Below are 144,179 nucleotides of genomic sequence, written 5' to 3'. Positions count from 1 at the left end.
AATTGTCATGAGGGATTTTATTGAGATAGGCAAAAACTTTGAAACAGAAATATGGTGATAATTGTATAAGTAGATTAACAACAACATATATGCTTGAAGTAGACAGACTACATGATATGCAAAGAATACCTCACCACAATTTCTTCTTTAGAAAAATAAAAAGAAGCCACTTAGGGCTAACACTGAAACAGTTATGGTACTTGCTGCATTAGCTTGGCAACCAGAGGTCAACGTCTGGAACACAAAGGCGGAAAGAGAGCGCTGAGTTCACAAAGCTGGCTGCTGCCCTCCATGTGTGTGTTGGGTCAAGCTTGTGCACGCACGTGCACACACACACACACACACACACACACACATACACATGCACACACAAGTAATATGATCATTACCATTAACAATCCTAATAATCACTAATTAATGATCATAATAATTAATAAACATTTACTAATCATTAATAATTATGTATTAACAGATAAGCATATTAATATTTATCAATAATTAAATCTTATTTATAATATGTTTATAAAGATAATGATATTAACAGTTTTAAAAAATAAAGCACTCCAGTATCAATGAATGTAAATGGTACTGTGAAATTCATTTCTTTGTATGGTAACCAAAATGAATAAAAGTTTGAGAAAACAGTCTGTAAGACAGCTAGCAGCTTACAAGTACTTTATATTTGGGTCATTGTATGCTTTTCTTGTTTCTCTAAACTGTCTTGGTTTTAAATATTGTATTGAAGAAATACTTTAATATTGTGATTCACTTCAACAAATGCATGCTCTTCGAGGGTAGGGCATGTGGGAGAACATGGGGTCATTTGGGGAAAGGGAAATAATAGGATCAAAATATTGCACAAAATTCTCAAAGAAAGAATAAATACATTGTTAAAGTGTTCACTCTTCTACACATCACCCCTGATGAAGATTTTTGGTTTTAGGTGGTATCTTCATGAGTACGGAAGAAGATACGGATAAAGATACTGAGGGTCTCCTCATCTCCAGTCATGTACTCTCATCAGTTATTGATGGCTTTATTTTTTCAGAGCTGGGGACCGAACCCAGGGCCTTGGGCTAAATCCCCAAACCCTTATTGATGGCTTTTAAATTGATTGTTTACACGAGTGGGGGCAATGGTTTCCTATCCCCTAGCATCTGTACCTTCTCTTAAAGTCTCTTCTCGTTATCATTATCCTCTTTAATTAACGAGGAACAGTAAGGGAGGAAGAGGGTAACTCTGAGTGAGAAGGGCCTCCATGACGAAAAGGAATTGTGAACTCACTTCTGACTAGGACCATCAGAAGACTTCTAGATCCGAAGCTTCATGGGCACCTGGTGATGAGGACAAATGCTTAAGACACACCTTGGCCACTTCTCATATTTGTGGGACTAGTGAAACACATTACACAGAGTCTGGATTTCCTATGAGAAAGCAGATCAGTGATTCAGCTTTGGTAGCAAGAAGCCTTGGTCTGTTTACTTACACCATAAGTAATTGTGATACTGTTCACGTTTTTTCCTGCACGAAGGCAGAAACTTGCCTGCTGCCCCTGAAGCTAAAGTCTAAGACTAAGGCAGACTTACCAGACTCCTGCAGCTGGGTGTGGGGTCTGTCTATTCAGTCCATGGCTGGTGGCTGTGCTGAGGCATGGTATTTGCATGTTTCTTTCCCTTTGTCTTGAATCACAGTTAGAGTTGAACTCCAGGAATTAAAGTGAGAAATTTGACTTTTGAACCAAATATCCCAACTCCAGGTAAAATACTCCATCTGCAGCAGCTAGCTGTCAAGGGGATTTGGAGGCTCCTCGGGTTAGGAGGATTGGGTAAAAACACACTTCTTTTATTTTTTGCACAGAGGTCTTTTCTTTGTTCTGGGACAGAGAGAATAGAGAAAATAATGTGTACCGAGTACGGAACATTTCTGTGGGTCTCTGCTACTGTAGTATATATGTTTTTATGTGCTGCATATACACATATGTTATGTTTGGAAAGGGTAAGGGATTGACATTTTAAAGAGACCTTTAAAAATATAAGACCAGAAAGCCTGAATTGAGTTCTACACTAACCAAAGCATTTGTATCTATAGGACCAATGGGGTAAAATTAAAGCTGGAACTCAGTAGATATTAAATAACAATAATAAAATAATTGGAGGCTTTAGATTTTAATGAAGGGCCATTATATGCTCTTTCTATCAATATAATAGGCAATAAAGATGAACTCTTACTCAGTCATCATTATTAAAGACCACTCTTTCCCCCATTCTAAAAATACAGTGCCTCAAGATGCTCTCCAGAGACTCTAATTTGCGTTGATGACTTTCTGACACCTTGGCAAGGAGCTCAGTCCGCCGTCTCAGAAACTCGGAATTCTGTGTTCCAAGACTTGACCCTGACCTGGCCTCTGCCATGCCACTTCTGGAACATCCTCTCCTTACCACTTTTCCCTAGGCGACACAAGAAACCTTACCCAGGTGGATGACACTATTTTTTGTAGACAAAAATATTTTAGTTGGCAAACAGCAGCAGGGGAATACAAGGAGAAATTGAACTCAAAAGCTTGCATTGTAGGTCCAAACTCCGTGCACTCTGTGAATCCTTCTGTCAGGTTTCTATAGCAGCCCTTGGACAGTCGACTGTGCATCGGAGACAGAGGGGATGATGGTTAGGGGGTGGAGAACACACAGTGAAAACTCAGATCATGACGCCAAAAGCCTACAGGAGCCACACAAGTAACGAGTGAGCATGAAGCAGGCTGGGGATGAAGAGTATCCACCAGCTAGGTTTGGATGTGGTTTGTCCCACCAGGATCTGTGTGTTAGAACCTAGGTCCTTAATGTTATGGCATCGGATGGTTCAGTTGAGAGGAGATGAATACCCTGTGAGGGATTAATGCTAACATCTCAGTATAGGCTCTGTCTCACAAAAGAGTAGATCAGATTTCATAAGAACGGCTTGTTATAAATGAGTGAGCCTCACCCAGCCCTACTCTCTTGCTTCCTTTCTTGCCATGTGACCCCAACTTCAGCTTCGTGCAATGTGGCATCGAGAGAGTTCTCTCAGGAGATACTAGTGCCGTAGTATATGAACTAGAAACAAACTGGACCTCTCTTCTTCCTGCATTGCATAGCCTTAAATATTATGTTGTGGCAACAAAAAATGGATGGATCCATCTTAAAAACTAGTTCCTCTCCAGGTTTTCCTCAAAATACAGACTTCATTTTTGTCTTTTGAAAAAGAAATAAGTCAAAGAGGTAACTTTTCTTTTTTGTCTCAAACTAAAAACAAAATCAGAATTTTCAGCATTGAAAAGTCCCAAAAGTCTAAAATGCTGGTTGCCCTATGAAGTGAGGTAATGAGCACTTGACTAGTTGACTGCTAGGTAGGGAAATAGACACACTGCTTCTTTAGTGTCTCATTGTCATTAGATGATAGGGATCCACTGGCCTCTGTATGACTCTTCCAACTTTTAAGCAGACTATGTTCTAACTGCAAATAAAGCACCCCAGGAAGGTACATGCTGTAAATCAGATCTCCAGGAAAATTGAGGAAAGAGTATCAGTGGTTCTGAGAAAAAAATCACCTTGTAGAGAAGAATTGGGAACTGGAGTTCTCGAAGACCTGGCAGAGTCATTTGGGGTCACTCTACATAAGAGAATTCATGAGGGCTGAAAGTTACCAAACAAGTCTTTGGTGCTTCAGGAGAGAGCAGTCTACAAACTGAACCTTTTGTGAGTCAAATGGATTGGCTCATGAGATGACAGGAATCCAACCCTAGGCCTTATGGTAAGTGGTCTTCAGTAGAAATGCTGCCAAAGAAATGTCTCAGCTCCTCTCTGACTGCTCTGAGAGCTCGCCAGGACAGCCAGGGACTCCAGCTCTAACTCATATCCCTCAGCCAGGGAAACCACATGCACCCACACCAAGATTATTTCTCTATTTAAAATGTTGTTTACTTAGTTTTGACTTAAGTTGGTTAATGCTTATGTCTTTCTAGGCTCTGTCTTGAAGGAGGCTGAATTTTCATGGAGGCTTTAACTGATAATAACTTCCTAACTTTGAAGAAATTACACGGTCTGTGAGACTAACTTTCTCAATGAGAAAGATGGGTTTGGTAACAGTTAGTATCCCTTCATGATGTCATTTGGTATATATATATATATATATATACATTTGTATCTATCATCTATCTATATCACTTCACACAAAGAGCTATCAGAGTGGTATGGATAAATAGTAGCATATAGTAAGGTCACCTGATCAGCGGCAATGGTGGCAGTAACAGTGCCAGTCCTTGCCCACGAATCCAAAAACATATCTCAAGATATTAGAATGCTCTCTCTAGAGAACATGGGCCAAGCGCTGCTTCTTCAATGTCATACCCCAGTACTGGCCTCACAGGCTGTCACTCCAGTTCCAGGGGAGCCAATGCTCTTTTGTGGCCTCTATAAACAATGAAAGGTACACACGCACACCTTCACAAACACACACACATGCATGCACATAATTGCACTTTATAAAAATCCTACCTAAAGGAGAACAGAGCGAGGCACTTCATGAACCTCAAGTGGCAGACGGAGGAGCATGGGACGAAGCACAGAGCTCGGGTTTCAAGCCAAGGACAAGAGGTTTCCCTGACGCCACCTGTGGCTTAGCGGACACTCCACGTTTGTGATGAACACATCTTGAAAACTGTGAAAATCCTTGTTTTGTGCCGGCATCAATAAAACATTGTTTTGTGAAGTCTAGCTGAAAAATATATGAGCCCCTCAGACCCAGAAGGAGAGTGATCCAGCTGGGCCCATTCACTCATAGTAAGTGGGACTCCAGAGTACATCTTCCCAAAGTCACACACCAGAGTGTCATATCTAAATGCCGTGAAGCCCATTTGGTCTTCAGATCCTGCCAGATGGGACAGATACCCAGGCAGTCAGAACAGATGCTGGCCTTAAACAACCTAGGAGTTGATACATTATAAACATGTCAGGTCCTGGCCCTCGGGGTCATTCACTCCTAAACAGTCATGGTCTTAACTGTGGGGTTGCTAAGGATCAGGGTTCTTTGGTTCTGCTAGACATACTTAGGCAATCATATACTTCTCAGGTAATGCTGTCTACACACACACACACACACACACACACACACACACACCATTATTTTATTTTTATCTGAGTAGATTATTGCCCTTGCCAAAAATATATAAAAATATAAAAGCTATCCTACAACTTGAAAACACAGACCATGTTTTGCTTGGGGCATGCCTATAATTCTATCATGGGATTCTCTGCTTTCGGTCCAAGGGACTAGTTGCAAAGATCAGAGCCTTCTATTTTTTTCTCTGCAGGCCCAGAGTGTCCTGTGCCTCTATGAGCACTTTGTTAGGGACTTAAAATCAACACTCTAATTACCGTCAAGAGGAAAGAACATCAGAAAGCCATGCCAAGACTGAATGGAGAGAGCTGATGTGCCTTAGCAGAGTTATGTAAGTGGCTCACTCAGCCCTGTTTTCCCCACTGACACAAAGTTCTACAAATCCACTAGGCACATTGTGTCTCCTGTCACCCCCAACCCTGGCTTACATTTGGATGATTAAAAAGAAATACTCATGTATTTATGTATGTCAAAGGCCATGTTTGTTTAGGTTGGGGGGCCGGTCCATGACATAGTGGATGTGTCACAGCATGGTTTAAGGTCAGAGGACAGCTTTCAGGTATCGGTTCTCTCTGACTCTGATGGTGGTTCTAGGGTTAGATCCCAAGTCACCATTCTTAGCAGCTAATGCCTTTGCTCACTGAGCCAACTCAAGCTCTTTAAAGTTTGGAGACCCAGCAGCATATTTGTGGGAAAGTCTGGAATGACCAGAGAAGCTGGACCGTAGTTGTAGTCATCAACAGAGGATTCCTTTGGAGGCCTTAATAGCACAGTTAAGGTATTATCAACATTGCTCTTGGTTTACAGGAAACTCTGATGGCTAGGCTCAAGATCTATGCTGCACAGCCCCGGAGAGCAACTTTAAAAGACAGTTAACATTCTGTACCTTCCTCTGTCTATAATGAAAAGAAATTTGAGATTTTAAAAAGTAAATTGTCACTCACCAGCGTTTGGTACATTTTGGTCCTCAGACCACCTACATCAAAATCCCCTGGCAAGGCTGTTAAAAGCGTATATTAGCACAACCAAGCTCTACCAGGAACTGCATCTTTTTAACGTCTGTATCACTAGGTCCAACATACTCCTTATCCTAATGTAAGTGCTCAATAAATTTGTTGAATAACATGACTTATAAATTAATAGGATCCCGAGAGGGAAGAGTCAGATGGGATTGAGTTAACCAGGACTTTGCTTTTATCTTTCTTTCCTCTGATCTTCAGTTGGCAGAAGTAAAACAGTTGGAAAAATCCAAGTCAAAACATTTTCCATAGTTTCCTCTAAGCCTCCAAATTTCCATCAAGTCAGTAATCTTTAAGCGATGAAGTTAGTCTTGGAGCAGTTCTCTGCTGGCTAAGGCTCAAAAGAGTCTTAGTGGTCCAGAATTAAACCCTAAAGCTCAGACAAATAAGAAAGAATTCAACACCTGGTAGAGAGTGGGAATAAATGCATCCCCCAGTGGAAATGAAGACTTCAAAGTAGAAAACCCTGGGGACAGTGGAGGCGCACATTTGCACAGGTGTGCACACAGATGCCATCTATGACCTTCAGAACTGGCCTTACCACAGGAGTAAATGGCACCTTATAAGGCAAAGATTGGATCCTAAATGCCTTTGATAGGGCTGGAAAGAAGACTCAGCAATAAGATCCTTTTTACTGCTCTCGAATTGGACCCAGGTTTCCTTCCCATGTTGAGCTGTCCCCAGCTGCCAGCTCCAAAGGTTCTGATATTATCTCCTGGTCGCCATTAGTAGCTGCAACCATGTTCATGAACCCATACATAGATATACACACATACCACACACACGTTTAAATAAAATAAAGCTTCTAAGAAGCTTTTGAAACCCCAAGTCTTACTGTCTTGTCTTGCATAAGCATGGGGAATGAGGATATTAGTAAAATACCAAATCAGTGATGGCCAGACCACCCAGGATCTCACACTATTGAGTTTTACTTGACTTGGTTTAACGTGAGACACAGACTGAGTCAGGTATGTATTGCATCCCATCTTGAAATCCTCACTCTTCCGACTTCACCTTGGCACAGGCACTGGTGAGAACAAGAAGGTAACGTGCTGAGTAAGGAGCATCATGGCGTTGGCTGATGAGAGGCACCAGGACACTATGACACAGTTTAACTGGCGGCTGCTTTCCCAAAGGTTAGACACTTTCTACCTTCTTTGTTACCTTTCCATAGAAGGCTTCATACAAACCACAGAACCCTGAAGACAGCCTACCCCAGATCGAGTTCTTATTCTGTGTTTCTTACTAGAGCAAATGTTTGCTGTTTCTCTCACCACATCAACAGGTGAAGGGGGCTTGCTGACTCGTGGAGGGATATTGACAAGTCCTTCTAGAGGCAACCACGACAAGCCAACAAACCCGTCCTGTGCTATCTGGAAAGACATAATCTAGGAACAGTCTCTCCACCTGGGGTGGCCTGCACCTGGTGTTTCTCCACACTTTGGCTCCTCTAGGTTATTAAATATACCAAGAGCCGAGAAAGCTTGCCATTTCTGGTGGGTGGTCATGTATTGAAGGGATTTGAGCCATACCTTCAGTGGGTCTCTTTCCCACAGAACAGCAGGCCATATACAAAGGACACAAGGGTCAGTCTCCTTCATCAGGATTGACTTAAAACTTCTGAATTTTTTCAGATGTATCCACGTGTAGGTCTATTCCATCTGATCAAGTTCAATACTACAGACTGTATCATAAAAGATAATAAAGTTTAAAGTTCTCCAGAACTGGAGTGTAAAAAGAGTTTATGGACGCATGTTAAGGATACACAGCAGCTAAACCATGCAGTGCTGTGCAGGGCTGAACCCTACCTTTCCACCCGACGCCCTCTATGCTGCCAGTCTTGTCTCACTTGGCCTGGATGTGTCTTCAGCCTCAGATCTTTCTTTCCTCTTCATTTTGATTTGAATCCTACGCATCTTCTCCTGATCTTGTCTAGATCGTTCCCAACCAGCTCTAGAGGATGGAAATGGAGTCTTATTTGAATATATTTTGTCTCCTGTGTCCAGAAGTCTGCACATATTACAGAATAACTGTGAAGGATCCCAGTACATTTGTAAAGAACAGTTCCCTGTCCTGTAACTATGTTCTGTTGCCATAGTTAATTTGTTTATAAATGTTTTTATGCATTCTTTGAGAGTTTTATATTATATATTTTGATCATAACCATGATCCTCCCCCAACTCCTCCCACCTTTACCTCTCTACTCATTCAACTTTCTCACTTTTTCTCATGTCCCAGCTCCTTTTCTTCCTTCCTTATCACCTGGCTTTCTGGGGTTCTGTAAAGATTTGTTTATTTATTATACATATGTACACCATAGCTGTCTTCAGACACACCAGAAGAGGGCATCAGATCTCATTACAGATGGTTGTGAGCCACCATGTGTTTGCTGGGATTTGAACTCAGGACCTCTGGAAGAGCAGTCGGTGCTCTTAATGACTGAGTCATCTCTCCAGCCCAGCACCTGGCATTTCTATTCCCACGCTTCGCTTCCATGGTTGGCATGGGATTGCAACACTGGTATTGTAAGAGTTTAAACTCCCTCCATGATGTCCTAGTTTGAGCAGAGCTGTTATGCACATGATTGGCTGCAAGATGTACGCACGATGGCGCTTTGGTGTCCTCAGCTCATGGCATCACTTGGACACGGATCTCTCTGAGCAATCAAGCTCTGTAGTCTCATAGTGAGGCAGAGGCAGGACATCACCACCCAGCTCCTCTCCTTCCCAGTGGAGAAAGCGTTCTTTTTGGTTCTAATTAAGAAGATTAATAAAGAGTCAGGACACACCAGGTTCATATCAGTCATTGCTTATGTGGCTTTTATTACTGTAATTAAAAATTATCTTTCCTAAATTTTAGGAGGAAAGTGTTGGGATATGCACTTGATAGCACACTGTGCATTCTACATTTGGTAACGGCGTTGTTTTCCTTCCCATCACAAGTAGAGAGACAACGTGAGACTCCGGTGGCAGATCAGCTCAGCAGTCCCCTTGATACCAGCCCATCAAGAAAAACAAACTCATTGCTTTATTCTCAAAACACCCTAAAAGAAGTTCCATGTCTTTTGTTTTTCATTGATAATATGCAATTGCTGAATTTTTAAAATAAATCTTACATTTGCCCCCTCTTCTTTTTTTGGTCCAGCTGTTGCTGCCCTTGAAAATTCTGATAGGAAAGGCATTTTTAATGGTTACTTTAAAAACTTTTGAACAGCTCTGCTATCCTGCTTGGACCCAAACAAGACCAACTAAAGTCTTGCAGGATTGATATCTCCCCAATGCATCAGCTGCCTCAAATTGACACCAGCTACCAGCATACCTTGTCTCTCAGATTGACCAGGAAATGTGTGCAATTCTGGGGACACTGCTCTTTTTATAGAATTTGATGGAGTGGAGTCAACCCTGGGTCAATTACTGGGGCATTAGCAATTTAGTTTCCCTGCCATCAAATTTTATTAAGAACCAACAGGTCAACTGGGCAACCTGGACTTACAAGTTTGTGGGTCTCGGCCTGGAGTTGGAGACATGGTAACGGAGAAAATTCATAGCTCACTGTTGCGTTCTGGGCATGAGTTCGCCCAGGGAAGAATGATTCTCTTAGGAAGCTAGTTGATTGCCAGTGTGTGTGAGTGTGTGTGTGTGTGTGTGTGTGTGTGTGTGTGTGTGTGTGTGTGTGCGCATTTCTATACTATTGTATGTGCCTTCCCATCTTGGAAATGGCAGTTCTTACTGCTGACTTCCCGCTAGCTCGCTCTCCCTGCTTCCTGGTGGCTGGGAGCATGGCTGGTTGAAATGCATGAGTGTTGCCTTTCTCCAAGCACTCAACCCTCTGACCCAAGGCTCTATCTTCTCTCTGTTTCTCTTATCTGTGTCAAAGCAGGGGGCTTGTAACATTCTCTGCACATCTCGCATCTGCACAGTTCAAAGCTGGAGCCTGCAGCTCTGTGTTTTTTTCCCCTTATCTCCCAAGTCTTTGCTGTGCAAACAAGAGTCTCAGCAGCTTCAGCTATAAGGCACCTCACTGCCCAGCTTAACACACATCCAGACAGGCTGGCTGCCTCTATAATTCTAGCCACTTCTTTGAAAAAAGAACGGGGGGGGGGGGAGCACACAACTTTAACTTGCAAGTAACCTATTTCTTAAAACAACCTCATGGCTTTCGCTTTATTAACATTTATCCTGACCATTGGTCCATGGCATCAGACCAAAGCCTTTGTCTCCAAGGACTTAACAGTCTCCTCAAGCCAGAATTTCAGGCTAGGGAGACAGTTGGTTAAGTACTTGCTATTCAAGCTAGAGGACATGAATTTGATCCCCAGAAACCACATAAAAATGCTCAGTGTGATGGAACATATCTATAATCCCAGTACTCGAGAGGCAGAGACAGACAGTTCCTTGGAGCCTGCTGGTCAGCAAGTCTATCCAACTTGGCAAGCTGCTGGCGAGTGAGAGGCCTGGTCTCCAAAGGACTAAAAGTAGATTAATAATAATAATAATAATAATAATAATAATAATAATAATAATAATAATATAAATGAATAAATAAACGAAAATTCAAAGGAGCCTAAAGACTGATATTTAAGTTTGACTTCTGATCTCTGCATGCATATACATACAAGTACATACATGAGTATACATGCCCACTCATACAGAATTCAAATGTCTATTGACTCTCTGCACAGTATTTTTCTCAAAATCTTATGACTAATAACACTTCCATCACTCAGGTGGCATTGAGTGGAGTGTTCTTCATGCCTTTGTAGCTGTGTTCAGTACTGTCTCTCTCATTCTGTGAGACTCCAGGGGCTTGGGAGGTCTGTGTTTTTCTCTCTGGTTCCCAGTAGCTCCTGTAATGTTCTCTGATGGCATGTCCTCCCAGAGGGCTTAGAAGGACTCTTGGAGATTCATACAATGAGTGAAGACAGAGTCTCACAGAGCCAGACCCAGCAGGTTGAAAGCGCACACACAGAAATGCTTGTAGTAATAGATAATTAATAATACCCATCTACCACTGCTGCCTGTGTCAGAGGCTGTCATTGTGGCCCCCCTCTGGATTTCTCAAAAGCCAATCATCTGCAGTCAGAGCCTCCTGGTACAATAAGGCAGTAGAACAAAGGCTTAAATCAGAACTTCTTTGCTAAGATTCCTTCCGTTTCTCAAATACAGGTAAGAAGGATGCAGTACAGTCCAAAGACAGTTATCTGTCTGACAAGATTATACTATCTTCTAATGAAGACACTTATGAGGCTGAAGACCTCTGCATCTTTCTGAAGAAATATTTGAGGGCCAATCCTAATCCCTCTTCCAAGCATATGTGACATGGACCAAGCTTAGGACACAAGGCCAAACACCAATGGTAAGTGCTATGGTTTTGAGCTCAGACCCGGAAGTGTGCAGTGTGAGTCAGAGGCTGTGAGGAGGGTAATGCACATACTAAACCCAGAGATGGGGATAGGCAGGCAGACATGATTTACGAATTTGTAGGAGAGCCTGTAGCACCACTCCTGAAACTCTGAAGCATACTATGTTCTCAGCCAAGACTGCATTCACCTGTCACCTGCTGACACTCTCTCTCTAATCTCTCTCCTGCATTGAAAGTTGAGTTCTCCAAGGGAGACCCATCCATTTCAAATATCCTAGATCTGCAAACATTTTCAAAGAAATCGAACAGAAACATATCATTTGAAACCACAGATATTTCCCATGTTGTATTTTCTTTGTTCCTTTTGGACACTTCTCTAACTTATGTTTGGTTTCAGCACTTTTTAAGGCGAGAAAACACTATCAGTGGGGCAGGGAGAACACCAGCCCAACAGAACACTCAGAAACAAGCAACAGAAGCACATTGTTTGGGCTGCGGATCCTTTTTTTACTTTTCCATATGTTGGTCTACGGAGCTGGTGATGAGGCAGAATGTCTGTCACCCCGAAAAGCTAGTCTGGAGGCTCTTGCAATGGAAGGGGGGCATGCAGCACAGCACATTGGCCGAAAATGGAAATGGATGTGTGGAGGAAACGTTTTGTAGGTAAGGAGCCTTGCTTTCTAACTCGTCTGCAAAAATCCTTGAGACAGAGCCATGTACCTATCATGCATAGCGCATGGCTTATTTTTAGTATGCATTTACATACAAAGTTGATTCGAAGTCCTCGACGAACACTTCTTTCTGGAAAAAAAAAAGAAGTTTGCTGGCTCGCTGTTGCAGAGACACAATCTCCATTTAAATGGCATTCATCCCACTTTGCCTTGGTGGCTGGCCATGCATCTTAAAGATAGCCTCTTCCACCATGTTTGAATAAGCAGTCCCAGACTCCGAAACCAAGAACGGCCCAGTGAGGTTTCACCATGTGTCCCGTATGGCCGAAGCTAGAATCTGTCTTGTCCCTGTCACTAGTTGACCACCAGTTAAGTAACGTCTCCAGCAACAGATCACCTCCAGTAAATTTATCACATTGTTTGCTCAGATGTATATTGGAGGCATGCCATGATTCAGGATTAAAAGAAGGTAACACTGGTTGGTGGAAGGGACAAAGAAATGGGGTCTTTGGGGGGACAGTGCAGGAATGGTTCCTGCTCAGGTGAGCATCGTTATAGAGAGCAGAGTCTGATGAATGTGCTCCTGCCAGAACCTGTCCTGCTGAGAGCTTAGTTTTAGACTCAGCCTAGAAGAAACGCAGACTTGCATTTTTGCTTGTGGAAGGTCATATAAAATATGGATTTAGTGTGGATCAAAGTGAAAGATTCCTAGCAGATCCCGAGACGACATTGGGAATTCAGTAGAAAACCGTAACTGCTTATGGAGCATCTTCAGAACAAGCCCAAGCAGCCACTGTCTCTGTGTGAGAGACCTTTGTGTGGAAGACTTCATGTCCCTGCACTGATCTCATTTCTGCTTGACTTTCTGGGCCAAGTGGGTTATACACTGCCTTCAGTCAGTGGGTTGGAATGAATAAGGAGTAGTATTTCATGTAATCCCTTGAAATAGCTGCCGAGTTTCTGCTTTGGTGTCTCAAGACACGACTGGGTTGGGATAGCTAGAGTTTAGTACTTGGACAAGATGTGACCAAACATCTGTGGTGAACACAGAGAAGTCTTCAGATTTTTGAGGGAGTTTTTCTGAACTTTACAATAGACCAAAATTTGGTTTCAGGTTAGAACAAGAAGGTTACATAGGAACAATACTTCTTTTAAATTACTCCATACTATGAGATTACATGGGGAGCAGATGAAAGTGGAATAATAGAGTTCAATACATTATAACTCAAGAACAAGAAATTGTGTTTGGCAGGACTTTTGAACATTTCAAACATGTCTAAAAGCCAGAAACCTTAAACATTGGGGAAGGGTTATTTGCTCAGGCCCTGCTCCGTGCTCTGCAAAGGAACCACAAACAAGGGTAGTGGTTTGTTCCATAGAAAGCATTCAGTGCGATGAATCTAGTTGCAAATGTGTGGAGGTAATCATGAGTGTTTACTATTTTATCATCATGATGTAGGTCATAGCTTGGAGGCAAACTGCCTTAGAAAAATAGGCCTTTCCACATCTACTAGCTGCAGGAGGAAACAAAGGAAAAAGCCACGCCTCTTCCTGGGTATTTTTAGCATGACCATCAATAGCACAGTCTTCAGCAAGCAAGGGTCCTCAAGCAAATTCATCAGGTTGTGGGCACAGTAGACCTCTGTCACATTAGTGATGCTGTGTGTTGTTCATGTTCCGTTTGTGCTGGATCCATTGTGACTCATGGAGGAGCAGGGGCTGGGCCTTTGAATGTTCATATTTTACTTCAGAGCGAATGGAGCCTTGAGAGCACAATATGTACCGGTTTATAGGCTTAGGTGATGGTTTCACAGTGTGGAAGGTGGGGTGGAATCACCAAAAGGAAACTAGAAACGGATTTAGTTCCTATTCCTTTTCCTTTCCTTCTTCCCATATCTTCCACGGTTCCTGACCCACAGTTTTCCTATAGGTCAAATAAACTACTACTATAGTATCCGTCATTTGATGAGCACTGTGCTAAATGCTTCAACATGTGCCAGCATTTAATCATGTCCTCTGTGGTCAAGTATTTTACAAAGCAAACACACAAGACAGAGTGACAGAGAAGTTAAACACTTTCCCAAGGCTGTGTAGTTAATGAGTGAGTAAGAAATGGTAGCTGTAAAACCAAAAGCTGCTAATCGCTACCCTGTGATTGATTTTCAAGAGCCATGTTGACTTAACTATGGGGAGGTTGACGGACTTATCTCTCCATTCCTGATTCTGTTTACCATTCATCACCACACCTTTTACCTACATAGGACTTTTATCTCCTCACGGTGATACATGACATTTTAAAACTAAATTCTGTTTCCTTTCTGAGTCACCATTCATGTCTTGGGTGGACAACAACATCTGCTGATCCTACAGGGAAATGACAGAGAAGTAATCAGTGGGCAGAGATCAGTTTTCCATCCCTAGGAACAAGCCAAGAACTTGGCCTTACTTTCCTCAAAATGGTCCTTCCCAATCCATCCTAGAACCCCAAAGATCCAAATCACCTTGACTGTGGAGAATGATTGCTTAGACAGCAGCAGGTAAGAGGAGAATGCACTTATGTTACCCCTGAAACTAAAGGGTAACACACACACACACACACACACACACACACACCACACCACACACACACACACATACACACATACATACCACACACACACACCACACACACCACACAAACCATACCCCACACACACACACCCAACATACACATAGCACACACCACACACACACACACATACCATACACCACACACACACACACATACACACACACATACCACACACACACACCACACCACACACCACACACACACACACACATACACACACACATACCACACACACATACCACACACACCACACAAACCATACCACACACACACACAACATACACATAGCACACACCACACACACACACACATACCATACCACACACACACACACACACACATACACACACACATACCACACACACACACACCGCACACCACACACACACACACACACCACACCACACACACACACCACACCACACACACACCACACACACACACACACACACCACACCACACACACATACCACACCACACACACACCACACCACACACACACACCACACCACACACACACCACACCACACACACACACCACACCACACACACACACACACACACCACACCACACACACATACCACACCACACACACACCACACCACACACACACACCACACCACACACACACCACACCACACACACACACACACACACACACACACACACACACACACACACACACACACACACCAAGCAATCACAGACACTATAAATCTATTTAACAGGAAAAGGCAGTGCTCGCTGGAACTAAAGCAGCACAATGCGGGAGAAGTCCCTATTGAAGATCAATGACTAATGAAAAGTTCAAGGTGAGATTCTGTCAACAAACACATTAAGTATCTGCTGTCGGCTAGAACTGGGAAGCAGCTGCAAGCAGGAGGGGTGGATGCCTCACTTTCCTTGGGGAATATGTTTATCAGGGAAGATAGACCAGAAACAAGCATCAATAAACCTTGGTGAGTGTCCCAAAGCTATGCAAAGCTGTTTGAAGCTGAAACATAAAAGCCAACAAGATGGCTCTGCTGGGGAAGGTGCCTGTTGCCAAGTCTGCTAACCCGGGCTCAATCTCTGGGACTCATATTGAGGAGGGAGAGAAGCAACTCTGGCTACTTGTTTTCTGACAACTCCACTTGTATGCACTTGTGCATATGGGCTCTCCCAACACATGAAATAAAATAAAATTTAAAACGTGATTAATTCAAAGCTGAACTCAGAAGGGCTGTTAGAATTTGTCTAGGCAGAGATTGGGAGAATAAAGAGATAAAAATACTACATGAAAAAAGGTCAAAATATCTTAATAATGTCCAGTGCCTCTCCTTGTTCTGATGAGCTGAGTTCTAGAAAAAAACTCATTGAGCTTCCACCAGAACAGGCTGGCTATATTTTTGTACCCCATTCTACAGAATACTCCAAGGTTGCTTAGCGATCCCACTCTAAGATAACTTGATAGAGAAGAGGATGTGTCTCTGTATTTTTACTTCACTTTTGCCGTTGAAATGGGTAGTAATTCAGCCGTTCAACAAATGAACCTAGACGTGAGTGAAGCAGAGTACCAGAAGGAGATCATGATGGAGTGTAGCAAACCAAAGCTCCATGGCAGAGCTCACAGAAGCTTTCAACATCAAAGGTCATAGCTTCGACAACCCCCGGGTTGTACGCCCACAATAATACTGTACTGTAGGGTATGTGGATGAGGCGTAAGTACAGGAGGAAGAAACAGGGGAACCAAGATCAGATGCCCTCAGCATGTAGCAGGTTTATGAGCATTTTCAGATGAAGCGGTGAGTACTGGACATGAGGTGGTGTTCCTCATTCCGGGACTTAGCACTCCTGCAGCTGTATGGTTGGGGAGGAGATTGATGCCAGTCTCCAAACCCTGCCAAGGTGTTGAGGCAGTGCAACTGCACAGAGAGCAATTTAGAAAGCAGATCACCAGAGGCAGCGGGAGATGCTAACAGAGAGAGTTGGGCTGATATTAAGAAGAAAAGATACAAGCCTGCAAGGAACACCTGTGGGAAGAAAGAAGGAGTCTGTGTCCTGGCTTTGTCCACTCTTTCCGGCCCCTTTCTACTTTAAACAGCAAAGGAAGCACATGTGAAGGGTTCCTAGTAACAGTCCCCGCTCTTCAGGGCCAATGGAAAATATTAGCACTTGACAAATAAGTGTGAAAGCGAGAAAATCAAATGAGGGGACACAGAGTAAATGGGGACAGTTTCTCCTGTGCCATCAGCAAGCAATCACTCTGAACTCAACAGAAAGTCTCTGATGACTTAGTAACCTGCTTTTTCCTAAGCAACGGAATGGAGAATGTTTCTAGGGTACATCTGAGAGAATTGCATAAGCGTCCCAGAACCTCCTGTCCATCGACCCTTTGGCTCTTCCACCTTCCCTCTGCTCCTGTCCTCTCTGGAGCATTTTCTAGTTTGATAATGGAAGGGCAGCTCTTTCTAGCAACTGGCCATTATTATCCTTAAAAACTAGCTGTGTGGATGCACAGATGGTTACGAGAAGTTGCTGTTCTCACAGAGGAGTTTGACTTGGGTTGTGTCCTCAGATCTCATGCAGGGCAGTTCACAAACACCTGTCACTCCAGCTCAAGTGTATCCGGTGCCTCTTTCCGGTGTCTTCAGACACCTGTGTGCACATGAACATAACCACACAGACCCATACACACATACACTTTAAAAATAAAATGCATCTTTTAGAACTATTTTTTAAATTTTCCCCAAATTAACTGTCTTAAAAGAATTCTCTGCCAAGTACGGGAATGGACACTTGAGTGGTAATTGCCCCTGATGAATTCTCAGAGTGCAGAACACTGTTCTGATGTGCAGTTCCTTGTCCATTCAATCACAGTTTTTTAGATCATTATTCTAAGGACCCAGTAGGCTTCCTTACTTTACTTTGATAACATCTACTATTTCTGCTTCGAAGAGTATCTCTACAATTTACATGCTGTGTATCTCTGGAAATTCCTATTTATCTTCCCTAGTCAACACCCATTCACCAACTGACCCAAAACTATCACTCCTTACAGCTTTGGGTGCCCCTAGTTGGCACTTCCTAAGTATTGATGAATTAACTCCTTTAGTTTGAATGTTGATTTTCCAAATATGATCATCTATTCATCCCATTCATGCTTACATCTATCATCTATCTATCTATCTATCTATCTATCTATCTATCTATCTATCTATCTATCTATCATCTATCTATCACCTATTATCTATCTATCATCTATCTATCTATCATCTATCTATCTTCTATCTATCACCTATTATCTATCATCTATCTATCTATCTATCTATCTATCTATCTATCATCTATCTATCATCTACCTATCTATCTATCTATCTATCTTCTATCACCTATTATCTATCATCTATCTATCATCTATCACCTATTATCTATCTATCATCTATCTATCTATCTATCTATCTATCTATCTATCTATCTATCTATCTATCTATCTATCATCTATCTATCTATCTATTTATCATCCATCTATTATCTGTCTGTCTATCTATTTATCTATCTATCTATCTATCTATCTATCTATCTATCTATCTATCTATCTATCTATCTATCCATGCCAAATATCGGTTCTAACACTCACCCACCCATTTGTCCATTTGCCATAATAATAGGGCTTGAGAGCATCTAATTCTTCCTCCTGGCACCATTTGGAGCTCCTGTCTTATAGGTAGGAGTAGGTGTTGTATGAAGGCACCTTTCCTGGAGCATCATTCTGCCACAGACTTCCTGAGCCAGGTCTGGCTGTATAAGTACAGTATGTGACATCCCTCTCTCAAAGCATATGTTGCCCTGGGGGAAACTAAAGGGACAAATCACCACATTCCTGCCCCACAGACTTTAGGGGCACAAAGGACTCTTTCCAGCTAGCCTTCGAAGATTGATGGAATAACTTTTCAGGTAAGAAAGCAGAAGACTGGTCCTAGGACAATCACAGGTCACACAAAGGCACAGAGATGTAAGTTCCAGGCCATTGAGGAAGTGATGGGTCTTCTTGGCTCAGACACAGTACTCATGGAGATGGAGTAGAGGCTACGGCAACAATGAGAATCTAAGAGGTATTGTTATATTCTTCCCACTATGAAGTCCATAGATAGGCAGCATGGAATTCCTGAGGGCTGATAGAATTGCATTTCAAAACCAATACGGAATCAACTCACATGGAAAGGTCTATGAGAAATGGAATCTTATTTCTAGATTTTAAAATGGCTTGTTAAACGACATGAGATGAGTAGATTTCTTCACGGTATGCCACAGAGTGTGACGAGAGTCACTCTTCCTGATATTAATTGCAGTTAAAGGGGATGTGGCACTCTTGTTGTGTTAGAGAAAGGGAGATAACATGTGTTCAAATCATAGCTGTCTCATTTTTAAAAGTTTTTCCCCAAAGTAAGAATTCTGGACCAAGGACCTACAATATTTTCTCTTTCTCCAACTGAATTGTTTCTTCTAAACAATTCCCTGAGATTTCTCCATTGATTAAAGTGTGAGGACTTCACTGTGGGAATCCTTGAGTTTTAGCCAAACACAGATTACTCTTTGAATAATACTGTGCACAGCGAGACGGAATATGCCTACTCTTGTGTATCTAAAAATGATTAAGAGGCTCCGACCTGAATGTGAGAGCCGGAGTGAAATGATACGCATTAGGCACAAAGCAAAGGAGTAAAGTACCACCCAGAGGGCAAAAAATATGGGTTTCAGCACGGCACATCTTTAGGTCTATCAAAAATATGATAGGGCAGAAAAAGCTGCTTGCATTAGGATCCATATTGGACTCCTACGGAACTCAGAAGGTAGCCAAGTGTGGGGAGATCAGCCCATTCCTGGGCAGATCCTCAGGGCAGGACAAGGTTCTGAGAGACCAGAAATGTTGATGATTTAGCCTTGCTGTGGGCTCTACATAACGAATTCATATTGTCAATGTTTGATCCTCAGGTAAGTTGTTCTGTCTCCTAGCATTCCATCCATCATTTTTCCCTTCTCTTGAGAACTGGGGCGGGAACTGTGTGTGTGTTGGGGGAGGGGGGACGGTAGAAGTGTGTGGAGAGCATGGGTTACTCCTCTATACCTAAGAAAATGTTAATTCCTGTTTTTAAGTATATAGGCTAAGAAAAAGCTCAAGGGAGTCTAGGACATCAAAGAACTCTTAAAACAACCCTTTCCCCCCATGATTTAAATGAAAACGAGGCAGACATCTACGGATTAAATTTCCCCTTCCTGTGCCTGAGGTTTCAAGACAGAGGGCAGGGGTTGGCTGCAGTAAAGTGTGATGGGGGGAGGGTTATCATCAGCATTTCCACAATGCTGACCCTGAGCCCGTTAACCCATGTGGTTATAAGCAGGTCCCCATGTTCTCTCCCTGGCACATGCATTCATGCATGTGTACCATGTGGTGAGGGAACAATCCTTCCACGGTGGATGATTTATGCAGCATGCCAAGAGAGAAATAGGCCACACCAGCCTTGAAAGCACTTTAGTCTGGTTGTTTTGACTCATGAAGGACATTTTGTTCTGTAATTACTCTGTCATTTCTTAGGTGAAATCCTGAACAGGTTTGCGCCTTCTTCGTTGCTAGAGCACTCTGTCAGAGCATGTCTAACCACGCTGGACTCTGCCTTCCAAGCTCTCTCTCTGAGAAACAAAGAGGAAGCAGATACTGTAAAGTGCATTAGCCCACAAGGGGAGGAAAAATGTGTTAGTACAGGAGAATTAGGGAAGGGAAATATCACAAACAATATTTCTGTTTCCTCTTGGGATCTCAAAGCACCTACAAAATACATTGCTTTAGGTGTGTGGTTCCTCTCTGCTAGTCAATAAACAGGCATTATTTTTTGTCTATGTGTAGCAGAACAGATGGCTAAAAATAGCCATCATTTAACTCAGAGGCAAAATAAACTAGAACTCCAACTAATGCAAATGAACTAATGTTCAATGTGTCCTTTAATACTTTGGGAATCCAAAGAGGATCCTAGCGTTATTCTTGTTAGCTAGCTGGTTCCTGTACTACGGATACATTTTTCAAAGCTAGTGAATTAAAAAGAGGAAAGTTTTACTGTCTCAAAATAACCCGGAATTTTACCATTTCAAATGCAGTAAGTGTGTAATGCCCCTTTTGTCCCTTACCAAAATTAACCTTTCGATATGAAAGTTGGACCGTTATAACCTATTCTGGTATGCGCCTAATGGGCATTCCCGGGCTGTGGCAGAATGAATAGAGTATCAACTTAACAATGATGTTTTGGTTTCGTGAATTGTTAGCGGTTTTGACGCCGTCCTTTGGACAGACATACTTGTGGTTGAGTGGCCCATGCACTGTGTGGTTTGTGTGGTGACGGAGCAGGCACCCCAGGTCTGCATGTTATGATACAGGCACTTCATGGAGTGATCTCAAGACCCTTCACCCAGGAGGTTGTGACGTCACAGCTATCACAGCTACCAGTTCCTTTGGATCCGAGCTATAGCAAAGCACCCATGGGCACCATTTTGTTGTCCCCTGCCAGGGAGCTACACTGCTCCTCCTCTCACAAGGATGCTCAGGAATCCTATTAATTTGAACTCGTGAATTAAAGCACTTGAAAAACTAGCATGGAATTTAATCCTCAGAATCCTAGCGTTTTGTCCTTTTGTTTTTGTCTGGAGTGGTGGTCTGCCTGTCACCCTCTTTGATGGCCGGTGATAAGCCAAACTGGCTATTATATATTTTGAATATTGTTTTCGAATGGATACTTCGGTATCTAGAATCTTCCAGATTAATATCCCTGCCTCTCAAGTTACACGACCACACACTCAGCTTAGGCCACGCCACGCTGGTTGTTTTCCAAAGCTGTTACAACAGGCCTTGATGCAGCACGAAAACAGTGACATTCCACGGTCTAGGCATGTCTGAGCATCTCACTGACTACTTCCTTTTAGCTCTTCAAGAACCGGCTGGTCTGTCAGTGAGGCGTCTTTTAACCCCTTTATAGACCCCTGGCAAAATTAATTGATGACTCTTCTATGGTTCCTTAGGCAGTGTCTTAGTTTTATTCTTACTGAATGAAACACTCTATGTAGCTTTGGGTAACCTGGAACTTGGCTGTGAACAGTTTGTGCTAGTCTTGAACCTACAGCAATCCAGTCTTCCCTGTACTGTGGTTATAGACACTCGCCCCCACGCCTGTTCCATTTTTCAGCTTCTAATTGTGTCACTTCTTGTGAGTCATAGTTATTGTTTGTCTGCTGTTTTCCTAGAGTCTGTATCACTCTCTCATTTGCATCCACGAGAAGAATACTTCACAGTCCTTATCTGGACACAAAAGGTCCAAAATGAAGCAAACCTTGGGTATTGCTTCTGGAATTCTCCAGGTTCGAAGAACCACTCTAGAAGGCTAAAGGCATGAGCCAGAGTCACGCTGGGGAGTGGCTAGTGTGGGAAGTCTCTATTGTGGGAAGTCTTCTGCTTACACGCAGAAGGCAGGCCACACAGTCAAGTTTCTTTGAGAAGGTAGGATGCAAACACTGGAGAAATCAAACTCAGGGTGCTCAGCAGGATGCACAGCACCCTGAGTTTGATTTCTAGCATGACAGAGGGAAAAGTTAAGGACACATGTCACAGGAGTTTGCAGGGGGCCTCCCTCAGAGTCAGTGATGGGGAAAGGATGCTGACAGGATCACCTATGGCTTGAATGAGTCAAGCAGTTAAGAAATAAAAGGTGAAGAGTTTTAGTTTGATTGACTTTTAAAATGTGGTCTCCCTGTGTAGCCCAGGCTAGCATCAAATTTATGGTGATTCTCCTGCCTCAACCTTCCAAGTGCTGGGACTATCATCATTTGTCACTGAAAATATGAAGATCTTTTCTAGTGTGATTACAAAAATCATGAAAAACACTGAAAAAACACAAATTCTCAAAGTTTAAAAATATCTCCAAGTTTTAAAGCACGATAAAGCATAAATAGATGGAGGAAATCTTTTAAACATATTTTATATATAACCTTGGGATATAAAGAATCTATATAGAAATAAGAATATGACTCAACCAAAAAAAAAAAACAATTTACAAAGAGAAAGGCAATTTAGAAAGGTTAAATACCACACACACACACACACACACACACACACACACACACACACACAGCACACACGTATTCTACCTCCAGGTTCAGTCACAGAGAAGGAACATATTAGCAGAATCTGTTAAGAGAATTATGGTGGTAATGCGTCTGCTATCCATAGGTAAAGTTGTTCTTCCTGAAGAGAGAATTTTTCCTTAAGGAAGGCCTCTTATGTGATGGAAACAGGCTTACCTGTATTACCTGAGATGATATCCTTCTTAATGTCAACTGATTCTGAACTTTAATCACTTCTAAAAATACTCTCACTGCACCATCTGGTAATACTTCCTGTAGTCCATCTCTTGTGTCAAATCTGCATTCTTGACTATAGTTAATCTCCCAAGTAAAAGCTCAACAGGTCATACTCCTGCCTCCCATGAAAACATGACCTTCCACCTTTCCTTAGAGGATACAAAGTCCTTGGGCAACATTTTCTTCGTTCTTCATCTTTGATAACTGCTAGCATTTGTATAGATATGTAGCAGGAACCGCCTCTGTGTAAATGCTGGGGGCCATGCAGCTGCAAAGGCATCTCCTGCAGGGGGACCTAATTAAGGGCTACCTATGACACCAGCATTCCTGCAGGAGGACCTAATTGAGGACTGTCTGAGAGAGTAAGGATTGCTAGTGCGAATAATGCCAGCCAATCAGGAGCTGCTGTTCAGAAGAGCTGCTTTCTTGGGACCAATGAGGCATGGGTGGAGGGTATTAAAGGGGCCTGCACAGTGCTCAGAGGAGCCAGCGGCAGCCTTTCTCACCTGTTCCCGGATGCGTCACCTCGCCCCCAAACCCCAAGGCAGGTAGGGTCAAGCAGAGAGCTGTCCAGGGCACAAGCAACATGGAGACATAAACTATTGTCAACTAATGCATCTGAAAAAAATAATGAAGCAAAAAAGGTAGGGAAAATAGGAATGCTATGCATGTCTCTGCAGTCACATTGCTAATCGATAGAGGAAGATATGTCGTAACACATATGTCTTCACAGTGTCTGCCTTCTCCTACTTTTCACCCCTCGTACTTCTTCCTCATCAAGTTCCTTAGGTCATTGTGCTTATTTGATGACATGGTTCAAGCCTTCATTTCGAAAGAGTCTAAGACATTATCAATCTTGCCCAGGCAGTGCATTACAGCAGAGCTTAGGTGGAAATATATATATATATATATATATATATATATATATATATATATATATATATGAACTATTGAACTATGACCCTTAGACCAAGAAAATATAAGTGTTGGAATGGAATGAAAACATATGATAGTGCCTCACCAGGAGAGTCATTGTTGACCTCATGATTCCTGCATGTGGAAAAACAGCATCCTGTATTTGATACTTAAGGAAAGCACGTTGGCCTACCAGAGGATGTGGCTTCCCCTTTAACCAATGATACGGCTGGACTCCAAAGGCTGTTCAATAGTTCTATGAAGCAGCTGCTGAGGGACATTAAGTGTGGTTGTTTGAATAGGTATGGTCCCCTTAGACTCTTGTGTTTGAATGCTTGGCCCATAGGGACTAACATTCCAACAAGTAGTCATGTTGGAATAGGTGGGGCACTGTGGGACGGGCTTTGATGTCCCGTATATTGAAGCTCTATCCTGTGTGAAGCACAGTATCCTTCTGCTGCCTTTGAAACAAGACATAGAACATTCAGTTCCATCTCTCGCACCATGCCTGCCTGGATGCTGCCATGTTCGCCACTTAAGGATAATGGACTAAACCTCTGAACCTGTAAACCAGCCTCAATTAAATGTTGTCCTTATATGAGTTATGTTGGTCCTGATGTCTCCTCACAGCAATAAAATCCTAACTAAGACAGTAGGACACATGGTATATTTAGCCAGTAGATCACAACAGCATGAGTACACTGCATCCCCTCCCTGTGCCACAGAATGAGCTAATTGGTCCAAAACAACACATCGTGGGATCCTATCCTACAGAATATTCACATGGTGAAAACAGCATTGTGCATATCCATGCACTGCATTTATCAATGACATATCTAGAATTAATGTGCATTCGGGTAAGAACAGAACATGGCCCACAAATGGTAAAAGAGCAGTCCAGTGGGACAAATTTGCCATCAGGGAGCTGATCGATGATGCCACTGTATGGTCAGTGACACGGAGTTGGTCTCCTCTCCATACAGTATGGGCACCATGCTAGTGGTTGTAGACATAAGTCTCGGTGAACCCCGAGAACGTGCTCACACCCTGCCATTTCAAATATTATACTTTAGAGAGAGAACACACATCTGTGACCTTCCACTGTTTACATTTTGAAGGCTATGCAGTCTAATTACTGACAACATTTACTGAAGTCTATATAAACACAACCATATGTACACAAAATTACAGGTATACACGTGCATATTAACAATCGAGGGAGATCACTTAGGTTATTGACAGATGTCTTGGAACACTAGAATGGCAACAGTAACCCAGTGTTTGTGCTGAGTGCTTAACCTCTTCTCCTCATAGAACAGCTATTTAAAAGTTTCCTAAACTTGTAGGTGTTTTTAGTACCCCTCAACAGATATAAGGATAGGGATTTAAAGAGTTCTTTTCAAACAATATCTCAAAATTAGCACAGAGGTGACTAAATACAGCAAAGTATCATTTGTTACCCATAATGACTTCCTAAGACCACCTTTGGACTCAATGATCTGCCCAAGAGTAATGTGGTGTAAACTGAAGTTCTGAAATGTCCAGTGCCCAGGCCTGTGACCTTACCAACGTCATTTACACTTGTTGATCTTCTATATCTGGATTATACAGACGGCATCTTTTATTATCAGCCAATCCTAGATTTTTAATGACTTGTGAACAGAAACATGGGAGTCAGATGGAAGATTGTATCGACTTTCTTTGTAGCTTTTGTAAGAGGCTAAGTGAAATGCTAAGACCAGCACATAACAACTCTCAAAATTATCCTTATAGATAGTTCACATGGAAATTAATATCCTTATTACAAAGCATGGAACTCAACATGCCAATTCAAGAAAATCAATAACACTTGAAGGGATTTTGCTGAGGGGATTAAAAAGATCTCCTTCTGAAAGACAGGTGAGTGAACCCCAATACTGAGGACTTCCTCGATCTCCCTAAGCTCCATTATGTTTCTCAGTGAAGCTATTGTGTTGGGGAAATAGTTTAAATGCCCTCACAGGCCCCGCGTTTTATCCACAGAGACCTTCAGGATTCTCCAGCTAGGACCACTGTCTCCCACCTTTCTGTGAGGAACACAGAGAGCCTTACAAGAAAATCAGTCACCCAGTTGATCTGGGTTCATTTCAGCTGCAGTACTCAAATGCCAGTGTGCGGCTCTGTCTGCTTCTCTGAATTGAATTGACCTCACAGTGCTGGAAAAAATGTATCTTTCATTGACTTCTATGCCAACCACTTAATCCCTGGAAATTAATCGAGGGAGTTTGAGTTTGAATTTCCCCGGTGTTATTGGCCTACGGAAAATCTTGTTACTTACGTCTTCCTTTGTGTGCTACATCGTTACTTTTAAGAGATCACCACAGACATCTCCTGTTTCTGTTATCACTTGGAAAATCCAAGTGGGTTTACTTCTTAAATTGCTAATAACCTTACCCAGTCAGACAAATTATCAAGTATATGGACGACGGTTGAACACAAACTCATCTTATTTTCTGAAGGCAAAAAATATAAAAATACCAAGATTTCCATTTTGAGAGTGGAAACTGCCAGAGCGAATTACTGGAAATGCAGTTCAACATGATGAGATGCCATAAATTATACTGAATATTTCTTTGTGTAGGTATTTGGGCCTGTGTGCTCTTATTGACGAAGCACCAGTCCCCTCGCCCCCTTTTGCTTAGGAAGACTAACAATTGCATTACCCTGGAAGAGAATTTACTTCTATTAGCTGACTGCAGCACTCAGAAAACCCATATTGTTTTGTAAGAATTTTGACAGAGAAAAAAAGTTCCCGTAAGAATGCCGTGTACCCCAAACGGACTGCTATCTGCCTTGAGTCCTTTTGGTCTCTCCTATGAAAGAGCTAAGGATGGTCATTTCACCCAAGTTAAAAGTAGGAGCCGGTGTGGAAAGCGAGCTCAGATACGACACAGCAAATGCGAGGCTGCATAAAGATTCTTCCCAAACAAAAGTCTGGCAGAACTCAGGAATCGGAACAGAAGGTAAAGCGGAGTTCTCCCAGGCTGCACTGGAAGCTCTCGAAGCGTGCTGGATGGATCCCCACACATTTCTCCCCGAGCGGGCATGCATTTTTGGCAATGGAAAAAGTCCTCTGTTTAGGTTCTGCCATTTGATTTTTAAGAAATTGCGGTAGTATACAAAAGTGAAAAAGAAATCAAGACATTTCGGTTCCGTATGTTTGAGGAATAAGCTTCAAGACTGACCGGCTGCATCTCAACAGAACCTGTTTGGAAGCTTGGGAGGAAGGCTCAGGAGTTAGCGGCGAGCCCCCTCCCCCAGCATTAGTCAGTCTGTGAAAGATTAATCCTAATGAGCTCCTTTCTCCAGGCGGGCACACCCAGGCTTTACCTCACGTACTTGCGATTTCTCAGTGTTTAGGCCAAAATGTGTACACTCCCGTGCTGATAGACGACATCTTTCCGGAAACCATCAACCACAGTATTATCTGTAATAACTTAGTTTAAGGAATGAGGCCGGGCGGGGGGGAGGGGTCTCAGTTTTGCCCTGGAAGCAATTTTCGGGCGCGGGGCGGGGGAAGCAACACGTTGATGGAACTCAGTTTTATTAATGGAGATGCCAGTCCAGTCCCCTCTCTTTGTTCATCTTTACTGAGGGGCCACCAACTCCTCTCCTGAGCCATTGCTGGTCATTCTGCACCAGGTTGTGCCAATAATCTGATTTCTACACTTAACGGCAGCCACTGAGATAAGGTATGAAGTTTTTTACTCAGAGTCCGATTCCGGCAGATTCCTGATGCCGCTGTCAGACCCTGAGAGGACGGCTGTACACAGGGCAACTATTCTGATCCAGGAGACAGCAGCCGCTAGCTACTTTTACAGAGCTCCCAGCACTGCCCTCACACATGGAGGGGTCACTCACTGTGAACCGTGTCTAGGATAGGAGACTATAAATGCTGCCACGAGCATACCACCATAGCCACGATGTTAAATTTCACTTTTGTTCTGTGACTGCTTTTCCTTATTAAACTCTTTTTTTTTAAAGAAGTTTCTTTTTTATATTTTATTTTTCTCACCCATCTTGGAGATTGTTGTGACTGTTGGAGCAGAGAAGGCAAGAGAATAAACTGAATAAAAGAGCCACAAACACAGAGAAGCAACAAACAGAGGGCACAGATCAGGGAAGAGTCTAAATCTAGGTGCTGGTAGCATTTGATCTGAACGCATGCTCACTGAATAATTGTGCACACAGCTGTATGCCCAGAGCAGTTCTGAGGCAGGTGGGCTTTCCAAACAGACCAGCACAGTTCCTTACCTTAAAAGGTTCACATTTGTAGAAAGCAGAACAGCATTAGCTAACAGCACTGACTACTTCCCACCAAGCTCTAGCATGAGGTAAAGTGCCTTAGCCTTCCCTAAACCGTGTGATTAATTAATAACATTCCCCCCACTATGTTGATAGGAAATTTGAGGCTCAGATAAAACAAACAACTTTGTCTAATACCATATACCAGTAAATGGGCATTCTGGGAATCACCTTCCGTACTCATGGGTTTAGATGCTGGTACAGTAGCTTTCTCAAGACACACTGGTTAGTAGGAACAGCTCATTGGAAGAAAGGCAAACCAGAGATGGGGAAAACTCTATACCCAGGAGGAAGAACTGATTTCCTCTAATTTCACTGTGGAAGCTTGTTCATGGACTCTCAGTTGCTCTACTGTCCATGGCTGTTCTAAGGCTTTCTGTATGCCCACTGTGAGACGATTGGATGTTATTTGAAGAACACTGAAGTTCTCTCCCACCTGTCTGACAGTCTGACACAAAATCGCAAGAGAGGCTTTGATAACAGTTTGCTTACAGTGACGGTGTGAGCGCTCCGGCATGAGAGCTGGCAGATTCTATACGGTGATGGCAAAAGGAACTCTTTGGTTTAAATTAAGGCACATGTGAACTTAAATTTCAAAAATGGTGCTTCACCGAGTTTGGGGGATGTTTCTACTTGCTTAGAACCACTTAGAAGTAAGGGTAGCTCCTTTGTCCCCCCTCAACACTAAAGCACATAAACACTAGGCATATATCAAACATCAAACACTTGCAATAGGATGTTAGTGTCTGAACTTTTCTATGATTTTTAAACATGTGGAATCTGGAGTCTGGGGAATGGCTCAGTGGGTACAAGCATTCCCTGAGTTCAGATGATTACCTATGCCCATGTTAAAAGCTAGACGTGGCTGCAGGTGCCTGGAACATCACCACTAGGGGTGGGGGTAGGTAACTCTCAGCAGCTCCCCAGCCAGGCACTCTGGTCCAAACGATATGTGCAAAGCACATTGAGAGACCCTCCCAAGACAGAGAGACCAATAGGATAGAAGAAAACACCCCAATGTCTGTGTCCTCCTCTGGACTAGGCAGGTATGTGTATGGACAAGCATATCCACACACTCACATCCATGAAACACACACAAGATATGTACTCACCTACGTACATGCATACACACACAAACTACATATGTAAAAATAGGTAAACAAAATAAACATTAAACTTGCATACGCATGAGAAAATATGAATGAGACATTATTCCAGTGATAGGTTTATGGTTTTACACAGGTAGAATAAGTGAGAAAACCTGGTTTTTGCTTATTTTTGTTTGTTTTGAATGCAGTCGCTGCATAATTTTAAAGGATTTATTTGGATCGTATCAGATTTCTTTTGGACAGTGCCTATATGACGAAGGACATACTTTCCAGTAAGTGGTCTACTGCATAAAACCATTGTCTGGAGACGTACTCATCCTGGATTTAGCTGTGTCTATTGCGGACCTGTTTCAGTGCTCGCTGTGTGTCTTCAACTTCCATGGACTGCAATTTGCCTTTAGCTGATTTCTTAAGTAAAAACTACGCAAGTCCTGAGCAGTGCACGGCGCTCTTTACTACCATACAACCACGGAGCTCTGAGTCATCCTTTTTGCCTTTTCCCTCACTCTTCTCAGGCATCGGAAAGGTTTGTTTTGTGTTAATCAATCTTTTCATAGTCTCACTTTCGATGTGCGCGCGCCCATGCATTCGCGCATGCGTACAGGCAGCTTATGTATGACAGCATCACCCTTGACACCTGGGCCAAATTTTAGATGGCAAAATGCCATAGTCCATTTCATTGTAGGCTGATCTTGCCACAAGAGCAACCAACCCCAGTCAACTGCTGCTCACTCTCAACTACGTGGTAAAGAGTTCCGCTACATTCTGTTGACTCTGCTTTAGTTGCTATAAAAAATTCTTCTGTCAGTATAATTTTATCTTTCTGGTATGTTTCCTTTTTTCTTTCTTTAGTTGTTCTTAGAAGGCTCTTTGATTCTTTGGCGCTTGGATGTCTTACTACGATGTGCCCAGGTCTAGACTCCATTGTATTACCATGTTGGAGTTAGCTAGTTGTAGATATAGATTTTGGAACAGTTTCTTAATTATTTCAACACTGCATCTTCTCCATCTTCTGTATTCTATTCTTCTGTCATCCTCAGGATATTTCTTTTTTATATTACCCCACTCTGATCTTTATGCTGTATTATGAGTTATTTCCAGACACTTATTTTCCTATTTTTTAATTCCATCTTTGTCTAGATCTAATATTTTATTTAAATAGACATTTAAATTTGCATTTTAACTACTATGTCAAAAAACCTCACACATTTACTTTGCTTTTTCCAATACCTGACCAATCTCTTCTACATCCAAATGACACATCTATAGCATATATGTATCCATTTACATACACAAATGAATATATATTGATAATTAAGTATGTATATACACTAACACAACACTACTCTTTTAATCACCATTTCATTCCCGTTGAAGTATTTGAACATTTAAACAAACTTTATAATATATAGACTTTGTATAAGGATGAGATGCATATAACCCTCTGCTTCCTATGCATACTGACTCCCATTTAAGAACAGTCTCATTCTGTGTTTTGGAATTTCAAAGCTGGGAGTTAATGATGAATTGAGATTTCCTGAATGAATTATAGTTACCCACCGAAGGCTTGCTTCTCTAATATTTTATGTTTAAGTGCATGTAGTATCCTGCTTCAGACTGATAAGGTATAAGTGTATACATTTGATACGATCTGATTCATAAACTTGAAGGTACTTTCAGGGAAGGTACAAGGCTGTAAGTGCTCAAGCAATAGCCCCTCCCCTATTTAGAACTTACATTCACACAGGAAATAATCGTGTTGTTTCCCTGGACAAGTGGGAAGCATATTTAAGCTCATGCTACTTCATGCCGTCCAGTTCCCGGTTTATGAAGAATCATCGCTTTCACCTCAGGGCGTCTAAATCTTGCCTCCTGTCTACCATTCCTGAGAACGGTAATTCCCTACCCCTTCCTGGTATTTCTGAAGCGGTAGCCCAAGCTCACTGCACTGCTTGTCAAATTCCTATTTAGTTTAGAAACCCGAAGTTTTCCCTGGCTTTCTTTCTCTTTTCATCTTGAGAATATGCATATATATTTTAAGATTTCAGCTTATCTACCTAGTCCACAAAATTGGAGAACAATGTCCAAACTGTCCAGTTTCACAGATTCTTAGATACCATTAGAGTAAAAAGGGAGTTAATCTCTGTATATAAATTTGTCTACCTCAGTTATACCCCCCAACTTCTCTGATGCAAACTGCCTGCTATGTTGGTATTGTATACTTATTCATAAATACACATTTATCTGTGTATGTAAATGGATATATATATATATATATATATATATATATATATATATGTCATCTTAGAAATCACTGCTTGCCAGCTCCTGCTTCTGTCTTGCCCAGCTGTTTCTTAATTATTTCTTCCGACGGGACACATTCACCCTAGTTCACAAAGCAGTCTGAATTCCCAGCAGACAGCAATAATGTCTACTACAGTCAGTCCTAGTGCAATGTAATCATTCCAGTCTTGGTCACTGAGCTAGATATTCTGGATGTCACTAAGGTGATCAAGACTCACAGCTCTTAAAGCACCTGCTGAGCTTCCAGTTGCTGCTTGTTTCATAAGCCCTAAGTTTGTAGGCTAGAGATTTACCTAAAAATTGAACATTATCATAAAGATCACTGTTTCGAGTGATCTGTTCATAAATCTAAACTCTATTTATTTCTGGCAAATGATTCTCCCTGCAAATAGATCAGTTGGTGAATAGGTCACGGTGAAGGTCAAACACTTTCAAGTGATCTTCCAACTGTAGTTTGCATAGATTCTCCATCGACATGGGCCTCAGACTGAGCTCCTCTTGGACAAACTAGGAATCTGGTATTCCAACTTGGTCCTAGCTCTGGTCTTTAATCACTACTCCCCTGGATACTTTTTCTGTGTTCAGGAGCCACAATCAACTATTTTTATAAGATGACTATTTTAGTTCAGATGATTAGATGATTAAATAAAGTGAAATTTTGTAAACAATACGTTTCTATAAAAGACTGGCCATTAACATATTCAGCCGAGCTAATCATTTTGATATTTATTTGTAAGGTTGGACCAAGTACTAGTGACAAAAATGGAGATAAGACATCCTTTCTCTCTGGACTTTCATTGTTGTTTTCACTGTTGTTCTGATTTTGCACGCTCAATTCCCATTCTTTTGTTAGTGAAACTTCAGTAGCAATACGAGCTGCACGACTAAAAAAGTGGCCATTTAAAATATACAGTCTCAAAACACAGATATTCTCAATATTTTAGTAATAGGACAAAATGCTCTTTTCCGTTTTCTATGAGTATAGTACAAGGTGAGAAAAAAACTCCACAAAATTAGCAAGAAAGGGAACAGAGCTGATTAGAATAAAAGCATGGTGCCAATGTGCAATTTTTTTTTCAAGAGGATGTGGGATGAGCTGTGAGAAAGCAAAGGGATGAGGAGAAAATTGGAAGGAGATGATGAAGGAGCTGCTCAGAGTGGGAAGACACTGTCTAAACCGAAAGGCTGAGAGGGACTGGGGGATATCTTCAATTACCCAGACAAAGGCGCTGGCAAACATTTTGGAATGGCAGAGCAGAACAAAGTTCTTGTTGGGAGGGGACTGTCTTGTAAGGAGGGGGTGTCAGAGGGAGTATTTGGTAGGGTTTTTGGCAGAATTTATTCAACTGGATCTTGTAAAATTTATTTCTGGAATTTGGAATCGGAAAGTTGGATGTAACAGAATATTTAAGTAAAAATAAAGTATGTAAAATATACCAATAGCAAAAAAAAATGTGAAGTCAAGTCTTACATAACTTTGAAAACATTAATCTTATTTTTCCTCAGGAAATGATTATAATTCCAGCCATGACTGTACAAGAGATTAATTTAAAATTTAAAAATCTTCACAGGCTCTAATTATCCTTAATATTCTGGAGATAGAATGTGGTTTTGTGAGCATTAGAAATAAAAATAAAGTATATAGCGCAATGGAATCAAGTAGAAAAACCAGCTGAGCCTGTTTTAGAGAGGTCTTAATACCTACTAAACAGCGCTCACAGAGGAAACATGTATCTTAGCGTGTTGGTCATATTCAAATCCATTAGTCATATTCAATACGTTTTAAAATATCACTATATACTTAATAAATGTAATTCAGAAATGGCTGCTGATTTTCACTTCCCTAATCTGCAAGCCCTTGGTGCTCACAAAGAACCCTACAGTCTCACTTCACTTCTGGGCAGAGATTTAATAGCTGTGAGCTTTGTCGTGGTCTCATGTTACTAAGACTTCATTACTTTTACATGCCACTCTACAGGACACTTACTAATATACTATTAAGTATTATCATAAATAATTAAAACACAACTACACCCGACAAAATGAAAGAACAAAGTGTATTCTGTATGGCAGTCAACTTGTATGTGTATGTTGGCTGGAGAGAGGCAAGCACGCATTTTAAAAATAGAAAATCAATTACTGTGAGACCTCAGTTGGACTGCAATGGACCTACCTCTCATTAGTGTGAGTTAGTGAGGTCTATTCCTGGCTTCTAGCTACCAATTAAATCATAGGGCCATTATATTATTAGTAAATTGAAAATATATGTTATATTAAAAAAAAAAACACAAGTACCAATGAAGCTGTGTCTTCATGCCAGTCTCGCTGACCTTGCCACATCCCCACTCCTGGTTGATTTGGCATAGCCAACACTTTTGCCTCTGTCTTGCTTGTAAGAATTTATCATCTCATTAATTGGCTGACATTTATCTGGTAGCAACGCAGTGCGGTCAACAGTCAAGGCATGTTGTTCAGGGTGTATTATTATATATTATATTCTTTTCCCTCAGGTAGTCTCCGGTATAGTTGAAGAAGCAAAGTGTGAAATGAAAAGGAGACCAAGAGGAGAAAGAACTCCTCATACAAGACACGAACGATGGAAATTCCAGGCAATGACAAACAGAGACTGGAGGTACACATTAGGTGTCACTGAAAGCCTACAGATTCCGGAGATTATTGGATTAAGTATAGATCTCACGTAACCCACCATCATCCATTTAGTGCAAGTTCCCCGTGCATGCAGCGACCATGAAATCCATGTGTAGAAATGTGACAGTTGCCCTCAGACTACATGCATCCGGAGGACAGGGACACAACCTTGCTCCTCCTCCACACACCGGGTCAGCCTCAGGGAGCAACAGAAATACAAAGTTACAGAAAGCTGAGGTCTAGGTGAGGATGTATCCTCAGAGGTCTTCCAAGCAAGATTTGGCCTGCAACCCTCAGAGTTCAAAGCCAGGGGATCATATCTGAGGTTTGCAAACATCCCCCCTGTCCGCAGCGTTTTGAAGATCAGGAGCAAAGTGAACGCAGGGAAGCTTAGACAACTAGGAATAAACATTGAGCAAAGTAATAAGGGTTGGCCAAAATTAACATGTGTTTGTGGTGTGATTTACTCAAATTTGGATAATAGCCAGGCTTTCTTGGCCGGTCCCATGGAAGTGTGGTTATTCCTCTGTTGTTACGAATCAGCTCATTATTTCTGAAGGTAAACAACTTAAGTCACGTGACTCTCACTTTGGATAATCTCTGAGAGTCCTGAGTATTTTCCGTCTTACAAGTTGGCTCCTCTCATGAAAGGAAGGTAAAGGTAACAGAGTCGTACATTCAGAATAAGTTCCTTCTTTTAGCAGGTGGCTGCTAGCGCTGAGCTGCTCCAAACGGATAAATTCCGACTCTGTTGCTCCACAGTAATTCATTCTACTAGGTTTCAGTCCAGACTGCAGCATCTTCCATCAAGATCAATGTCCTTTCAGAGGAACAAGGACCTGTCTCAATAGTGGGCAGGCACTCTGAGCTTGCTTGGGACTCTAAGAGATGCGGAGCTGGGTGTGAAGGGGAAGGCGGGAGTGCAATATTTTGCAGGGAGAAGCTAACCTTACCAGACTCCAGCCAGAAGGCAGTGCATGCCACCATGCTAAACTTCCCATGTAGAACTCCCCCGGTAGCTCTCACTGACCTTTGGGCCATTCACAATAGCTTTCATAGGCTCTGTGCAGCCCTGAATGGGTGCCTCCGTCCTGTCTAACTTGAGCAGCATTTAAAACCTTTCTTCCTTAGTGAACAGACACAGCCCTAGATGTCGTCTGCCCTTTATCCTCCATCTCCAGCTTGGTATGTAGTCACAGTGTATTTTCTTCTGATTGTTAATAATTCGAATAATGCATTTTGATTAAGTCTACCCCCCATACTCTCTCCTGAAATTACTCTCCTATCTCTCCCATCACTTTTACCTCCTACCTTCATGTGCTCCGTTTTTAAAACCCACTGAGCCCACTTAGTATTGCCTGGATGTGCATGGGCATAGAACCATCTACTGCCTCCCAGGAGACACCTTCCTGAAGAAAACTGACTCTACCTCCCCCAGCGGCCATCAATTGCCAAGAAATTCTTGGTTGGGAGTGGGGCTTGATAAGCCCCTCCCCTTTCCATGCTGAGATTTTTTTTGGTCTGGCTTTATGCCCTGCAGGCTTGCCCATGTAGCCAGAGCTGTGGTGAGTTCATGTGCAGGCACCCAGCTCAGTAAGATCCTACCACCGCCATCTTCCTCTGAAAATGTACATCATGGGGTTTGAAAGATGGTTTAGTAGGTAAGAACACTTGGTGCTCTGCTAGAGGACCAAATTTGTTTCCCAGAACCCATGTCCAGCAGCTTATAGCACCAGATCACTCCAGCTCTTGGACATCTAACACACTCCTCTGGCCTCCCTAGGCACCCACAAATCCATGGTGTGAACTCACACAGACCTACATATACATAAATAAAATCAAGATTAAAAAAAAAAACATTGCAAGCTAGCAATGGTGATTGCATGCCTGTAACCTTTGAACTGAGGAGGCTGAGGCAGGAGGATTGAGTTTGGACTAGTCCACCATGGACTCTGTAGCTGTACCTGGTCTCAGAAATCATAAAGAACAGTCTACTTCTTTCTGTGCTCTGACTGAAATGCTCTAGCTCCCCCCCCTCCAGTTATGCACAACTATTGCCCACAGTTTCTTTAATTCTTGGCTTGGTAATTATTTTCCCAGGAATGCTTTCTCTAGGACCCTCCCACCACCACCTCCACCCTAAAATGAGTGAAGCTGACTCAGATATGCCTACACGGCACCATATAATTAGCCATCACATTGCTTAGCACTTGTACTCTTAATTGATTTATTTGTGTCTTTATCGGATAGATGCTTCTCCCTCAACAAACTGTGAGCTCTAAGGAGTCAGTGGGGATGTCAGTTTCTACAAAATTCAATCCCTAGGGGTTAGCTTCTTACTTGTCCTGCAGTATGTGCTTAGTAAACACAAGTGTATAAATAAACAAGTGAAAGAACACAGCTCTCTAATAACCACAGCTCTCCGATAACGATGAGGTCTCAGGTTTTTCCTTTCTCCTGGGCTTAGAATCCTTTCCTAGAGTTTTCATACTATTCCCTGGATGTTACCTTGAGGTTTCTGTCTCCATCAGTGCAGCTGTAGATTTTCAACTGATTTTCTTACATAGTGGGCGAGAGAGTTGTAACCACTGAGGCAGAGTGTTGCCTCCAGAAAGTCTTGTATTGTCCCACGGGGGATGGGTGACATCTGAGCTTCAGAATGTCTACCCACTTGCAGCAACAAAGTGCAAAAGGGTCAGGAGGCCCTGAAGAGACCCTGTGTGTTCGAGTCCCCTAGCCTCTTGAAAGGAACAGTGGACATTGTAAGGTTGTAGTTTATTTTTCTAGATCAACACATGAAATTTAAAGGGAATTGGTGAACCAAGGGGTTGGCTTGGTGGGTAAAATGGTTGACATGTGAGGATCTGGGAACCGATGTCCAGAATTGATGTAGGACAGGAGAGGCCACACAACTGTACCATTCCAGCATTCCTACTGTGAAACGCGGGTGGAGGGAGAATCTTGTGGTACTGGCAGACTGACTGGTAATAGTCAGCAGGAGAACCAGTCTCAAAGTTTGGAAGGTGAGGCTTGACACCTGTTGCTATCCTCTGATTTCTACACCTGTGTCATGGCATGTTGTGCCTGTGCGAGCGCGGATACACACACACACACAAAAGAAATAAAGAAAGCTGGATTATACTAAAAATGGAATGCTGTAATAAAAACAACGGTCAAAGAAGATCTAAGTTCACTTAAAAGTTTATTGTTCGGAGGCTGGTAAGATAGGTAATGATACTTCCAAGTCTGACAACCTGAGCTTAAGCCCTGGGACTCACATGGCAGAAAGGGAAAACTGACTCAAAGGCTGTGTTCCCTGGTCTTCACAGGACACTGTGGCATGTGTACATAACCCTCATGATAAATAATACATCTAACCCCCAAAATTTTAAGTTTTCCATTCAGTTTTTCCTAATAGAATTTCTAGTAGTATGAATAGATTGGATGTCCTTCATGAGTTCATAAAGGTACACTGGCTTCTACTCATGGAATGCACAGGTTAACGAGTCCTCATCATCCTCACAGAGAAATGACATTAAGGGTACACACTGCCTTGGACCTGTTCATCCTTACTGCAGGGAAGTGGACCAAGGTGGCCGGTACAGAAAGCCTTGGGGCAGATGGTCACTGTAGAAAGGGAGGAAAACAGCAAACAGCAAAGACTTAGAAATCACTGAGGTCGCGGTTTCTTTCCCCGTGCATTTTCTCAGCCAGAGTTCATCCGGGTCCTTGCTTCTGCCTGCCTGTAGCAGGCCCAGGAATAGAACTGGTGGCCATGACCACGCGGTCCCAGGGAGAGCAGAGGGCGGGCTGCTTCCAACAGCATCAGCTGTGAGAATGCACACACTCTCTCGGGGGAGAGCTAGCAAAGCCAGCCAGGGCCTGCCCGGGGACTTGTTTCCAGTCCTCTTTAGAGTTGCCATAAAATGGTAGAAAGTAGTTTCGAAACCTCCTTTGAGCTGTTTTATCATCTGCTCCCTTTGCCACCAAAGGGTAAAGTTGATAAACTGCTAAATCATCAACCTTTGTATATTTCATTCGAAACTTTAAAATTTTAAATACTCACTTTATGGGCCCGACAAAGCATGGCAGGGGCTCGGTACTGCCCTCATTGAACTCCTGTGGTGGGTAGACGGGATATGTTTGGTTTAATAGCGCGCCGAGGGGCTCTCCGTAGCCTGGATTACTGCCCCAGTCCATGACTCACTGATTGGAGAGAGGAACGACTCCTGGGAAAGCAACAATTTCACATATTTCCAGGGAAGAGGCTGGGCTCAAGATAGAAGCCTTCCAGTGTTGATTGGGCAAATGAATCATATTTATTGGGAAAGAACTGCACAGTTGAAGTGGATACGGGTGAGAGTGGGAGGAGTCCAGCATCGTGATCATTTAACACCTTGGGATATTGATTCATTCTTTTCAACATAGGGATTGGACATTAATATCTGGGTTTTTTTTTTATCCCAGTGTTCTGTGCAGTGCTTGGTACATATTATATGCTCAATAATACATTCTTTTTTTGATCAATATATAAATGAGTAAGTAAGACAACTGGAAAAGCCTTGAATGGAATGGTGGCTTTTTGCTGTTTTCCTAAGGTTTCTATCAGGAGTGTCTACTGTGTGACTTGGACCCCAACAATTCATAACCTCAGAGCTTTGGGGGTTGAACATCTGACCTCAGGGTGTGAGCATAATTATGTTCCCACTGGAGAAGGGACTGCTTTAGGGTTCTGGAAGCTTCTTTCCTTGTGACAACATGGCAGACACCAGCCTTCGCATACAAGTATCTTCGTCATGTATGCCAGATTCCAAACTTCTTCTTCCTCCTTTTGTATAAAGACAGTGGACAAATTGAATTAGGGACCCAACACAGTCCAGTTGTACCTCTTCTTAACTCATTATATCTTTGAGGTCTTTGTTTGCTAACTAGGATCATATTTTAAACAATCACAGGTTAGGGCATCATCCTACAGATTTAAGAATCGGGCCAAACATCTTTCTTGGACCATGAATACATTTGAAAGTTGAATTACATAATGCATTTACAAGTTTTATTATATAACTATTCAAAGAACATCCATTTATGGAATGTTTATTTACACATCTACATACATACATCTATTCTGAATGTCAACAGATTCCAAACTCATAAATTCTGGACTCAAGCATAAGCATAAAACAGAATTTCCTTTGAGCTAATAGAGGGAACTAATAGATAAGAATGTTTGAGAAGATCAAAGCTCAAGTTCTTTGAGTTTCCAAACTATCATTTGAAACAGATCTCTTATGAGCCTTCTATAATGCTGCATATTTAAATTAGACTTTCAGAGTTTGATAGCAGTTGAGTCCAGTGATTCCTTTTCTTTAAGGAGTTCAAGAGCTTGGAGTACCTACTTTCAGAAGAGCAGTATTTTAAATTCACAAGCTTTAGACCCATGTCTGTTTTGCTGATGGCTTTCACAGTTAACATAACCAAATTCTCCCTACTAAGCCTGACATGGTGGTGTGCACCTTTAATCCTATCCTGCAGGAGGCAGTCAGGGAGATCTTTTAGCAGTTCCAAGACATCCAGAGAGACCCCGTCTCAAAAAGCAAAAGTTAATTATCAATAATAGTAGACATTTGTAATTTTTATATGAATAATACTGTTATAATAAAACATTATGATTTATGTCTATAATAAATGTGAATTTGAGAAATGTTGAGTAAAATGGATGTACTGGTTTTAATATTATTTCTATGAATTTGTTAATGTATTTGACCTCACTTTCATCTTTCTGTAAACATTTCCCTCTACCTACCAGTATCAGTGTAACTTAGAACTCAAAAATTCATGTTCCAGCTCTATAAACCAATGGCTGCATATAGACAAAAATAATTTTAGGCTATCTGGCAGATTATAGTAAATATATGGAGTATTGGCTTTGTAAAGGCACAGAGATGGCCTAAACCTTGTTTGGTACAGTATTTCTCTTTTGTCACCTTTCTGTAGAGGCCTATCAATACATGAGGTGAAGGCAGACTAGGGATCCCAGAAGATGAGAACACTGGGGTCTGTGTCATTTTGACTCCTGGGAATGGATCATGTGCAGTATGCAGTGGGAGATCATGTAAATAGTGACAAAATGTATGAGTTATAAAATGTGCTAAGTTTCTTCTTGTTACTAAGGGCTCCAGAAAAAGCTGGTTCTTTAGGGTTTTAATGTGGTCTCTTAATGTTGTCCTTTTGGGTGTTGAAGATGCTGTGTGATCATGTCAGGCTATGCTCATGGTTCCAGCACTGCCCTCACTCATAACAACCACAAACTCTGAGGGAGGATGTAACTCCCTTAGAATGGTAACAGATGAAGCCCGTGAAGCCAACCAATGTTTAAAGCAGTTTGATCATTTCAGGGGCAGTTTTAAGTTGAGACTGGGGAGCCCAGAGGATGTGTTTCTCCTTTTTGACTTAGCCCAGGGGACCCTTTACTGTTCAAACAGCCACAAACCTTTAACCCAGGATTGGGGGGCTGTCACAGCAATCTTTCAGGGTTCAGAGGTGCCTTCTTCCCCCAAGCATTGAAAGGCATTGACTTCTTCCAACCACAAGGGGAAAAATTATATCTCCTTTAATTTCTCTCCTACATCCTAATTTCCTTTCTGAGACTGTTCAGTTCTCTGAGGCTGTAGCCTAAAATCAGAAAAGCCTTCTCCCCACCCCCACCCCCAAAGACGAAAAAATTTCCATTTGTCTGAAATACCACTCAGAGTGATTGATTTTTAAGCTCTGAACTCAGACCCGGAGCCTAAAATCCAGGCACTGCCAACTGGGTTGGGATTTGAAATTACAAGGACGGACGGAGTTCCTGAGTTGGGATGTTTTAAGCAGTGGGGGCAATTGCTTTTCTCACCTATCTCTCATGAGACGGAGGAAAGGAAACATTTAAGAATTAAGAAAAGAAATTCTACAGCTTTCGAGTCACCGCTTCTTGCTCTGCTAGAGGCAGAATTTCAGTTTGCATTTACTCCGGGAAACTTTGGTGAGGAATTTAATAAATCTTTCGGTAACTGTGAATTGTTTGAAAGGAGAGTTGTAGAAGACAAAATAAATAACAGAGAAAGGAAAGCATACAGCCCAGTCACTTTATTAAGGCTGGACTTGCTAGCTATGTAGGTGTCTGAGAGTATAATGGGCCTATTTAAAATAAGCAAAGCATTTCCAGGGTGTGACTAAAAGGATTTGGTCTACTGGAAAAAATACCTTTTGAATATTCTTCAGGAAACAGTAAGCACAAACAATGGTACAAAGACATCAGGAAATATAATGTTCATTTACTCTTTTTTTTTTTTTTTTTTTTGTGGACTGCGGTTTTTTAACGGATGGAATTGTCTGTGGCTTACTTCTTCTTTCTCTTCCGCACCCCCACCTCAGATGTGCTGAACTGTTTCCTTGTGTGCCGTTTTAAATACGAGTATTTGTAAAGGGAACACAATGTTAAGAGAGATGTATAAATAAGACAAGTGCTAATTGCAGTGTCTAAAAGGAGAGTCCTCACGCTGTAAATCGTGCCATGACTGCTTACACAGAGAAAGGGACAGTTACGATCTCAAGTTGTGCCTTCTCTCAAGTCACAGGGTATAAATCTGGCCTATAAATGATCAGGAGGTACTGTACTGTGTAACTTGTACAATGTTCATAAAAGAAATTAATGAACAAATAAATATTCTCGGATGGACGAGTTGGTAAGAATATAGCTTGCAAAAAAAAAAAAAAAGCCTTCCGCTTTAGTTGGCAAGGATGGCTCTGAGGTGACATTTCTTTGAATAGTGTGCCTGGTCTCACAGATTAAATGCTTAGAGAGAAATCTCAGTTCCTGACCTGACAATGGCTGTCCACATGGGGCTGCTGATGGTGAGGCAGCAGGACTTCCGGTAACAAAACCGACAACTTACCTGAAAATCTGAGACCTAAGTATTCATTTATATCCCCCAAACTAAAAGATCTACGAAGAGGGATGACCTTCCTCACAGAAGTACTGAAGGAATAGCAAATCTGTTGGTGGATCCTGGTTTGGAATCGGCAGTCCAGAGCTGTTATGGCCGAGTGGGACACGCAGTAGACACCGCTGGGAACCGCCTTGGCCAATGCCCATTTGTCGGCTGGCGTCTAAAGGACTGTGTCAGGTGACAGCCACTCTGAACTTTGAGCGTGCTTGTTAGGCCATGAGCAGTTTTGCGACAGATAAGTGTATCCTACTATCCCTGACAGGATTACAGGTGTCTCCTGAAACGAAGAAGCAATTGATTTCAAGACTCCATGAGGGCACTGGGATCCATGGATGTTCGAGTCCCTTACATAATACTCATATCCACCCACATGCTTTAAATCATTCTTGGGTTACTTGTAATACTTAGTACATTAAACATTATCATGAACATAGTTGTATTATATTGTTCTGAAAAGAGTGTTCAGAACAACACGGTGTATATTTGATAAAAATATTTTTTATTTGCTTAGTGGGGCGGAATCCGTAGATTCAAATGGACGACTGTATTTCTACTTATTCTTGCTTTTATAACATCTCTGACTTCCACCATCCTCATTCTCTTGGACCCACATGCTCAGCCTTGCATCCTGACCCATCCAGTGAGAGCACGATTCAAACTTCACTGCCTAACGAAGCTCCCCAGCGTCCCGCCCCCTAGAAATTCTCCACAGAACCTGGCTACACATGAAATCCATCTTTCTCAAAGCTGTCACTCTGCCTCTTGTTCGCCTTCAAAGTAAACCGAACTCCTTAAAAAATCAAGGGCAATATCAAACACGAAGATTGCTCCCCACACGAACATGTAAGAAGGGGACTTTATACGATGCAAATCAAAATCTTAGCCCCTTGCTCTATGTACGAAGTCGAAAACGATCACTTAACACACATTTTATCATTTTAAAATATCACCAAGGACCTCAGCTCTTGCATGCTCTATTCTGTAGCCTTTCAGCGGTATTTTCTGTTGAGCAGATGTTCTCTCCCATTCTTGTTGGCAGTGTGTGAATCGAACTTCCATTTGTCTGCAGTGAAAGGTCTGTCAGACATTTTACCAACTCCTGATAGCTAACGTAATTCCACTATAATTTTATATATATATATATATATATATATATATATATATATTTTAAAAAGGTGTAGACTATCAAACAGGAAACCGGTTTATCATTTATCAGCATCAATACTTTAGCACCCAAATAATGTGGCTCACACAAATGACATTGAGTTAGGAGCTAGGCAGAGCCAGAGGACGCCAGGGAAGACAAACAGCGGGCAGGATGCGATGCGAATCACTTGGGATGAAGTGCTCCGCGCAGTTCTGGAGACGGTATGATGCACAGAAAAAGCAACCTTAAAATAAACACGTTTTGAAATTCTCAAAAACTGTGGAATAATCCAGCCAAAAAGTGACTTTTAAAATGGGGGAAAAAAAGAGTAGGTCCACCTGGTGTTGTGGCTGGAAGATCAAATCCCCCAATCTGCCCAAGGTTTGAATAGCAACACATCTGACGGAAGCTGGGCGTGCCTCCCCTGCTTCCTATGCACTGTATTGATGAGTGTAAATGCTGAATTCTGCAGAAAAGCACATACTTGTCCTGTCCTATAGCTGTCTCATGTAACATAAGGTTGCCAGAGAGAATGTCGACTGAATTTAAAGACAGAATGGTGGTTTAATTTGAATTTTGGATAAACAACAAAAAAAAATTGTCGGTTTATGTTTTCCCTGCAAATACAGTATGTGACCTATTTACGAAATTAAGTTTGAGTTTTATGTGAAGTCACATTTTAAGTAGGTAACTTTTAGTTTGGAATTTATTGGGTAATTTATAGCAATTGAGAATCAGTTGGTCCGTGTGTGTTTGCTTATACAAGTGCCTGATGGGGGACTCTCTCTCAAATTTATGGCCACTTTTTTTTTATTATTCTGAGATAATTTGAGAGAATATAGCCCTCTCTTATACTAATAACCTTTTAAAGAAACAACTATTATTGCATACCTTTCCTATCTATCTATCTATCTATCTATCTATCTATCTATCTATCTATCTATCTATCTATCTATCTAAATATCATCTATCTAAATATCTTGTATCTATCTATCTAAATAAATATCTTCTATCTATCTGTCTATCTATCTATCTATCTAGCTAGCTATAGATATATAGATATAGATAAATATGGATATCTTCTATCTATCTACCTATTTATCTGGTCAAAATATAAATATAACATGATGAGTGTGCTTTTTGTTGTTTTTGTGTATGTGATTTTAGGAGTGACCAGTTTGTTGGATAAACAATCAGGGTTCATCTCTAGGAGAAGACAGTTCTTCCTGTCTTGAAAGTCTTTAGTTCTTTGTCTAGGGTTGGGAGCCCTGAGGTCTGCTCCCTTTTGCATTACCATGTCTGTTGATGTTGCTGTTGTCTAGGTCCTGTTTGGGTACCCATTTTTAGGAGACATTGCTATTTGCCCAGCCCTCACTTTCTGTCCTGTTACCGAGATGCTCCCTGAACCTCAAATGCTAGAGTTGTTTTGTAGATTTGTTCACTGGGGCTATGATCCCCATGACCCATTGATTCTTTAATTCTGTTGGGCTGTGGTTTTCGTGCTTGCCTCTGCTTGCTGTTATGAGAAGCTTCTTTGACAAGGGATCAGAGCCTGTACTTACCTGTGGATATAAGAATAAGCTTAAGAGTGCCGTTAGGAATTAGGGTGGTCTAACGCAGCAGGAGTAGTAGCTTCTGTTCTAAGACCCATCACCTCACTGTCCACGGCTCGTTGGCTAGGTTTCTACTTTCTACCAATTATGATTTCCCTCCTGTGGAGTGGACTGGAAGTCCAATAGGAGAGCGGCTGGTTGGTAACAGCTAAGATATGAGTACCTTTAGGGATATCTTGCAATACCAGTCTTTGTTGTAGTTCATAGGCATCACAGATAGGTAGGGCTACTGACTGATTCTCTTCTGTAGCAGTTACCTTGTACTTTCTGGTACTGTGGAAGAGGCTTTCAGATTAGATCTTATTATTTCAGTGTGTGGTATCTTCAGCAATAGGGGTCCACCCTCAATCCTTGAGAGGCAACTGAGGGTAACAGCAATGACCTTTATTGTTTGGGGGCGTTCTTACTCTACCCTGACCAACAACTCAAATAGAAGTGTTTTATACCTGGACCTGGGGACAAGCATTGGCCTGTGTGAGAAGCTTTATCAGACCAACTATACTGATATGGAAGGGGAAATCAGATTATCTCTTATTTGACACAGAAATAGAATTTACTTCACTACTAGACTGCGCCAATGATTATCTCTGACAATTAAACCAACCAACTTTCCTAATTTAGGAAATAGATTTGTATATATGTAATATAGAAAGGAATAGATTATGTCTATATGTAAATATTATGATTCATAATATTTAAAGACAGCTATGTTGTTTCAGCCTTGACCATCCACTTGTATATTTTCCATGTTTTGTTTTGACTTTCTTCTGAATGAGAAAAACATCTCCATCCTTTTAAGCTGCCACCCACAATGCCTTAGTTTTGACTATTCTTCGATCTTAGTATGATTCAATATTGTCCAGACTCTGTATTTTCCATCAGTCCCTTTTCACAGTACCCAAATGTTTAGAAGAGCAACTTAAGTCAGGAAGAGTTTCTTTTGCCTCATGACTTGAAGAGACACATAATTCATCATTGTAGCAAGGCATGACAGCAGGCAGGAGACAGCATGGGGATGTTCACATTTTTGTATCCCCATTGAACAGGAAGTAGAAAGCAGAGACAGGAAACAGGGATTCTCTTTAAAGAGAAGGGCTTGTCTCTAACTCCTCCATTAGAGTCCCCTTTGCTCGCTCCAATGGTTAGCTTCAAGTATCTTCATTGGTATCAGTAGGGCTCTGGCATAGCCTCTCAGGAGACATTCAATTAAGGGTCCTGTCAGCAATCACTTCTTGGCATCAGCAATAGTGACTAGATATGGTGGCTCTATATGGGATGGATGCCCAGGTGAGGCAGTCTCTGGATGGCCTTTCTTTCAGTCTCTGCTCCACTCTTTGTCCCTGTATTTCCTTCCGTGAGTATTTTGTTCTCCCTTCTAAGAAGAACTGAAGCATCCACATTTTGGTCTTCCTTCTTCTTGAGCTTTATATGATCTGTGAATTTTTTCTTAGGTATTCCAAGCTTTTGGGCTAATATCCACTTATCAGTGATGCGTACCGTGTGTGTTCTTTTGTGACTGGGTTACCTCACTCAGGATGATATTTTCTAGTTCCATCCATTTGCCTAAGAATTTCATTAAGTCATTGTTTTTAATAGCTGAGTAGTACTCCATTTTGTTAATGTACCACATTTTCTATAAAGGATATCTTCTTCTATTAAAGGACATCTGGGTTTTTTTCCAGCTTCTGGCTATTATTAAAAAAAAAGGCCGCAATGAACATAGTGGAGCATGTGTCTTTGTTGTATGTTGGAGCATCTTTTGGGTGTATGCTCAGGAGTGGTATAGATGGGCCCTCAGGTAGTACTAGGAACCACCAGGCTGATTTCCAGAATGGTTGTACCAGTTTGCAATCCCACCAACAATGGAGGAGTGTTCCTCTTTCTCCACATCCTCACCAGCATCTGCTGTCACCTGAGTTTTTGATCTTAGCCATTCTCACTGGTGTGAGGTGAAATCTCAGGGTTGTTTTGATTTGCATTTTCCTGATGACTAAGGATGTTGAATATTCCTTTAGGTGTTTCTTAGACATTCAGTATTCCTCAGTTGAGAATTCTTTGTTTAGCTCTGTACCCATTTTTAATAGACTTATTTGATTCTCTGGAGTCTAATTTCTTGAGTTCTTTGAATATATTAGATATTAGCCCTCTATCAGATGTAGGAGTGGTAAAGATCTTTACTCAATCTGTTGATTGCCATTTTGTCCTATTGACAGTATCCTTTGCCTTACAGACTCTGCAATTTTATGAGATCTCATTTGTTGGTTGTTGATCTAAGAGCATAAACCACTGGTGTTTTGTTCAGGAAATTCTCCCCTGTGCCTATGTGTTCTATTCTCTTCCCTACTTTCTCTTCTATTAGTTTCAGTGTATCTGGTTTTATGTGGAGGTCTTTGATCTACTTGGACTTGAGCTTTGAACAAGGAGGTAAGAATGGATTGATTTGTATTTTTCTACATGCTGACCTCCAGTTGAACCAGCACCATTTGTTGAAAACGCTATCATTTTTCCATTGGGTAGTTTTAGTTCCTTTGTACAAAATCAAGTGACCATAGGTGGGTGAGTTCATTTCTGGGTCTTCACTTCTATTCTATCGATCTACTTGCCTGTCTTTATACCAATAATATGCAGTTTTTATCATGGTTGCTTTGTAATATAGCTTGAGGTCAGGGCCGGTAATTCCTCTAGTAGTTCTTTTATTGTTAAGAATAGTTTTTGCTATTTTGTTTTTTCTTTTGTTATTCCAAGTGAAATTGCAAATGGCTCTTTCCAACTCTGTGAAGAATTGAATTGGAATTTTGATGGGGATTGTATTGAATCTCTAGATTGCTTTTGGAAAATTGCCATTTTTACTATATTAATCCTGCCAATCCATGAGCATGGGAGGTCTTTCCATCTTCTGAGATCTTCTTCAATTTCTTTCTTCAGAGATTTGAAGTTCTTGTCGCACAGATCTTTGACTTGCTTGGTTAGAGTTACACTAAGGTATTTTATATTATTTGTGGCTATTGTGAAAGGTGTTACTTCCCTAATTTCTTTCTCAGTCTGTTTATCCTTTGAGTAGAGGAAAGCTACTGATTTGTTTGAGTTAATTTTATATCCAGCCATTTTGCTGGAGTTGTTTATCAACTCTAGGAGTTCTCTGGTGGAACTGTTAGGGTCACTTAAGTATGCTATCATATCATCTGCAAATAGTGATATTTTGACTCCTTCCTTTCCAATTTGTATTCCTTTGATCCATTTTTGTTGTCTAATTGCTCTGGCCAGGACTTCAAGTACTATATTGAATAGGTAGGGAGAGAGTGGGCAGCCTTGTATGAAGGGGTTTGCAACTTCAGAGGAAGAAAAACATTATCAACCAACCAGACCCCACCAGAGCTCCCAGGGACTAAACCACCAACCAATGAGTACACATGGAGGAACCCATGGCTCCAGCCACATATGTAGTAGAGAATGTCATTGTCCAGCATCAATAGGAGGAAAAGCCCTTGGTCCTGTGAAATCTAGTCTTCCCAATGTAGCAGAATGCCAGGGTGTTGAGGTGGGAGTGGGTGGGTGGGAGGGGGAGCATCATCATAGAAGCAGGGGGAGGGGAGACAGTGTCTGGGAGAGGGGGGAAAGGGGATAACATTTGAAATGTAAATACATAAAATATTCAAGAAAAATAAAATTAAAGAAAGAAGGGCTTGACACCTTCCCACCCCCTGTGCTCCACTTCCTCTCGCTAAGCCTCAACCTCCAAAGACTTCCACAACCACAGCAAATCAGTGACACTACCTGGGGTTAAAATATACTAATTTTCCAGATGGGAAAATCACAACTTCAAACCCTAGTAAGGACCTTCTTGGGACCAGGTACTGTTCCACACTTGGGAAAGTTGGTTAATGAACAAAACAAAGTCGTTCGTTTTATACAATTCATGTTAAAGCCGTAGAGATACAAAAAATGCCAAAAATTAAAAACATTCAAAACTAATTGGCCAGGTTGTGGTTAGTAATCAGAAGACAAGCAACATGATAGGAACGGGCTGCTTTGATAGAACCCAGCTGAGGAGACGCCTATGGAAGTACGGGTATTTGATTTTTGACCGTCACTACCAGTCTGCTTCCCGAATCCTGCCTGAACGCTCACAGTAAATTACAAATGAATGTGGGGGTGTTGGGCCACACAGCCTACATTTATTCACCATCATTGATTTGTAGGATGATGTTTGGTAACTTCCAAAGTTGCATGCAAGCACTCAGGTTGGAAGTTCCCCAACTCTGTTCCATGCGATGTATTAGTCGGCTTATTGTTCTCCCTTAGCGACATTCTCCAAGGGTGCTTCTGATTACTTCGTCCATCTGCATCAGTGGGTTGACAGTCCCAGGGGCCCTTCCCCGTCCCCATTTCCTTTCCTCTATCCCTGATGACACTGAAGGTCTTGGGAAATAACCTCAGGATGTGTTTCTTTGCTCAGGTATCTTCTGGTCATTCCTAACGGACACATTTTAACCAGAGAATCAACAATAACATTGTCTCCACCTGGTTCTCATACCAGGTTGTAAAGTTCATAGCCCATCAAGGAGACACCAGTCCCTCACCAGGAGATCTTTACATTCTCTCCTTTCCGTAGAATCTCTGTTCTTTCCTGGAAATTCTGGTCTCCTAATCTTTAACCTGATACATCTGTAGACTACCTTCGTAACTTCCTTCCCCTGCCACATCCACTATAAGCCAGTGCAAATTCCAACTTCTCTCTTTCCCAGGATTCTCTTTCTTTTGTGTACAGTAGGCGTTTTAATCATATTGATTGATAAGCTAGTATGTGTCTGAGATACTGCATCATGTTCTGTATTTTCAAAGTTCCTCAAAGCATAACTTGGTTGGAGACGCTGCTTTTAATAAAACGTTTCTCTGAAGTTACATTTGCACGTATTTGTTTACAGTTGCAAACCAAAGTATGAAATGATAGGAGAGAAAGCCCTCCACGGAGGGAGAAAAGTGAACATTCTATTTAAGTTTAACTTCACACTGAAGCATGAAGGGCTGTCCTTCTGCTGAGGACCCTGATCTTTTGCCTAAGACAAGATCAGCAGACAGGGCTTAGCAGCCATCATGCCGGTGACCCACTAAGCAATTCTGTTGTAGCAACTATCATTAGTAAACAGAAACAAAACAACCCTGTTGATCTTATGGGGAATGGCACACCGGGGCAAAAGTGATCTAAGGATTCTCCCAGCCCTGCCCAGTTCTTTCCTCCTGAATTATAAGCTAATTTTTACTCTAACTCATTATTAGGACCAAGAGACAGGTACCTTCATGAATAAATGGAGATCGCAGGAGTAAGTAAAGGGGTTCATAGCCCTGCCCAGAGGCTATGGCTTCCATTTCTAGAAACAGTCTTCACATGTATTGACTTCTCTCCCTTCCATGGATATTATTGTGCTTCTATGGATGCTCCCTGAAACCATTGTGGTTCCCTTCCCTTCTGTGTGTCTTCCTAGACTCTACTATTGGCAGTCTGGGCATGCATCTAATGCTAGCAAATGAAATCCTCTTCATGCAACCAAGCATCAGGATTAGATATCAGCAGTTAAATGCTGTCTTTCCCACCCCATACTCCAGTGCTAGCATATACACTCTCAATCGCCTGCTCCTTTCCTCTTCCCCACCCTAAGGAGGTGTTTATATCTGTGTGGGACATTTAAGGAATCCCAGCCAATGGTCTTTGGCATGGGGTGAGGGTGTTCCAGGCCCAGAGCAGCCTCCACCGCAAACAGGAACCCAATGCCACCTCACCACAACTCTAGCTGTCTAACTCCATGCCGGACTCTCTTGAAACAGGTCATTCTCAGAATTATGGGGCAGTTTGATAAGCTGGGATATACTAATTTATTGGCCATTTGAAAGAGAGGAAATTTTATTATGGATTACTCTGCTTTCTTGAAAATGTTTTCTTATAATTAAAAACATCTGGAAGGCATTTTAATATATCATAAACAAGAGGAAATCCAAAGCACGTGACTTCAAGAAAATGATGCAAAACGGCTCCTTGCCAAAATTTACTGTAATCTGTTTTTCTTCCCCGCCCCCGTTTTCGGGTGGGCATGTGGAGGTAGAATATTCAAGAGGGAAGGGCAAATGAGACAGTATTGGTAATTTTGCAGAGAAAACACTTAATTTAAAATGACTCCATCACTGGCTTTGCCCAGTGTTATAAGACATTACACACTGGCGGAGACTCTGAAATAGTCTTGGTTTCTTTTAAAAAAAATAACTTAGTCATTTTTACTGGTAATTTTATTTCTGAAATGGGCAAATAACTAAGTAAACACAAATGAAATTAGAAGATTGTAATCAGGAGATCGGAAGTGAACCAGAGTGGGAACTGCTTCCAGGGTGAACTTAGGTAAGGAACAAACTGTCTGCTTGGGTTTCATTCTTCCTTTGGTGTCCATCTTCCAACTGGATAATGGCATTGTAAGAACAACCCATTTCTTTTTTTTTTAATTTTTATTTATTTATTATAAACAAGTACACTGTTGCTGTCTTCAGACGCACCAGAAGAGGGAGTCAGATCTCATTACACATGGTTGTGGGCCAGCCACCATGTGATTGCTGGGATTTGAACTCAGAACTTTTGGAAGAGCAGTCAGTGCTCTTAACAATTTACGATGATGCAACACTTCAAAGTCTTCCTGATCTGTCTTTCCTCACATGTGGAAACCTCCAACATACAGCAAAAACTATATACTCTGCAGATCTTGCTCTCCGCCGCCTCCTCCTCCTCCTCCACCACCACCACCACCACTCCTCCTCCTCCTCCTCCTCCTCCTCCTCTCCCACCTCCTCCTTCTCCTCCTTCTCCTCCTCTTCCTCTTCCTCTTCCACCTCTCCTCCTCCTCCTCCTCCTGTCCTCCGTTTACTTTGCCCTTCCTCTCCCTTCTTTCTTTTCTGCCTTCTATTTGTTTCCCTGAAGCAGGGTCTCACCCTACCCCAGGCCTGGAGTTTATGGTGGAGCTCAAGCAGCAGGCTGACTTCAAACTTGTGACAACCTTCTTACCCCTGCCTCCCAAATGCTGGGATTTCAGATATGGGCTGCCATGCTCAGCTCCTAAACATGAAGCTGTATGGAAAATAGTCACGAAGCAGTGGGACTGCATTTCTTACAGTCATGGTTAACAGGCTGCCCCGCCCCACACACTCGCCCTCCATAGAGTGACCCTAACAGTGACAGTGAGCCCACAGGCCACCCCGCCCCACACACTCGCCCCTCCATAGAGTGACCCTAACAGTGACAGTGAGGCCACAGGCCACCCCACCCCACACACTCGCCCCTCCATAGAGTGACCCTAACAGTGACAGTGAGGCCACAGGCCACCCCACCCCACACACTCGCCCCTCCACAGAGTGACCCTAACAGTGACAGTGAGCCCACAGGCCACCCCACCCCACACACTCGCCCCTCCATAGAGTGACCCTAACAGTGACAGTGAGGCCACAGGCCACCCCGCCCCACACACTCGCCCCTCTATAGAGTGACCCTAACAGTGACAGTGAGGCCAGCGTTTACCTTATTTGGCTCTGACTCTCAAAAGCACACTTAATAATTCCATGAAAATAACAATGTACTTTTTTGTTTGGTGTAGAGTCTACTTTAAGTATATAAATAGTTTATAAAAGCTCATTGTACTGCTATAAATCTATAATTACACAAAGTGTATGAAAGAAACAGTAGCATTTTATATAATGCAGGAACCTCTTATTTTCCTGGCTCCATTCCAGGCTGGTACTGTGAGGAAATTCAGAGTTAGGGCAGACAAACTGTGTGCAGATCCTGACTTAAAGTCATAACAGACTTCTCTGGGTAGCATGCTCTTCTCCAGGATATGGTGATAGTATAACCTTTATTTTCTGTGAATTAGCGTAGACAATTCATATACAAATGTCTTGAATGATGTCTAGCATATGGCATGGTACTGACGATGCTGGTAATATTACTGGTACTATTGTATCCATATTACTATTGTTCAAATAATTCCATAAAGGCCCAGCTGGTGACAAGCCATTCTGTGTTTTGTTCTCGTTCTCTTTGTGTATATTTGGGAGATGAATATTCTCCATTGTTTCTTTTCTGAGCAGAAAGTGGATCGTTTGATTTCATGGTCAACACATTCTCTTTACCCCCTGCAGCTCTGTAGAGGTAGATGCTGACTTCTTTTTGCTGGTCTCTAATGTGGACAGGTGAGAAGGGCCAGATATGACCCTACTTCTCTGACCCAGAAGAGAGCAATTAACTTCTAATTATCTTTGTGTGCATTTAAAGCCAGAGATTGTGAGAGCTGATATAGCCAGGAAGTGAGTGAAACAATCATTCTACTAGACTAGAAAAGCTCTAGATGTAAGTCTCCCCAAGCCAGGGGATGAAGGACTGATAGGCAGAGAAGGACATTAATGCAAATGGTAGGAGTTGAAAGTAACAGCTGAGATCAAAGGATGTAACCTACCCCCTCTATTAGTACTCCCTACATCAATGGGTTCAAGTAACCTTGGATTGAACACTCAGACTGACCATAGTACTTCCTAGAATTCTCATTTGTGGGGATGAAGCAAGGTGATTGAAAGGTTCTGATCAACCCATGGTACACAGAGAGATCCTTTCTGACAGAAAAGTATATAGTGGATGACAGCCATCTACACAATATTTGCATTGTATTAAGTATTTGTCAGGATTGAGAAGTGACTTCATGTGCAGGTAGGAGTAGATTACACACACACACACACACACACACACACACACACAGACTGCGGTTTATGCAAAAGACTTGAACAATTGTCAATTTAGGCATTCCCAGGTATGAAGTCCTAGCACTCACCCCTCTTCCACCCCATGAACACTAAAGGACAATTGTACTCAACTGCAGTATAAAAGATTGAGATAAAATATCAGTATTCATAGATTCTAATTATATATGTATAATAGATGAATAAATATATATGTATACATCAGATATACATCTATTTACACACACATATCTATCTATCTATCTATCTATCTATCTATCTATCTATCTATCTATCTATCTATCTATCTATCTATCTATCTATCCACACACAGAGAACACTTCTTTGTAGAAACATATCCTGAATCTGTTCTGGTAATTAGTGTTCATATAAGCCCTGTTAGGAAGCTTTCATTTTCAAGATTGTTGAGACAGGGTATGAAAAAGTTGGAGGTGAGGAGCAATGCAGAGTAAAATGAGAACTGGGGTCCATGCTCTGTTCAGGGCCTGGCCTGGTTTCAGAGCAGCAACTTCTCTGAATTTCATGTATCGTCTCTCATAGACAGAATGATACAACCTCGGTGACTTTCTAATACGGAGTGTCAATTGAATTATGTAACCTTTGAGTTTCTCCTCAGTACAGAAAGAAATAAAATGTAGCCAGAGTTGTTGTTAATATCAGGGTTCATTTATTTTAAGAATCTAGAAGATGATATGCCTATTATTATTGGTCACTGTTATCATCAAGAAAGACAATGGACTTAATACGGCAATGTCATGTCCAGTAATAAAAATACGATTAATATGTATTATGAATTCATGTATGTTGTTATATCAGTTTGTCTTTCTTTATTAACAATACAGATAACTTTGGAAAAGTTTTTAAAAAAATACTCTGTCTACCAAAATCGATATGCATTGGAAGTTTTAATTACATGCTATAATCCAAAAAATTGATTAAAATAAATGTAGACATTAGTGCTTTCAAAGATGACAGCCAATGACTTATCAAATTTATGTTAAACTAATGTTGAGAGAGGGAGCGAGAGGGAGAGAGAGAGAGAGAGAGAGAGAGAGAGAGAGAGAGAGAGAGCATGTGTGTGTGTGTGACTCATTACAACTCTACGTCTGAAGTAGATGGTAGTTGGATTATATTCACTGCTCTTCTGACTCCTTTGTCCTTAATGAGAACATGGGACAGCAGGCTGAAGATTAGGACTTCAGCTGCAGATTAGGTGAGCAGCAACAGTCTTTAATTTCAAAGGAAATTACAAGGCTAATTTGCATCGACTGGTTTAAACAAGAGTCTACCAGGGACACTAATCTGAGAAAACGTTATACGGAGACAGAAACGAAAGGATAAGGCCAAGAGAAGGCTTTTTGCACATTCGTATTTCAGAGTCCCGATCTTTTGGAATGGATGGTCGAAAGTGTGAATTGGCCTTACCATTTCATTTTGACATTAAATACAAGAGAGTTTTAATTCTGGAAGGGAGTCTTTGTAGGAACCTCCATGAGCCCAAATACAGTAGTTGCCAGTGACACCAGAAGCATGGCTTAGCATGTGCCCTTGTACGATATAGGAGATCTGGGATTTCATCATTAAAATTTCTGCAAAGAAATGAGTCTAACAAAATAAGCAGTAAACTACTGATAAATTCTAATGGTTAATAAAAAATAAAAGCTATTTTGAAAGAAATCTATGAGGGGATGAAATAATATGTGCTTGCATATAAAGAGAATATTAATGCCAGTTTTAACAATTCTGTTACAGCACCGATCTATTATCTTTTTCTCATTTTTGATCTTAGGCTGCGGTGATATTCTTTTTTTTTTTATTAACTTGAGTATTTCTTATATACATTTCAAGTGTTATTCCCTTTCCCGGTTTCCGGGCAAGCATCCCCCTCCCCCCTCCCCTTCCTTATGGGTGGTCCCCTCCCAACCCTCCCCCCATTGCCGCCCTCCCCCCAACAGTCTAGTTCACTGGGGGTTCAGTCTTAGCAGGACCCAGGGCTTCCCCTTCCACTGGTGCTCTTACTAGGATATTCATTGCTACCTATGGGGTCAGAGTCCAGGGTCAGTCCATGTATAGTCTTTAGGTAGTGGCTTAGTCCCTGGAAGCTCTGGTTGCTTGGCATTGTTGTTCATATGGGGTCTCGAGCCCCTTCAAGCTCTTCCAGTTCTTTCTCTGATTCCTTCAACGGGGGTCCTATTCTCAGTTCAGTGGTTTGCTGCTGGCATTCGCCTCTGTATTTGCTGTATTCTGGCTGTGTCTCTCAGGAGTGATCTACATCCGGCTCCTGTCGGTCTGCACTTCTTTGCTTCATCCATCTTGTCTAATTGGGTGGCTGTATATGTATGGGCCACCTGTGGGGCAGGCTCTGAATGGGTGTTCCTTCAGTCTCTGTTTTAATCTTTGCCTCTCCCTTCCCTGCCAAGGGTATTCTTTTTCCTCATTTAAAGAAGGAGTGAAGCATTCACATTTTGATCATCCGTCTTCAGTTTCGTTTGTTCTAGGGATCTAGGGTAATTCAAGCATTTGGGCTAATAGCCACTTATCAATGAGTGCATACCATGTATGTCTTTCTGTGATTGGGTTAGCTCACTCAGGATGATATTTTCCAGTTCCAACCATTTGCCTACGAATTTCATAAACTCGTTGTTTTTGATAGCTGAGTAATATTCCATTGTGTAGATGTACCACATTTTCTGTATCCATTCCTCTGTTGAAGGGCATCTGGGTTCTTTCCATTTTCTGGCTATTATAAATAAGGCTGCGATGAACATAGTGGAGCACGTGTCTCTTTTATATGTTGAGGCATCTTTTGGGTATATGCCCAAGAGAGGTATAGCTGGATCCTCAGGCAGTTCAATGTCCAATTTTCTGAGGAACCTCCAGACTGATTTCCAGAATGGTTTTGCCAGTCTGCAATCCCACCAACAATGGAGGAGTGTTCCTCTTTCTCCACATCCTCGCCAGCATCTGCTGTCACCTGAGTTTTTGATCTTAGCCAATCGCACTGGTGTGAGGTGAAATCTCAGGGTTGTTTTGATTTGCATTTCCCTTATGACTAAAGATGTTGAACATTTCTTTAGGTGTTTCTCAGCCATTCGGCATTCCTCAGCTGTGAATTCTTTGTTTAGCTCTGAACCCCATTTTTAATAGGGTTATTTGTTTCCCTGCGGTCTAACTTCTTGAGTTCTTTGTATATTTTGGATATAAGGCCTCTATCTGTTGTAGGATTGGTAAAGATCTTTTCCCAATCTGTTGGTTGCCGTTTTGTCCTAACCACAGTGTCCTTTGCCTTACAGAAGCTTTGCCGTTTTATGAGATCCCATTTGTCGATTCTTGATCTTAGAGCATAAGCCATTGGTGTTTTGTTCAGGAAATTTTTTCCAGTGCCCATGTGTTCCAGATGCTTCCCTAGTTTTTCTTCTATTAGTTTGAGTGTGTCTGGTTTGATGTGGAGGTCCTTGATCCACTTGGACTTAAGCTTTGTACAGGGTGATAAGCATGGATCGATCTGCATTCTTCTACATGTTGCCCTCCAGTTGAACCAGCACCATTTGCTGAAAATGCTATCTTTTTTCCATTGGATGGTTTTGGCTCCTTTGTCAAAAATCAAGTGACCATAGGTGTGTGGGTTCATTTCTGGGTCTTCAATTCTATTCCATTGGTCTATCTGTCTGTCTCTGTACCAATACCATGCAGTTTTTATCACTATTGCTCTGTAATACTGCTTGAGTTCAGGGATAGTGATTCCCCCTGAAGTCCTTTTATTGTTGAGGATAGCTTTAGCTATCCTGGGTTTTTTGTTATTCCAGATGAATTTGCAAATTGTTCTGTCTAACTCTTTGAAGAATTGGATTGGTATTTTGATGGGGATTGCATTGAATCTGTAGATTGCTTTTGGTAAAATGGCCATTTTTACTATATTAATCCTGCCAATCCATGAGCATGGGAGATCTTTCCATCTTCTGAGGTCTTCTTCAATTTCTTTCCTCAGTGTCTTGAAGTTCTTATTGTACAGATCTTTTACTTGCTTGGTTAAAGTCACACCGAGGTACTTTATATTATTTGGGTCTATTATGAAGGGTGTCGTTTCCCTAATTTCTTTCTCGGCTTGTTTCTCTTTTGTATAGAGGAAGGCAACTGATTTATTTGAGTTAATTTTATACCCAGCCACTTTGCTGAAGTTGTTTATCAGCTTTAGTAGTTCTCTGGTGGAACTTTTGGGATCACTTAAATATACTATCATGTCATCTGCAAATAGTGATATTTTGACCTCTTCTTTTCCGATCTGTATCCCCTTGATCTCCTTTTGTTGTCTGATTGCTCTGGCTAGAACTTCAAGAACTATATTGAATAAGTAGGGAGAGAGTGGGCAGCCTTGTCTAGTCCCTGATTTTAGTGGGATTGCTTCAAGTTTCTCTCCATTTAGTTTAATGTTAGCAACTGGTTTGCTGTATATGGCTTTTACAATGTTTAGGTATGGGCCTTGAATTCCTATTCTTTCCAGGACTTTTATCATGAAGGGGTGTTGAATTTTGTCAAATGCTTTCTCAGCATCTAATGAAATGATCATGTGGTTCTGTTCTTTCATTTTGTTTATATAATGGATCACGTTGATGGTTTTCCGTATATTAAACCATCCCTGCATGCCTGGGATGAAGCCTACTTGATCATGGTGGATGATTGTTTTGATGTGCTCTTGAATTCGGTTTGCCAGAATTTTATTGAGTATTTTTGCGTCGATATTCACAAGGGAAATTGGTCTGAAGTTCTCTTTCCTTGTTGTGTCTTTGTGTGGTTTAGGTATAAGAGTAATTGTGGCTTCGTAGAAGGAATTCGGTAGGGCTCCATCTGTTTCAATTTTGTGGAATAGTTTGGATAATATTGGTATGAGGTCTTCTATGAAGGTTTGATAGAATTCTGCACTAAACCTGTCTGGACCTGGGCTCTTTTTGGTTGGGAGAACTTTAATGACTGCTTCTATTTCCTTAGGAGTTATGAGGTTGTTTAACTGGTTTATCTGTTCCTGATTTAACTTTGATACCTGGTATCTGTCTAGGAAATTGTCCATTTCCTGAAGATTTTCAAGTTTTGTTTAATATAGGTTTTTATAGTAAGATCTGATGATTTTTTGAATTTCCTCTGAATCTGTAGTTATGTCTCCCTTTTCATTTCTGATTTTGTTAATTTGGACGCACTCTCTGTGTCCTCTCGTTAGTCTGGCTAAGGGTTTATCTATCTTGTTGATTTTCTCAAAGAACCAAGTTTTGGTTCTGTTGATTCTTTCTATGGTCCTTTTTGTTTCTACTTGGTTGATTTCAGCTCTGAGTTTGATTATTTCCTGCCTTCTACTCCTCCTGGGTGTATTTGCTTCTTTTTGTTCTAGAGCTTTTAGGTGTGCTGTCAAGCTGCTGACATATGCTCTTTCCTGTTTCTTTCTGCAGGCACTCAGCGCTATGTGTTTTCCTCTTAGCACAGCTTTCATTGTGTCCCATAAGTTTGGGTATGTTGTACCTTCATTTTCATTAAATTCTAAAAAGTTTTTAATTTCTTTCTTTATTTCTTCCTTGACCAGGTTATCATTGAGTAGAGCATTGTTCAATTTCCACATATATGTGGGCATTCTTCCCTTATTGTTATTGAAGACCAGTTTTAGGCCGTGGTGGTCCGATAGCACGCATGGGATTATTTCTATCTTTTTGTACCTGTTGAGGCCCGTTTTTTGACCAATTATATGGTCAATTTTGGAGAAAGTACCATGAGGAGCTGAGAAGAAGGTATATCCTTTTGCTTTAGGATAGAGTGTTCTATAAATATCTGTTAAGTCCATTTGGCTCATGACTTCTCTTAGTCTGTCGACATCACTGTTTAATTTCTGTTTCCATGATCTGTCCATTGATGAGAGTGGGGTGTTGAAATCTCCCATTATTATTGTGTGAGTTGCAATGTGTGTTTTGAGCTTTAGTAAGGTTTCTTTTACGTATGTAGGTGCCCTTGTATTTGGGGCATAGATATTTAGGATTGTGAGTTCATCTTGGTGGATTTTTCCTTTGATGAATATGAAGTGTCCTTCCTTATCTTTTTTGATGACTTTTAGTTGGAAATTGATTTTATTTGATATTAGAATGGCTACTGCAGCTTGCTTCTTCTGACCATTTGCTTGGAAAGTTGTTTTCCAGCCTTTCACTCTGAGGTAGTGTCTGTCTTTGTCTCTGAGGTGTGTTTCCTGTAGGCAGCAGAATGCAGGGTCCTCGTTGCGTATCCAGTTTGTTAATCTATGTCTTTTTATTGGGGAGTTGAGGCCATTGATATTGAGAGATATTAAGGAATAGTGATTATTGCTTCCCGTTATATTCATATTTGGATGTGAGGTTATGTTTGTGTGCTTTCATTCTCTTTGTTTTGTTGCCAAGACGATTAGTTTCTTGCTTCTTCTAGGGTATAGCTTGCCTCCTTGTGTTGGGCTTTACCATTTATTATCCTTTGTAGTGCTGGATTTGTAGAAAGATATTGTGTAAATTTGGTTTTGTCATGAAATATCTTGGTTTCTCCATCTATGTTAATTGAGAGTTTTGCTGGATACAGTAACCTGGGCTGGCATTTGTGTTCTCTTAGGGTCTGTATGACATCAGTCCAGGATCTTCTGGCCTTCATAGTTTCTGGCGAGAAGTCTGGTGTGATTCTGATAGGTCTGCCTTTATATGTTACTTGACCTTTTTCCCTTACTGCTTTTAATATTTTTTCTTTATTTTGTGCGATTGGTGTTTTGACAATTATGTGACGGGAGGTGTTTCTTTTCTGGTCCAATCTATTTGGAGTTCTGTAGGCTTCTTGTATGTCTATGGGTATCTCTTTTTTTAGGTTAGGGAAGTTTTCTTCTATGATTTTGTTGAAGATATTTACTGGTCCTTTGAGCTGGGAGTCTTCACTCTCTTCTATACCTATTATCCTTAGGTTTGATCTTCTCATTGAGTCCTGGATTTCCTGTATGTTTTGGACCAGTAGCTTTTTCCGCTTTACATTATCTTTGACAGTTGAGTCAATGATTTCTATGGAATCTTCTGCTCCTGAGATTCTCTCTTCCATCTCTTGTATTCTGTTGGTGAAGCTTGTATCTACAGCTCCTTGTCTCTTCTTTTGGTTTTCTATATCCATGGTTGTTTCCATGTGTTCTTTCTTGATTGCTTCTATTTCCATTTTTAATTCCTTCAACTGTTTGATTGTGTTTTCCTGAAATTCTTTCAGGGATTTTTGTGTCTCCTCTCTATGGGCTTCAACTTGTTTATTTATGTTTTCCTGGAATTCTTTCAGGGATTTTTGTGTCTCCTCTCTATGGGCTTCTACTTGTTTATTTATGTTTTCCTGGAATTCTTTCAGGCATTTTTGCGATTCCTCTCTGTAGGCTTCTACTTGTTCTCTAAGGGAGTTCTTCACGTCTTTCTTGAAGTCCTCCAGCATCATGATCAAAAATGATTTTGAAACTAGATCTTGCTTTTCTGGTGTGTTTGGATATTCCGTGTTTGTTTTGATGGGAGAATTGGGCTCCGATGGTGCCATGTAGTCTTGGTTTCTGTTGCTTGGGTTCCTGCGCTTGCCTCTTGCCATCAGATCATCTCTAGTGTTACTTTGTTCTGCTATTTCTGACAGTGGCTAGACTGTCCTATAAGCCTGTGTGTCAGGAGTGCTGTAGACCTGTTTTCCTCTCTTTCAGTCAGTTATGGGGACAGAGTGTTCTGCTTTCGGGCGTGTAGTTTTTCCTCTCTACAGGTCTTCAGCTGTTCCTGTGGGCCTGTGTCTTGAGTTCACCAGGCAGCTTTCTTGCAGCAGAAAATTTGGTCTTACCTGTGGTCCCGAGGCTCAAGTTCGCTCGTGGGGTCCTTCCCACAGGCTCTCTGCATCGGCAGCAACCAGGAAGACCTGTGCTGCCTCTTCCGGGAGCTTCAGTGCACCAGGGTTCCAGATGGTCTTTGGCTTTTTCCTCTGGCGTCCGAGATGTGTGTGCAGAGAGCAGTCTCTTCTGGTTTCCCAGGCTTGTCTGCCTCTCTGAAGGTTTAGCTCTCCCTCCCACGGGATTTGGGTGCAGAGAGCTGTTTATCCGGTCTGTTTCCTTCAGGTTCCGGAGGTGTCTCAGGCAGGGGTCCTGCCGCTCCTGGGCCCTCCCACACGGGAGCCCAGAGGCCTTATACAGTTTCCTCTTGGGCCAGGGATGTGGGCAGGGGTGAGCAGTGTTGGTGGTCTCTTCCGCTCTGCAGCCTCACGAGTGCCCACCTGACCTGGCGGTTGGGTCTCTCTCTCACCGGTGATATTCTTTAGATCATAGTTCCTACTCCTATAAAAACAACTTATATTATACTGTAAGCCAACATGTGTACATACTTTTCAAACAGATATTTATTTTTTGCTTGTGGAACCATTTCCAGATTAGAAACTGAAACAGAGGGGGAAAGAAGATCTTGACCAAATGTTAAGAAACAAACAAATCAATGAACAAAAATCCCATAAAATCTCTCCAGAAATAGAAAGAGTAAATATATTGAAAAGTAGATGATGGTCTTTCATTTAAACCTTATTAATGTAAGAATGTCTGTCACGATGTATTAGACAGGAAGGGTAAGGAATAGTTGGGATGTTATTCACGATGCTCATGTTAACATATGACTACTGTAAGAGGTCATCAGTAAATTTTAAAACAGTGCCCAATGACTCTTTCTCTGTGCTCCGTTCCTGATGTTATCTGGAAAGCTATAGTCAAGCTCTGTAAATAAATAAACCAGTAAAGCCCTTGGGGAAAAGTCCTTAATCTACATGACAGTGATTTTTATAGCTTAGAGGAAAATAAAGTTTAGGAAATAAACTTTCATGGAACAGCAGTAAGAATGAGAGAAGCCTGCAGTGTTGACCAAAGCACAGGGTGTTGTTCATTAATTCATCAGAACAACATTGGAGCTAAACAGGGCATTTGGTCTGCTTTGGAGAGTTAGGTGGAAGTGCTCTCTACTCTCAGGGATCAGAGAGTCTAGGATCTTATCTCTTAAAGCCTTTTCTTTAGTTTTCAGACAATTTAGATCTTAACTCATCATCCATTGGACCAACTGTTTGGACTATAAAAAGCATGGGCATATCTGATGGGAAGTAATGTTGGAGAAACAAGGTGTGAGTTCCAGACAGAAACGTCATCTAACTAGCAGCTCTTACTTTCTCGGTGAGTACCATTAAAAAGGAGGGAATAAAATCCAAATTTCTTCCTTTATAATAATATTATTAAGAAAAAACTGAATTATCCCTCGATACCTTTTTCAGAATATATGATATGAAAAACCCAGGTCTTCTCACTCATATAGTTCTTGAACACAGTCACAAGAAGGAGCTGCTATGATTCAAATATGAAATATTCCCTGAGAAAGCACATATGGTAAAAGTCTGATTCCTAAATTCCCACCACTATTTTGCTCATGGAGACTCTGACCTAGGGGAGACCGGTGGGAAATGGGAAATGATTGGAAGATGTAGGCCTGGAAGATGTCTTTGAAAGGTATCTTTGGTACCTGTTCTGTTTGTTTCTGCTTTCATAGAGTCAATTAGCAAATGCAGTCCTGCAGCGTTTTCTAGAACTTTGTATGATTCAGGCAGCATCAAGGAGCTCAGGGTCCTGAGCTATGTGACAAGAACAGCGAAGCTGGTTGAAGTAGAACTGAAGGTGATTATGGCTGATGAGGAGTCAAGTTAATGGCACTTAACTTTTTGTAGCAAAAAGACTCTTTGGCCATGGTTAGAGATTGCCTTTAGCAGGATTAGTTTAGTGTCCCTGCCTAAGACATTAAGACACTTATTTCTAAGAAAAAGATTGGAGAAATAATCATTGCAAGAATTAGGTGGGAAAATAGAAAGGTTTGGAGTGATCTATAAATTATAAAATGTGACAGCTGAATGAACTTAGGAAAATGGAATAATAAAAAAAAAAGACAGTCAAAAATTATGGCCATGATTCAGAGTCGAATAACTGCAGTTGTGTGGCTTGAGTATTGACAGGCATTCAGACTTGGACAAGAAGGAAAAACTGTAAGGAAGAAGGGATGAAATCAATAAATGAGAAAGAGAAAAAGAAGGAAAGGAAGAGGAAGGAAGCAAGAAAGGAAGAAATGGCAGAAAGGAGGAAGGGAAGAAAGGAAGGGAGGAAGATGAGGTTCTCCAAGATGGAGGGGGTGCATGGAAGGTGTAGGTAAGGAGAGAAAGGGAAGATAAGGCATGAGGAAGAAAGGAAGGGAGGAAGGGAGGGAGGGAGGAAGGGAGGAAATAGGAGAAAATAGCTTTATTTTATTTTTCCCCAAGGTTAGTTTTGTCAACAGGACATACTCCAAAAACACCTGGGAAGAGGGTCTTGACACAGAATTGTCTAGGATAGCTTGGCCTAGACCTATCTATGAGGTATTGGACATTAATTGTATTAATTAAGTTGGGAAGACTCACCCTGAGCACAGGCAGGACCATTTCATTAGCTGATCCCTAGACTGATAAAAAGGAGAGAGAATAGTCAGGAGTCCACTGTTTCCTTCTGTCTATGGACATAATGTGCCCGGGTTTTCTTAAGTTCTTACTGCTGTGACGTCTATACAATAACAGAATATAGCTGAGAATAATGAGCTAAAGCCAAGCCCTTTCTCCCCTAAGTTGTTTTATTTGTCAGAGTACTTTTATCATTAACTACAGAAAATGAACTATATGGTGGCTAATGTTAGATCAATAGAACACAAGCTAGAGTTTTTGAAAGAGAGAACCTCAACTGAGAAAATTACCCTTCCCTATGGCCTGTGGAAAAGCCTGCTAGGGCCACTTTCTTGATTAATGACTGATATGGAAAAGCCCAGCTCACAGTGGGTGGATTCTACGTCAGAGTTGGTTCTCCTGTGTGCAATAGGAAGGCAGGTTGAGCAAGCCATGTGGAACAAGGCAGTCCACAGTGTTCCTCCAGGGCCTCTGCACCAGCTCTGCATTCAGCTTCCTCTTCTGCTTGAATTTCTGCCCCGAATTCTTTCAATGATTAACTGGAGTATAAGCTGAAATAAACCTTTTCCTACTCAATTTGCTTTTGGTCATAGTGCCTTCCTAACCGCAGCAATGGAAGCCCTGACCTAGAAAAATGAAGATGTCTTAGTTGTAGTATTTGTCATCAACCCTGGGTGACCTGGGCAAAAAAGTCTCCTCTTGAGCACTTAGGAACTTCTGTGAGCTAGCTCTAGCTCTTTACTACCAGAAGTAAAGTCCGTGAAGAGAAGAGGATGTGGAAGGGTCATGAGGCCTTCAGCGTAGGGCATTGAATTAGAAGTGACTGGTGTATCTAAATGATAATATTTATCCAGTAGTTACAAACTGTGAGCTTTAGCATAGGGTGAAGACAGAGATATTGATTACAAATTGTTTCTGCATAAAAAAATATTCAAGGTCTATTGGATTTGATGAGAGAGAGAGACAGACAGACAGACAGAGAGAGAGACAGAGAGAGAGAGACACAGAGAGAGAGAGACAGACAGACAGACAAACAGAGAGAGAGACAGAGAGAGACACACACACACACACAGAGAGAGAGAGAGACACAGAGAGAGAGAGACAGACAGACAGACAAACAGAGAGAGAGACAGAGAGAGACACACACACACACACACACACAGAGAGAGAGAGAGAGAGAGAGAGAGAGAGAGAGAGAGAGAGAGAGAACAGCCTCACAAAATACCTATATTTAGCAAATCGGTCCACTTCATGCTGCTATAGCAAGCCACTTAGAAGCATGGTTTTTAAAAGAGGTTTTTTTTTTTATGGCTCATGTCTTTGGAGATTCATGGGCACAGTATCCAGCTTTGATCTAATTTCATTTTTGTTGCTGTGATAAAATGCCCAGAGAAAAAGCAACTTAAGGGAGAAAGGACTTGTATCTCATTTCCAGGTGAAATAAAAGTGATGAAAAAAAAATAAAAGAACTAGTCATACAAATCCCGAGCCAAGGGCAGGGAGAAATTGATGCAAATATACTTAGTGCTTGACAAGCTTTCTCAGCTAATGTACAGGGATTGTGATGCCCACTTTCAGGCTGGCTCTTCTCACACCAATACAGCTTTAAAATAACCCGCAGGGGCATGACCCGGGGCCAGTTTGATCTAAACAACCCTGTCCCTCATCCACACTCTCCTCTCCGGTGTTCAGAGTCATGCCAAGTTTACATTCGAGCTGACCATCGAAAACATCCTGTAATAGTTCTCAGTGGGATGTCTTGACATGTACTATATATAAAAAGAAGAGACCACAGGATGAGACTACAAGCAAGAGAGCTTTGGGGTGTCTCTCATAGGATCAAATCACTCTCTAAGATTACAACTCACCTCTTCTTTCCTGTTGATGTAACCATTCCCCACAGGCCCTGCTTTTGAAAGTACTACCACCTCTCCACATAGTGGGAAACAAGCTTCCACCCAATACACAGGCTTTCAGATGACAAATAGCATCTAAGCCACAGCAGGAGATGGAGACAGAAGAGATAGATCAAAGGTGAACTGGCAAGGTGAGAGGCATGCTAGAAGGGTGCTGCATTTTAGAGACCAAGAGGGAACAGACCAAAGAAAATGTTTTAAAGGGGCCTGGTTAGGGACTGGAGACAGAGCTTAAAGTCAAGTGCACTTATGGCTTCCACAGAAGACCTGGGTTCAGTTCCCAGCAACCCACATCAGGCAATCCATGACTGTTTATAACACCAGTTCAAGGGGATATTGGGGATATTGACTTCTGCTCTGGCCTCCCCAGTCATATACGTAGACACTAACACATAAATATAAAATGAAAGTCAATGAATCTTTTAAATGTGTATCTGTGTGTCTGTCTGTCTGACTCTTTCTGTGTGTCTCTGTGTGTGTGTGTGTCTGTATGTGTCTCTCTCTGTATATGTGTCTCTCTCTCTCTCTCTGTGTGTGTGTGTGTGTCTGTGTGTGTGTGTCTCTCTGTATATGTGTGTGTGTGTGTATGTCTCTCTCTCTCTCTCTCTCTCTCTCTCTGTGTGTGTGTGTGTGTGTGTGTGTGTGTGTGTGTGTGTGTGTATGTGCATGTGGTGGGGCAGGGGAATCGAGGAGAGCAAAGAGCCTGGTTAAAGTGTTATAAAGGGCAGTAGTAGAAAAGAATGAAGTTGAAAGAAAAAACATCATTGCTAGGACATGTCTCCAAACTACTTTCCCCCTAGGAGAGGCCTTCTCAGGACTCATGGGATTGGAGAGTCTTTGAATGCTTGCAAATATTCTCATGTCCACCACAATTTTTGGTAGAAAAAGAAAGAAGAAAGGGAAGCATCCTTAAAAAGAAAGATTAATTGGGGGAACTACTGTTACTATTGTTATTTCAGTAGAAATTTATCTACCAAATGGAAGAAAAGCAAATCCTTGCAAACCTCATTAGTAGCAAGGACGGCTTGATGCCAAAGTCAAAGCCCGCTGCCTCTCAGGGACTGACCCTTGGGCTGTGGCAATTTGCTACAAGCCTCACTTACTCAGACCACTGGGAGAGGAAAGACACTCATGGACAGCTGTGACCAGGCAAACAGCAGTAGTGGAATGAGCCAGCACCAGTCACATGGGAAGGCAGTGGGGCCTAGAACAAAGCATTTGTGTCGTGAGAAGTATGAAGGCGGGGAGCAGAGGAGGCTGTGCCAAGAACAAATATCTGAAAAGAAATACATTTTTCCAGAATGACTTGTGTAATCCAGCCAATTTAAAGCTGAATATAACAAAATTGTCCTCTGGTCCCACAGTCCTTGTTTCCTGCTAGTTTTCATGATAATTCTGTTGTGCCTGGGCCAGAGACAGGCTCTACTTCTACATGTACAGATTCCACTCTTAGCACCTTACACCTACCTTCCTGCCTCCCTCCACTCACTTGCTCTCACCAAGTTGCTCAGATAGCGCATGGTTTATATTGTGGTTGATCTTTATTAAACAGATAACACAGAGCAATGACTATTAATTCCATAGTACAGGCAACACACACACATACACACATACACATACACACATACACACACACCCCACACACATGCATGCACACACACACATACACACCCCACACACACAGACAGACACACACACACACGCATACATACACATACGCACATACATACACATACACACCACACACACACACACACACACACACACACACACACACACACACACACACACTTTAGTCATTCCTTCCTTCTACTATGCCTGTGAGCATTGGTTATTTACACACGAGTAAGGCTTATCTTTTCACTTTGTACCTCTACCCATTTAATTGGTGTACCACATTAAAATCTACTTTAAAACAAACGAATGAAAGCATGTTTAAAAATTGAGCTGGGATGTAAAACAGGTTGTTATTGAAGACTTGTGCATGGAAGTTAATATGTGACAGAAGATAAAATTATAGTATATTTTTATTTAAAAGCACTTTGCTCATGAAAGTAGTGTTTGGAGAAAAGGAGTGCCTCCCCTAGGAGAGGCATCTGGAAATGACTAGAAGGGAATAGTCATTTATCAGTATCTTCATTTTCTACTATTAAAAGGTTAAGACTTTTGAAATAAATGAACTGAACCTCTCCCTATTCAGCCAGAGGCATCCATTATATCAGGCATGATTAAGATTATTAAAGCAGGAACACAAAGAGAAAAAATGTCATTATTCAAGGAAAGATTCTTTTTTTTTTAAATCATCAGTGTGTGGTGAGACAGGAAAATGTGAATTAGGATTTGTGGTCACTGAAAAGGTTTTTTTTTTTAATGAAATCAAAGAGCGACTAAAATATATAAATTAAACATTGGAGGGATGAAAATATGCTTAAGTGTGAGGGAGGGGAAATAACTAGATGTTTGGAAACCTCAACTTCAGCCAAGAAAAAGCGAAAGGTGTTGAAGAGTGCTTGGTTCTGAGCACATTGCAGAGAAAAGAGGCAAACATTCAGATTGGGCGTCCTGGCGCTTCCCTTAGGAAAGCTCAGGAGGGAAGAAGAAGGTGATGGAGAAGACTCTAACTCCGGGTACTGGATGCCGTATGCCGTTCCTCGGGAAGACCACAGCGCTCTGACAAGCCAATACGGTGATGCCACAGCATGCCAATAAGGATGATGTTTAGAAACAACTGACCTGCACTGAGTCAAAGACAGGGACAGAAAGAATCTTCTCCTGGAGCTCGCAGTATCTCGGGGGGTGGGGAGGCTTTGAGTGGAGAAAGGGCAGCTACATCCTAAGGCAGAGAGGAGGAAGCGGTAAGAAGAGGACTAGTGTTCTCTTGCGACTCTGGGGACCCAGGCAGGTGACTGAATTGCTATAAGGTCTGCCACAGTGAGTTCCTTAGGACAGAGGAACCGGAGCTGACAAGGTATTCCGAAGAGTCAGTAAAAGCTGAGAGGCAGCAGCAAGAGCCAAGCAGGGCAGATCCAAGAAATCCACTATAGGTCCATTTCACCAGTGGCGTGACACCCATCCCGCCAACCCCACAAAGGCAGTGCCTCTGGCAATGACTCAAGTGGCTAATGCCAAATCCTGGAGACCAAAGTCACCCTAGGTCCCATTGTCAGTTCACAGGTCAATACGGACACTCAGGCCAACCTACAGCCTTCTTTGCCTTTTTCTTTGCAGGGGTGAAGGGTTGGAGGCTCGGAGTTGAGGAGGCAGGAACAGAAATGCTCAGGGGAGTCCAGGCTCCACCCGAGCAATAGGAAAGGAAGCTGGACAGTTTCAGTAAGCAGCCTCTAGAGTGAATTAACGTTACTCCAATCCTGTGTTCAATGCACCGAGTTCACCTTTGGACTGCCCAGTACTGTGTGGGATTCCGAGCTTGAAGGTTGAATCTGACCATGACCCACAGCACAGAATGACATTTTGTTTTGTTTTGTTCCCCCTCCCCCATTTTTGAATAGCATACATTTTGTTATCCAGACTAACTGAGGAAGAACAAAAGTCCTGGGAAATGTGGTTTTGCTCAGATCATTTTTAGGTTGCTATGGAGATCTTCTGTCATTGCTAATCTTGCAGGAGAAGAGTAAGTGAGGAGAAAGCCCTCTCCTTTGCAGGACTCAGTAACGAGATGGAAGGCGGTGGCAGCCGGAGATTAAGCAAGGCAGGATTTCCTATCCTATCCTAAGATTCGAGCTGAGTTAAGAGCACACAGTGCAACTGTTTGGAAATGGGACAAGTCAAAGTACTTTCGGCACAGAAGCATCAAAAGTAAGAAAGTTTTTGGTTTTTTTTTCTCCTCTGAAGCAGAGTATGACCAAGTGAAAGCTAATTGGACAAGTTAGTGCAGCATCTAAGAAGTTTCCTCATTTGAAGATTGCCCTAAAAGCTGCATTCTTTTTGTGGATCCTGAAAATTACAAATTCTAGCATTGCGCTTACGTTATTTTGGCAAATGTTTCATTTTATGGGACAAAGTTTACTTCAGGAAAAAAAACATACATAAGTATGAAATTCGGTTTATGACCGGACAGTCCTTATGGGATGGGCACATATTCATAAATCAAGCATCACCAGTAATACAATGGCAGTGTTTCGCAAAGGAAATATAATCTCAAGGATGAGCTGCAGAGTTGTAATGGGGTAAGTATTATATAGGAGAGACATGGTTTTATAAGTAATCTATACAGGGGAACCTGGTTATTTCAAAAGTTCAAGGAATCTGGTCAAATTTGAGGGGATTTTAAAATGAGAAAAATAAATGACTCCATGGAATTATTTCTTTCTGACTGACCCATTTTGATTCATTGAAAATGAAATTGTGGAATGAGCAGTGAGGACCATGCATTTACTACCGCCACATCTTGTGTTGCATTTGAGAAAGTCATTCATATTTATTGTCCTATTATTTTCCTTAAGAAAGGAAGGATGCCATTTCGTAGCTCCAAAAAATGACACATAATTCTTCGGGTAGCTTCATTCTCCATAACAAACCTGTTAAAATAACTTGGTAATTGCGTCCTTCTCTTATTTCCTTCTCACTTCCCCACCCCTGTGAAGAGGGAAGAATTTTCATTCGTTAAACTCCATCGTGATTGAAATGTGCTTTAGGTAAATAGACAGGACATCCTCTGAGGAGAATGTGGAACTCAAAGAAGAATGACAAACTAGGGACCATCCGCAGTGCCCCGCCTCCACACGGCAATGGAAGCAGAAAAGGAAAAACACCGGATTGCACATTTTTCTCTACCAGATTTCATGGAAAACTTCTTTGTGGCTCTGCTTTCTTACTTGAAAATATTCATACCTGCCACAGTCCACAGACAGGAGAGATGTCTCTCATGACCACTTAAAAAACTCAGTTGTTGCAATCCTCCTACAAGACATTGAAACATTCATGGAATCCCTGCTATGATCATGATTGGATCCCATGTCTGCAGATCCATTTTAAATATGAAGGTGAATCAGAGCCCAGATAGAAGGACCATGTTTCTTCCTTCTAAAAACAAACGGTTTTTAAATTAGTGGATGCAAATTACTCATAGTGGATTCCATTAGTAAAATTTTATACATGTATATAACATGTTTTGATCATACTTGCCCGCCACGCTCCTTAATTCTCTCTCTTATTCCCTTCCACTCCTAAAACTTCCCTTCTCAAACATTCCCTCTTCTAGTTTCATATCTTTCTTTGAGAATGATCCAGTGAGTTTTCATTAGAACTGCTTCCTGACAGGGGTATTGGTGAGGGCTTTAAGAGGCTGTTTCCAGGCGCATGGGACACTTAACAGTGGCTACACCATTGAAGAATCGTCTCCCCACTGCAAGGCTCTCGTAGAGCCTTAAAAGACCCTTTCCTTTCCCCTTTATGACATGGTGTTGATAAGCCCAGGCTTGTGCAGGTAACCAAGTAGCCAGGCCCAGGGATTAGCATGATACACCACTCTCTGTCCCTTTCTGCCTCTTACCTTCTTCCCACTCATTACTCTAAGATAGCTACTGAGTCTTGAGGGAGATGTTTCAGGTGTCCCATCCACAACTAGGCACTCAGCACTCATTTATTCTCATTTAGACCAGCCTTTGCACCTACAATTACCTGTTACCAGAGAAGCTTCTTTGAACAGGCTGATGGTACCACAAATCCACAGGAGTAAGCGCAGTCTTCAGGAAGGCAATTTTGGTGGGCATGTCATGCTCGTTTAAGACAACACCAGCAGTGGTTTCCTGATTACGGGCTGTGACTTCCCTAGCCACAGGTTTTAACCAGGTCAGCAGAACCAGGTATGAATTCCTTGCTATGGAGCAGACTTCAAATCCATCCGAGCATGTGGTAAGGACACATGCTCCACTATGCTTATAATAGCTCCAGTATGTTTATAACAGCCTTCTTTATGGTAGCCAGAAACTGGAGGGAATCCAAACGTCCTTCAGCAGAGGAATGGATACAGAAAATGTGATACATCTGCAAGATGGAGTACTACTCAGCTATTAAAATGACTTCATGAAATTCATAGGCAAATGGATGGAATTGAAGAAGTATCATCCTGAGTGAGGTAACCTAGACACTGGAAATACATCTGGTATGCACTCACTAATGAGTGTATGTTGGCCCAAAGGCTTGGATTACACAAGATACAATCCATAGACAACACGAGGCTCAAGAAGAAGGATGACTGAGGTGCAGATGCTTCAGTCCTTCTTAGAAGGGGGAACAAAAATGTGCATAAGAGGAGATATGGAGACAAAGTTTGGAGCAGAGACTGAGAGAATGGCCATTCAGAGCCTGCCCCACCTGGAGATCCAGCCCATATACATGTAGACACCAAACTCACACAATATTACTGATGCCAGGAGGGGAGCCTGATATGGCTATCTCCTAAGAGGCTCTTTCAGAGCATAACAAATGCAGAGGCGAATGCTCACAGACAACCATTGAACTAAGAATGGGGTCCCCATTGGAGGAGTTAGAGAAAGGATTGAAGGAGCTGAAGGGGCTTGCAACCCCATAAGAACAACAATACCAACCAACCAGAGCTCCCAGGGACTAAACCACCATCCGAAGAGAACACATGGACAGAGCTGTGGCTCCAGGTGCATATGTAGCAGAGGATGGCCTTGTTGGGAACCAATGGAAGGAGAAGCCCTTGGTCCTGCCAAGCGTGGATCCCCAAGTGCAGGGGAATATCAGGGTGGGGAGGCAGAAAGGGATGGGTGTTTGGGTGGGGGAAAGGGATAATATTTGAAATGTAAATAAATATATCCAATAAAAAAACAATTTGTCAATATGCATTCTTCTAAAAGAAAAAAAAGAAAGCAGTTGGTTACCGCTATACAAGACTTACCATGGTTGTACGTAGGCACATCTTGCCTGTCTGGTCAATAATGCTGCACACAGGGTCCACAGGGAAGGGAGACTGTAAGTCACAGTTCTGCCGGTGTAGTCTGTAGCCTCTTTTGGCACTATGATGTCTATATAATAGGAAGAAAGCTCCTAACCCATTCTAGCTGAATTATACCCCATAACTAGAGCATATGTATTAGAATAAAAACACATAGCTAATAAGAATATCCAAAGATAGGAAACTAAATCTTTAAAGTGTTTCTTGCTTGTTTTTCTTCCATGCTTCAATTTGAATCTGCTAATATAAGTTCCTGAAATTGCATCCCTTCAGGTCAATGTTGAACTTGACATAAGGCCATTTAATTTGGTATCAAACCTTGTTTTTGTTTAATAACATAGTATGCTTAATGATGTATTTTCAAAAGAAATGCAAAATACAAGTCAAAGCATCACTGTAAAATTTTTGTATGTATACTTGGAAGAGAAGGGGAGAAGAGTAGCCCCAATACTATTATCAGTTTCTTAGTTGCAGAATAATTTGTGATATTGTATTATTTTCTTTCTCGATGTTTCTGAATTTTACAAAAAGCCTATCACAAAACTCTCCACTTATTTTAGATCAGAAAAGATAAATGAAAAAATAAATTAGAAAAAAATATTAAAAGTAAGGGAAAATTTGATTCTTAAACACCATATCCATTATATCTTTAAAAGTCTATATTTTAAATGAACGTATTTTCATTAAATATTTTTATTAAAGTACAAATGAATTTCAGAAAATTTCAAAAAATGGTGTTAGATACTACCCCTGAATCATGAGTAATATAAATAACACCTCAGATTTTTATAGAGATCTACATTTTTCTAAGTAGTTACATATGCACACATCATCTGCTTCTTCTGCTTGCTCAACCTGTTTTTATCATAGAATTAGAGAATCTGACTTGGAAAGATCCCTAAGAAGCAAACGATTGAAATCCCTCTTGTGTAACAGAGTTTATTATAACTTACTGAAATATGCCCTTCAACTATGTTTCCAAATCTCCCAGCACCATGAGACATTTTTATTTTCTGGATAGTTTTGGTTGTTATAAAGTTCTACTTGCAGGATAAAAATCGACCCAAATCGCCCAATGTCTATCTTGTTATTTCATTGGGTACAACGATGATGGTATCCCCAATCCTGAGGTTCCATTATGAGAGAAAGAGATCCCATTTATGTGAAGATAGCTCCCATCAAGGGAATGGACAGGGGCAGAGCAGAGGTTTGAAAAGTGTGGTCCCATAGATAATCTGCATCAAGAAATCTGAGAATCTTGCACATATCAGATTTCTAGGTCTTTCCAGAACTAGCGTAACTGAAGGTCAAGTCAAAATTTTTATGAGTTTATTTATTTTGGGAGTCTGAGTAAGTGGAAGGCAATAAGCCTATTTTGGTATGTGATTTGTGCATGCATGTTCAGGGAGACATTTGCCAAACATACCTGTGTGGAGGTCAGAGGGAAAGAATGCACCATTCTTAGACTGTAGCCCACTTTGGTTTGAAGACAATATGAGCTCTGGAGTTTGGTCTTCCACTGGTCAATATCAATGTTAACCTAAGAGTTCTTTTATTCCAACATGAGTCCTCTTGTTAAATACCATTCATTCAAGACCCTTTACTCCCTTTGACAGGACCCTGCAGAGTGTTCCGGCTGTCAACGTGATTACCATGGTGTCTGCAGGGAACAAACATGAACAAGCTATGTTCCTAGCGGAGAAGTCATTTGCTGAGAATGGTTCACTTTCCTTGAACTATGATTTGACTCTTTGTCTTTTACTACCTTGCTTTTGAGAATCAATGTCATTTGGAGGTGCGGTTCTTGAGAAAGGTTCTCTATAGACTTTGGTATTTGAAAATGTGGTCCTCCACCTGCTGACACTGTTTGGGAAGGTTATGTTAGGAGGCAGAGGCTTGTCAGAGGAAGTCTGTCCTGGGGGCGTGTTTGAGAGTGCATAGTCTCACTTCATTTCATTCTCTGTCCTTCATGTTTGTGGTTGAACATGTGATCTTTCAGCATCCTACTGAGCTGTCTGGTGATGACTGCTCCCTCTCTCCCTGTAATTGTGGACTCTTCCCGTGAACTGCATGCTTTTGTTCATGGTGATTTACCAACAAAAAGTGAGTAATATAAAGGTTTGAAGATTATAATGGATGCTAAGGTTGTTTCTTTTTATTTTATTAGAGGTTATCAGTGGGTTACTAGTTCCCCATCCTTCTTTCTTTGGAGAATGAATCATACTTAGGATTTTTCCATGTCTGTCTTGAGTGACTCTCAGACATCTTACACATGTTGTTTCACTTTTATTTGCTAAATATACATTGGTCTTTTCTCATTCTGATGTAGAATTTACATGACAGGAGCTTCATCATTCCCTAGTGAACAATGGGATAGCAGTCCTAATACTGTGTAACCACTTGTGTTTAGCCCCAAATACTTTAATAACTCCAAAAGGAAAGCCCATATGCATCTCTAAGCAGTTATTTGATTCACTATTAATTTCCACTGTGAAAATTTTCGATTTTCCCCTTTGTGGGTTTTTATGAATCTTCACTCCTGTTTGGCCCATTAGCCTTCCTTGTGTGTGTTCATGTGTATGCTGTGTAGTATGTGCTTGTGTGTGTATGATGTGTGTGGAAAGAACATGCTCATGTCATGGCATGAGTATGGCAGTCACGGGACAACCTTGGTGTCTTCTATCTTGCCTTCTATCTTGTTTGAGGCAGGCTCTCTTGTTTGCCAATGCACATACTGGGTCAGCTGACCTGAGCATTTCCAAGATTCTCCTGACTTCACCTTCTATCTTGTGTTGGCATTACAGATAACCATAACCATATCCAGCTTCTGGGACTCAAAGTCAGTTCTCATGCTTATTCAGGAAGCACCTTACTAAATGAGCTCTGTCCCCAGACCCAGTTCAGCCTTCTTAATGACTAGTTGGACTATCTATCACGGTAAATATTGTACATTCATTATAGGTAATGGATATCATACTTTACTGCTGTACCAAAGACAACTTATATTTTGTCAGATGCAGCAAAATATTTTTATAATATAGCATAAATCATTTTAATTATAAATGTAATATACATGTGCTGCAGCCATTTAAGTGTCATATAAAAGGGAAAGGTGAGATTTACCTGTGTGATTACACATAATAACTTGACACATAGGTTTTTAGATATTGTTTGATTCAGTTGCATGCATATTTCTGCCAACAAATTCTATTGTATTAATCATTTCATTATATAAATAATCCGTTTTGCCACTTTATTATTAAATGTGTTTCATTCATTCATTCATTCATTCAATATGTATTGAGTGCTATTAAAAGCCAAGATTTTTCTAAAAAATGAGGATTTTGAGGTAAATAGAAAGCCATGTCAGCACTTGTCAGATTGTGGCTTGAAATAAGTATGTATCATTCTTGTTAAGTGGATTTGCCATATTTTAACAATATTTAATCCTTTTTTTTACAAATGGTCAGAAGGAATTCTTTCATTATTGGATATTTAAAACATGTTAACAACTTCACTGAGATGAGAAGTATTCATTTATTGATTTCATCACTAAAATTCAAATCAAGCCAGATCCAATATTAAAACAACCTTGCTTTATACTTAGAGGTAGTTTTCTAAAGAATCTATTGACTCAGTCAAAAATATGTATTCAAAAATATGGAGAGTGTATCAATCCTTCCTTTAAGGACTTCATAAAAGAACAAGTAGTCAAACTATTAGTCTTCCTGGCAGGAGTGACAGCCATTGAAATGGACACTTGACCAATGAATACACATAGAAGCTATGTACAGAAATAGAAGCATAGCAGTGTATGCATGTTTACACTCTTGTAAGCTCTGTAGGAATATCTCATTCTCAACTCACCTAAAGCATTTGCCTTTGTGTGTGTGTGTGTGTGTGTGTGTGTGTGTGTGCATGAGTGCTGTTCTATTTTACTTTCTGAGAAATGTGCAGCAAATATTTGTGTTTTTCATTTACATATCTGGCTATGTTGAAACCCCAGGGAATGAATCATTCTGGATAGTTGAAAATTTTAATCATTTTTGATGGAAATCTTTCTGAAATGGATTTCACACTTCTCTGCCTTCTTAAACAGAATGGATGGAATGTAATTAATCTTTTTTTGATGACTTGGTTTTATCATTATGAACATTAATGACTCTGCTGTGCTATCCAGAAATGATGCCTGTGACACCATTGTGGTGTGCAGAATTGTCTGTGGACCTTTCACTCCTTCTGAATATGTGTGCCTTGCTTGTATCCTTCCCTGACTGGTGTATAACGTGACACCACTCTTGCCACTGACAGAGAAGCAGATCCATGCAGGTGTGAGAGGGTGGGCTTGGGGGGAGGAGAAAGCTGTGTTCAAATCCAAGCTGTTGGACGGGGGTGGGGGGAGACTATCAATGCTCCAACCCTCTCCATTTGTAAGATGAGCTTAACAGTCCACCTAGAGGAGCTGTAATAAGCATTAGGTGATAGCTCACATTCACGGGGAAAAATAAACCAACTGTTACTTCCCATCTTCTACAACGTGCTTGCAATTACGGAAACATTGCTTCTCGACTGCACTCCAGTGTTAGCTGCTAGAAAACAGGCAGTAGAGCTGATAGCATTGTGCCCAACATCAATCAACTCAGTGTTTAGGACGGGAGATTCTGCAGGTTCTGTTTGGTTTCATATGGATATCGTGATGGTGCTGTTGGGAGCCTACCCTTGCCGGATCCTTCTTGCCTCCCAGCTGAGAGAGTCTGTCTCCAGAAAATAGAGACAAGAGGAAAGCGTGTTGGGGAGACATGGGCCTTAGGTGTTTGAAATACAGGCAAAATGTGAATGAAAAACACATCATAACATTTAAATGTCCTGTCCAGGGTTATGAACTTGGTTTGTAAAAATAATAAAAACACGAGTGCGAGGAATTATATTCAGATTCCCAACACAGATAGAAAGATTGGAAGTTCAAGGCCCGCGTGAGGTACATAGCAAGACCCTCTGTCTCAAAAAGACAAAAAGAAGGGCTGAGGGACAGGGACAGGCAGGTTCTAAAAGCTTACCATGAATCCATCCTAGCCAAAGCAGTGCACCCTCAGGTCAGTGGGAGGCCCTGTATCAAAGCAAAGGTTAGGTAGGGATAGCAGAAGACACCGAATGCCCTTCTCGGCCTGTTCATGCTTGGGAGGACACACCTTTATACTCCTGTGTGTGCATCACTCATATCCAAAAAAAAATTCAAGCTAACACCAAAACAAGAAAGACTAGAAAAAGACATCATTAAAAAAATAAAAAGCTTATAATTACCAAACACTAACTCCTGCTAATCACGTCGATAGGTTCCAGTTGAAAAATAACAAAAAACGAAGACGATAAGCCAATCGAACAAAGAAACAAACAAACACAGAAACCCTTTTTACATGCACCTTCCTCCTTGTTGGAGGATCTAGAAGATAACGCACACGAAGTGGAAAGTACACAATGCGTTATTTCTGCAAATCCTTTACGGAAAGTAAAGCGGAAGGAATATAAGTAAGTGCCGGGATCCAGGGAAATCTTTCAGTTTTAAATACAATGATCAATGGAGGTCACATAGAAAAGCTGACATTTGAAGAAAGGCTTAAAGGACAGGCCTTAGCAGAGTTAGTGTCTCCAGAATACTCTTTTATACAAAAAACATAGAAGGAAGTAGCAAATTGCTGTGTTCAAGGAATAGCAAGGAGTCCCAGTGCTGGACCAGAGCACAATGCCAGTTGGTTGGCGGTAAGAGGAAGGGACTTTGGGGTATATGGCTGAGATGGCTGGTAGACTCAACATGAAAAAATTAAATACACAGTATTAAAAGTATTTAGTCCTCAGTCTAATTGTCCTAATTAAAAGGCAGATATGGTCAGATAAACAGATTTTTTTCTCATACTGTAAGAAATTCGAACTTGAAATTCAAACAAATTAAAAGTTGAAGAAACAAATGAGATCTACATAAAAGTTCTCAGCTTGAGAAATTAGGAGGAAAACACATTAAAAGAACATACATAAAACAAATGAGATATTCGATGACAGCAAAAATTTTCAATAAAATAATTTGTTGAAGAAAAACCAAAGAAGCCAAATGTGCTGGCTTGAACAGTTTACTAAAATTGATAGAGCTCTACATCCAAATTACTGATATCACAAGAGAAGAGACATCACTACAGACTCCACAAATGCAGACAGGAAAAGTGTGAAAACAATGTTCTTTTTTTTCTGCGTCATAAAGTATGAAAATTCTACTCAATAAGAAGTATACAACACAAACATCTCCCTGTATGAAAGAAATTGGCGGGTGGTTTTAAAGCTGTCTACCAAATATTAAGGCAGTTTGAGTGGAAACTGTTATTCTGTAACTCTTATGTGAAGCGATCACTATTCCAGTATTAATGCCATATACTAGAAAATGCAATGTCTGACATCACAATACCTAATAAGCCCAGATACATTTAAAAATATGAGAAAATGTAATTAAACAATATGAAGAACTAGGGCATCCTAACAAAATGGAATTTAGGCCAAGGATATAAATCAGTTTAGTAATTGAAAATCTATTAAAGAAATTTATTATATTAATAGACTAGAAGGAAAAATGTGATAATTTTAATAGATACGAACAATTCATTGAATTTATTTATGATCAATTTATAGTAATATGTCTCAGCAAATTAGAAATACACAGCAAATTTTTTTCAACATGCTAGATGGCATCCACGAGAAATCTACATATGATACCATTACTCTTAGTGAGGGAAGACTGAGCACTTTACCCATAGAATCAGGAATAATGAAAATGATTATGCTTACTATTTTCTCCACAATTGTGTTGAAAAATCTATATGGCAACATAATGTAAGAAAAATGATTAAAAAACAACAAAATATTCTTTTCATATACACAATCATTGCCTTACATGTAAAATCTCACAAAACCAAAGATTAGGAAGACTGAGAAATAGAAGATCAATAAGCAAAACCAGGAAGCTTTTACTAAAACCAAACAGTTGAAGTGTAAATAAAACCTATGAAGTTAAGCAAACACTACACTAAATCAAAAGAATGAGATCATACCTGTGATCTCAGTGCCAAGGAGCTTGAGGAAGGAGTTCAAGGCCAGCCTGAACTACAGAGGGAACTGCTCATTCAAACAGCAGAACGAACACAATAAGTCATTACACGTTGAAAACACTTGTGAATAAGACATAAATAAAAGAAGAAATGTGATTCTTCAATAGAAAGTAAGATTTTTTTTCTAATCATTCTCAAACTTACCTAGGGATATAATAGAATCTGAACTGAAATTCAGGAGAATTTTTAATGTCAAAAGTTTCAAAATGCAGAGAACCTAGAAAATCCCGAGAAACATTCAAGTGAATAAGTCTGGAAAAGTTATGCTAAATCAAACCATTATGAATACAACTTGTGTGGTAATGGTAGAAAGATAGACAAACTTATTGATTGTGTAGAAAGATAGTTTAGAAAGAGTTCCACCCATATATGGTCAATCAGTTTTGACACAGGTGTAAGCATGAGTAACTGAGAGAAGAGAGTTACTTTACCTAATAGAACTCAATGCTGTCAATAAATGAATTTTAACATATGCCCCTAGCTTAAAACATAGATAAAATAAAAACCAACATCTGTGCAAGTACAAGTTCTAGGGGGAAGAAAAGGGAAACATTAATAAGTTTTTTTTGGTGTCTTTAAGCAAAGACTTTAAACATTTTAAAAGTGCAGTCTGTGAAAGAAAATAATTAAGAAGCTGGATATATGTTAAAATTTGTTTGACAGGCACTTCACAAGAATAAAGTATAATGTTTCATAGTCTCAAAAAAAAACTGAAAGTCAATAATAAGAAAACAAGCAACCCAGCCATGTATGTGCAGAAAATATATAGATATGTTAATAAAGATTATGGTTGGCACATAACTGTGGGGAAGATACACTGAACATTATTGATCGTTAAGATAATGAAAGCAAAAAATAACCTGATACAATCCAAGTACTTTACAAAATGAACAAAATCAGAATGAGTCTTTTGTGGGATATAGAGGAATAGATGCTTTCCGAGATGCTTGGTGGCCATTCTTTTTCTATAAACCTATCCAAGGAAAATGAAAGCATATATATATATACATATATATATATATATATATATATATATATCACAAATAAATATTCATGACGGTTCACTTAATCACAGTCCAAATCTACAAATAATCCATATGTCCATAAATCAAAGCCCACAAATTGTGCTATGCCAATACAAGCAATAATGAAAAGGGGAAGGAAGGATGGAAAGAAGAAGAAAGGAGAGAGAGAGAGAGAGAGAGAGAGAGAGAGAGAGAGAATATCTCAGAATCAATGTGCTGTGGAAACTAAACCATGTTGCTCTTATAAGAAAATGTATTGTATAGTCCTAATTATATCAAAAAGTAAAGATTGTAATATAACTCATAATAAGGAAAAAATATAAATGACTTCTGGGGACAGGTGTGTGGGCAGAGATGGATGTGTAAGATTATTTATTTTGTGGCAGAAGGAAACTGTCTCAAGTGTTGTATGTTTCCACTATCTGGACTTGGTCATGGTTTTATAGTGGTATACTTGTGTCAAAGTTAATTGCATTTTACATCTTAATTACATACAGTTTACTCTGTAGCTGCTAAAAATTAAAATTAGAACATAAGATGACATATAATAAGGAAGATAATTCTAAATTTCCCTTGATGAAAGGCATTTTAGAGCACTAAAACTGGGCAAATAATTGAAAACCTTTTTATTTAATACACATGAATGAAAGTGCTCACTTTGGGGTAGGCATCCTGTGACTCCCAGAGCTGTGGAGATAGCTGTCCTGAGGATGGTTGTTGTCCACAGTGTTCTTGCCTGGGGAGAAATGAGGGCACTGTGACAGTCTGTAAGTACGGGGTAGGACTTTCAGCCAGGCTACAAGGTTCGGAGAACAGAACTCCAGTTAATCTAGCTATAAGGGGAGAATTTGTTTGGACTACTTTGGAACCTTTGTAACTTTCCTATAGGGTTTACTTTCTTTCTCCCACCACCCACATTCTTGAGTAGAATTCTCAAAACAGGTTGAGTTCTTTACTGTGTTTTACTTTTTATAGGGGGATACTTTAAGCATACTAATCCTCACTCTCATTAACACATAGTATCCTGCCCACCAGGTCCTGACATAAGCCCCTTTGTGTCCCTATTCTTTACTTCTTTCCCAAATTATTTAAATTTTATGAACCACCAGTCTTCATGCTCATGCTTTCTTAAGCACTTTAATGTATCCTGTGCCCCATTCCCAGTTAGCTCCTTTTGTACCACTAGGTAGTGGTACAAAATTGTTACTATGGACCAAAATGGTAACCTTTTGTAACCATATACATGGGATTCATCACCCACATAAGATTAGTGAGGCTGCGGGTTGTTTCTAGTACTTCTTCTTGGGTAATGATACATTTTGTTAACAGCAACGTTTTGTATCTTTGAAATCAGAAATCAAGTCTATGTCTTTGTCATTCATATGCAACAATACTTACATTTTTGTCACCTTCCTCTATCACCTTACTTGCTACTATCTCTGGACTCATAAAACACAGATGTCTCCTTTAAAAATATACCTTCTTATAGAAGAGTACTATAGTATGTAAAATAAGCGTCTCAGAATAGGATTGCCAGTGAATAGCTCCCTCGCTCCCATACTCTCTGTGGCTTGTTTGGTTTAGTTGTTTGGGTTTTTGTTTATTTGTTTGTTATTTGTTTTTGTTTGTTTGTTTTTGTCCTGTGTTTGTAACTAGAAATGTCCACCAAATCACTAAGCATTGTGTCTGAATTGTGAAAATGCCATGCTTTATGTGGCTAGAGAAAATTCTACTTTTTATTCTTCGAAGAATGAAGCACTTGAACTAGTGAAGAGTTTGGGGGTCCACTCAGAGGGGATTGCAAATTACCCAGGTTCATCAGGAACGCCAGTACCCACATTCTATGCAGTCCATCCTCTACAAATAGCTTTCATTACCTCCCAAGTCCTAAAACAAGTCGCTCTCATCTTTTTCCATTACAAGTTTCACATAATTTATTGTGCATAATAAATAGTTTGCAAGAGTTGGGTTTATGAATAGCTTGAAACAGGTTTTCCATGTCCAAATCAAGCTGCCATAGAAACCATTTTTCATTTCTGCCAAACGTATGGTCTTTTTTCTTTTTTACTTTTTTTTTTTTACTGACTTGAAATATGTTGTTAAAAAAAATCCAAAATTATTCAGGAAAGTTGATCAGGTTTCATTACAATAATGACTTCATTGTTAGGAAATGCTCATTTTAATCTCCTCTTAAATGACTCTTTGCATTAGGAGCATCAAGTTGAAAAATCTATACTTTTTAACTGTGGTTTCCTGATATTTATCATAAAAGTAAATTAAACTACAACCCCCTTCCACTTCTCCATAAAACTTCTCTGCCCTTCTGAAAGAATAGAACTAGAAGCACGTTCTGAGTTTGGCCATGAGCCATCCTCAGTCCGAGCATCAGAGTTCACATAGCTTACTGTGTGAGCACCTACCTGCCATTTACCTCTAGTCAGCAGCCAACAGACAAACGAGCAATTGGGAAATCCTTGAGCTCTGTGTCCATTTTCAAGAAAGGACTGCGAGGGCTGGAGAAGGTAGGCGTGTCTGCCAAACCAGGAAAGCTTTCTTTATACATATACCGCTAACCTCTCCTTTTCAAAATTTAGAATTAACGGACTTCACTTACCTATCTCTTCCAGCTTGGGCTTGGCTTACAGAAAGGGCATTATTTATTAGTTCATGTTGTAGTCTGTAAGTCAGAGACAAAGAACAAAAACACAGCGAAAAACAAAACTGTATGTGTTTTTACCCTTATTCATTAAAATATCGTGCTTTGAAGTTTCTTTAGAAAATGTCCATTGTCTTATAGGTACATTCTTTAATGCTTCTTATTGTTACATCTCTAACATAACTTGAGTCCTTAACAACTTCTCTCGAATATTCAACAGATGTTTAATAAGGAGCTACTTTCTGCTGTATCATAAATGTTCCATATCACTAAGAGTAGTATCTGTTGTCTGTGACCAAGGATGGGGAAGTGTCTAGAAGGTGTGTACACTTTGTTGACCCGAGGATGGCTATTGAATGGGGCTCAACACTTTTATAGACCACGATATCACTTGGTGATATCAAAAGTTTGGACATCCCTAGTACTGGATTGGTTATTCTAGACTCTAGAAACTTGAGTGTCTCAGGGAGTCCAAGGAACAGGTTAATACCAGTTTCTTAGGAATTAGAGGAACTAAGTCTCTTTGGAACTTGAACTGGAAGCTTCAGGACTTCCTGTTTCCACTGACACCATCAAAGCAAAACAGGTCCTATTGTCCAGTCCACAGCTCCCAACTCAGTCTCGATGCTGAAACAACAACTATCAGGACAGTCTGATGTACTGTTCATTCCTAATGGAGAATAAGTGTTGTACAAATTGGGTCACTCCAAGATATCAGGAGAGTTGAGACAGAGGACAATGAATTGGCAAAATACACCTTGTTTAATTACAGTTAGAGTTCTCTAAATGAGGCATCTCCTGTACTGGGATCATGTACTAAGTACCATGTTTAATTCTCTTCACAAGTTAAATAATCTTTCTGGAACAAAGTCTAATTCAATAGATTTGTGTTTTCACATTTTCTATTATAACAAACAACAACAACAACAACACATCACAGTTTAAAGAGAGCAATACTTAAGCAATAGGGGCACCGTCAAAATCCTGGATCCTTCTAGCTAGCCAGTCTTTAATCTATCAGACCTCTGATATCAATTTGATAGGTTTACATATAGCTGGAGTCTTGTGTCTTTGCACCCACTAAACAGTTTTCAGTGTTCATTCTTTATGTTGAAGATGTGACCGAATGAAAGAATAATCAAGTTACCTAAGATATTATCTGGTCAATGAGCTCCCTTGATGATTCTAATCACCTTCTAATTTGGCAATGATAGGAAGTGAGGTATATGTGAAAATGTTTTCCTATGAAGGTATTCATGGAGCTAGACATTCATGATGACAGTGTCATGATATTCTAGTAGATTATAATAAATATTTCTTGTGGGTGTTCCTGTTTAACTTCCATTGCTGTCATAAACCCAAAATCATCTTAGTAAAGTTTTATTTGGGCCTGTGGTTTTAGAGGAAGTACAGTCCACCATGGCAGGGAAATCGGGGCAGCATGGGGCTGGTTCTAAGGAAGCAGACTGATCACATTTCATCCAGATACAGAAAACAGAGAAAGAATATGAAGTAGACCCTGAGTATAAAACCCAAATCCTGCTCCCAACCCTAGTTTGTGCTTCTCCCAACAAGGATCCACTCCTAAAGTCTCTATACCCTTCTTAAACCACAGCACTGACTGGGGACCAACTGTTCAAATATATGAACCTATGAAAATCTTTTTCATTCAAACTATAATAGCATGAGAGCATCTACTACTTATTTCTTATTTCTATTAGAAATTCTACATATGGAATAGAAATAAAACGTTAGTACATATAAAACTAACGGACTGGCTGGATACTGCTTGTAGACCATTCCTTGTGGACAGTCACCAGAGTAGTCATATAATATTCACATTTCTAGTGAGTGAATTTTTAGTGGACAAATGGGAAGTTCGAGAATCTGATTTCTAATCAGAGGACTAGAAATGTAGGGACTTTGGGGGGATGAGGATGCAGTTCAGTGAAAGAGGATTCTAGAAGAGCAGCGACTTCTCTGAAGAAGACAAACACTTTGCGTCAAGCACTCTAACTCATGAAACAATGTCCTAGCTCCTGATTTCAGCAGGTGGAAAGGGTAGAGGGAGATTAAAAAGAAGGTTCAAAAACACTAAACTTTTGCTGGCCATGTCTTAATTACATTTTTAAGTTATTTTGTCACCTTAAACCCACGAATTCTTTCCTTGCAGTACTGCAGTCAAATCCTGAGGGTTAGCATGTCCAAGTCACAAGAAAAGGATGAACTGTTCTTTTATGTGGCAGAGTTAGCCTTGAAAGTAAAAACTTTATCAACATGTTAGCATTAATTGTTTCTTTGAGGCTAACTGTGAGAGGGGAACTTCTTGAGGAAACAAGAGTGGCTCTCTTTGGAGGTGAAGATCCCACATGTCATTGGGCTTCTAGGGATTGTGAAGAAGTCCCAAGAAAATGGACACCTTGGGTGGATAAGTTATGGTTCCAAACTTGATTGTATTCTTGTTAGTCAGGATGACTTTACAAGTATTGCAACAGGAGTTAAGGATGAACAAAGAATGTAAAAATATCAAAGCTTACACTGATGGATGAATTAATTAGGATATAACTAATTAAAATTTTTGATACCAAAAAACTGGAAGCCAATAGGAAACAAAATGACTTCTCCTCCACCCATGATAGAAACATGTTCGGGCCATCTCACCTTAAGTTCATTTTTACTCCTCCCTATGATCAGAAAGGATGTGCTTCTCACTACTAATTCATCCAGTTTGGTTTCCAAGAAGGTCTGGCACAATAACGAAGATTCATTGTCTGAAGTGTGCACAGAATGTACCCAATTGGCTCAGATGCTACGTGGGTCTGGGCAGGAGAGTGAAACTTCTCCACTTGTTAGCTCAGAGCTTGAAGGGATAGACTGTGACCAATGATGTTCCCTCAGCCCATGCATGACTCAGGTGACCAGTTATGGAAGAGAGCGAAGGAGAGGCAAGGGAGAGAAAGGAAAGATACAGTGAAGAGTAAGACAAGGTCATTGAAATCAAGAAGGAATTTGACCCAAATAGTGGGTATTAAGTTAAAATGATCTGATATGTGAACCCAGCCCGAGCACACACAGATTTATGGCTGTAGAAAATAATTCCTATTTGTTCTTTTTGGAAGACTGAATACATCTTTTAAAAAAGGCTACAACTTCCTTTGCACAAAGACAAGTCAGAAAGACCTGGGGAATGATGGGAGGAATATTTTGTGGAACAAAATATTTATTCTTGTTTCACTTATGAGGATATCAAGACAGCAAATTGTCTCTGGAGAAAATCATGCCTCAGAAAGATATTTTAAGATCAGAGTCTGCCTGACACATAAACCAATGCTCTAACAGTGAAAATTATGAAATTCTGTTTTGAGAGACAGATTTCTATTTCCCTTTACTTTATCAATTTGGCTTTTTTTTGTCTCACAGAATACACGTGCATCTATAACAAAGTGATCTTTAGAAAACGAAACTGTTCAAGCTTTAAAACTTGAAACTTTCAAGGTGACAAGATAATTCAAGCCATACTTGGCATGCGAGGAACTTGATTTGCTCAGCACAGCTCTGATAATTTTTTGAAACAACGACATTTATCTTATAGTAAATGCCATCAATTTTCCAATTTATATGTACAATGCATGCTAAATTTTGATGGAGAAAACCTTCAATAGTGTAATATCTTTTTGTGGCTCAATTTCTTTTCAGCCTATGATGTGAAAATCAGAAGTACATTATTCTTACTAACTTGCACAGAATATAAGTCTTTATTTAAAGTAACTTAATTATATACAGAAAGTATGTAATAAAATAATGACCTCCATTATAAATCATAAGTAGCAATCAAAATCATGATCAAATCAGATAATAAATTTGATTGTGTGTGGTATTCCACTTCCTTAGGTATGCTATTACTCCCAGAGCAGGATAGAAACAAAGGAACTTGGCTGGAAATAGGTTTTCTCTTGATCACAGGCATTGTGCAGTGTTCTGTGCCCAGTGGATTCTCAATAAATATGCAATGATGATTATAATGAGTCTCCTGGCAAACACTGCAGTGTGAAGGTATGTATGCACAGATCCCATATTAGAAGAAATTGGTCAGCGTAATTGATTGTGTCAAAAGAGAAAGAATCCCACATCTAGAATCAATCACAGAAACCATGGACCCAGACAAACACAACTGCTCTCTGGTCTTTTTCTCTTTCATTTTTTTTCTCGTGGTCACTCCACATGTGAAATGGAGACCCACTGGACACATGTGTCAATTGATCAAATTATCCCCAGACAAGGCTGGCTGGCAGCAAGGCTGTTGAATGTTCCTGGAAACGTTACCTTGTTTCCTGATAACATCAATTTTGGAGTGCTTTCTTCCAGAACACAGCCCTGTGAACATTAAGGTTTGGGAAGGGCCCAAGATTGCTCTCACTTGGTAGACTGTTGGTCATCATGAAGTCAGGGGACAAAGTTGGAAGGGTCATAAATGTTTATAATAAGAAAGTAAGTGCTCGATTAAAAAAATCAAGAATGAAACAGTTCTTGTTATTGACAGGGTTGGAGGATGGCTGGGAGAGTTAGGAATAAGGAACATGGGAGCATTAGAGAAGTCGCTGCTATAACCTACCCAGTTCAATTCTCAGGGGAAGGGGAAGAGAAAAGGATGAAATGCTGAAGAGAGGAAGCTGGAAGTCAACACAACATTCTCCTGCAGGCTGACCATCCATCTCTTGTGTGGTCCATCTGATCCATATATCAGTGCAGCTTGATGCCTGTCCATATTGTTAGTACATTTGCCTGTCTCTGGTCTGAGTAATCCTAAGTGTCCAGACACACCAGTCTTACTGTGCACAGAGCACTATGGCTTTACATGTGTTTGCATTTCTCATTGGATTCTCCCCACATCCAGTGCAATAAGTACTACTGTGTGGGGTTTCCTGTTGCTTCCACAACAAATGTTGATGACCTAGCCAATGCAAAGCAAATGAAATGTATTAAGTTCTGTAAGTCAGAAATCCAGAGTGGAATTACAAGTCTAAAATCAAGATAGTCCTTTTGACAAATACTGCAGCAACAACCTCTACATGTAAGGAAAAGAGTCTACACTGACCTTTAACCTTATAGCTTCACATGCTTTACCCCAAAATGAGTTGTGGGCTCAAATATAAAATAGGAAACTATCAGAGGCCAAAATAAGAGAGAATTAGATGTCAATTTAGTTATAAAACTGGAGGCAAAATGGACGTCATAGAAATTAGAAACTTCTGCTCTAGAAGTCCATCAAAAGAATGAACTACAAGCTATGGGCTCATAAAACATCTCTGCAGAAAGCACATCTAAAATGAACAAAGAATTCTTAAACTTCAGCAATAACAAACAACCCAATAAAATGTGAGCAAAAGACCCAAACAGACAGCTCACCCAAAATGATGCACAGATGATGAATATGCATGCAGAAAGAGTCTTCACTTCCTATGTCATTAAGAAATTGCAAGATTACAGAAGGGGTCAGGAAGACTGCTCTGTGTGACAGAAGGGTTCGGGGGGGGGGATCAACTGATATTTTACAAAGATGTTAACACACAGCCATGAGAGCAGTCCAAATCCACCAAACACTGACCCCAGCAACTGCTGGTGAATGCACAGCACCCCAGAAGCTCTTCTTCATTGTCAGTGGGAATGCAAAATGGTATCTTCATTTTGGAAGACACTTTGGCAGTTTCTAACAAGACTAAATATACTCTTATCATATGATCCAGCAATCACATTCCTTGGTATTTTCCCAAATAACTTGAGAATTTGTGACTGAACATGATGTTTATAGCAGCTTTATTCGTAATTGCTGGGATTTAGAAGCACCCTAGATGACCTTCCGTAGGTGAGTGGTGTATAAACTGACAATGTTCCATGGAATATTATTCAGTGCTAAAAAGAAATGAGCTATCAAGCCATGAAAAGACATGGAAGGAATTTAAATGCATATTACTAAGGAAAAAGAACCCCATCCGAGAATATTACACACTGTAGCAATTCAACTCTGAGGTTCTAGAAAAGGCACAGCTATGGCAATCATGAGAGAAGATAGTAGCCGTTCAGACAAAGGACCTTCATGGCAGCGTTACTAGGATGGCAGTTATCTGCAATGAAATATTATCCATACCCAGGAGTGAGGCCTCTACAAACTGTGGATTTGAGCTTTGAGTGCTAGTGTGTTAAAATACCAGACAAGCTATATTCAAATTCAATGGAATGGGGAGGCTCAAGGGAAACAAAAGAAGCAGGATTAAGAGTTCTACCTGATTCACAGAGTGAACATAAAGTAATGGTTTAGAAAAAATTAAAGGTTTGTGCTTCAATACCAGACAAAATGGAGTCATCATTGGTAGATATAAAACATGCTGAAATCAAAAGGTATGGGCAGAGAGGAGACTGTATTCTCATTTAGGACAATGGAATTTAAATCATAAGACAGACCGATAAATAGTTATTACAGCTTATGGACTGAATTTTGAAGAATGTTTGTGTCTGGCCTTAAAGATCCTTTGACCAGCATTTATACAGGTAAATAACAATATTTTGTCTCAATCTGTTTACATTGCCCACATCTCATTTCTCATGAATTGTCTCATTTAATCCTTCTTTAACTCTATGAAGTGCTCACATTCGTAGAAGTACATTGTCGAGGGAATATGAAACCATGTCTGTTTGACCTTCTAGTCCATACTCGAGTACATGTTATATGGTCATAGAGCTCTACCACGGTGAAGCTTCTCAATCATAGTTTCCAGATTTACCTGATGGTAGACAGAACACAAACTCATACTACCTCTGCCTATGTAAACAAGGGAGATGGGGAGGATAGCTGATTGATTGATAGATATTTCAAGCACATATACCTTCTACCTTAAAAAACCCATCCTAATATGATGTGAATATAAAAACAAAGATATTTTTCCCCAAATGCCACTACCATCTAAGCTAAGGAGCTGTAACCTACCTACCATCTTGATGGGTCCCAGCAGAGTTTCCTATACTTTAAGGGCTACAAAAGGATAATCTGGGCAGAGTGTCATGTACCACACAGGGACATTGAGGACTAGGGCCTATAAGGAATGACTGGACTGTCAAAATATGGGCGCTGAGAGGAATTCAGTGGATTTAAGAAATGGGAAGCATTGGAGAAGTGGGGAGAAGCCAGTGCAGTCCAACACAGCAAAGGGCATGAGATGGGGGGGATGAGAACTCAGTTTTGTCCAGCACTGCAAGAAAAGGTCTAGAAGGTTGGAGGAAAAGGAAAAGAAAAAAGAAATCAAAAGGGAAAAAAAGAGCTTCTATATTTAGGAAGACATGACATCCAAATGTGATGTTCACATGAGTTGAAAAATCAGATTTCAAGTAGGTCAAGAGTACTATTCCGACACTGCGGGGGCACTAGGAGAAAACCAGAGGCTTGTGACAAGTTTAGGAAGGTGAAAGATACTGGTTCAAGCAAGATCAGAGATCCTGGGTCCAGTAATCTTTTCTGTGACTACAATACAAACCAATTCTGCATAACTGAACCACACAAAGATTTAGCACAGAATATAGTGTCAGGTGGGAACTGAAACCTTCCGACTCTTTGGAAAGTTTAACCAGGAACTTGTAACGACAGACCAATGCTGTCTGGTGGGACTCTGATCTTTTTTCTGACCTGATGTTGACAGAATTCTTGAGCGCATTGCAGAGAAATAGCCTGACGGTTGATTTCTGACCACAGGCTCAACTTTGTCTAAGGAATAATAATTACAGCTTATCTTTAAAAGAAATATTAGTTACTCAAGTATATTCTGAAGCATGAGTTGCAAATGGTAAAAAAAAAAAAACCCACAAGCAATGACAACAAAATCAAGCATAAAAGAAAACAGAATCAAAACCCTAAGAAAAGACAAACCTGGAAGACTGCTGAGTGCACTGAGTAGAGATGCTTGCCTTTATGTCACAATGCTGACACTTCCAGTGCTCCCTAAATTCCTTGCATGCTGGCCTGGACTCTGCTGTTTGCTCTTTTGTCATAACTTTCCCTTAACCAGACAAACTATTCTACTGCAGGGTGATGAATAAGTAGGTGGATGACTGGTCAGCGTCACAAAATTCAAAGCAAAACCTGACATATACATGAGCAATACCAATGACAAAACATACAAGACTTTAAAGACAGACTTACAGAATCAGACACAGTAGAGAGGAGCCTTAGATATGACTAAAACCAGCATGTCTAGTGAGATAGAGACCAAGTGTCAATGATTATCTCTTCAGACCACCATTAAGACTAAACAAAGTTTAGTCAGGCAGAGAGGCCCACCCCTTTAATCTGTATACTTGGGCAGGAATATCTTTGTGAGTTTTAGGCCAGCCTGGTCAACAGACTGAGTTCTAGGACAGCCAGAGCTTCATAGTGAGACTCTGTCTCAAAAAAAACAAAAAAACAAAACAAAACAAAAAAACAAAAACAAAACAAAACAAAACATCAAAAAACAAAACAAGACAAAACAAACAAACAAACAAACAAAGCTAAATAAAGTTTTAAAAAGAAGTTGTTCCCACAGTCACTGCGACTCAACATTGAAAGCAAGGCAAGGGAAGTGAGCTAGGTTCTGAAGGACTAATGAAATGGGTTTCCTCAGGAGTAAATTGAGAAGGGCTGTTTCTAAGCCTTGAGAGTCTTTTCATCTCTGACATACTATGATTCAGAGCAATGTCTACTAAAACTAGCAAGGCATATGCAGAGAATTTTAATCATGATGGGTTGATTAGAGCAGAGATTCATTTAGAAGAATGTTAATAGGCCCAGGAGGCTCAGCTGATGGATGTCCAGCTTAGATTTTGCGGTCCGCGCTTCTCTGAGAGGGTTAATACAGCACGTCCCTGCTGACATGCTGTAGTATGTTCGCATTATGTAAATAAACAAACACAGGCATTAAAACAATAGTGCCTCATTCCCATGGGATCTGATCGAAAAAAGATGGTAATTATTTTCCTTCAGGTTTATAGAGTTTCCTTTAGGGTCCTGAAAGCTGAGATTTCTTCCATGTCTTATTAGATAGACCTGTGTTGGCCAAGGCCATGCCATTTTGAAGAGCTCCTCCATTCTGTGATTGTTTCAGAAATGAAAGGAATTTGGTGTCAAGAGCTAAAGTAGCTTGCTTTCTAGATTCTTACCTTTCTAGACCTCCCCCAGCAATGGCAGGCCATAAACATGTTCATCATGCTCACCTACCGTTAACTAACTGGCCACTCCGAAGTGATTCTTGGCATCTGGAAGCCAAAGAGGAATACTTAATCCCTTCCCACCCCATTCTTATGAACCCTACAGAAGGGACTCCTCAACTCCGTCATGTGGGCCTTAGAGCTTCCCTATGCCACAGCCTACATGTCTGTGGTGTTGATATATCTTCCAATAAATGTATTCTAAAGGACAATCTGTTTCAGTGTCCTCCTTAAGCCCCAAGCCCAAAACCGTTCAAGAAAGTATAATCTTTAACCCTGAATCTTACAGTGTCTATATAACTTCCAGCAGATGCACACGGCCTCTGAGACCATGTGTGGAACAGTGAAGAATGAACGTACAGGCCGGATAGTCACTGCCTAACATCAAATAAACCCACTCATGGATATTCCTTGAGCTTTGCCAAGGGTTTTAAATTCACAAATGGAAACATCACTTGTTGTAAGTACAGGCCCTAGATTATGTTATAAAACAGACAGTTCTCTTTCTTCTTTTCACCCTCGTATATTATCTTTCCATACTCTTGTTTTCCTGTGCCTTTCGATCAGATTGACAAGTCAGTAGATAAGGCAGTGGGTTCATTTCTCTTTCATACAGGCCAGGTTGCATTATTGCACATCTGTCTGTCACAAACCAACTTGTGTCTGCTTCCCTGCCTGGTCTCCGCCATCCACCAACAGTTTAGCATCGTCTCTAATCCTTGGATAACTATGACTTTTTCTCTGTTTCCAGCGTTCTCTCTCTGCACTGTTAGCATTGTTTGAGGTAATTGGAACACTTTATCTTGCATTTGTGCTCTCTCCATCCTGTTGCAATTAGACCCAGTTTATATGATATTTTTATAAGTGGTGTGGGAATATTAACTATGACTATAACTGCTAGATGGGCCATCTCCAATTCCAGAGAGCAATAGAGTCTACAAGTTAGAGTTGGGGACATACCTACATGGACAAAAGGGAGCAGTTGTTTGACATATATGTTGTCCTTCCCAGTCCTAGCATTCTATAGTGGGCAGCGGGCAATTGATTTCATTAGTGAAATCTTCTCTAGTGACCACATTTATCAGACATACTATTCCCTTTAAAACTGGAAGCACGCCTTATCTGTCTTATACCCCTCAGTCTATGATCTTCTCATTATACACTAGCTTTTACTGCTCTGCCTAGACATTTTCCCCGTTTCCTCTTTTCACACATCTACAACCTAAAATTATTCCAAACTTCCTCTTTATTTTGATTCATGTATGTATTTTACATTTTTACAAATCATAAAGACATCTTTCCATCATCAATTATCCTTCTCAAAGATTTAAATACCTAAACAGAAATATATTAACCTCATATCTCCTCTAAACTTGAAAGATGACCAAACAACAGCCATAGCTTACACTGCGTTCTTCCTCTGTTGTCTGTTTCTGCCTCACATTCTAAGCTTCCTTTCTCTGACTTTCCCTCCCTCCCTTCCAATTTCCAGTGTCTCCTTTCAAATATTATACAGACCTTCTCACTGTTCACTTCCCTCCTTTAAACCCTCCCTTGACTTTGCTTTGCCCTTGAAATGGAACACACATTTCTTAGTAGACTTTCTCTAGAAAGACAATCAGCCTCCACATCCCTCTATTGTATCATCCTATGTGATTTTCTGAAGCCTTCTCTGTTTTTACAGCACAGTTGTTCTTTCTCTCCCTAAAGCAAGATGCCTCCAGACACTTGGGGGACTAAAGCTTCTTTCTCCTCCTCAGAAAGGATTTCTTGGTGCCCTGTCCAAGAACTCCATGTCTGATTTTATGTTGTCTTAATCTTTTACACATAGCACTCATGCTTAAGAAGTAGTCCAGGCATTGGATCTTCGACTCAGTCTCTATGGTAGACAGGTTTCTCATGACTCCAGTTTGCTGTTTGCCTGTCACAGTGACAACACAAAGATAAGGCCTAGATTTGCCTTCTGAGAGTTTCTGGTTGAGAAGGGAAGCTAAACAGGTTAAGCAGGCAATTAGGATATAAAGTGATCATCTTGAGGCAGATTTGTAGAGTTATTAAAAGTATAGAATATAGACTCTACACCAAGTCTACCTGGACTGAGTATGTAAAAATCTGAAAAGCAGTAATCACTCAAAAAGGGGCATGATAGTAAATGCCCAGAATCCTTTGCGCTTTGTGGAAAATAGAGGTAGGAAGATCAAAGGTTCAAAGTCAGCCTGCACTATATGTGAACAAGTCTCATAAAAGGAGTCAAGGGGTGTTAATGCTTATTGTGTCTGCCTTTTTGTTCTTGGTATTGGGCATCCACACATCTTCACTTCAACCTCACAGCATTTGTTTTCTGGACACTAGAATAGCCTTGACTTTAATCTCACAAGTTTCCCTAATCCATTCAAGGTTGTCTGTACATGGGTTCATTTGTTATGACACTTGAGGGCTTGGTAATAGTGTAACAGGGACTTTAAGGGATAAAAATGTCTTCATGAAATTCTGGACAAAGGTAGCCTGAGATCCTGATAACAGCTGAAGGACCCAGAGGATAGCGTTCAGTTCATGAACATGGTGGCTGTGCCTTGAAGATCTGTTTTCCATGATCTCTGCAGTCTTTAATTCTCACCCTCCCCTCTGAACCAGGATATACCAAACTTTTTGCCATCTCCTAACTGCTATCTGTCATTTCTTTCCTGTATTTCTTTTTCCATATAGTCTCTTCTTCATGGATACCACTTGCCTACATTATACTTCACCAGTATTGATATCCATGCTAATGCCATGCCAATACCTTAGGACCCATGCTTGAGTTACTAAAAGTAGAACTATTCCCAATGGCCATGGAGAGCTCTAAAAAAGACACATATACTATATGCCATTGCTCTTACCATCTATATCTGGCTGGCCAGGTTCCTTCACCGTAGACTTTCTTGTCCTTTAAATATTCAGTGAAAATCCTAGCACACATAATTTCTGTTATTATCCAATAATTGACTCGTTAATACCATACAGCTAACAACTCCAATATTTTAGCAGCTTGTCATCTGTTTCTTGCCACAGTGAAAGAGCATAGTTAGTAAACATCCATCAGAACAACTAGAAGGTTTGACAGGATATAGGAAGTAACTATTTTCAGATTTGAGAAGGCAGGCAGGACAGAGCTGACATTTTTGTGAAGAGGATGAGAGAGAGAGAGAGAGAGAGAGAGAGAGAGAGAGAGAGAGGAAGGAGAAGGAGGAGGACGAGGAGGACGAGGACGAGGAGGAGGACGAGGAGGAGGAGGACGAGGAGGAGTATAGTCTTCCCTGGATTCCCTGGATTTTCCCTAGAGTCAAAGTCAAAACCATATAAGGAAGCTCACTGAGATGACTCCAGAGCCCTCTGATTTCAGAAGATGTAGTTAAGCTTAATGGATGCAGAGGCAAAAGGAGTGCTCACACACATCCAGAAAGGTAAATTGAAACAGACTAAGAGAGTGTAGAAATAGCAGACAATAGGGAAAAAGTGTTGTACCACATTAACTACATATGAATATATTGTAAAGAGAAAGACAAAATATGAGACACAAATAAATATGGTTCCAGAAACAGCTAATAGATAGTATGTATAGAATTATTTTATCAGAGGGTAAATGGAAACCAAACAAAAAATCTATTTCAAAATCTCAAAATCTATACAGAGTTCCCTTTTAGGACAAGTATGTATAATATTGAATAAACATAGCAAATAGAAAGTAGTAACTTGAACAGATTCCAAAGTCCACAAAAGACAATGAAATGATCTTTCTCATAAGAGCAATAGGTGAGGACTTTGTAGTTATGAGAGCAATGTGCCCTACATGGAAGATATCACTATCGTGATGTTTGTTCTAAGAACACTTTAGACATGTTCCATACTTGGTTTAATGAGAGCTTCTCTAGAGAAAGAACAGGATATAGATAAATGTATAAGAGAACATTTATTATGGGGGTTGAATCACACTGATATTGGAGGTTAGCAGTTCCTTAGTCTGTAATCTGCTAGCTTGAGAGGATGGAATGCCAGCAGTATGATTTAGTATGACCACCAAGGCCTGAGAACTTGGGAGGGCCTGAGAGTTCAAAAGAAGCTAAGACAATTGAAGAATCCTGAGATCTGATGTGTGAGGATCGAAGAGATATGATACAACTCCACAGGACAAAGTAGATTTGCCCTGTTCATGTATTTGCATATTTCTTGGACACTCTGTGGGTTGGATAATACCCACACTAGTGAGGGCATTGTTAACTTACTCAGTCTTCTGTTTCACATGCTATCTCCTGCCCTCCAAAAGAAAGAAAGAAAAAAGAAAAGAACTGTCTTAGTCATATTTATAAGTGATATTTCACTAGTAATATTGATAACTCAGTCAAATAAAGAAGTAAAACCAACCATCCCAGAAAGTAACTTGAATATCAACCCCTTCCCCTCCCACTCCCATCCCCATCTCTAACACTTTGTTAAGGAAAAGCACAAAATGATTGGCTGGTCGACAAGTAGGAGAATGAGATCCAGAGAAATGTGAGCCATTAGAAACAAATGAAGAAAATGGCAGAAAAGCAGGCAGGATATTGAGACAACACGTTTAGTGTATAAATGATGCGCAGGAAAACAGACTAGAATGAGAGGGGTGGGGAAAAGACACTGTGGCATTGCTAAGGATGAGAACGATGTACTAAACGGAGGCTTTACTGAGCAGTCCATTGAAACAGTTCATAGACACTGTTGACGAATTGAAGTGGCCATCTTGTCTCATGAGAAGACAGGATGAAGGCAGACGGCTTGCTTATCATGCAGGAGGCCCTGGGTGTGATCCTCACCGTTATACACAAGGCAGAAGACAGACACCAAATCAAAGACCCCAGAAAGGAAGAAGATTTCAAAAACGTATGCGGGTGTGGGCAAGCATCCAGGCCATCTTACATCTTAAATTCTTTAATATATAATCAACAAATGCAAAGGCAGTATACAGCTTACATTATGATATTATAAACGGTTTATGCCTGAAGACCAGGGTGATCATTTCTACTCTGTGGGCATGAGACTTCATAATACAGGTACCAAATGTTTCTTTGTTAGAGACACTATGACCATGGCAAGACCTGTGTAAGAGCATATTTAATTGAGGCTGGCTTACGGTTCAGAGGTTTAGTTCATTATCGTCATGAGGGGAAACATGGAGGCACACAGTCAGACACGGTACTGAAAAAAGAGCTGAGTATTGTATATCTGGATTAACAGGCAGCAAGAAAAAGGGGGCCACTAGGCCTGGCTAGAGCTTCTGAAGCATCAAGACCTAACCTCCAGTGACACACTTCCTGCGTCAAGCCACACCCTTTAATAGTGCATTGCCTATAGCCTGACAGGAGCCATTTTTATTCAAGCCACCATAGTTTTCTACCCTAGGAGCTTCCTTAACTTTCATTCCAAATCCTGAGCAGACAGATGTAGTTATTCTGAGTGGGGGAGCAACAGTAGTACATGAAAATGATTTTTTATGATGGTGCATGTCTATAATTACAATACTCGGACTGATGCGGCTGGAGGGTGCCCTATTCAAGGCTAGCACTAGCTGCACAGAGAGTGCTAAGCAACCCAGGCTTATTATTTAGCAAGAGACCAAGCCATCCACTAAGAGCCTGTCTCAAAACAAAAAGCTAAAACAATGAGCAAACAAGCAAAAACCAAGCACCACCAACGGCAACAAATGCACATTTGTAAACTATTAGCACAACCACTCAAAACTTAACGAAGAAGCATGTTGTTAATAAGTAAACAGCAAGGTAAAATGGATGCTAAATATAGTCCATTAATTCATACGGAGTCAGGGAAAGAGTAATGAAGGAACAAAGATGGCAAGAATAGAAAAATAGCAAGTTGAAAAGTTAAAACTGACAATAGCGGTAATTGTGTGAAATGTGAATGGTCTGAAGATTCCAATTAGAAGAGATGAGTTCTAAGAATGGATAATGAAAAGACCAAATTTCACACTGTTAACCAGAAACTCATTTTAAATCTAAAACACAAAGAGTGAAAAGGTTAAATGCACCAAGATGGAAATGTTGTTCCGGACAAACAGCACAAACAACAGAATGCAATCGGAGCTGCTTTAATGAACGGCAGATTAAACCGTGCAGAAGGAGGCAGAGACCTGGAGCACCTGACGTAGAAAGGATCACGGTCTCAGTGCCATGAGCAACGCTAAAAAGGCAGTGCTTTAGAGTGAGGTTTCCAAGTAAACAAGGAACACTGGCAAGTAGGAGAAAGGACGCATGTCCTCAGAGATTATGTATAGGAAGTTGGGAAGAACACAGGCGATCTGAACAATACAACACAATTTATGCTGTCTACACACCAGATGGATTAAATTAGAAATGGATAACAAGTCAAAATCTGGACAATCTTCAGTTATTTTGGGAATTAAAGCAACATGCTCCTTCATGCTGATAGAAGACAAAATATAAAAAATAAATAAATAGAAAATAATTTGAAATGAAGAAAGACCAGAAGTCTCAACTAACCTGGACCAGTGAGATCTCTCAGACACTGAGCCACCAACCAGGCAGCTACACTTACACAGCAGAGGACTGCCCGGTCTGGCCTCAGTGAGAGACGATGCCCTTAACCCTTGAGAGACTTGAGGATCAGAGAATGGGGAGGCCTGGCTGGGTTGGGGTGGAGGATGGGGACATTCTCTTGGAGACAGAAGAGGAGGAATGGGATGAGGAACTCTCAGAGGGCAGAATGAGACGGGGGAAAACAACTGGACTGTAATAAAAGATTAAAGATAATAATAAAACATTAAAGTTATGGAATATAGCTGAAGTTGTGTGAAATTCTGTAACTTCAATTCTTGTTTCGAAAACGATAAAATTTTAAAATCAGTTATCTAAGATCCCATATTAAAGAATATTTTAAAAAGAAGCATGAGCCCAGTATAGCAGGTCAGACCCATAGCACTGGAAAGGTTGAGGCAGGGGAATTGCCACCAGTTTACTGTGAAGCAGTTTGGGTTATAGTGTAAGGTAACCCCTCCCTGTACTCAAAAAGAGCACTGATTCGATCCAAAATTAGCAGAAGAAATGAATTTAAAAGCAAGGAAGTTAATTGAATAGGAAAAGAATAACAAGTGTCAATACAATCACACCTTGCTTCTTAGAAAGAAATCAACAAAATTGATAAATTTCCAGCTAAATTAATCAAGATAGAAGGAAGAAGAGCAGCTAACAACAAAGACAATGAAGCAAGATCATCACCAGGGACCATATAGCAATCAAAATGCCAAGAAGAGAATATTGTAAAGATTTTGTGCCACTAAACATGACAACTTGGGTTAAGTGGATGAAGCCCATGAAAGACACAAATTACTACAGCTAACTAAATTCATCCTCTGTGATCAGCACCCAGAGCAATGGCGTCTGTAAAACTGTTGATCGAGTCAAAACATGGCTGTCAATAAAAACAAAACAAAACCCCTTTAAGTTCTGATGTCTCTATTTGATTATATCGAGTCCCCCTAAATTGCTTTCTTTCCTCTTCTGATGACACCACACAGCTTTTGATTTAATCCTACCTTGGCAGGGCCATTCTTTATTGTTATCTTTCAGGGATTGGTTTTCAATTACTCACGTCATCTGAAGCGCAGGTCCTTCCTAGAACTCTGCCTGGGATTCTCTGTTCTCATTCCAAAGCTCTCTAAATGGCTTCCTTTATTCCCAAGATTTCACGACTCCTCATAGGGCGATGAGTTTTATATTTGTGAGTCAGTGGGGCAGTTGATATCTCCATCCAACCGTACAACAGGTGCTGAGAACTCAGCCCATGCCTGCATGAGAAGAAGTGACAGTGAACGCTGGTGTGACAGAGCACACTTAGTCACTGTGTGTGACACACACACACACACACGTGCATGCAAACCACTAAAGCCCTTTGGAAATTCGTGTGCAAACTACTCACAAAAACTAAGGATGTCCCTATCCTAGGGACCATCTTTCCCCATCTTGACAACATACCTAAGTGATTCTACACTAGACCACAGAAACTTCTGCATATACATTTTTATTGCTACTCTATTCACAATAGCTCTGAAATTAAATCCATCTAGATCAGCAATTCTCAACCTTCCTAATGCGGTGACTGTTTAATTCAGTTCCTCATGTTGTACTGACCCCCAGTCATGAAATTATTTCATCTGTACTTCTGTAATCTGGTTACTGTTATGAGTTGTAATGGGAATATTCAGGTACACTGGATATCTGATGGGCGAGTCCCAAGGGGTCGCGACCCACAGGTTGAGAACCACCGACCCATCTGTCCACGAGTTGAAGAGTGGATGACAAAAACTTAGAATTTGATTTGACCCTAAAGGGAAATGAAATTTGCAGGAAAGTTCTATCTTACCAGATTCACTGATCTGTGGCATAGCAGGAAGAGAGCTAAGTCCCGAAGTTTGAGGACTGGGGTGCAGACAACATCCAGCATTTGAAACATGATGTAAAAGGGGAAGCAAGCCATGGACTGAAGACTTATAGGCATATTTTCTTGTAATCTCTCTCTCTCTCTCTCTCTCTCTCTCTCCCTCCCTTCAGTCCAACAAGCTGCAGAGATCCTCCTATTTCCAAGCTCCCAGAGCTGGGTGGACGAGACCCCTTTGACTCAGATAACAGCTTTGTCCTAGAACTTTGATACTCTGATTCTGCATTATGTCTGGAGAGCATCAGGTCAGAGTTCATGAACACAAATAGGAAGTCTTCAAACATGGCTACAATGTAGGGCGGACCCAGCACTCCAGGTGTTGAGAACATTTAATGTAAATGGAAGGAAGGAAGCCTAGAACTAAATGGAGCATTTGAGAGCCACGGGATGCGGTTACTTCCAGAAAAGGTTTGCATAATTAGCCACTAGAAACTTAGAAACTTTTTACTCTAAGAGTCTGTCATTAAAAAAAAAATAAGTAAATAAGGAGGTTCAAATATTGAATTTACTTGCTATTTGCCTTGTATAGGAAGCTGCTAGGAAATGTTTGATACTAAGACTGAGAATTATGGCATGTGCCAAAAGAATTTTAAAACCGAGATTTAACTTGTGGTCTAATTAAACAATAAGACCTGACAAAACAGTCATTCTGTCCCTTAATGTCTTCCCGGGGGCAGTTCAGCTTCCTATGTCAAAACAGACCCAGGCCAAGGTCAAATGCCTGTGGCTGAGGTTGCTAAAATGCACGCCTCTAGTATCCCCCCCTTTCCCTCCCTCCCTTCCTCTCTCCTCTCTTCTCGCTCTTCCACTATCTCTCATCTCTCGTCTCTCTCTTCCTCCTCCCTATAGTCACACATTAAAACAGGCCAGAGAGTCTGAATCAAGAGTCCCAAAAACAATATTAAAAAAAGCTTTTAACAATCATCTAAAAATACACGAGAGAAAAATAGTATACCGCAGCCCACAGCTCTACCAAGTTGAGGCCTAAAGGGAGACAAAAGAGAAGGAGAGCTCGAACACACGTGGCCACAACGACAGGCATGAAGAAGAAGGTGAAAGCATCAGGGAGATCCTCAAACCTCAGCTCCCATATGTGGAAACATCTGTTTGAGTTGTGGCCACACACGCTGGCCCATTTAGAACAGAGGCGAGCTCAGTATAGCAGGGAGGCTTATCACCTACTGCAGGGACCACTTCCTGAAGGTAGTGGTGGTTCGGCCATTTTCGTATGAAGAGTTTTTGGTTTTTTTGAGAGACACTGTATATGCTTTGTTGAAAAGTCAAGTACTAGTTGATTTAGGGCATGGGCATGTTCTCAGCAATGTTTGGGACGTTATTGCTTGTAACGTCCGAGAGCCCTGTATTTGTGGTGATTTTTGATCTTAAGAAATTTTCATCCTAGATGCATCCAGACCAAATTAGATGAGATACAGATATTAGTTTGAGAACAATTCTTAAGTGAATTATGTCACTTACGTCCCCTCATCTCCAGAGAGAGCAGTGAGGAGCAGAGACCTGGCTCTGTCCCTGAAGACAGCAAACTGGCCTCCCTTCTTGATCCTGAGTTGGAGAGCAACATGATCACTGTGGATCATGATCTTCACAAACAGCAGGCTGCCTGCCCTGCGCGCAGCTCTGTCAGTTCGCAGAATGCGTTCTCAAATGTTTGCCGCAGTCATAGATGGTGCATCTCAGAGTATCCGAGAGACGCCGATTTAGGTCGGTAAGACAAACTCAACCATTTGCTCTTCCTCAAAAGGATTTAACCACCGTCCCATCCCCCAGACTTGGTCCTTTCCTTGAAGTTTTAATGTAGCAAACATTATCCTCCCTGCCTGCTTCCTTGGGAATTTTTACATGGTTTAGTGTAATTGCTCCCGATGCTAGACCTTGTGTGTTATGAACAACTTAAAAAAAAATTGGAAAAGGAACAGTGTAGAAGAAACTTTCTCCCCTGCCTCGTTGCTTTCTTTCTTTTTGTCAGACATAGTATCAAGGAGACAAGATAGCATTTTGTTCTCATAATGTGATGGACAAATCATATGGCTGGTCTATTAGGATGATGGATGGGATGCATTTTAATAGGAAACATCAACGACAGCCGGCTTCTCCTAGGCTGCCTTTGAAGCGGAATAGTCTCTGTATGGTCTAAATCTAATACTCAAGTCTCTTAGGTCTCAAACTTTTCTTGCTATGAAGATATTGATTGGTTTTTAATTCTGCTCACATGACCCATTAGAATCTTAGCTCAGAGCCCTTGTTACAGAGGGAAGTGCCTGAAAATGACCTTCCCTCTCTACAGCATAGCTAGTATCTCTCTTCTGACATCTACTCACTGCCCTTTCCTGTGACTCTGATGATCCTACAGTGTGCTTGCATGCCACAGAGACAGACTAATGCAACAGAATTCTTTTTGTCTCACTCTGTTTTACTATAGACCACATATGTCTCTTCAAATAGAGCTTTACTCAAAAGGCTTTTCTTGGGCATCTACTGTAGGCCGAGTTTTGTATCTCTTGGCTTTGGAAAGGTTAAACCCTGCTCACTGTGGGTCAGACGTAAAGAAAAATGCAATCTTTGTAAAAAGACACGGTGACTGCTTTGCTAGTTATACATATAAAATTACTTTGGAAGTAAAAAAAGATGCCAAACCAAGTAACTCATTGTGAACTTTCTTTTAAAAGAGGGAGCATGTATTTATTTTTATGCTGTGCATTAATGTTTTTCATACATGTATGTCTGTGTAGCACAGGCATGCCGTCCTCTAGAGGGCCAGAAGAGAACACTGGATCCCCTGGAGCTAGAGTTTCAGTGGTTGCGAGCTTCCTTGTTGGAGCTGGGGATTGAACTCGGGTCCTCTGCAAGGGCAGCCAGTGCTCTGAACTACTGTTGAAACACTTCTCCATCCATAGTGCATATGTGGAGGACTCTTTTTCAAAACAATGTGTATGAGCGTTTTGCCTGAATGTTGGTGTGTGCACCACATGCATATCCGGTGTCTGAGGAGGTCAGAAGAAGACGTTTGATCACCTGTAACTGGAATTGGTGGCTGTAAGCCCTCATGTGGCTGCTGGGGGGAATCCAGGCCGTCTACAATAATGTGAGCAAAAGATGGTACAGCCCTTGAACTGATTCAGTACGAGGCGGTGAGGCCTCTGGGTTAGATCATGAAGTCTGTGTGGCTTCAAAGGATGGGCTGTGCCGTGAACAATAAGTGCCCTTAACCACTAAGCTATTTCTCTAGTCCCCACTTTTTACTTCTTTTTCCCTCTTCAGAGTAGGTCATAAGTCTTGAACCACAATAAGTGAGATAGCCCACTCTGGATTGTGATGTGACTCATTCTGCCAAATAGCCTCAGCTGGTAAAAGCAATATCCCACCCTCGTTAGCCTTCAGTATCCTTTTGTATTTCTAATCACTGCAGAATGGTCATAGCATTGTGTAGCCTGAACATACAACACTGCTTCAAATGAGCCTAGTTTAAAAACCCAACTCTTCTAAGTCATATGATATTTTAGAACCTCCTAACCACCATGAACATCGGTACCCCGGATGATTGGATGCTGTGAGACTTAAACAAAAGCTTTACTCCCAGGTACCATTGCTACCAGTTGCCTATCAGCTGTCATTCATTCTTGAGCTGTGGTCAAATTATTCAGTAAAGCCTTCGAATGGCCTTCTGAGGTCTCTGTCATCTGTGCACCTATTTTAAGGAAGTGAAATTACCCACAGAGACAGTCCACCTGTGAAGCCCAACACACTTTAGGGTCTCGCCTAGAGGCCTCATACTGAATTAGTTCAAAGGCAATCTACATTATTGTTATACATATGATTATTGAGTATCTGACTTTATGCTGTTAAAACCCTTAAGAAATTTGGAGAAGCACAGTCAGTAAAACTAGAGAGTAAATATCTTAGCCCATTTACCGCTGTAACAGAATAGGAGAACGGGTATAGGCTGCTGGGGAGGTGTGTTAATTATTTTGGAGCAAGCAGGAGAACCTGAGTTCAGATGTCCAGCACCTACATAAAAAACATCAAGTCTGTGATTCCATCCCTAGGGAGACATTGCTTGGTGCTCTTTGACTAGCCAGCCTCACCTAATTGTTGAATTTCTTTAGCTCCAGGTTCAATCAGAGACTCAGTCTCATAAAATAATAATGTCAAAAAGTGACAAGGAAGAAACTAGCATTGACATATGGCTCCTACTCCCACATGTGTATACACACACATACAACACACACACACACACACACACACACACACACACACACGTGCACACACACCACTGGAAATAAGATAAAAAATAAACAAATATCAAGATAATGGATGACTTATGAAGAATGGAAATCTGCTTCCACAGTTCTGGGGACTCGAAGTGCATGCCAAGACACTAATAGATTTGCTTGTCCAGCATGGGCACATTTCTGCTTCCCCCATGGCTTCTTGCAATTGTGTCCTTTCAAGGGGAGGACCGTTGTGTCCTCACATGGCAGAAGAGTAAGCAACCAAGCAGGCTGAGGCTATGCACACACTGATCCCTGTTGGCCTAAGCATCCTTCCAGGTGCCACTGGTTAACGCTTTTGCATTGGCCATTAATTTTTCACACCTAGAACTGGGAGGTGACCCATTCAAACACTAGAAGTAAGATTTCTGAGTAAGTTCGGAGCTCTTCCAGTTTTCCGAAGGCTGATGGAGACATCTATGATGTTCTGTGATTTCATAAGAAAACATAAAAGCTTATGTTCCCTCTAGTAAGAGAACCAATGGCGCCTGAAGAATGATTCCCCCAAACAGCTCGGTGAACCAATGAGTTTACCGGGGTTATGGGTAGACATGGGGCTGGGGAGATGCAGGGGTGTGATTGACTCAGCTTCACTATTCCAAAGCCCACATGAGCTGACGTCTCATGAAAGCAGAGTGGCTGGAGCTCCCTGCCCAACCTGTAGGCACCTCTACAGTCTGCTCTCCTCTAGTAATTACTTCTGGAAAGGAGGATTCCCAGTTCTAAGTGCTCCCTGAGTCTTGTAAATTTCATGAGATGCCTGAGTTTGCTGGCACTCACTCTTGCCAGTGTCTTTCCCTCCACACCTTTAGAGAAAAACTAGTATTTCCATCAGGTTTCTGGCATGGGCTGGGGTTCACCATTTTCTAGTTGGTAATGAGTATATTCAGAATGCTTTGTTCTCGTTTTAGGTGATGTCATTCTTATGATATTGATCGGCAAATAGTGACAACATGATGCCAGTCTGCATCTGGTTAATTTCATGCTATGGCTAATAAGGGGAGGACACGTTCCATATCTTTGTCAAAAGAAGGTAGAGAAAAAGGAAGTTCAACCTGGACCTAGAGTCACGGCTCAGCAGGAGAAAGCATATATTGCTTTGGTAGGGGGCCTGAGTTTTGTTCCAAGAACTTATGCTGAGCCTCATGGCCTCTTGTAATTCTAGATTCAGGGAATCCAAGGCCTCCGGCATCCATAGGCATCTATGCTCATGTGCACAAACACACAGACGCATAATGAAAAACCAATATATCCTTTTTTAAAGAAAGAAATGTCACTTCTAATGGGTAACATCACTTTCTACCCATTTTGTATGCCTATCATACTCCTTGTTCTAAGTAATGTACTGCTGCGGTAAATATTGAAAATAGGTAACTTTTTATTTCTGCACTATTGCTGGCACCAGTAGGGCCATATGGCACTTTGGGTACTTTTATCTTAGTGGCTCCATGCTGCCCCCAAGTACTCTCTGACCCAGGCCATCCACGATCCGTTCCATCATGACACCTTGTCACACTGGTTTCTAGAGTTAGTTCCAGCACACATGGGGCCATACAGAGCTAACCATAATTTATCTCTGGTAAGTATCTCTCCCAGTGTCTCTTTAGTAGCTGTGAACTCTCTGGTTCCACCTACCCAGTAAAATCAGGGCTCTAGAAGTCCAGCATGGGCTGGCCTATCACAGCTTCCTACCATAGACTCTGCCCACACTCCCAACAACTGCCCTCTGGTGGCCCCTAAGGCATAAACTCCCTACTACTTGATGAAATCATGACTCAATAAGTTGTCATTTATCAAACAGATTTATGTTTTAAATTCTCAATCCACAATGCATCCACCCAATAAACTCACAACCAATTGATAAAGATATAAACCACCCATTAGATAAAATAAATTGACCTATAGAAATCTATCCCTTGAGAAATATTCATAACAACCTGCATCTACGTAGAGTATATAGTGAGAATCATTTACATCTGCCTCCATGTTGCTTCTCCACTCCTTTTCCCCCTTTCCCTTTCCTTATAAAACTTTGTTCCCTCCTCCCTTCCTTTTCATCCAACGACAGGCCTCATTTTATCTTGTGTCTGCCTTCACCTGCATAATGGCATCAACCTACAATGTACGTCTTACTACAGAGACGTAGTTCCTTCGTCTTCCTTCTCCCTTGCTTGTCCCCCATCCTGATGAACCTATAGTAAGATGGCAGAGAATGATAGGGCACATGGAAACGCACGGCTGCTTTCTTCACCATGTAGGACACAAAAGAGAAAGAAAGGGCTGGATGGACTCTTAATCTCCCCTTCCAAGGCACACGCCCAACAATCTAGTGTCTGTCTTCTAGGCATCAACTGGAAAGAGTGTCACCATCTCCCAATAGCACCACAGGCTGGCAACCATGATTTTAACAATTGAGTCTTTGGGGACACTTCATATCCAAAATATAGGCAGTTTATTCATTAAGTTCTATACAGTTCTCACAAATGATTCTGCAAGCATAGACAATCTCCATTGCTTCATCTAGAGAATCTATGTCTCTGAAATATTCCTGAATTAGTCCAGGGTCTTCTACTTAATTAGTGGTGGAAAGCACATCACAACTGAGGTATCTTCAACTCAATGCTGGTCTTCTTTCTATCACATTAGATTTCCCCCCAAAAGACTAGGATCTTAATTATATCTGGAAGGGGAGGAACATAAAGGAATGAGAAAAAAGTGTAACTGGTTTGGGAATGACCTACAGATCTCTAACCCCTTAATGATCATGGACGATAGCCTTCATTCCTTGGTTTGGAGAACATACCTACCAAGAGTAATCCCAAGTTCCCTTGAGGCATCCCTTCATTGTGGCTGGATTACAGGAACACACTACCACCCACTTCTGCTATATCAGTCATAAGCAATATTTAAATGCACCAAACATCATCTCGCTGCCTCTCCTACTGCTGCTAGAGATGAGAGTTTTTAATATGACCTTGCTTTTGGTACAAATATCATCATTCGCTTCAATTTGAGAAAACGTGATCTACTTGTCAAATAGATCTCAGTAAACGGAATTGTTGTATTTCGTGTGTGAGTGTGCTATAGAAAGAAATATATTTTTATGTTTGCTTCAAGAAACTTTAGGGGTCAGAGTGCTATCATGCATAATTATTGTTAAACAGATTTTTCCATATTCACAAGGTGAGTTTGGGGAAAGATTGGAAATATATCTAATACATCTAGAAGAAATTTTAAGTTTGACGGTACCCTGAGCTAACTATTGTGTATTTATGTAATTAAATTGTCTAAATTACTACATAAGAAAGGGCACCTACAGATTCTGTTGACATAATATCTTCTTCAAGCCTCTATTCAATGTCACAAATTATCTTAAACTCTAGAAATTCAGCACAGATGTCAAGGGGTCTTTTAAGCAAAGATGGAGTAGAAATCAATTCTAGAATTATTATTTTGAACAGAGTATCTACAGCTATAATAAAGTTAGAGCAGGGGCAATGTAAAGTCAGTTAATGGACTTTATTTAGACAAGATCAGATAAGGACATTAGTAATAACTGTTATCATGATGGATAACCTTAAATTCAAGAAAACATTTGCCCAAACACAAGTTGTTGTGAATTCCGTCCCCTTTTATCTTACAGTCAGCAGAAGATTGCAACCTCCCATTATGAAATGGCATCATAAAATGCAGAGCACAGCCACCCTGACGGAAACCACCTTTCTCCTCTGCTGATACACACAGGCTAGCAGTAAATGCTTTTTGAGCTCCTGGCGTGCGAATAAATTCCCGCAGACGTCCCCAATTGGACTGAGAGATTGAGAGACACAAGAGAGAGAATAGCTGAGGCCAGGAGAATTTAACATGGCAATTAGCAACCCTTTGGCTTCCCTAGACCCCACAGCCTAAGACTGGGGTGCAAGAAACCGAAAATCTCTCCAGCAGCGTCCATGATAAATTGGTTGGGTCCCTGGGGTTATTGGACACAGTTATTATCCAATGGCAGCCCTGGATAGTGTGAAAGTCTATGTAGTGAGGTCAGAAAATGAAACAGGGCTTTAAATTCCCAAGGAGAGCTCCTTTGCTTACGTCTCAATTGGTATGCCCTTTCCCCCTATTCAGGAAGGAGCTGGATCACATCACAGCATCTGTATTACCTTCTCTATCTGAACAAATAACTTCTCAAACATCACTTATATGGAGCAATTGTAACCATTACCACTGGTGACTCTGTCCTTGAAAAGTTAGGGAAGTAAGAAATAAAATTGAAAACAAAAATATTTAAAGACTTTTAGAATCTCTCTCTCTCTCTCTCTCTCTCTCTCTCTCTCTCTCTCTCTCTCCCTCCCTCCCTCCTTCCCTCTCTCTCTCTCTCTCTCTCTCTCTCTCTCTGCAAAAGCAGGGGGTTTGTGAGGGAGAGAGGAGTCTTACTTCTGTTTGTATATTAGCACTGAAAGCTGCTTTTAGGCATTATTTTAAACATCGCATATAATTCATAACATCACATTGCATCGAAATTAACTTTTTACATTTTACATTTATGCATTTCTTAGGGTCTTAGGAGTCTGGGGAAAATAGCATTGCCTATTTACAACTGCGCTGAAAAGATTAATATAGTGAAAATGCTAGGAGGCTTGGCATTTACGAAATTCTCAATTGTTAGTAGCTAGGATAATAATGATACTGAAAAAGATGGTCATGATGATTTTTAATGTCATCTTAGATATATTTTATTGCCCACGCAGCAAGGATGGTACTTGCCTTATCTAAGCATTGAAGCAAACTACATAAATGCAGTTGAAATTTATGCATGGACAGAATGAAGGATTACCTGGGTTTTTCCAAATACTGAATTCCACAGTTGTGTTACTATTGATTTAGCTTCATTATGAAGATTATTAGGGGTCGTTACAAAGGCAGTGGGAAATAGATTGAGCAAAATCAATGTCTTCAGAACACATTTACTGAGAGACTACTATGCTTAGGTACACTGCATATATTATATTATATTATATTATATTATATTATATTATATTATATTATATTATATTATATTACTATATTATATTATATTATATTTATGCAGAGGCCTAATGCCAGTTTTAAAATTAAATCAATTCATCTATCCATCTGTTTGTCTACCTATCTATCTATCTATCTATCTATCTATCTATCTATCTATCTATCTATCTATCCATTCATCCATCCATCCATCCATCCATCTATTCATCCATCCATCCACCTACCCACCCACCTACCTACCTACCTACCTACCTACCTACCTACCTACCTACCTACCTATCTATCTACACACACACAAGTGTGTATAACTGGCAGAATAAGATCATGAGGTAATGCTACAGATGTTTCAGTTGTGATTTTTTAAATTCTATTCGTATGTCAGTTCTATGTCTCTATCTCTCTCTCCCTTCTGTTCCCTCTCACCTTCTTTCCATTCCTCCTTTAACACCTGTCTCTTCACTTCCTCTCTCTCTGTCCTTTCCCCTCTCTTCCCCTTCTCTACTTTCATCTGTCTCATCCATCTTTCTTCTTTCTCCAAATTTTTAATATCTATGCTTTCATATGGCTGAAGATAAGTAAATAAACTTTAAAAGTGGGAAATGTTCCTCCAGCTGTTTCTTGAGTGTTTCCACCTATATCTCTCGGTGCCTCTGGACTGCGTCTGTACAAGGGGACGGCAGGGGCCACTCCTAGAAATAGCTCGGTTTTCCATGGCTTTGGCTGAGCATTTGTAACTGTGGCGCACCTTGAGGTCAGAGGGTCTCTGTCTTCTCTCTTTGGTCCATCCCTCTTCTCTTCCGAGGGTTGTTTAGCAATGCTGATGTCAAAATTGAAAATGATTAAGTTCCTTGGGCTTTTTCTTTAACCTTCTATGGTTCTTTGTCCTGACTCCCTTTCTTGTCTATTGAAATTAACTGAGTTAAAATGTAATTAATTTAGACACATTTAAGAAACTGAAAAACAGCCCTGGATGTGTGCACACTGATCCAATGTGAATACTCCAGTGTCCATGTTAAATGTCTTTGAATTTGTAAAATCTTCGCTCAATGCAATAATTTGAGAAGGAAGTGCCTGAAGGTGAATTACGTTTTCTGTCCTCATGTGGTGTCTGAGGTTCAAGGTCATTCTTTTCTTTGCTTTTACAAAATTCCCTTTGCCTGGCTGTGCTATTTGCAGACAATTTCCAGTGTTTTCATTGCTGTATCCTGCTTGCTTGTTCATGTGATTGCTTTGTTCTGCCATGACTGACTGTCCTCATTCATTCTTCTCAGAAGACATTTATGAATTGATCCTGTGTGCTGAGGGGCCACAGGGTAGCTGTCCTGCTTGGACCTGAGCCTTATTTGGCTGTTCACCCCCATCTGCCTAAAATGTTATCTATTCATTTGCTAATTGTTTGCTATGTCTACTATGAGGACCACTGACAAAGACCCGCTGAAATGGTGAACGGATATCTTCAGGAACATCTTCACACTCCCTGGCCTCTTTAAGTCTGTGGCTGTCACAGATATGCCAGCCATGGGATAAGTGACTCAGCTCTAGTTTTTCAATGTGTAGGTTTCTTCTTTGGTTGTGTATCCTACTCAAAATCAGGGAGGTAAAACAAGCCCAAATGTCTTAGCCTCCTATGAAGTCACACACCGATCAGCTACAGCAACCAGGTCCTAACTACCATTGCTAAAATGTTCTGCTGGAACAAAAATCTCAGCTTCCCATGCTGTTTAAGGATAAAGGGACCGGTGAGCTAATCCCCACCAAGCTGAATGAAGGGCCTTCTAATCATGTAAAAATAAGTTTAAAGAATGACCGTTCTTTAGAAGGGGACAGCATTTCACAGGTCGTAAAGAAAGAAGCCGACTTCTCTGTCCTGGGAATGCATACACTTGTGCAGATACAGAAGAGCTTGGGAGAAGCTTCATTCATTAAACTTCCTGTCATGTAAAATGAAGACCTGAGTATGAATCTCCGGCATCCATGTACAAACTGAGAGACAGGGAGTTTCCTGGAGCTCTTTGGCTAGACAACTTAAGTCAATGTGAACTCAAAACTGAGGAAAGAAATGGAGGAATGCATTCTATGCTGAGTGTGGCCTGTACATGCAAACGCTGCCCACATGTATATGCACACATTGGTATTAGCATGTATAATACACACACACACACACACACACACACACACACACACACACACACACACACACTCCTACCTTGAAGGTCTTATTAGGTCCTCAAGGAGTTCAGTCTACAGTGGCTCCCATAGAACCTAAGGTTGGACACAGTTTTAGTGAGATGATTTCTTTCAAGACTGGAAGTACAAACTATTCAGATGCAATGCAAATGGTCTAAGTCTAAGGGAAAAGTCCAGCCTAACTTCAGTGATCAAAGGAAGTTCACGAGATGAGTGTATTCTGCATTTCTGGAATATGAATCTGCTTCCTCAATAAAATGGCTGACAAAAGATAGGGTAAGGCAGATGGGGAAGGAGGCCATAGATACTTTAAGGCATTTTTTCTTGTGACACATGTCAGGAAGGGGTGATCTCCTCTGTCACTAAGAATTATCTATATTCCCTGTGCTACAGATTTTCCTACCTATGACTATGGTTAGATTTGAGAAACAGGTTAGGGACAAATGAATTAAGTAAATATTTTTATGACGTATGAAAGTGAATTTTATGGAAACAAAAGAAAATGAAGATGTCCTGCTTGGTGGAGGCTTGTTTCCAAACATAGCAAAGGCCCCACTGTGACCATTGCTTACATTTTTCAACATTGATTTTCTACCATGTAAACAGTTACTTTGACATTACCCATGGCATTTCCTCCTGGTAACAACGATATACTGTCTTTGAAACATTTCCTGAAATTTCCCAGGTTTTTTCTTTCTGTAGGTCTCATTGTCTCTGTACATTCTTTCCAGGAGATTGTGCATCATGGGTCCACCATGCTTCCTGTCTCCCTGTGCAATCCAGGGACACTGGGAATCAGGAACCTGTGAAATAGCGTTGAATCTCAGAGAAGACTCGCCCGCATTAGTCTCCCCTCAGTAAGTCTTAACTCACTTGCAAGTGGGAAGCATTAAGGCCTGTACTAATCGGCTCTCATTGAATTGCTCCCCAAGGCAAACTTGTGAAGGAGGAGTTGGTCTTTAGAGCTTGTATAAACTCCTTTGCTCTCTTTCCTTCTCTTCTCTATTAGGGATATTTACTGCCTGCTTCTTCCCAAAGGTCTGGTGCATCAGCTTCCTGTAGCTGGAAGTGGATCCAGACCTCCTCTCATGGCTGTTTCGAGCCACGTAATCCACCCAAATTCCTTACTTGCCTCTGCCTCTGTTCAGTTCCAGTTCCCAATATTTCTATGGAGACTAAACAACAATATCTGTCAAGTGATTTACAGTGGATCTCACTAATCAATGGTTTCCCTTTCAGTGGTTTCTGTTACATGACTCAACTGTTATCCAAAAATGTTGTATCCATATCATAGAGAAAGAAACTGTCACTGTCTTATAGAATGTTATTCTATTGTTATTAATTTATTGTCTCTTACTTATAAATTAAATTAAAATTTACCATACACACATATCTATATCTATATCTGTATCTATCTCTATCTCTATCTCTATCTCTATCTCTATCTCTATCTCTATCTCTATCTCTCTCTCTCTCTCTCTCTCTATCTCTATCTCTATCTCTCTCTCTCTCTCTCTCTCTCTATCTCTATCTCTATCTCTATCTCTATCTCTATCTCTATCTCTATCTATATCTATATGTGGAGAGAGAGAGAGAGAGAGAGAGAGAGAGAGAGAGAGAGGGAAAGAGAGAACCACAATATGTAAAACAGTCCTATCTATAAGTTTTAAGCCTCCCCACGAATCTTACACTTCACCCCCTTGGATAAGGGGGTTACTATATGTACACCAGTGGTAGAATCTATGCATTTGGAAAGACAAGGCCTCAATTCACCTTCTAACTCTTCCAACGTTTAGATCTCAGCGACAGATCTCATAGTGTATAAACCTTGTCTTCTCCCCTCTAAAACAAAATAAGATTGACAACATATATTCTATGGCGTTTTAAGGCTCAAATTAGGTGAAGCATGATGATTTTTTTCTTAGGAGTAGTAAATTTTCTAGCTCTATGATACTATTTTAGGAAATGATACCAGGGAAAGAATTTAATCCTTCTTGCTGTCAGCATAAGGGCTGTGCCCGGCTTTATCACAGTGTGCTGGGCAGGGCTCTTCCTGGAGAGGACATGACCAGTTTTTGCACAATCAGAGCCATGTATTGAGTTCCTCAGTTTGAACCACCAGTTTTCTGTTTCTCACTCTTCCTCCCACTATGTGCTTTATGTTCAATCTACCTTCACTGTGAGAACTCTTCAAGAAAATCTGCACTCCATCTGTGGATGGGAGAGTAGGCCTAGAGCATCAGTACATGGACCAATACTGTGTTCACAGCAGACAGGGGAGAACATTGCCTACTCCGCAATGGCAGCCTCATGAAATACGTTTATGGAAGTGGTACCACCCTGAATTTCACTTCTGGTTGAAGGTGGAGGATTACTGGATATTTCTTGGTGCCTTGTGATATCTAGGAAGGGCTGGCTGTCAAGGCGGGCCTCTCTGAGCGCAGGTCTAAAGAGGAGGGGCCAAGGGAATCCTACATTCCTATATCTGCTTCTTCTAAGTGTTTGTGATTTGAGATTCTAGAGAACAGAGAAAGGAGAAAATGGCATAGTTTGAGGCAAATCATAGAACACAGTACACGTTATGCATAATTTCATCATGAAATATCATACTAGGACTCTTAGGAACCTGGAAAGGGAGGAACTGAGGATCAATTTCAGTCCATGAGGTTCAGTCAGTAGAGAAGATTGCATAATCAAAGCTGTAAACTTCGGCAAAGGATCACAATGTCTCTGAATATTCTAGCGTCCTGTCATGTAGAATTGATTCCAAGTTTCAATTAAAATGGACTCTAGAAGCAAAATCCCTCTGGGTCAATTGACTTTGCATGACTTTGACTGGCTTAAGATTTGGTCACTCATCCTCACATATATGTCTTGACTTGACTTGAGTATTAACAACAACAGAAAAAGTTCAAATCCTCCAAATCTCTGCCATAAAATTCCCTTCCATGAGCTGAGTTTTAAACTCATCGGTGTCATAAAAGCAGCATTTATATTTATCATAAAAAGAAAATTTACAGAAATAGAGGATATGGCATGACAGAGGCATTCGTTGAATTGGTTGCAAGCCAGGCTATCGGTGTGTTTCCCTGGCCAAGGGTTGATGATCAGCATGAGATAATGGAAATGTGGTGGGCGAATTTCTCTCATTAGCTCCAAAGATGCTCCCAGCTCCTTAACGAGCTCCTTGAATGAGAGTGAATCCTAAGGACTCTGAGGAGTGCGTAAGCAGGGCGTCTGCCTGTTTTTCTGACATCGCTGCACCTCCAGAGCAGGAATTCACAGGCTCATTTGAACATTCTTTCAGAGTTTTCATCCTAGCTCGTGGTTTCACATTATATTTTGGTGTATAGAAAGCACAGTGTGTGAGGAGGATAATATCATATCAAACAGAACCCTGGAGATAGCTGTAAAGTACACCAGTTAGCAACTCGGTGGAGAGCCTTGCATCGAACAACCTGAAGTGAGGTTGCTTTGTTCATTAAACCAACCCTACGTGAGCCATTATTGCTATTTGGCTCTGAATTATTAAAAATCAGGAGCAAGATTTAGCACACCTCTAACTCCAGGCTCTCCTGTTCTTCGAGATAAAAACAGTCTCTCTTTGTGCTAGTTAGAAAACATATGTGAGTGTACTAGCACTCAGCTTCCAGGGATAACCTTGTTAGTGTCTATATAACTGCGTGGGACTGCTCAGCATGGCATCCTTTTCCATTTCTCTTTATGAATAATTTTGTTAGACCTCATCCATTTTCTAGTGCTCTTTATTACAGCATGCTACTACATTTATTAGAGTTCCCATCAGAGAATTCTTCTTCTTGTTATCCTTAATAGTACCATGAACTGCCCTCTCTCGACTGTAAAGCTGGCACTGTTCAAAGTACATTTATTAGTTTATAGCCCTTCCATTTAAAATTCCTGCCAAGCACTTCCTAGGTGAAGAAAAAGTTTGCAATAGATATTCACTCACATCACATCACACATGCATGTATGTGTGTGTGTGCTCACATGCACACATGCATACACAGAAGTTTATGCACACTCCACCACCATTAACACTGTTACCATAATTATACCAACACATAACCACCATTATTGCTGTCATCACGATCAATATACCCCCAAACCACCACACGATTACCACCACCGTCACTACTATCAACATCACGACCACCACCACTGCTATCAACACATCACCACACTATTACCACTCCCAACATCACCATCACCACCATTACCATCATCACACCACCATTACACCACACCGGCATAACCACTAAATCATCACTACCACCACTATCAGCATAACCATCACCACCATCACCATACCATAACACCACCACCATTGCCACTGTCACACTTATTTCTAATAACATTGTAGGACCAAGGGACTACTGCTTATTACATACACTTCAGGGAACACGTAGACTGATAACACATGTGTTTAAGTGTTTTAGAGCCAGGTACTCCTGCAAACAGTAAGGAATAAGACCTTATGCAGATTATAGACCACACCTCAGACTTTTCAAACTCTGTGCTGGTTCAGCTATGCGGCCCTTAGGGTTTTACTGCAAAGACCACTGTTACCTTCTGACTACAGGTGGAGACAGGCTATGGATGAGATGTAAGAGCCTCATCTTTGATTTCTCATCCAAAACACTTTAAGTTTGGCCAGGTGAAACATTGACTACTTAGTATTAACCAATTGCTGCCTTCCAGTTTTACATTACATTAGAGATACATTGGAGATGATACATTGGAGATACATTGGAGATACATTGGAGATACATCGGAGGTACATTGGAGATACATTGGACGTACATTGGAGATACATTGGAGATACACTGGAGGTACATTGGAGATACACTGGAGATACATTGGAGATACATTGGAGGTACATTGGAGGTACATTGGAGATACACTGGAGATACATTGGAGATACATTGGAGGTACATTGGAGATACACTGGAGATACATTGGAGGTACATTGGAGGTACATTGGAGGTACATTGGAGATACATTGGAGGTACATTGGAGATACACTGGAGATACATTGGAGGTACATTGGAGATACATTGGAGGTACATTGGAGATACACTGGAGATACATTGGAGATACACTGGAGATACATTGGAGATACATTGGAGGTACATTGGAGGTACATTGGAGATACATTAGAGGCACATTGGAGGTACATTGGAGATACACTGGAGATACATTGGAGGTACATTGGAGATACACTGGAGATACATTGGAGATACATCGGAGGTACATTGGAGATACACTGGAGATACATTGGAGGTACATTGGAGATACATTGGAGGTACATTGGAGGTACATTGAAGATACACTGGAGATACATTGGAGGTACATTGGAGGTACATTGGAGATACATTGGAGGTACATTGGAGGTACATTGGAGATACATTGGAGATACACTGGAGATACATTGGAGATACATTGGAGGTACTTTGGAGGTACATTGGAGGTACATTGGAGGTACATTGGAGATACATTGGAGGTACATTGGAGATACACGAGATACATTGGAGATACATTGGAGGTACATTGGAGGTACATTGGAGATACATTGGAGGTACATTGGAGATACATTGGAGATATATTGAGATACATTGGAGATATATATTGGAGGTACTGAGAGAACAGGGGAGGGCAACTGTCCCTTCATTGACTGAACACCTATCTATGAAAAGACAGGAGACTCTGCCAAAGGACAGAACATCTTTCTTGTGTTCTGTTCTTAGTGGGGAGGGATGGGGGCACACAGAAGAAAGGAATGTAGCTATGGGAGAGGCCAACAGAAAAGAGGGCAGGAGACAGAGAGAAATGGGCCAGACTCCTCCTACCCCACCCAAAGCTTTTCAGTAATGGAATTTGCCAAATACCCATTCACATACAACCACAAGATCACTAAAAGCTTTCACTGCCTTGTTTTCAAGTGGGTTTGCCTCTCCTTCCTCCAAACAATAAAATGCGTTGTTACAGGAAGACGGAAGTGCCGACAAGCCAGCTCTATTGGAATTTTGGGAGCTCACAAAACTCTTATTGTTCAGCTGGCTTCCAGAAGTCCTAATGGATAGCAAACGAGAGAGTCACGGTCAATAATGGGACTAGGTCACCAGGGGGAAGTAACTGGGTTTCACTCATAATTAGGTTCTGTTTTGATTCCCAGAGTCCAAGTCCAGGAACTGCTGTGCATGTCATCAAGAGCTGTCCTTAGTTAGACAGCTGCATCCTCCATGCCCCCTGAGAGGAACTATCAGCAATGTTCTCCACTGAACCTTATCTTTGTGCCTTTCTCTCTTTGATAGTGATATCTAGAATATGGATGCTGCTCCCAAGAAGGATTTGCTTCAAGTAGCCTTGGCTACTCTTGCTTCTGTTTCCAGATAACAACTTGGGGAGTAACCTGGTGAGTGTGGGGAAGTTTACAATTCAGAAACAAAGAGGCAGAGGCACCAGGAGCCTGAAATTGAGCACATCTCCATTAATTGTTTGATACTCATGAAAAAGCTGTCAATAATGATGGGAACTCCAGTTTGTCTTTCTTCTTTACTCTGCGTCTTCCACAAAAGACAAACAGCACTCTGTCCCCCTTCCCTTTCCTCCATCCATCGGCTTTCTAATACGAAGTCTGAGCCATTGTAATATTAAATGCATGAACTGTTCTACATTAACAAACCCTAGGCAGCATTTTAGATGCTTAGGTTAATAGAAGAAGATTACTACATATACATATGCATATGCACATACACATACACATGCATATACATTTACATTACATACATACAATATACATACATATACACCATATACATATACATCATATACATATTCATCCTATACACGTATACACATACATATACATGTTTAAAATATGAGTATTCTAAACATACTCAAAACAGTTCCTGTAAGTCTGAATCCAAATGCTGGAGTGAGTTCAAACACAGAGCTATAGTAAGGTCTAAGAGGAAAAAGCACAATATCAGCATCCGAGGTGTGAAATCAAGAACTCACTGGATAGCCCCACGTAAGAAAGAGCCATTTCTAACCAGCACTACATTGTCCCAATGAGAAGCCAAGTGGGTAGGCCTAAGAAATGGAAGTTATAGCATTCAGAGAATTATTTCAAAAAAGAAAGACTGACTGGCTGAGGAGAGACTCTGACAGTTCAAATCCTTGCCTCATTAGCATGAGAACAGGAGTTCCGGTATTGGGAAGTCTCAGGAGTTCTGCTCACAGTAATTCTGCCCCTCAGGATTGGAGAAAACGGGTCCTTAGAGCAAGCTGGCCTGTGAGACCAGCGCCATTAGCAAGCTCTGGCTTTGAGGAAGAAACAAAATGGAGAATGAGCAAAGATGATGCCTAGCATCAGCATCAAGCCTGGGTAAGCATGAAGACACATGTATCACCACACATGTGTACCCAAACATGTACAGACATGCTCAGATGCAAATTACATACACATAACAATGTGAAAAAGAAAAAAAACGTGAAAATCTTTTATGTGATGAGAACAAAAGGTACCAAAGAAGGGGTCACAGTTGTAGGGAAGACAGGGAGAGAAGTCTTAAGACAGGGAAAGATCCACACAAGGCGCCAGAAGCTTTGAGGCACTGTCTAGGACTCAAAGCCAGCAAGGCAACAGGGACTTGAGAGAGGCTAAGAAGCACACAATGCAGATAGCTTGATTTTAAATGTAAATGATCTTGTGTAGGGCCTGTAGGTAGAGTTCAACAGAATGACAATTATGAGGTGGAAAACAGTCCATATTTTAACTTAAGGAGAATCATAAAATCAAGGGAGATTCAAGACCAGATTTATTGCCAGTCGATTATGATTGATCTGTACCTGTGGCAAATTTTCCCACAAATGCACAAAACTGCCACCAGATTATCGACACAAATGCACCTAAGAGGCATTCTGATTCTCTGCCTGGGTCCAGATAGACATTGGGCATGATGTAAGTACCCCTTACATATATCCCCTAACTCTTTCAGAGTTTTTTGCTTCTATTTGATGTCACTAACGTCAAACATCCTTTGTTCCTAGTGGTCTTAGGTAAAGCGGCCATTTTCCTCCTCTTGGATAAGTTTGAGTACATGTGTGTGGTTTCTGGATTTCTGCATTTCTCAGGCAGCTGCAGTTCTCCCTGAATAATTGCTTCAGATTCTCGTTATGCACTGTTGGACCAGCCTAGAGGAACTTAGGTCCTAGAGAAAGCCAAGGGCAAAGTGCGTGTGGGCTACTCATCCTTTACTGAAACACATGGCTTCCCTCAGTTTCTTGAGCCAACTGAGAAGCAAGCTAAGAAATTTTATGATTAGATACAAATCTCAACTCCTATGGTAATTATATTTTTTTTCTGCAACCACTCGATGATGTAGTTAATCATTACATTTAGTGAGTAGTGAAGGCGGTTTCTCAACATTCCTACATTTATGCTTTTTCTAAGCATTACCAACCTGCTTAGCCCCATCTACCACTAAAAGTAAATAAACAAGCAAAAAACAACAAAAAACACAAACAAACAAACAAACAAAAACCCCAGATCCACCAGGAATCTCTTCCACATTAGAATTTACTCATCTTTTGCTTATTGACCAAAAAAACCTTCCCTAACTTCCCAAACAAAATTCCCTATGCTGTGGTTATAATATGCCACACACCATGCAAATGTTATTTATTTTTATATCTATGTCCTATATTTTCAAAAAATGTATGATAAATACTCATGTTTTTAAATGAAAGTCAAATTTGTCGCCTCTAAGTCATATTCTTTGGGTATAATATCACGGATATTTTTAGCTAACATATATGCATATACGTATACATGAAACAAAGTCCTGTACATTCTGATCTTTGGTTACATGGAATGTATCGATACTATTTTCCCTTAGCTCTGGACACCTTGGGAATTGCAATATGCGAAGGCAAATCGAGCACTGAAAGTAAATGAAGTTTGCAACTACAGTTTCCATTTTGTATGTACTCTATAAACCTTTAACTGAAATTCCAGTCAAGACAATGGCTCTGATTGCTCAGAGCCATCAAGGATAAACCGAACAGGGAGATTCATGAATGATAAGGATGACCAATATTCTTCCATAAAATGTCACAGCTTGAAGTATATAGCAATATTAGTCATATGAGCATGCACTTGATTAAGTAGAGGCATATTGACAAATATGGGATAAGTCAAGTTTTCTTCATGGATTTCTTGTTATGAAAGTCTTTTATGTTACCTGAATCAAATAAAATAGTCCAAACAGAAACAGGTTGTTTGCTTAATGATCTGTGAAACTAGGAACAATGATTGCACTTTTAATTTCTGGCACGAAGGCTCCCCAGCATTTAATAAAATCATCACATTGCTGAAATTTCTTCTCCTGCCTCTGTAGCCTGCTATGGCCCAGAGATTAAATTTCAATAATGCAATCAATAGTGTGATGAGGAGACAGTGGTTTTCCTTTCAGGGATGCATTTCTCAGACAAATATAGGGCGCTGCTGTCTTAGCCAGCAAAGAGAAAGCACTGTAACCACTGGTGATCCCTTCTCTTTCACCTCAGCCCAACTCAAAAATTCTTCTACCCTTTAATACCATACCCCACATTTGTCAATAACTCATTCGCATCTGAAAAAAATACCCTCAAATAGAAAACTTGATCACACTCCGTATACATACTTTATTCAGCAGTCCTATTCGTATGAATATGGTGTGCATAGCCACAAAACACAAAGTCAGAGAAACAAAGTAATGATGAACTGACTATTATTTTAAAAAGATGATTAGCTAATATTTCAAGGCATATTTTTCATTTGGAGTTTGTTATGATGACAGTGGGTGATAAATTCATCTTCCAAGTAATTTTTCTTGAGTTTTCAAACTTGTTGCAAAAGAGATATTGGAAGATCCAGACAGTTCTTCAGTGTTGTAACTCATGGTGTAAACATTGACTCTGTGAGTGGAAGTGTCATCTGTGATTTTTTTTCCACTGTCACCTGAGTCTTGCTACTTTTATCGCTGGATGATGCTTTTTTGAACAATATTATTTGTTAGGGAAAAACAAGCTATTTGTCAGTTTGAGAGCATTAGCTTAGTTAAAACTTGACAACTTAATCTCTAAACTGACCAATAAACACACATGCACTAAAGCATAACCCAATCGGCCAAAACTTGAACCCATGATTTAGAGGTGACTCCATTGACCATTTTGCTTTATTTGGCTATTCCAATGTCTCTAAGGACACTGATATATGCATTCTGATACAGGTTGAGAACAATTTGAATTAATTCATTAAACCTTGGTAAAGACTCACCTCAGGGCTGTTAATGTAAACGTGTAAAGGCTGTAACAGGATCTCCAAACTCAGTGAGTTATCTTGTAAAATACTGACCCCATCTTTCAAATAAGAATCTTCTATCCTGACAAACCTGAGGTTGGGTCTCACATATCTTCTCTCCTAGTTTTATACTATTTTGTGTGATTTCTAAAGATAGATCAAACTTCTCTTTTGAGCAAAAACATATCATCTATCTATCTATCTATCCAGCTATCTATAAATAATTATATGTGAATATATGTATACAACATGTACAATCTATGAATAAATCAGTATGAATATATACATGCATATAATTAACATGGACATATCTGTCTCTATCATCTATCATCTATCTATCTATCTATCTATCTATCTATCTATCCATCTATCTATCTACTACTTATGAATGATGTGAGTACACAGACATACACACATACAGTACCATGTGCTTATGATGAATGGTTCTCTCATTCATCCTTTGCTATAGAAAGCACACCTGATTTCATTTTCTTTATTTTCTACTTTCTTGTCAGTAAAGTCTCCTTGTTAAATCTCTCCATAGTGTCACCTTGACTATACCTTAGATCGTGTTTTGCTTCTACACTCAGTGATAAAATCTACATGCTGATTTTTTTCTCCATCTTTCCTCCAGTGCCACCACCATCTAGAAAATCACATATCTATTGCTAGGTGATTTCTTTTAAGGTGAAATGATTCCCTTTCATCCACATATTAAAGGTCTCAAAGACCTAGGTCTATTTGTGACCAGGTTATTGGCCTTTTCTCTCTTCATCTTAATGTTTTGACACTGTTATTTCATTTCATTTTCATATTAATTTTGTATTAATATTAATTGTTAAAATAAAATTCTACTTGCAATTATGTATATGCGGGAAGGAGTTGGGAGGGTTGCAGTTTGTACATATGAGAGGAGAAGTCATAGAAGCAAGAAAAGAGAATCAGACACCATAGAGATGGAGGTATGGGTAGTTGTGAGCTAGTCAACAGAGACACTAGCAAGTGAACTTGAGTAGTGAGGGGGGATCACTACCCTTTAACCACAGAGCTAACTTACCTCCTATCTCAGTCTTTAAAACCCCAGCCTGTAGCCACCACAAGTTATATGAAAGCATTGAAGGCATTTTGGTGTTCCATCAGCTCATTCATTTCAGTGGCTTGTGCAGAATGCCAGGTCTAACTCATGTTCACCTAGAGAACTCCTAACGACCCGAAGACCCTGCTCGTCCACCCACAAAACTATGAAGGTCAGGCTAGAACTCCCTTTTCTTCAGATGTGTTTCTTTTACTTTATCTTAATTGATTTATTTACCTTCTTCCTACTTTATGGCTAGTACTGTCTTCTTAGCAGACTTTCCCTTTTTACAGTCATAGAATCCACCAGTTAATCCAATATGAAACACCAAGGCACTTTCTTAATAATGTGTATGAAGAACTGGTACACGTGGGGATTCAGCGATTGAATAAAATAGACACAAAACTTCTCTGACCTTATGCAGTAATATATTATCCATTAGAATGGCTGTTCTTCACATTGTAATCTATAGAAGAACATACTTTAGTTTGAATTAAAATTAACTAAGCTGAATTATACCAACTAATAAAACTCATATTGGTGTTACCAAGCTGATTTCTGCCTTCTAATAAGGATTCTGCTTGCAACCCGGTCAAGGAGAACTCTTAGTATAGTATTTGGGTTCAAAAGAGATGGTATCAAATTTTAAGAATTAAAACAATAAAACATTACTATAAAATCAAATATATTACCCTTTAAATGCCCTTTTCACCAACTTTCACCTTTCAAGATGAATTTTCTCTTCTAAATAGGGCCTGGGCTCTATTAGAAAATACAGAGTTACTTATGAGTATGGCTAGATGAATACTAACTGACTAATCTGGTCGTGATCTATAAACTGTTTGTGTTTTCTTCATGGACTAGAAGTAGATGACAAGTTGGATAGTCTTCCTGCAATCCTGTTCTTACTCTGCATTTCCTGCCATGTTCATGTCTTCACCTCTATCCTCTGAAACCACAGGTTCACAAGCACTGCTGCTGGCTCTGATAATTTCAAGAGTCTTTCCAGAGACTGGAGAGCATGTACTACATGTGCAAGCATGTAATACTCCAGCAAAGAATCCAAGCTCTATTCCAAGGGCTTATACTAGGAAACCTACACACCATCTGCAACTTGAGTCTCATACCTTCTTCTAGACTCTTGATTCTTGAAGCAGTAATATCTCTCTCTCTCTCTCTCTCTCTCTCTCTCTCTCTCTCTCTCTCTAACACACACACACACACACTTTTAAAATTCTTAGAAAGTTTTATCTTGATGTAAAAATTACAGCTGAGAATGCTTAGCGGACTCTTCGAAGCTGTTTTCTCAAAGAACTCTCTATACAAGTTGGGCTCCATTATGTTTTGCATCTTACTGGGAAGGAAACTGAGACTTGGGGATGATTAACAATCTTTCTGCAATACAACCTGAACGAGTAAAAGAAATAAGAATTGTGTGTGTGTCTACATGCATGTGTGCATGTGCATGTGCATGCGTGTGTGTGTGTGTGTGTGTGTGTGTGTGTGTGTGTATTACGCATGTAAGTGTCAGCCAGAGCTCAATCCTGGGTGTTCTTCCTCAAGCCCCACCCACATTATTTTTCGAAGCAGGATCTCTCACTGGTCTGGAATTCTACAATTAGGCCAAGCTGGACAAACAGCAAATCCTCAGGAATCTACCTGCTTCCATTCTCCCACTATTAGAGGTATGCCCCAGCACACCAGGCCTTTCTGACTTGGGTTTTCAGTATCAGATTCAGGTCTTCATGTTTGCACAGTAGTCACTTTTTTGGACACCATTTCTTCAGATCCAAGAAACAGAATTTGAACTCATGGATTTTGCTATGAAACACTATAGGTTTGACCTGTGTTTCAGGGAAACTCACTCAAGGCACTGTTACTTATAGTGAAGTCTGAAGGCATCAAATGCTGCCTACAAACATAGATAGATCCTACTAGCTACTGGGCCCTGCACAGGGTTTTATAAAGAGAGTGGGGAGCTGGAAAGAAAGACTAAGTAAGAGCTCAACGGGATTGTAGGGCTTCAGCCTTGAACACTTTCTGACAAGTGCCTGTCACAGGCAGGTAGAGTGAAAAGGAAACAGGACTGCCCTGATTATTGCTGAAATTGTTTATGGGAAGCTGCATAAGTGAGCCTTGGCTTTCTTGTCAGCTTTCAGCTTGCACCAGCATGCTCAATGCTAAACTGTCCAGACGGAGTTCAGAAGCAGCCCAGTGGGCAAGATGGGTAGGTCACTGCTATTTGAGTTTGTTTAATGTAAATCAGCCTTCTGGTTAGTTCTAGTTAGCACACACAGCAGTGATGAAGCAAGCAGGTACACAGCTTTAAAGAAATACTCAATTTGGCTTTGGCGAGTTTGGGACAGCATTTGAAAATCGGAAATGAGGGCAGTTGATGATTGAGAACGATGGTAGGGAGATTAAATAAGAGGAGAAGGAGAAGCAAACTCTAGCTCTGTCCGTATGTTTCTAAGACTTTTCAACTTAAAACTCTTAAACACATTCACACCTCAAAAATAAGGCATTTTTTGGTTTTGCTTTGTTTCTGATTTTTTTTAATGTGAAAGAAGCCTTGGAATCGGGTTTATGCTTTAATCCAGGTCTACTTTCTTGCTAGCTCTGCAAGGTCAACATATCCGAATCCTCACGTGCTCCTCACCTAGATGGAAATAATAGCACCTATCTACCTAAATAACTTTCAAGACTGAAGAGTTATCATACATATCCTCAAGATGGATCTAAGACACGCAAGGTGCTCCATTATTCTTCCCTTCATGGCTAATTGCATTGTAAAATGAAGTCCCATTTTGTCAGCAAGAAAACACACACACACACACACACACACACACACACACACACACAACACATTACTATTATCACTGTATCACTAGCTTTACGGAAAATAACTGGTTTCATTTGCATCTGTAAAATAACCATACCATACTCTCACTAAACATTTGAAGTGATCCTGAGGAAAGAAGATGTCCATCAAGTCAAAAGACTCTCATGGTATCTCATTCTAAGAAACAGACTGCTCAAGGGGCTATGGTAAAGTTTTCCTACCCACCCACTAATCTGATTTGTCTTCATGAGAAGTTGTTCAGAAGAAGTTTTATGCTCGCCTGGCGTCAGACATAAGCATTTGGTGGGCCTGCTTGAGACTGGAGCTACTCGTGATTAAGGGTGTAATCTCAGCCATGGTGGCTGCCTCGCCTTCTTATGTGCATGCTCTAGCCCACCTGGGACTCAGAGACTCGTTCCCCTTCTTACCTGTGAGTAACAAGCATGCCAGCTCAAACATCTCTGCGTCCGTCCCTAGACTGTCTAGCAAAACCGTGCATGGTCACATGAGGACTGTAATGAATACATTTCATGTTAACGTTGCATGCTTCCCAGTGAAGTCTGATTAGTAGTGAGACCACACTGATGACAATTACAAGAATTTAGCCATCTCAAGGAAATATTTAAATAAGAAATACAAGGAAAGGGTTTTATATACACTGGGTTCTCTTCTGTGTTCTCTGTGTCTTGACTCAATCTTCTAAGGCATATGATATACATATATATATAATATATATATACATAAGGCATATGATATACATATATATAATATATATATTATATACATACATAAGGCATATGATATATATGTGTATATATGTGTGTGTATATATCTGTTAATATTATTTCCACCAAAAGGAAGGATTTGGGGCCTGAGAAATTGAACTATTTGCCCAAGTAAAGTATCTATAAATACAAAATGTCCTTATGTTGCTGCCTAATCAACTCTGTCACTTACCACAATTCATCCTGAGACTTGGAACGGAATGTACCAAAGGGTAATGTCCTCCTTCTAATATCAATGTTTTCCTGGTGCTATGAGATCCCGTTCTACCTTTCACCCAAACCTTTAAAGATGAGTAAGCGACCTTCTTACAATATAGAGAGATATTATTACAAAATTTACTGCCAGGTTGAGACCTTGCATGCCACACTAAATTTTTATGACAGTTATAAACACTTAAAAAATATAAGTCTATCATGGGACTGCTTATAAATCCTAATAATAACTCTCTGGCCAGCCATGTCAGTCATAAAAGAGGCAAGTGGCTCAAGTCATGTACGTGAGAACAAAGGTTGGATGCTCTCTTTAGCTCTCTGCACTCTTCTCCCCCTTCTCTGCAAGATATTAAGAGAAGGGGGAGGGAAGGGGCGGAGGAAAAAGGAGGCTTCCCATAGGAGCCCCAGTAGATCTAATTTTCTGAACTCCACTTTTCTTTTAAGTAAAATGGTATTCAGTACATTGTGAAGTTCTTTGAAATTCCATTTTGCTAAATCCGCTCAGGATTTAGGAGGCCAATTTAATAAGTGATTGTAGAATTCCCGCCATCCAGTGCTGCCTCAGGAGTTATTCCCCTGTTGTGTGTTTCTTTTTAAGTATTGGAAGGCCTGGGGAAATACTAAACAGAATTACAAAAATGAATTATACAAGATGTGACTTTAAAGTAATGAGACCAATTCGGAGAGCCACACCTGAAAATCAATGATATCACCATCATCACGCTCGCACTCTGAGTCAGAAGAGCGCAGCACACCATCAGTGGGACTGGCATGGGGGCTCAAGGGGGATTAGGAGACTACACATCAAACTGGAAATAGTGCTTACCCATGGGCTTACCGGAGACTTCGGCTCACCCTTTAATGTTCAAACTTTTGAGTGTAATATGTTCATGAGTGGTGGGTTTCTAAAAATTACCCAACACATTGTGATCTAAAGATTACTTAAACCAACTTAAAATAAAAGAAGAAAAGGATGAACCACTCAATTTCTTCAAGTATTTTCGAAGAATTAAATTATATGCTTTCAGGAGCCCCACTCCCCACCCACCCAGCTTCAAGTCTTAGCAAAGAGTACATTTTTGTATTAGTTTTATTTTATTTTGAGCCTGGATCTCATTTACTCTCGGCGAGCCTTTGACTCGATGCATCTTAAAAGGTGGCTTTGAGTTTCTGACTCTCATGCCTCTATCTTCCAAGTGACGTGATAAGGTAACAGGCACTTGTCACTGTTCTAGGCACACGACGAGAACTTCTGCAGGAGTGTGGACAAAGCCATCATTCCAAGAGGAGCAGAAAAGCATTTGCCGTGAGTCCCACTGGTTTCTTTATGGCATCCTGTACTGGTTCTCGCTAGACTTCATTTATTGATTTAGCAAGTAAGTTTCTCTCATTTACCTACTGGGTCCATCATTTGACTCCATTCATGACCACGATTTATGAAGTTATGACCCATTGGATTGAATCCATTGGTTGGATGTCTGTGATATTCAAAATGAAAATTCACTTTCTCTTCTTACAAGAAAAAAAGAGAAAAAGCATTTATTCATAAACTCGAATCTGTAAATGTAAGCAGGTAATTACAGTCAGTGATGGCAGAGCTGTACCTCCAAGCAAATATGGTCTCTTCATAGGCATAATTCTTGGAAGATGCTGGATGTGTATCCTAGAAAGCTTAATAGCAAACTAACAGGTCTTTTTGTATAAAAAAAATCAGAAACTGTATTTTAATTTTACCCATGGGAAAATATTGCTCAACATGAGATTAAGTTGCTTGTCTTCTCCCCTGCAAATTCTCAAAAACCAAAACATCAGAATATATGCCTCAGGGCAGAACTTATATTGACATTGATAATATGGGAGAGAAATAGAAATCTGTATGGGGAAAAGGGAATGACAGGGTAAGGCAGTGTCCCGAGGTGTTTACAGTTATGATCGCCAGGGTATCTCCTCACACAGGAGGACAGACAGCGAGCGCACAGGAACAGAGCAGGAAAAAAAGTAGCACGTTCTTGTTTGCTCATCCACGCAGATTCCAGGAGAGGTAGCCAGTGCTCAGAGATATCACTGTAGGATGAATACAGTGCACAGAGATGTCCAGAGCACGGTAACATAAGCAATTATTGATGATACTATTTAAGCACCAAACATCATAAACACTGGCAAGAATGTAGTCGATCTCCTAATGAAGAATATGAAGTGGAGGACAAGTCCCCATGGAAGGATCTGGGATAAGACATCCCTGACTCTTTATCAAGTCGTGAAATTAACTGAGAATGCTTGGTACGGCTGCGCCCTGAAGCCAAGTGAAATTCATATGAGATCTTTCTGGGTTAACACGCCAAACCAGGGAATTAAGGTATAAATACTCACTTCAATCCCTCCAGCTGCCGCTCCCTTCTGAGCAGAAAGTTCTGCAGGAAACTGCACTTAAGGGCTGGCGTTTAAGCATTTGCAAGGGAAATATAAAGAACTCAACTATTTTTTTTTTTTTAGAAATAAAAGATATTTGTACATACCTCTCTTGGATTAAAATTTTAAGTCAAGGAATTTTAAGAAAACCAAGGAACAAAATTTTATAATTATTATGGGTCAGATGTATGAAAAAAACGTGTCCAGACACTATTAAGCACATCTCCTGTGCCTAAGGACCTTTAATGTTGTGCCGTGTGTGTGTGCGCGCACGTGTGTGTGAGTATGTGAGTGTGTGTGCGCGCGCGTGTGTGAGAGTGTGAGTGTGTGTGCATATGTGTGAGTGTGAGTGTGTGTATGTGTATGTGTGCATGTGTGTGTGTGCGTGTGTGTGAGTGTGTGTGTGTGTGTACATGAATGTAAATTACTAGCATAAGCTAAAGAATGCTACTGGGCCTCCTTCTCTACCTTAGCTCTTTGAGACAGTCTCGCACTGGAACTGTAGCCAGCTTGGTGATCAGCAAGCTCTTGTAAGCCTCCCGTCTCTGCTGCTCCCAAAGTACTGAGGTTACTCCAGTTACTGGCTTTTTATGTAAGTGTTAGGTCCAACCTCAGCTCCTCATGCTTGTGCAGCAAGCACATTTACTCACTCAGCTGCTTTTCCAGCCCCCATGTGATTACATATATATGTTTAAGACCAATCAGCTAAATGTAAATTTCCTGACCAATACGTTGGAAGAAAGAGAAAGAAACCAGTGCTTGGAGTCTGGCCCACAGCTGCTTTCTGCTTCCCTTACTAACTCTCTCACTATGGAGTCATCTGCCATCTCTGGGCTCTAATTTCTTCATCTGCGATGTAGAGGTAAGATTTATGTCACATAATCATCCAATGTAGCGACAATGCATTGGGAAACTAGAGTAAAGTAGTTCCTTAATTGTTGACAACTTTTTTCCATTTCTACTCTCGATAAGGTGAATTTCACATTTTCCAAGGCTCTCCCTTCTCCAGGAGAGTATATCATACAAGGCACTGACAAGAGGAGAATGCTCAGTGCATCTATGTAACTTTGAGTGAAACCCAGGAATTTTGTCGTGCACTGTATAAGGAAATTAGGTAATTTTAGGAAGCAGGTAATCTTGGCTCTGAGAGGGCTGAGAGAGAATATGGTTAGGTAACCTCCTTGACATCACATAGCTACAGCTGCCCAAAGACCACATAGCGAGGACCTCTGGAATACCGCTTTGTCATTATCACTTCACCAGTTGAGTCCTTGTAGGTTTCCAAATTCATTTCTCTTGGATATCATGTCCAATGTGATATCTGTGACCATAAAATTACAGTTCTTACTTAGGTTGTCCTCTGGAAAGCTGCAAAGGGCTGCCACTGTGTCTCGTTGTCTCTGTGACTGTGTCCAGAAATCTCGGTGATGCAGACTTTAATGTTTTTTTGAGCATTCCATAGGTCTTCTCCAGAAGGGGAGTATTGATTTTTCTTTACTGTGGAAAACGTAAAGAACTTGCACTGTCAACAGTTGAATAGACCTTCCCTTTCTTGTATTTCCTTCAAATTGCCTTGGGTGACAGTTGATCAAGTATTCTGTGCTACGTCAAAACTGTTTGCGAAAATGGCCCCAGGAAACTGTAAGTTTCAAAACATCCAGGGTTGTTGTTCTCAGAGTATAATAGCTAATAAAGTCATAAGGGCACCAAGTGCTCATTTTTATCCGTGGGCCTCCCAACTAACACAAAGAAAACACCAAGACATGGACGCTGTACTCAGTCTGTCATAGGGGACTTGGTCTTGTCAGATCAATGTAATAGTCACCTTTTTTTAAGAGGCTGAGCATATTTTAATAACATAATACAAATCTTAGAATCTTCGGAATAATTGCAAACCAAAACACAGTGCACCACTGTTTTGCTGCAGGCAGAACGTTTAAGGACTTTTGATGGAATGAGTCATTGTCCTATGTGTCACAATAACAACTTCATTAATTTCCGTCACAAACAACCCACGAGTGATTAAGTCAAAAACTAACATATCATCACCTCTCTTCCCCCTTTAGAACACAAAACTCATTCCTTTGTTAAGGGCGTCCAAAGAATCTTACTCAATATGTGTTTTCAGAATGATCAAGTTTGCTCTCACTTAACTGGATCTAGGCTTTTTCCTTAGTGCTCACTCAGGGAACATTTTAGAGTATATGAAAATTGTGTAGAAATTTTACACCCTCTTACTCTACACCCATAAACATCTTAATGTAAGTAATGATTACTGCCTCACGTTCAATAACAGATAGAGAAAGACTAGACAGTGCTATGAACCAAATACCTGTCTGCTGAACAGAGCGGTGTCATTGAACAGCCTATATTTACTTTAACAGAAGCAGAAAGAAGGGAAGCATCTATCTTGCCCTCAGCTTTTGAAGGATGCTTATTTAACACACTGACTTCTATGGGGGGAATTCCAGCTCCTTAAGAGCTGCTTAGTCAGAACTGCCCCATATTTTGATATAAGCGATTTAACCCTTTCATTCCCAGTACTGTATGGAGTCCTTCACTTGCCTTGGCGAAAAGTCCAACTTTCCATAACATAACATTGAAAGCCCTTGAAAATTAGGACCCTGCTTTCCACTAACTCAACCACGGAGCTCCAATTTCAATTCGCTCACGGTTTTCAAAATCTATTGAAAAGATATGTACTGCTAATATGTTTGAGGTGATGGTTGTAGAACGAGACTGGGCAGAGAGGACTGAGTTCTTCCAGGATACTGGGCCTAATAGGTCCTTGGCTGTTCCATGTATGAACAAATCTGAAAGCACAAGGACTTCAGACACAGTTGCTGTCCTTGTCACTCCTCTTGACTCCAAGCTAGCAGAAAGGACAGGAGCACAGCAGTTCCCGCCAAATAAACCAGATGCAAATTGCCTCCCCCAGGGGGGAATGAATGGGTGACAAGTGCCAGCAACTGTCTGTCTTTCCTCCATCTTATCTTCTGCCTCTTTTGATTTAGTTTTTGTAGTCTGCTCATTCCCCAGTGACATTCTGCATAGCCTTGGGTCCCTTCGTCATTCTGCACCCTTTCCTCTCTACTAAAATATCTTAACCTTTCCTTCTTTGTTCTCATGTCGTTGTTCCCACACAGCCTACAGACTGAGCACATTTTCCAAGCACCTTCACCAGTATCTCTTTTACTTTTACTCAGCATCTTGACTAGGTTTCTTACTTGTTTTTTTCTATGATTCTCTTCCTCACTCCTCTCATCCAAAGGACATGGCAATTGCTGCTTCCCCTGGATCTCATCCTCAGGAATGTCCCTGTGCTTGTCTGAACATCTCCATGGTTCTCTTCCTTCCCTTGGTATGGTGAGTGTGGTGCTTTTAGAAGGGTGAGCTGGGAAGCGGGCACTTCACAAGAAGTTCAGGGAGTATGGCTTCCCCTTTAGGTGGGAGATTCAGAGTTACAGGTCAGCAATACGATGTTCAGGCAGGTGGGGAATACAAAGTATGGGTGATCAAATTGTGGATGAGCCTAGCTCCTTCACTCCATCTATTCCTTCCTTCATGGGAGAGAGCAGCATCGACAGGAGGGTCAGGAGGACTCTCTAAAGCCATGTGTCTAGGGCAGGGTCCCAGAGCCCTGAGTGTAAAGCCAAACTATTCAACCATGAACTGGAAGAAAAGCCAAGGTCAGCTTTGTAGAACCATGGCAACTCTTGCTATTAACACATGGCTAGTACTCCCTATAAACATGATTAGAGGTAAGTAGATCAGGTCACGAGCCTTAGCTTACTTTGAAAAGTAGAACTCATATAATTTGCCTGTCACTTTCCGTGGATGATGTAAAAGTTGAAAGTGTTTTGAAAAGAATTAAAGATTAAAAAGCTATTTCTAAGAGCTCCTCAAACACTTCGATGGCTTATTTTCATTGTCTTCTTGGAGTAAGAAGCAGCTAAATGAACAAAGCCAATTAGACACTATTATATATATATATATATATATATATATATATATATATATATACACATATATATATACCCACACACATATATATGTGTGTGTGTGTATGTATATGTGTATATGTGTATATGTGTATGTATATGATGTATATGTATGTGTATGTATGTATATGATGTATATGTATGTGTATGTGTGTATATATATGCAGTTTATGTGTGTACATATTCAATATCGTAACAGCCAGATTATGAGTGATAACTGAAAGAGAATCTCTTACATTTCTCATTCCTACATTTATACCTTTTTCCTTTTAAAATGTTAGGTTGCTTGTAATAAGTGTCTGTAAACATGAATCACTGACTGGGACAAAATATCAATCATCCTTACTCAGGTATATATGAGAGAGCACACCACCTTAATGTTGCAATTTGTGGATAAATTACATTCGTAGTGTGATTATGGTTGCCGTAAGCTTGTTCATGGGAAAGATCACCACCTGTCATGTGTACTGACCTCAGAGAAGTGGAGAAAAGCCTAGGAATTGTAGTTCATGAGTTCTGTGATAAAGAGATGTGTTCATTCATTCTTCTGCTGTTGTAAGACAGTTATAGTGTAACCATGTCATAGAAATTGGAGGAGGTCTTGGAATAAAAGGCAGAATGTCTGCCCACCATGCACTTGTAGTCTGAAGTGGGAAAGCAGGCCTCACAACACAGTGGTGATAGCTATTAGCATAAACCCATGAAATCCAAGGCAGGATGGGCTGCAATCTTCTCAGACCAGTGGATCCCACTCCTCCCAGCAACAACATCCGTGATAAAAAGAAAAACTGTTTTTATTCCGCTTTCCATTGGCTTGGTTTTTAGTTTAATCTTACACTCCTTTTGTCAGCAGACTGATGGAGTTAGCCGCCATGTTACAAGATGATGATGGCTGTGTTTTATTCAACCTCAAGGTCAGCAAGGTTGATCTAGCTCTAGAGGACATGGAGAGTGTTCATCCCACTGACCATTAAATGGCTGCCTCTCAGACTCATTTTCTAAGTGTTTCTTGATGAATCGGACATCTGCATTTAGTTCCTAATTGTTTATCCAAGGCTCCAATAAAATAGCCCAAGAACTCTGAACACCGTGTGCCTTCCATGGGAGAGATGGAGCTCATAGACACCAAGTCACATTTATAGCCCCACCCTGAGCTCACATTAGTGTCAGTGAGTTGTAAATGTGATTTGAGAGAAAAATGATGTCTTGTGCTCTCTCATGGTTCCTAAAATAACAGGACTCTTGCTGGGAACTAAATTGGAGAGTAAAAGCCAACAAAAGCTGAAGAATAATACTGTTGTAGGCATTTGCAGTTTTCAGAATCACATGTTTTCATGCTAAAAACTCATACTAAAGAATCCTAAACAAGAGGTTGATATGTGGCTTTTAAAAAATAATTGGTTGGTCCTGGGAAGGTGCCTCACTTAGGAAAGCACTTGCTGAGCAAACATGAGGGCCTGAGGTTAGATTTTCACCACCACAGAAAAGGAGAAGGCCAGAAATGGCAGCACATGTGGGTAAGCTAAACATCAGAGAACCGATACCAGAGAGTGCTGGAGCTTCAGCCCGACAGTTTTATCTATCAGTGAAGTTTAGATTCAGTAAGGTATAAGATGCCATGATGGTGCCTTTAATCCCAGCCCTTGGGACACAAAGGAGGATCTCTGACACTAAGGAAAGCATGGGACACAAATGGACAAAGGGTAGAATGGTCTTCAAAGTAAGTTCCAGGCTATCTGAGTCTATAGTGAAACCATGTTTAAAACAAACAAAAACAAAACTAAAACAAATTTTTAAAAAACCCCACCATGGAGAACAATTAAAGATATCTATGCTCTCTCACTCTCTCATTGCTCTCACTCTCATACACACACACATACTCTCTCTCTCTCTCTCTCTCTCTCTCTCTCTCTCTCTCTCACACACACACACACACACACACACACACTCATACACATTCTCTCTCTCTCTGTCTTTCTCTCTCATACACATACATACATACACACCCACTCTCACACTCTCATACACACACACACACACACACACACACACACACACACACGACACTGGCTATGATATCCTAACACTTAACCGTGGAGACATGGTGGGTGGCCTGTTGTCATGTTGTCATATTGAATACGAGGTATTTGCTGAGTTCCTTGATTCTGGCCTGAGTTTGTTTAACATGGTTCTGTACTAACTTTGCACCACTGGAGGAGACCTCAGGCACCAGCTCTTCACGGGTCTTCAGAAGGAGGGAGCACTGTGCCTACTGGCCCTGCATTCTGTCTCACTCCAGAAGATTCCAGTCCCCAAGGGCTGTGCGAGACCACAGGGTCCAAGGTGAGTTTGTATTTCCTTTTCCTTCTTTATACCCCAAACAGGGTCAGCCTGGTTCCTACTCCATGAGCTGGTGGTATGGTATGGCCTGTGTTTTCTGACTACCTTGAGTATGTGGCTGTCAGTAATTCAACAACCAAGAACCCCAAACCTTTTCTAACCTCCTCAAGCTGCGTAGGATATGACTTAACACAAAAATATACTGGGAGCTTTTGGTTAAAACAAGAAATTTAAATTTTTCCCATGTGAACAGAAGGGGAGAAGGAAAAAACATGTTGATAACAAAGAAAATGTGAGGGCAAAATAAAAAATGAAAACGCTATAGTGTGGCGTGTCGAGGACCCTTTAACACTGTCCTCTGACCTCCTGTGTGTGTCCCGAGTCCTGTACCCTTACAGATCTCCTTATGCCTCTAGCCCTGGCACCGAATTTCTGTGGCACGGCCAGGAGAGCATTGGTTTTAAACTGCGGTTGCAACTGTGACAAGCTGTGTGATTAAAAGCTGGTTGATTTCAGCCTGAGTTTGTAAGGTCATTTTACATAGAGTAAGGTAAATCCTACAGACACAATAATAATGCCGTATGAAAGATGAGGGGAGGAGTATGCATAGATGTTCCCTCAGACCCAACTCAGGGACCCGTCACTGCCACGCAGAGGCCTGCGAAAGGGTGTCATCTCCAAAACGTCAACATCAAGAGTGTTAGAAGCAAGAACTAACACATTAGACTTCCGTGTTACCGAGGACATTTGTACACATTGGGGAATAGACAAGACTCATTCGTGTGGTGCTTCCTAAGGCATATAGGCACTTGTTGTACATGGCTCTGATAAGTTTGTAAGAAGAAAGGACAGGTTTATGAGTAGTCATCAAACCAGAACCTGGGCAGGGACAAACAAGGAGCGTTATCTAATATTATTTACTATTTGCTTGGGTTTTGTTTGTTTGTTTGTTTCTGGTTTTGGGGGTTTTGTTGTTGTTGTTTTTTTTTTTTTTTTTGCTCACTAATGAAGACATCACATTTTCATCCAAAATGTTGGTCGGTTAGAAATGTACCTGACTTCCTGACTTACTTTACAGTATCATGATATGAGCTGTAGTTAGGAAGGGGAGGTTTCTCAAGATGTCTCTGGGTGGGTCCCTTTACTCAAAGAATTAACACAATTGGCTCTTCATTGAGGTTCTTACATACATTTCATATCTACAGCAAAAATAAAGTAGCGTCATGATAGAGTTTCAGAAATGTGATTCTGTTGAGAGAAATGGACATCCAAGGAAAAGGCACACACACGCCACTGCACACATGTAAACACCGCACACACTAATAACATCCCATAATATCTCACTAACATCCCGTAACATTCTCACAGGAGCTACTTGCTAAAGACAGGGACCATGAGATAGCAGAAGGATAAATCACCAGCCTTGGCTCGCTAACCATTTGGCAGGTTCGTATTCACAACCCTGATAGCAATAAGTAAAACTTCTGTTTCTCTTTCAGGAATTTTATGAGATGCTCTCATGTCCTTCCCTTCCCCTTTTCCTCCTCCCTCAGTGCAGTGCAGTCAGAAAAATGCTATAAAGTTTCAGAGAAGAGGTTCGCTCACAGCAACTACAAATGAAGTGCGCGTTCATAAATAACCACACTTGACTTTGTGTTTAATGTCCAAGATGATTGGAACAGATTGCATCATGAACTACTTTCCCTTTGCCTAATTAAATAGCAGTCCCCACTTACCACAAAGCGTATTCTTATTAAAACAAGCAACTACAGTCGTTCGGCTGGATAAATGGCTCCCGAGTAAGTGCCACAAAGCCCATTACATTCCTGCTTTAGGAATGGAGCAGGTCCAAAGAGACAATCAAAGGATTTCAGTGGGATTATTTTAGATTAGAAAAACTGAGGGAGACATGCGGTACTGACAAGATCGTAAAGGCAGAAAGGATGAATTAGTGGTTCCATCCCAACAAAGTGCTCGAGTGGTATCACAGAACATCCAAAAGCAAAAACAAATTCCTACTGTACTAACCTTCGCCAACATGGAAATCTGTTTATGCAGAAATAAAAATGTCACGGACAACTGTTATCTCCTGTGCAAATCAGAACGACTGTTTTGAATAATAATAAAAATATCCTTCCGAACCAACTATGGAAATATGCCATGGGGGAAGAAAATGCCTTCATTTCAATAAATTGCCTTTTACATTTAATAGAAAAGGTTATGCTATGATTTATCATATTAATGAGACATTATTGCATAACCATATTTTTATGGCGATACATTGCCTGCTAAATGGTGCCCCCTTTATTTTCCTCGGCAGGAGGAAAAGATTTCAGGGAACAGATTCTATGGGACTTCTCCTTGCTGCCAGTAGTTAAATCTTTCAAAAGCTGTCAGCAGCCTCAGAAATCAAGTTCAAAATACCATAGCTAACATGAGTAGAGGCATAGGCGAGTCTATTTTTAAATTGTAATACAAAACCGCCGGAGAAAAAACTAAACACAAATGATTACTTAAAGCGAGATCATCTTATCGGACTTGTCAATGAAAAGGACGAAGTCGATGAAGTGAAATTCAACTTACAATTCCTATAAATATGACCAGGCGGTTGGGGAGCTAAGAGATATTTTTTTCTAGGCTAATTCATCCTTAAAACCATTATGTATTAGAACCTTTACATATTAATCCCACACATTCCTGTCTATGACAGCCACAGGGAGTACAAGAGACAAACCCCAGAAGGCAGTCAACAGGCTGAATTCTCTTCCCCATCTCAGCCAGGGGAGTCCCATTTTTAAGAGGAATTGATGCTTAAGCACTGGCCATCTGCCCTGGAAACTTCCACAGGACAGGAGCCAGGCTTTTGTTCCTGCCAATGGCATGGTTTGCTGACTTACAACCTCGATACATCATGCTACCTGTGCAGGTCAAGAGTCATGGGTAATACAGCGTCAGCAGCATTACCTGAACCTCTCAGACTACTCTCACCATATGACAGGGAGCTAGTTACCTGACGGCAGCGGAGATGGGCCACTTGGTGTATGTTCCTGGGTAATCGACTGCTTCTGTCATATTTTTGGTGATGAGGGCCGGAAGAAACAAAGGCATGTGCTGTCATTCCTTAGCGTACTGACTGCCTTCGCTGTCAGTTCATGGGTGTGCTCACCTTTGGCTGTTGCTGATGGATGTAACAGCCCATCATTCATTCCCAGTTTTTTTTCTGAGCATGTAGTAGGTGACAGCCCTGCACTTGGGACTGGAGGCAGAAATGAACAAGACAGGTAAGGCGCTTACTCTCAAGGAACTTTAAGTCTGCTGGAGACAGCACGGAATAAAGACTCCGTTTGGCTCATTATCAGGATACACAGATTCTGTACAAATGAAGTTTGAGGGAGACTGCCGCAGCTCTTTCCCTTTAAGAACTACACAGATAACATACACAAACAGGTATGTTGTGAAGACATGAAAATACAGTACCATAGGAGTCCTTTTCCCTGTAACCAGTGCCTTTCTGACAGGTAACTACATCTTATACTTAAAAATAACATGAGGAATTGTGTGCACCGTTGGCTTGTTCTTCCCTATGACAAGAAGCTATGCCTTCAGTGCAACTGTAAATGGTACCCAAGAGCATGCACAGATATACCATGTTAATTTCTTTTGTGTAGGGGTGTGTGTGTGTGTGTGTGTGTGTGTGTGTGTGTGTGTTGTATCTGTGTGTTAATTACAAGGCCAGAAACTGTCATTGGATATCTTCCTCTTGCTCGCCACCTTAATAGATGAGACTGTCTTAATCACTGAATGTAGGTCTCAGTTATTGGCTTGGCAAACTAGCCAGTAAGCTCAGGGAGTCTCTGCCCCTCCCAGCACTGGAGTTACACACTTGACCGTCACAGCCAACTTCTCCTTGTGTCCTGGGCTGGAATTGGCCGTGTCATACTTGAATGGCAAGCCCTTTACCCACTGAGCCATCTCTAAGACCCTCATATTTATTAAATTTCTATCCATGTCATAATTTGTATCATCTGTCTCTTTGGTGGGTTTATTACGTTGCCCAGTGTAGCAAATCAGCACAAAGCAGACAGCTTAACAGTTCTGCAGGCTAAATGTCTGCAATGAGCATCAGTTGGCTAAAGTCAAAGACATACCAGAGACATGTTCTCGTTAAGTCTCTTGGGAAACATCCATTTCTCGCCTCCTCTGATTTCTGGTAGACACCTGTAGCATTCGGCTATTGCCTGTATTACTATAATCTGTAAGGAGAGCATACGGAAATTGGTCTGTGTTCTGTCTTTACATTGATTGCTCCTCTGTGTGTCAAACCCCTTTCTTTCCTTTGATCCCTAGGCATCAGCTTTAGGAGTTTTAAGCCTCGTTCTACTGTCCTACTTTCAGTTCCTTGTCTGCTTCATGTTTGCTGATGAACAGGCAGTCTCCTGCCTTTCTGCTCTGGCTACATGCTATTGGGTCTCCTCCCCCTCAATATGGAGTCTGCCTCTGGATTCCTAGGTCAAAAGAAACTCTTTTCTCCACAAGTTGCTTTAGGACATGGTGTTTAGCCACAGCAACAGTAAAACACCTAAGACAAGATACTATTGCATTTAGGCTCTACCCGGCTAATCCAAAATGATCTCTTCTCCTAATTCCACTAATTTCAGTTGTATCTGCAAATGGAACCTTAATAACTCTACTAGGGAGCAGAGGGTAAACCCTGCTGACCATGGGAAACCCAGAACAATGTGCATTTAAAGCACTTTAGCAAAGATGGAAATACAGCCATGATGCTTGAACATTTGTACCTGTGTCCTTTCATATGTGGGTAGGTGAAGTTCCCAAGGCAGGGAGTGGAGGGGGCAGTTCTGAGTCAAAGAATTCTTTCAAAAGAAAATATGTGGTCAAACAAGGCCAAAATGCCCTCCATATCTCACAATACGTGTGATAGAGTGTGCCCCTAAATTCCTTTCCAGAATTCTTTCATGTATGTCAAGATTATATACTTTACCTGTTTTCTTGCATCTTTAGAGGTTAAAACTGGTAGCTCATTGATCTGAACTGTCTTTATTAATAATTGATCGAAAATATCCTATTTGTATACTTCCTACATTCTATTTCCGTTTTCTCGAGCTTTTCTCTGAATCAACAGGTATTTATTATCTTATTTTGATTTGTTACAAATCTTCCTGCGCTATTGGTTTTTGCAGACTTCCTAAAATTTTAATTGAAGTACGATCTGTCCATATCTTTTTTATGAGGTTTTAATGTGAAACCTGCTTTTGAAAGCCTTGCCTAATTTAGAAAAAGAACATACCCTCTGAAATTTACTCCAAATTTCACTATTTATTTATTTATTTATTTATTTATTTGTTTGTTTGTTTATTTATTTATTTATTTATTGGTGTCAGGAATATTAATTCTGAGGAGTAAAGTAAGATTTAGGTTTTTAAATTGCCTTTCAATGGAATGGCAAAGTATCAGTGATATTTTTTGAAATAATTCATTTATTTTTCTCACTCTAAGTTGAAATTCCACACCCAGACTTGGTTTGAGTCCATGTGACAGATGCGTTTGTGCTGTTTCTGTGAGTTCTTTGAGGGAACACTTTCTTTCTCTATTACTTTACCCCAGCGACACACAGTAGGCATCAGTTGAGATGCTTAATAAAGTGCTGACTTCCAGTTCCATGTAACCTTCAGATGTATAACAGATAAAGTTTATTTGGACTGTGCTCCAAGCATTACTCGGGCCACACTTCAACTACAGCATTGTGTGTTTCCTTATTTACAAACTTCCCAGTCTCGTAGATTGTACTTGCTAAATCAACTGCCCTATCAAAGCCCTCTTGGGTAAACCCACGAAAATACTGTCTTAACTTTACAAATCCATTTATATGTTTTGCAAGTTACACCAGGCAGGAAGAATTTTTTTTCATTGTGCTTTTATGACTGCTTTTGACTCTTTATAAGAATTTTTTCCTTCCCACTTAAATACCAGAGACCAATTTTCATCGACTTTCTACTGAGACCTAATTGATTTTATCAGTGACGCTGGGTTTACGTAGTATATTTCTTTTATTCATAACTTCTAGTTGTGCTGAAACGAGCTATTTAGAAGACAAAACCAAATCATGAACCGTCTGAGTAATCCCATGCTTACTGGTTAGAGACTAAAGCTGTTGTCACCTAATCAACAAGGAAGATGGGGACAGAGGCTGTTGCCACCTGGAGTTTCAACTTTTGTAAAACAACAAGGGAAAACATAAGACATAAGGTTGAATAAAAAATTATTTTCCAATATATTCCTGCCTATAATATATAAAAGAATTAATGAATCATTTTGAACTAATGTGAATTGGTTTGGGGACTTTTACTATTCACAATATATATATAGTAAAAGTATGTTTCCATATATTTATATAAAAGCCATTAATTACAGTAGATGGATCATCTATTTCCTTTCTGAAATGGGAATATATGATAGCTAGAAACAAAATTTAAGAAGCTTGAAGAATGTGTAAGAAAGTGTTTTTTTTCAGTTTTCACATGAAATATAATATCAAATCTGTTATTTTATTAAAATTATACCATATTTATTATCATCTTTATTAGAAATTACAAAAGTACATGATATGTTAATATATTATTAATATATTATATATCATCATGGATATGGAGAGAGATTATAAACAGAATAGATGGATAGATGTG

Source organism: Rattus norvegicus, chromosome 2 (genome assembly GCF_036323735.1).
Source record: "Rattus norvegicus strain BN/NHsdMcwi chromosome 2, GRCr8, whole genome shotgun sequence".
In the NCBI taxonomy this organism is placed as follows: Eukaryota; Metazoa; Chordata; class Mammalia; order Rodentia; family Muridae; genus Rattus; species Rattus norvegicus.
This window is presented reverse-complemented; position numbering follows the sequence as displayed.